The 144,179-nt window shown below is 33.3% G+C and overlaps 1 protein-coding gene and 1 long non-coding RNA gene across 2 annotated transcripts; both read right to left on the bottom strand.

The window, feature by feature from the left end:
- Window positions 1-77,857: 77,857 nt before the first annotated feature.
- Hr51 (Hormone receptor 51) lies at window positions 77,858-138,238 on the bottom strand. Its single transcript, XM_036372795.2, has 11 exons — window positions 137,823-138,238; window positions 114,916-115,177; window positions 96,991-97,094; window positions 94,575-94,689; window positions 94,417-94,472; window positions 94,118-94,354; window positions 85,740-85,817; window positions 84,800-85,005; window positions 83,690-83,851; window positions 83,232-83,396; window positions 77,858-79,602 (listed from the first exon to the last, which is right to left on the bottom strand). Exons 1-11 carry the CDS (start codon window positions 137,866-137,868, stop codon window positions 79,420-79,422), a joined length of 1,614 nt encoding a protein of 537 aa, XP_036228688.1. The 5' UTR covers window positions 137,869-138,238; the 3' UTR covers window positions 77,858-79,419.
- LOC118682872 (uncharacterized) lies at window positions 127,451-128,447 on the bottom strand. The gene is made up of 4 exons (XR_004978656.2): window positions 128,152-128,447; window positions 127,919-128,071; window positions 127,771-127,861; window positions 127,451-127,706 (listed from the first exon to the last, which is right to left on the bottom strand). It is a non-coding gene; the product is annotated as an uncharacterized lncRNA (long non-coding RNA).
- Window positions 138,239-144,179: the final 5,941 nt, after the last annotated feature.

Genomic DNA, 144,179 nt, shown 5'->3' with positions numbered 1-144,179 from the left:
TTTTAAAATATGTCCGAAGTTGACATCCTCCCACATATATCCCAATGGTTTCGAAAAAATGAGCGTTTCTAGAGCTACACAGGTACTCAGCAATTCAGTAGCAGCTGGCATCGACATGGCATTCAGGGAGGGATTATTGGGCACGGATTCATATATATTGAAATGCGCCAAAGCGACACAAATGTTGGTAAAACGCATGAACGACTTGTTTGATGAGCTTGATTGCAAGGTGCTCAACAGCAAGAACCCGTTCAGGTGTCCCATTTGGCGAAACACTTCGGCAAAGTTTGATAGGCTGAAGGACCACCTGCAGTTCATTTCGCATATCCAGGTTCCTAACAGTATAAATGTTCAATGTTTATCAGGGTTTATCATAACCCTGACAGCAATGATGAATTTATCCAAAGATATCTTTGATAATTACAAAGATGTGAAATTTATATTGTTAGTAAAATTAAATCAAGACGCGCTAGAAAACTTTTTTTATAAAATTAGGGCTAGTCAGGGGGTAAATACTCATCCATCGGCCTATGATATTCAATTCATAGTCGCTCGTCTTATCTCAATGAAGATATTGAGACGCAGATTTAATAATAAAGGCTCAAACTGCGAAGACGATGACGACCTGAATCTTGATTGGAATATCAGCGAGGAAGATCATAACTCCCTCGATGATTCCGAGCAACATGCCGTTGATATAGTTGACATTCCCGATGAGCACTTTGCAGAAACAGAAGAAAATACTGCGGAGCTTCAAGTACAGCGGTATTACACTGGATACTCGATATACCAAAAACTTCTCTGCAAGTCCAGATGCGATAACTGTGCAAAAGAGCTGTTGAAGACTCAAGGAGATTTAAATAAGCACTCCGAGTCTTTAATACGCTCTAAGAACTATAAAGATTGCACCGATCTGCGACTAATAAATCCGACTGACAGAGTTTTCGAAATTTGTCGGATACAGATGAAGTGGTATAAAGAGCTATTCGGAAAATATGCGCATTACTATGGAGTTCGAGAGCTCATCGAGGATGCCATAGATGATAGCACTAAAAACGTTTTTCCAGAATGGTTTTTAGAAGCTGGCGAATGCTTGGTCCACCGACAACAACTGTTAAAATCCTTAGTAACAGTGTTGTTGTATAAAAATGCGAAATGGCTGGCTGAAGAAAAGAGGCAAGATAATGTGCAACGCCGAAAAATCCGTAAACAAAAAAAATTAAATATATAAGAAATAGGGATTATGGTGCACTTATTTTAATCTAAAATTCTATTGATTGAAGGCAATAAGTATTAGGTGTGTTTTTTTGTGTAAGTGATGTATCATATACATACATATTTAATACAAATTTATTAATATTTTATACATTTTTCTTCCACATTTAGATGTTCTTCTATTTTCAGCTCTTCTTTGTATATTTTCAGGTGTAAATAAGTTTAATTTAGAAAGTTTAAGTAGTTAAAAATGTATTTAAAATATATGTAGAAATTAGTTATAATTAGTTTTAGTTGTAGTGTAGTTTTTCTAGTTTTATTGCACATGAGCCTAGTTTTATAAAACAGGTGAATTATGTAAATAGAAAAAATCGTGTGAGAATTTGTGGTTGAAGAGGAGGCAAATTCGCAAATCGTGTGCAATTAAAAATATTTTTTTTTTTTATCGTTACAATTTAAATAACAAAATTACTTATATGCATTTGTTTCTTTTTATTTTCAGTGTTTTCTATTTTTCCATTTCAGATTTTTATTTAGATTAATAGAATTAAGAAATACCTATAAGTATAATTTATTATTATTTTAATTAAATAATAAATTAATTAATAAAATATAAATAAATAAAAATTAATTTATTTGCATTTAATTCGTTAAATATTTGAGGTTTTGATAATACATAGGTAAGTATAAAATTTTTTGATTTGACCACCAATTAGTGTTCACTTCGTTTGTACAAAGCAGCTAAAAATAGAATTGATGAATATGTCAAGGTCTGTTTGTATGCACTATGACTTGTATACATACAAACAATTCAATATGCCATATACTTGTATTCATAATTACAAGAAGAAAAAATTCATTCATGCATATCCATATCTACATACATAAAAACGTGAATATGTCAAGGTCTGTTTGTATGTACACACGTCATATGCTCTTCAATATGCCATATATTCATACAAAAAGAACCAATTCATTCATACATATGTCTACGCATTGAAATAACACCAACAACAAATTCATTCATAAGAACGCGCATATTCTACAAGTTGCCCAAAAGCTGCTTCTTCATGGTGATACTAAAAATCAGAAGTTGAAGAATTTTCTGATGTTCACTTCAGAAGAGAAAAATGGCAACTTGGGTCATTGCCGATTTAATTAATTGCCCTGCAAAAAGGACAAACGAGACAACATAGCCGATAGACATTCTAAAATTGTCGATTGAAACAAACTTTGCCAACTCCGCCACGATGCGCAAAATTCGGTGTCAATATGTATGCGAGCTCGTATGCATGTATGTGAATATGTATGATTGTCGACAAAGTCGTCTTTTCGTTTTTTTCAACAACATAATGTCCGCGCAAACTCGCCGTTATTTTCTTGGCTTGCCACCATGCACAGAGGCGTGTCAAGTGAGGATTCATAATATATTAATATGTTGCTTAATTTGTATTGAAAAGTACTAATGCATTAATGATTTATTTTCGTAATATAATTAATATATACATAAAAATATAAATACCAATAAATTCATACCTATAATCGTTTTTCGTTTAAATTCGGTAAATAAAATATATATCTGATATAATTATGTGGCAGTGCGCCCCTGACCCCTTCTTGCTTGTGATCGTTCAACTTGCTTCTCGCAAAAAGCAAAAAGTGTGGACAAAAGTCATTGCTTGTGCGGGGCAAGAAGAAGTAAGCATCTGCGTACGTGTATTTAAGAATGTATGTGTGATTATCACATTTGTGTAAATACGCATAATAAGAAAATATTCAATAAACCTAATCATATGAACATATTTTCCTGATATATTTTAATTATATTAGGAAGTAAAATATGCTATTAAAGTAATTGAATTATGATATGCTTAGACTCCAATTAATAAAATAAAAAAATTAAATAAAATTTTGAGTTTTATGTATTTTACTATTCGAACGTATATGCTCGTATTCGGATTGAGCTTAACTCCTTCACGCCTACGACCTAAGCCACTATATAAAAGGAAACGCGGCCGCTTAGCCACTGTTTTATTGTTATCTTTTGTTCAATAAGCAATTACTCACTCAACGCACATACATAAGTTGGAAAACTAGCCTATTAAATGTTTATTTTATTATGAATTCTGGGGTTTTTACCGATAATACAGATTTTTAATTCTGAAGGCTTTTCATAATTATAAATTTGTCATATCATAGAAATTGAAAACATAAATCAAAATAGGTATGCGCAACGAGTTTTCATATAGGAATATTCGTTGTGTCTATTTATAGCATTTCGCACATTGTGTGGTGTATTTTTCTTTTTCGAAGTTATATTTTTCGATGTTCCTTCATGTGGAATTACAAATTAGTACTCAAAAAGTTTTCAGTTAACTTTTGCTCCTTCTCTATTCATCAACATTCTCTGATATTACAGCCGCATGTTAGCTTATATTTTTACACATTTATATGCAGTCATATTCATAGATATGAAATTCCTTTTCTGAATATCTACGATATCATGAAAAATTTGTTACATTTTAATTAAAATATACTACTTCAAAGGAATATTTGCAGTTGCTTTTTAAATATTGCTTATGTTTGATAATATGAAATGCTTTCATATAAGCAGAGAATGTTGATGAGTAGAGAAGGAGCAAATGTTAAACGAAAACTTTTTGAGTACTAATTTGTAATTCCACAAGAGGAAACATCGAAAAGTATAACTTCGAAAAAGAAAAATACACCACACAATATGCGAAATGCTATAAATAGACACAACGAATATTCCTATATGAAAAATCGTTGCGCATACCTATTTAGATTTATGTTTTCAATTTCTATGATATGACAACTTTATAATTATGAAAAGCCTTCTGAATTAAAAGTCTGTATTACCGGTAAAAACCCCAGAATTCATAATAAAATAAACATTTAATAAGCTAGTTTTCTAACTTATGTATGTGCGTTGCGTAAGCAATATACTTATTAAACAAATGATAATAATAAAACGGTGGCTAAGCGGCCACGTTTCCACTTTTGTGGTGGCTTAGGTCGTAAGCGGGAAGGGGTTAAGCACAATCCGAATACGAGCCCATACGTTCGAATCCTCAAACGAATTTTATTTAATTTTTTTATTTTATTAATTGGAGTCTAAGCATATCATAATTCAATTTCTTTAATAGCATATTTTACTTCCTGAGATAATTAAAATATATCAGGAAAATATAATATGTTCATATGTTTAGGTTTATTGAATATTTCCTTATTATGCGTATTTACACAAATGTGATAATCACACATACATTCTTAAATACACGTACGCTGATGCTTGCTTCTTCTTGCCCCGCACAAGCAATGACTTTTGTCTACGCTTTTTGCTTTTTGCGAGTTGAACGATCGCAGGCAAGGAGGGATTGGGGCGCAATGCCACATAATTATTTCAGATATATATTTTATTTATCGAATTCAGTTTGAAAACGATTATAGGTATGAATTTATTGGTATATATATATATATAATATATATTATATTACGAAAATAATTCATAAATGCATCAGTATTTTTCAATACAAATTAAGCAACATATCAACATATTATGAGCCCTCACTTGACACGCCTATGTGCGTGGTGGCAAGCCAACGAAATAACGGCGAGTTCGCGCGGACATTGTGTTGTTGAAAGTAACCAAATGACGACTTTGCCGACAAACATACATATTTATATACATACATACAAACGAGCTCGCATACATATTGACGCCAAATTTTGCGCATCGTCGCGGAGTTGACAAAATTTGTTTCAATCGACAATTTTGCGACAATGTCGATCGGCTATGTTGTCTCGTTTGTCCGTTTTGCAGTGGTTTGCTATTGAAAGTTGACTTATGCTCTTTTGAAATATTGCGATTACCAATTGGGCTGCATTTTCATAGCGTCGTATTTAGATAAAATGGGCTAAATCGACAAACTATGAAATAATGATAATAAGTAAACATATAAAAGTACTATATGGACTGTGCTTAGAATATATAGAAGTAGTTAATGATTTCATATGAATGTCAATTTAATATAAATTTTGTAATTTAATGCCATAAATAGTGCATAATATGCAAAAATATAAATATTATTTAAACTCGCTAAGAGGTCATGTTGCCAATTCTCCTTTCTGAAGTGAACATCAGACAAATTCTTCAATTTCTGATTTTTAGCAAATGTTGTGAGGAAGCAGCTTGGGGACATACAAATGCGGGGGGGATGGTAGGATTTTCAGTGGTGGCTGTCAAATTGTAAAATTGAATTTTTCTCGTTTTACTCAATTTCATTCATTTATTTCGCATATGCGTAGGAATTCTATATGAAAACCAAATGCGGCTTACCAGGCGCACAGAAAAAATAGCGCGGCGCAGAGTTATGAACGAGCGCACTTTGCTTTGAAGCAGATATATTTTCTTGTCGGAGGTCAATTACTTTCGTTTTTATTATTTCAATTTTTGTTTATGCGCATACCAATGAACATCTGTGCATATGTATGTATATACATTTTGCTTATAGAGTGGTGTAGTTCGTTGCGTAAATTGACAGCTGTGGTGACATTTTATTTTCGAACTTGCGCGTTTTCGATGTTCCTTCTTAGCAATTAACATTTTAGTACTGCTAACATTTGCTCCTTCTCTACTCATCAACATTCTCTGATATAAGTACATATGTATGTTTATGTATCTGCTATGTTTTACTATATACATACATACATAAGTATATAACATACTAACATATTATCTTAAATATCTTAATATATTTAAATAGTAATATATGCAAATCACACCTTTCATGACTTAAAGCTTACATACATACATATGTATGTAGTTATGTAAGTACAATTCAAATTCAAATCAAGGTCTTATCATTTATCAATAATAACATTTGCGCGCACTGCTCTATATGTACATACATATATATATGCGTATGACATTGCCACACAAATAATGGATACACAAAACCTACATTCATATATTCGTACACATGTAAATATGTCACCCGCAAAAACTACAAACATTGTTCTACAAAAACAACAATCGTCACAAGTCAATATGTCAGCCAAATAGGCGAAGCCCAAATTTATAGTAAATCACACAACAACAACATTTTTATTTATGAACGCAGGCGTACTTTCTACAAGCAACCTCGCTTCATTCATAAAAACATCATACCTTGTCATCACCCCGAGCATGCGTTTGCCAACAAGCTTCTTTTCGCGACGATGGCAAAAGCTAAAAATCATAAATTGAACAAATTTCTGATATTCCCTTTAGCAGGGAAAAGATGCAACCCCGCAAACCCCTAAACACAGAAAAAATTGACAAAACTGGCAACAAAGCTTTTGTCGATTTAAAATATTTTACAATTTTAAAATATTTTTTAATTTTAAAATATTTCTCCATGACAAAAATATATAAACATACATATTTACGATGATTTGTGGGCAAAGCTGTTAATAGCAGAGAATGTAGATTATAGGAAGGTTCACAGTGCGGCCATTAGCAAAATATTTCACTTTTGGGAGGGGAACTGAAAACAATTAGCGTGTTTCACCACTTTTGGGAGGGGTACTGAAAACGATGAGCGTGTTTTACCAAATGTCCAGAATTAACATCAGGGGACTGAAAAATAGCAGAATTGAGCATTTTCAGTGTTAATTGAGAAAAATAATGCTAATTTCAATGTTAAGAAATGTACGCTTACAGATTCGTATAGGCAGAGAATGTTGATGAGTAGAGAAGGAGCAAATGTTAGCAGTACTAAAATGTTAATTGCTAAGAAGGAACATCGAAAACGCGCAAGTTAGAAAATAAAATGTCACCACAGCTGTCAATTTACGCAACGAACTACACCACTCTATAAGCAATATGTATATACATACATATGCGCAGATGTTCTTTGATATGCGCATAAACAAAAATTGAAATAATAAAAATGAAAGTAATTGACTTCCGACAAGAAAATATAAATAATGAGGGAAATAATATGAAAATAGAATTAAAATATCATTTAATAAAAAAGGAATATAAAAATAAAAAAAGAGTATAAAAAAGTATCTGATAGGATTTGAACTTAGGCAAAATATTTCACATTGCAATAAAGAAGTCTGCTATACAAGCAGCACCACAGACAATATTCAAGCTCTTGAGTCTAATCTGTGAATTCAAACAGCTATTGTTGTTTACTTGCTTCAATGTTCATATGTCTATATGTGAATATTCTTGAAATTGCCTTCCTTCATTCGCATGTCCAAATATATTTGCATATATGTACACATATGTACATATGTATGTCCCTCAATATGTCTTTCGCAAAAAATCAAACATTCGCGCAAGTGACGAAAAAAACGTAGACGCACCATCATCGGCCAATAATATTCAAGCGAACTCGCGGCATATTTTCTAAGTATTTCATATTACAACGACAACAAATTCATTCATAAGGAACGTGCGTCTGCTTCAAAGCAAAGTGCGCTCGTTCATAACTCTGCGCCGCGCTATTTTTTCTGTGCGCCTGGTAAGCCACATTTGGTTTTCATATAGAATTCCTACGCATATGCGAAATTAAGTTTATAAAATGAATGAATGAATGCAATTGAGTAAAACGAGACAAATTCAATTTTACAATTTGACAGCCACCACTGAAAATCCTACCATCCCCCTCGCATTTGTATGTCCACAAGCTGCTTCCTCACAACTTTTGCTAAAAATCAGAAATTGAATAATTTGTCTGATGTTCACTTCAGAAAGGAGAATTGGCAACATGACCTATTCGAGTTTAAATAATATTTATATTTTTTCATATTATGCACTATTTATGGCATTAAATTATAAAATTTATATCAAAATGACATTCATATGAAATCATTAACTACTTCTATATATTCTAAGCACAGTCCATATAGTACTTGTATATGTTTACTTATTATCATTGTTTCATAGTTTTTCGATTTAGCCCATTTTATCTAAATACGACGCTATGAAAATGCAACCCAATTGGTAATCGCAATATTTCAAAAGAGCATAAGTCAACTTTCAATAGCAAACCACTGCAAAAAGGACAAACGAGACAACATAGCCGATCGACATTGTCGCAAAATTGTCGATTGAAACAAATTTTGTCAACTCCGCGACGATGCGCAAAATTTGGCGTCAATATGTATGCGAGCTCGTTTGTATGTATGTATATAAATATGTATGTTTGTCGGCAAAGTCGTCATTTGGTTTTTTTCAACAACACAATGTCCGCGCGAACTCGCTGTTATTTCGTTGGCTTGCCACCATGCACATAGGCGTGTCAAGTGAGGGCTCATAATATGTTGATATGTTGCTTAATTTGTATTGAAAAATACTGATGCATTTATGAATTATTTTCGTAATATAATATATATTATATATTTATATATATATATAAATACCAATAAATTCATACCTATAATCGTTTTCAAACTGAATTCGATAAATAAAATATATATCTGAAATAATTATGTGGCGGTGCGCCCCAATCCCTCCTTGCCTGCGATCGTTCAACTCGCAAAAAGCAAAAAGCGTAGACAAAAGTCATTGCTTGTGCGGGGCAAGAAGAAGCAAGCATCAGCGTACGTGTATTTAAGAATGTATGTGTGATTATCACATTTGTGTAAATACGTATAATAAGGAAATATTCAATAAACCTAAACATATGAACATATTATATTTTCCTGATATATTTTAATTATCTCAGGAAGTAAAATATGCTATTAAAGAAATTGAATTATGATATGCTTAGACTCCAATTAATAAAATAAAAAAATTAAATAAAATTCGTTTTAGGATTCGAACGTATAGGCTCGTATTCGGATTGTGACCTCAGCCACCACAAAAGTGGAAATGTGGCCGCTTAGCCACCGTTTTATTGTTATCCTTTTTTTAATAAGCAAATGCTCACATAACGCACATACATAAGTTGGAAAAATAGCCTATTAAATGTTTATTTTATTATGAATTCTGGGGTTTTTACCGGTAATACAGATTTTTAATTCAAAAGGCTTTTCATAATTATAAATTTGTCATATCATAGAAATTGAAAACATAAATCTAAATAGGTATGCGCAACGATTTTTCATATAGGAATATTCGTTGTGTCTATTTATAGCATTTCGCATATTGTGTGGTGTATTTTTCTTTTTCGAAGTTATACTTTTCGATGTTCCCTCTTGTGGAATTACAAATTAGTACTCAAAAAGTTTTCATTTAACATTTGCTCCTTCTCTACTCATCAACATTCTCTGGTATAGGTATTTACAATGCGCAAACGACTTTGGATATAATTTGAAGATATTCTTCCTATGCAGGGTGGCTAACGAATCGTGCTACAAAATTAAACCGTAATAAGTTTTTTTTTAGTCAATGCATTACATTTATTTTTTTTATTGTGAAGAAAATTTTATTTTATTTAAACAATTAATTATTCCTCCATGCTCAACCACGCATATGCGACACCTAATTCGGGATTGCATCAATTATCTATTTAATGGACTGCTTGAGTTCATTCAGATTTCTGGTCATTCAGACCAAGCGGTCGCAAATATTCTTATACATAATATATGTATAATTATGTGTGAATGTAAACAAATATGAAAGTACCCATTATAATTGTTAATTTGTCTATATGCAACGTATGTATGTAAATATGTACCCTCATTGTTTCATGGTAAATCAGAACCATACACACTCTTACAAACATACATCGCATATGGCAAGTGCAAAATCAACCCTTATTCATATACAACGTGGCATGCGTAAATGGAAACAAAGTCAACAAGTCATGTACATATATACGGGCAGATGTGTGTACAAAAAATTCAAATATTTACATACGCACTTACGTACATTTTTTGACAAATACAGTCAATCCCGGTTAAGTGCCAAAACCAAAGTTGCAGATTTTTTGTGCTTTGTAGTACATAAGCGATTGTGGTACTTAAGCGAGTGGTACCAAAAAAAAAATAATTTCTATGTATTTAAAAAAAAATTACCGTTTTCTTTAAAAAATTAAGAAAAATAACGTGAGATGCAGCAAGACACATGCAGATAAGAGGGATTAGAGGAGTGATACTTAACCGGGGTTTACTGTATACATAAATCAGAGGAATATTGAATATTTTCTTTAAATTGTAAATCGACAAATATACTATGTTGTCACTTTTATTCTAAAATATTAAAATACTCACATTTGCGGGGTTGCAACTTTTCCCTGCTAGAGAGAATATCAGAAATTTGTTCAATTTATGATTTTTAGCTTTTGCCATCGTCGCGAAAAGAAGCTTGTTGGCAAACGCATGCTCGGGGTGATGAGAGGGTGTCTGTTTTTATGAATGAAGCGAGGTTGCTTGTTGAAAGTACGTCTGCGTTCATGAATGAAATTGTTGTTGTTGTGTGATTTACTATAAATATGGGCTTCGCCAATTTGGTTGACATATTGACTTGTGACGATTGTTGTTTTTGTAGAACAATGTTTGTAGTTTTTGCGGGTGACATATTTACATGTGTACGAATATATGAATGTAGGTTTTGTGTATCCATTATTTGTGTGGCAATGTCATACGCATATATATATGTATGTACATATAGAGCAGTGCGCGTAAATGTTATTATTGATAAATGATAATAACTTGATTTGAATTTGAATTGTACTTACATAAGTACATACATATGTATGTATGTAAGCTTTAAGTCATGAAAGGTGTGATTTGCATATATTACTATTTAAATATATTAAGATTTTTAAGATATTATGTAAGTATATTATATACTTATGTATGTATGTATATAGTAAAACATAGCAGATACATATACATACATATGTACTTATATGAAAGCATTTCATATTATCAAACATAAGCAATATTTAAAAAAGCAACTGCAAATATTCCTTTGAAGTAATATATTTTAACTAAAATGTAATACATTTTTCATGATATCATAGATATTCAGAAAAGGAATTTTATATCTATGAATATGATTGCATATAAACGTATAAAAATATAAGCTAACATGCGGCTGTAATATCAATGCAAACTTCTGAGCATAATTTTCATACAATGTTTGGCTGACATATATAAATACATTTTTGTGAGAATTTATAACAACGATCACTGACAAAATACGTATCTCCCAACGTAAAGAGAAAAATTAAATACCTTAAACAAAAAATACAAATGCCACTCCCCATATAACGGTACTGTTAAAAACTACTAAAAGCGCGATAAATCAAGCACTAAACACGCCAGTGACATTAAATTTTATCTCTGGGATGGTATGAGATGACTTTATAGGAACCGCGTTCCAAATTAGACAGCGGGAGTGGCACATCCCACTTTTAGGTGAAAACCCATTTCTTGAGATCTGCTTAACCGATTTCAACCAAATTCGGTGCATGACGTTCTTTTCATATTTCTATGTCATAGTGCGAAAATGGGCGAAATCGCACTACAATCACGCTTATTTCCCATATAACACCATTTTCAATTTCATCTGATTCTTTCACTTTCCACTATGCAAATCAGGCAACAATGACTGTATCGGGATAAAACTTTGCGTGAATAATGCTTTAATCGCATTATTATTATGCCACCTTGTGGCCAAACATTGTCTAAATCGAACCGAAACTGTTCAAGCCCCTAAGTACTAAATATGTGGACCCCAGTGCCTATAGTTGACCTTCTACCGAAAGTGTCAGTCAATCCACAAAGAAATCTCAAACGAGTATACTATTTGACTTTGCGAGAGTATAAAATGTTCGGTTACATCCGAACTTTGCCCTTCCTTACTTGTTATGATAAAAATTGATAAAATATTTTTTTTTTGCACAAATGAGGCATGATAAAATGCGAAAGATTATGCAAAAAAATATATATTACCTTTTTTAATAATTTTCTAATTTCCCACATGGAGAAATAGAATCTTTGATATTATCACTTATCAATAAATACATGTGCGCGCACTGCTCCATATGTAAGTATGTATGTACAAATATGCGTATGGTATTGCAAAATAAGTAATGCATATACAAATCTATATACATATAAGCGTAAAAATGTATTTATATATGTCAGCCAATAGGAAAAATACAAACATTGTTATACAAAAACAATTGTCTCAAGTAGCATGAGCAGCGTCAGAAATCAATATGGCAGCAAAATTGACAAATCCTAAATTTTTAGTAAATCACACAACAACAATATTTTCATTCATGAACGCTGGCGCACATGCAATAAGCTAAGTCGTTTCATTCATAAAAGCAGAGATAAAGAGATGCCCAACTCGTCTCTCACTGGAAATGAGAGCGCAATTGCTAAACGTCAAAACCTCCTGAACTCAAGCAACTGTCAAAGTTCAGGAGGTCTGACGTTTAGCAATTGGAAAAAGAGGGACGGCCAGACTGAAATCCTACAGAAAAATATGTCAACAGAGAGATTTCTTGCCGCTGTTAAAGATCACTAACAAAAGTTGGAAAACAATGAAAATGAAAGAAAACGCGAAATTGAAATGTATGTGATGAAATCTTTTGTGATATCATGCTTAGTAGTATTGATTTTCAATTAAAAATTATAAAAAACATTTATCCATTGAGAGCTAATACATTTATTCTTTTGATTGAATGTTGAAAATTTAAAAATCAAAAGTTTTAATATAATATATGACAAAATCACAAAAAAGGGTTTAAATAGTTTCTGCATATGTTTAATAGATACATGTATATTAATATTTAATCTAAATAAATGTTGGGTATTTTAATTTAAATGCCCTAAAATTATTATTATGACTGATCTGCCTACTATGCAAAATGTTATAAAAAACGCTAATTTTGAGGCGCTCTCACACTGGAAAGAGTTGGGCATCCCATTATCCCTGCAAACGCCTTACACATCTCCCCGAGCATGCGCTTGCACACAAGCGTCTTTTCGCGACGATGGCGATGATAGAAATCATAAATTTAAAAACTTTTTTATGTTCCCTCTAGCAGGAAAAAGTGACAACCCTGCAAGCCCACAAAACCCAGAAAAAAGTGACAAAAGTGGCAACAAAGCTTTTGTCGATTTAAAATATTTTACAATTCTAAAATATTTTTCCGTGACTCGCAAAAATCTGCATCAATATGTATGCTTGCTCATATATAAACATACATATTTACAATGATTTGTGGGCAAAACTGTTATAACGGCAAGGGAAGCGGTGACAATCGGCGAGCGTTCGTTTATTGTTCGGCACATCTCGGATTTTCTACCAAAAACACAATGTTGTGACGCTTTGTCGTCGCGTCAGGCCTTCGACAGATTGACTCTTTGACATAGAAGCAAAAAACGTGAGCTGCGATCACCGCAGAAAACCCCAGAATTCATAATAAAATAAACATTTAATAGGCTAGTTTTCCAACTTATGTATGTGCGTTGAGTGAGTAATTGCTTATTGAACAAAAGATAACAATAAAACAGTGGCTAAGCGGCCGCGTTTCCACTTTTGTGGTGGCTTAGGTCGTAGGCGTGAAGGAGTTAAGCTCATTCCGAATACGAGCATATAAGTTGGAATCCTAAAACTGATGTAAATTAAATTTTATTTAATTTTTTTATGTTATTAATTGGAGTCTAAGCATATCATAATTCAATTTCTTTAATAGCATATTTTACTTCCTAATATAATTAAAATATATCAGGAAAATATGTTCATATGATTAGGTTTATTGAATATTTTCTTATTATACGTATTTACACAAATGACAAATGTGATAATCACACATACATTCTTAAATACACGTACGCAGATGCTTGTTTCTTCTTGCCCCGCACAAGCAATGACTTTTGTACACACTTTTTGCTTTTTGCAAGTTGAACGATCGCAGGCAAGGAGGGATTGTGGCGCACTGCCACATAATTATTTCAGATATATATTTTATTTATCGAATTTAGTTTAAAAACGATTATAGGTATGAGTTTATGTGTATTTATATATATATATAATATATATTATAGTAGGAAAATAATTCATAAATGCATCAGTATTTTTCAACACAAATTAAGCAACATAATATTATACTAAGAGTCCTCAGTTAGAACGCCTCTGTGCATGGTGGCAAGCCAACGAAATAACGGCGAGTTCGCGCGGACATTGTGTTGTTGAAAAAAACCAAATGACGATTTTGTCGACAAACATACAAATATACATATGAGCTCGCATACATATTGACGCCGAATTTTGCGCATCGTGGCGTGCAATGACTTTTGTCTACGCTTTTTGCTTTTTGCGGGTTGAACCAGAGAACGTATATCCAGAGAACTTAAAACAATGAGAAGGTGCAAATTGAATTTTGTATGATGCTCGATTGGTTGGCTGAAAATTTGAGATCAAGGAGTTCACCACTTTCTGTATAGTTTTGCTGTTATTTAACAGAAATGAGAATTTTTAACAACGTTCTCTGACAAAATACGTATCTACCAATATAAAGAGAAAAATGAAATGAAATGAATGAGAAAACAAGAAATACAAATGCCATTTCACATATGCATGATTATTTTTTGCCATATAAACGATTTTTATGATGAAAATTTGATAAATTATTATTTTTTTGCACAAATGCTACATTGATAAAATGTGAAAGATTATGCAAAAAATGATATTTTACTATTTTCATAATTTTCTAATTTCAATTTTTACAGAATTAATAATTTATGTATGTACATCAATATGTTATATTATATAATATAATAATATATTATCAATTATCAATAAATACATGTGAGCGCACTGCTCTATACGTAAGTTATATGTACAAATATGCATATGACCGCCCAAAATAAGTAATGCATACACAAATCTACATACATTTAAGCGTACAAATGTAAGTACGTCAGCCAATAGGCAAAATACAAACATTGTTGTACAAAAACAACAATTGTCTCAAATAGCATCAGCACCAGAAATCAATATGGCACACCAACAACATTTTCATTCATGAACGCTGGCGCACAAGCAATAAGCTAAGTCGTTTCATTCATAAAAGCAAACGCCTTACACATCTCCCCGAGCATGCGTTTGCCTACAAGCGTCTTTTCACGACGATGGCAAAAGCTAAAAATCATAAATTGAACAAATTTCTGATATTCCCTCTAGAAGAGAAAAGTGACAACCCTGCAAACACAGAAATCAATGACAAAAGTGGCAACAAAGCTTTTGTCGATTTAAAATATTTCACAATTCTAAAATATTTTTCCGTGGCTCGCAAAAATCTTCGTCAATATGTATGCATGCTCATATAAATACATACATACCTACAATGATTTGTTGGCAAAGCTGTTAGAGCGGCAAGGGAAGCGATGACAATCGGCGAGCGTTCGGTTAGTTTTCGGCACTTCTCGGATTTTCTACCAACAACACAATGTTGTGACGCTTTGTCGTCGCGTCAGTCCTTCGACAGATAGACTCTTTGACATAAAAGCAAAAAATGTGTCAACGGAGATTTCACATGAAGAATTGAGTGTACATATATACATACAAATACATACAAATGTGCAAACGACATAAGATATGTATGTCATAATATATGAAAGTACATATTTACGTACATAATTACTTTTACACATGCATTTGAAAAGAAAAATTGAAGCATGAATGTGAAATGCCGACGGCAAAACACAATTCTGTACTTTTGTGACTCCATAATTGTGTCAAGTAAATGAATGATTTTAAGAAATATATTATATCAAAATATTTTTAAATTATTATTAATAACTCACAATAAAGTAAAAATGAATTAACATAAAATAATTTAAAAAATAATAAATAATAGTTCAATAAAAGGGAATATATTTCAAATGGCATATCAATATGCCCAGTTTTGCTCACATATTATATTCTCTTCAATATTCGTCGGTTGGTTATGTTAAGAGAGCGTATGTGTACAGATTCACCGCTGTTATAAAAGCGAAAAATGTTATTTGTTTCTCGTGCATCTGTGGTGAACTCCTTGATAAATTCCTACAAATTGTTCGCTGTCGAACCTGCACCTTCTCATTGTTTTAAGTTCTCTGGTTCATGGTGTGCCGATTGTCAAAATGTTCCTCTTGACGGAGGGTTACTCGCCAACTTAAGAGGATCTCACCTCAAACAAATTATAAGCGGATTTCACCAAAATTTTACCCCTGCGGAGCGCAAAATAGCAGAATTGAGCATTTTGAATGTTAAATTAGAAAAATAATGCTAAATTCAATGTTAAGAAATGTACGCTTACAAATTCGTATATTTACAATGCGCAAACGACTTTGCATATAATTTTAAGATATTATGCATATACAGGGCGGCTCACGAATCGGGCTACAAAAATTAACCGTAATAAGTTTCTTTTTATCAAACTTTGTTGTATTGTATAGAAAATTTTAATTTTATTTTATACAATTAATTATTCCTCCATGCTCAGCCATGCATATTGGACACCTAATTAGAAAATTAATGCGGGATGGAGGGTTCAAGTCGGGATTGCCTCAAATATCTATTTAATGGACTGCTTCAGTTCAGTCAGATTTCTGGGTTTGATTTTGTACTCCTCTTGCTTGACATAACCCTATAAGAAAAGACCAAGCGGTCGCAAATATTCTTATACATATATATGTAAGTATATGTATAATTATGTGTGCATGTAAACAAATATGAAAGTACCCATTATAATTGTTAATTTGTCTATATGCAACGTATGTATGTAAATATGTACACTCATTGTTTCATGCGAAATCTCCGTTGCCACGGACAACCAATGGCCGAAGCTCACGTTTTTTGTTTTCTTGTCAAAGAGTCACTGTGTCGAAGGACTGACGCGACGACAAAGCGTCACAACATTGTGTTGTTGGTAGAAAATCCGAGCTGTGCCGAAAAAATATTAACGAACGGCCGCCGATTGTCACCGCTTCCCTTGCCGCTCTAACAGCTTTGCCAACAAGTCATCGTAAATATGTATGTTTATATATGAGCATGCATACATATTGACGCAGATTTTTGTGAGACACGGAAAAATATTTTAAAATTGTAAAATATTTTAAATGGACAAAAGCTTTGTTGCCAGTTTTGTCAATTTTTTCTGTGTTTTGTGGGCTTGCATGGTTGCAACTTTTTCCTTCCAGAGGGAATATCAGAAATTTGTTCAATTTATGATTTTTAGCTTTTGCCATCGTCGCGAAAAGAAGCTTGTTGGCAAACGCATGCTCGGGGAGATGAGAGGGTGTCTGTTTTTATGAATGAAGCGAGGTTGCTTGTTGAAAGTACGCCTGCATTCATGAATGAAAATGTTGTTGTTGTGTAATTTACTATAAATTTGGGCTTCGCCTATTTGGCTGACATATTGACTTGTGACGATTGTTGTTTTTGTAGAACAATGTTTGTAGTTTTTGCGGGTGACATATTTACATGTGTTCGCACACACATATGTAGGTTGGTTTGTGTATGCATTATTTGTTCGGCAATTTTATGTAGATATATGCGTGTACATATAAATCAATGCGGGCACATATAGTGTATTGATAAGTGATAAAATCATGATTTGACTTTCTGAATGCGTACATTTAAATACATACGAACATACATATGACTATATAAGATTAATATGATAAAAGATGTACATACATACATATATTGCAATAAATTTAATCTCTATTATTATAATATTAAATATTTATTAGGAATGTATATTAGGTAAAACTAAATAAAATTATTAAATGCCCAAATTGACTATAAATATTATTTCGAAATTTCATAATTTAAAAGATCTTATCAGTTTTGCATGCATTCATAAAAATTCGTAAAATGTTATTTATATCAATAAATATGATTGCATATTAACGTATAAAAATATAAGCCAAAAGGCTAACATGCAGCTGTCATATCAAAGCAAGTCTCTGAGCATAATTTTCATACAATGCTCAGCTCGTTCACTCTCCACTGTTAAAATTTCTCCTTCCGAGCCAAAAGTGGTGAAATCCTCTATTAAAATCTTGTTAGGTTTTGACAATTCACACGCTGGTCCGCAATTGAACCTTCTCTATGATATACGTTCTCTGGTTGAACGATCGCAGGCAAGGAGGGATTGGGGCGCATGCCACATAATTATTTCAGATATATATTTTATTTATCGAATTTAGTTTAAAAACGATAATAGGTATGAATAAATGTGTATTTATATATATATATAATATATATTATATTACGAAAATAATTCATAAATGCATCAGTATTTTTCAATACAAATTAAGCAACATAATAATATACTAAGAGTCCTCAGTTAGAACGCCTCTGTGCATGGTGGCAAGCCAACGAAATAACGGCGAGTTCGCGCAGACATTGTGTTGTTGAAAAAAACGAAAAGACGACTTTGTCGACAAACATACATACATAAAACCGAGCCCGCATACATATTGACGCCAAATTTTGCGCATCGTCGCGGAGTTGACAAAATTTGTTTAAATCGACAATTTTGCGACAATATCGGTCGGCTATGTTGTCTCGTTTGTCCTTTTTGCAGTGGTTTGCTATTGAAAGTTGACTTATGCTCTTTTGAAATATTGCGATTACCGATTGGGCTGCATTTTCATAGCGTCGTATTTAGATAAAATGGGCTAAATCGACAAACTATGAAATAATGATAATAAGTAAACATGTAAAAGTACTATATGCAGTGTGCATAGAATATACCAATTCTCCTTTCTGAAGGGAACATCAGACAAATTCTTCAATTTCTGATCTTTAGCATCGTTGCGAGTAGGCAGCTTGTGGGCAAAATACAAATGCGAGGGGAATGGTAGGATTAGTTGTAAAATTGAAACTTCTTCAATTTTACTGAAGACATTCAAATTCAATTTCATTCATTTTTATTTTCGCGCATTTGCGGTAGGAATTCTATATGAAAACCAAATGTGGTTTAGCAGGCGCACAGAAAAAATAGCGCGGCGCAGAGTTATGAACGAGCGCACTTTGCTTTGAAGCAGACGCACGTTCCTTATGAATGAATTTGTTGTCGTTGTAATATGAAATACTTAGAAAATATGCCGCGAGTTCGCTTGAATATTATTGGCCGATGATGGTGCGTCTACGTTTTTTTGTCACTTGCGCGAATGTTTGATTTTTTGCGAAAGACATATTGAGGTACATACATATGTACATATGGGTACATATATGCAAATATATTTGGACATGCGAATTAAGGAAGGCAATTTCAAGAATATTCACATATAGACATATGAACATTGAAGCAAGTAAACAATAATAGCTGTTTGAGTTCACAGATTAGACAAAGTAGCAAGAATATTGTCTGTGGTGCTGCTTGTATAGCATATATAGTAAGTATTCTTACTTAATTTTAAGAAAAATATGTAAATAATCTAATTAAGAAAATTTTAATTATAGGTATAATTTGTTATTATATTACATAAGACATTATTCTATGAACATATGATAGAAATTAAATAGTATAAGGAGAAAAGAAATATAATTTGGATATATGTATAAGAATTTCTATAAAAATTTATGTTTAATATTGTAAATATTATATACAAATTAATATAACAATATTATATCATTTTTATACTCTCGCAACCTGTTGCTACAGAGTATAATAGTTTTGTTCACCTAACGGTTGCTTTTATCACCTATAACTAATCGAGTTAGATATAGGGTTATATATATATAAATGATCAGGATGAAGAGACGAGTTGAAATCCGGGTGACTGTCTGTCCGTCCGTGCAAGCTGTAACTTGAGTAAAAATTGAGATATCTTTATGAAGACATGTATCTTGGTACCGTGAGACGGTTGGTATTGCAGATGGGCGTAATCGGACCACTGCCACGCCCACAAAACGCCATTCATCAAAAACAAATAAATTGCTATAACTAAGCTCCACAATAAGATACAAGACTTTTATTTGGTATACAGGATCACATTAGGGAGGGGCATCTGCAGTTAATTTTTTTTCACTGGAAGCAAATGTTTTTAGCACTTCTATTGACGGTGTGAAAATAGTTGAAATCGGGTGGCAACTCCGCCCACTCCCCATATAACGGTACTGTTAAAAACTACTAAAAGCGCGATAAATCAAGCACTAAACACACCAGAGACATTAAAATTTATCTCTGGGATGGTATGAGATGACTTTATAGGAACCGCGTTCAAAATTAGACAGTGGGCGTGGCACAGCCCACTTTTAGGTGAAAACCCATATCTTGAGATCTGCTTAACCGATTTGAACCAAATTCGGTACGTAACATTCTTCTCATATTTCTATGTTATAGTGCGAAAATGGGCGAAATCGGACTACAAGCACGCCTACTTGCCATATAACACCATTTTAAATTCCATCTGATTCTTTCACTTTCCACTATGCATATCAAGCAACAATGATTATATCGGGGTAAAACTTTGCGTGAATAATACGTTTAAAGTATGCCACCTTGTGACCTAAAATTATCGAAATTGAACCAAAATTGTTCAAGCCCCTAGGTACTGAATATGTGGACCCCAGTGCCTATAGTTGACTTTTTACCGAAAATATTGGTCAACATAGAACAAGGCGGCAATATCCACAAAGAAATCATTCTTCAATTTTATTAATTTTGACAATAACAAAAGGTTTGTAAATGTCAAAACACCAGTGTTGCCATACTAATATATTTTGCAAATGAAGAAAAATAAAATAACTGAGAGATTATACCCTAGCTACAGGAATCAACGCAAAAAGAATTTCTGCGCAAAAAACCTTGATACACCCCGGTGTTGGACCGACCAGGGTTATTTTTTTGAAGCGCGGCCGAAGGCCGCCAACGCAAAAAGAAGTTTTATAAGAAAAAGTAATATTGTCATAGAGGGTATAACACAATACTTAACATCAATGCTCATTAATAGTTTATTTCTTTAGGTTTTGGATTCCTGTATTTACAAAAGATGCCGATAAGGTAACACTGGTTATTTGACATTTTGCAACTATTTTGTTATTGTCAAAATTATTGAAATTTAACAACAATTTAAATATTGAATTAAACTATTTTTGCACTATATAATGTAAAATAAATGTGTACAAACGAATTAGTGAAGTGTTAGTGGATATAAAAGTGTATAATATAAAATAGTTGAAATTTTGAACTTTAAACGTAAATATCTCGAAACCTATAAGTTTCCCGCGGCTATATCCATAAATATTCTTGATCTGGAGGATCTCCTCTATACGCTCATATCCCCAAAAGCCTGCAACGGAATACTAAAGTTTTCCCTAGATCTGGACTGCAGCAAGGAAAGTCAAAAATAGTCAACAAATTGTCATGAAACCACTGCTAAGTGCGCCGAGTTGAGTATTTCGGATCGTTTTCCTACATATCCTAGTACATCCATGTTACGAACATGTTGGCGTTGAATTGCAGCATGACGTCGTTCATAATCGATATGTACGTAAATTGGTCCATTTGTCCATTAATTTTGACTATAGGCTCGATGCCATGCTATAAAATTGCACTTCAAAACATTATATTCTTGCCTACATGTTTCAGTGCTGGAGTAGTGTGCCTATAATCCAGCACATTCTGTTTATCTTTCTTTCGTCAGAAAACAGTACCTTGTTTCATTAACTTATTGTCAAGTGGGAGTATTTGAAAGCGATCTCTGAACAATGTTTTCTTTTTCGACTAGATAGCAGCGGCTTCTTCCTGGAAATACTTCCAAACAGTTCAGCTTCTAAGAATCACTTTCTAAGTAGTATCAGAGAACGTAAATTATAGAGAAGGTTCAATTGCGGACCAGCGTGTGAATTGTCAAAACCTAACAAGATTTTATTAGTGAATTTCACCAAATCTGGCTCGGAAGGAGAAATTTTAACAGTAGCGAGTGAACAGAGCTGAGAATTCAATGAAAATTATGCTCAGATACTTGCTTTGATATTACAGCTGCATGTTAGCCTTTTGGCTTATATTTTTATACGTTTATATGCAATCATATTTATTGATATGAATATCATTTTGCGAATTTTTATGAATGCATGCAAAACTGATAAGATCTATTAAATTATGGAATTTCGAAATAATATTTATAGTCAATTTGGGCATTAAATAATATTATATAGTTTTTACATAATATGCATTCCTATATAATTTTATATCTTTTATCATATTAATCTTATATAGTCATATGTACATTTATCTGAACATGCGTATTTGAAATTCAAATCATAATTTATCACTTATCAATACACTATATGCAGAGAATGTTAATAAATATATAAATATTCATATATTAACATTCTCTGCTATATGTGCGCATATTGATTTATATGTCAACATATATATGTATGTACAGAGAACTTAAAACAATGAGAAGGTGCAGGTTCGACAGCGAACAATTTGTAGGAATTTATCAAGGAGTTCACCACAGATGCACGAGAAACAAATAACATTTTTCGCTTTTATAACAGCGGTGAATCTGTACACATACGCTCTCTTAACATAACCAACCGACGAATATTGAAGAGAATATAATATGTGAGCAAAACTGGGCATATTGATATGCCATTTGAAATATATTCCCTTTTATTGAACTATTATTTATTATTTTTTAAATTATTTTATGTTAATTCATTTTTACTTTATTGTGAGTTATTAATAATAATTTAAAAATATTTTGATATAATATATTTCTTAAAATCATTCATTTACTTGACACAATTATGGAGTCACAAAAGTACAGAATTGTGTTTTGCCGTCGGCATTTCACATTCATGCTTCAATTTTTCTTTTCAAATGCATGTGTAAAAGTAATTATGTACGTAAATATGTACTTTCATATATTATGACATACATATCTTATGTCGTTTGCACATTTGTATGTATTTGTATGTATATATGTACACTCAATTCTTCATGTGAAATCTCCGTTGACACATTTTTTGCTTTTATGTCAAAGAGTCTATCTGTCGAAGGACTGACGCGACGACAAAGCGTCACAACATTGTGTTGTTGGTAGAAAATCCGAGAAGTGCCGAAAACTAACCGAACGCTCGCCGATTGTCATCGCTTCCCTTGCCGCTCTAACAGCTTTGCCAACAAATCATTGTAGGTATGTATGTATTTATATGAGCATGCATACATATTGACGAAGATTTTTGCGAGCCACGGAAAAATATTTTAGAATTGTGAAATATTTTAAATCGACAAAAGCTTTGTTGCCACTTTTGTCATTGATTTCTGTGTTTGCAGGGTTGTCACTTTTCTCTTCTAGAGGGAATATCAGAAATTTGTTCAATTTATGATTTTTAGCTTTTGCCATCGTCGTGAAAAGACGCTTGTAGGCAAACGCATGCTCGGGGAGATGTGTAAGGCGTTTGCTTTTATGAATGAAACGACTTAGCTTATTGCTTGTGCGCCAGCGTTCATGAATGAAAATGTTGTTGGTGTGCCATATTGATTTCTGGTGCTGATGCTATTTGAGACAATTGTTGTTTTTGTACAACAATGTTTGTATTTTGCCTATTGGCTGACGTACTTACATTTGTACGCTTAAATGTATGTAGATTTGTGTATGCATTACTTATTTTGGGCGGTCATATGCATATTTGTACATATAACTTACGTATAGAGCAGTGCGCTCACATGTATTTATTGATAATTGATAATATATTATTATATTATATAATATAACATATTGATGTACATACATAAATTATTAATTCTGTAAAAATTGAAATTAGAAAATTATGAAAATAGTAAAATATCATTTTTTGCATAATCTTTCACATTTTATCAATGTAGCATTTGTGCAAAAAAATAATAATTTATCAAATTTTCATCATAAAAATCGTTTATATGGCAAAAAATAATCATGCATATGTGAAATGGCATTTGTATTTCTTGTTTTCTCATTCATTTCATTTCATTTTTCTCTTTATATTGGTAGATACGTATTTTGTCAGAGAACGTTGTTAAAAATTCTCATTTCTGTTAAATAACAGCAAAACTATACAGAAAGTGGTGAACTCCTTGATCTCAAATTTTCAGCCAACCAATCGAGCATCATACAAAATTCAATTTGCACCTTCTCATTGTTTTAAGTTCTCTGGTATGTATATATAAAATTGCCAACAAATAATGCATACACAAACCAACCTACATACATATGGATATCCGTACACATGTAAATATGTCATCTGCAAAAACTACAAACATTGTTCTACAAAAACAACAATCGTCACAAGTCAATATGTCAGCCAAATAGCCAAAGCCAAAATATGTAGTAAATCACACAACAACAACATTTTCATTCATGAACGCAGGCGTACTTTCGACAAGCAACCTCGCTTCATTCATAAAAACAGATACCATCATATCCCCCCCGAGCATGCTTTTGCCTACAAGCGTCTTTTCACGACGATGGCAAAAGCTAAAAATCATAAATTGAACAAATTAAACAACAAGTTTAACAACATAGTATATTTGTCGATTTACAATTCAAGAAACTTTTTAAAGAAAATATTCGATATTCCTCTGATTTATGTATACTGTAAACCCCGGTTAAGTATCACTCCTCCAATCCCTCTTATCTGCCTGTGTCTTGCTGCACTCACCTTATTTTCTTAATTTTTTAAAGAAAACGGTAATTTTTTTTAAATACATAGACATTTTTTTTTTGGTACCACTCGCTTAAGTACCACAATCGCTTATGTACTACAAAGCACAAAAAATCTGCAACTTTGTTTTTGGCACTTAACCGGGATTGACTGTATTTGTCAAAAAATGTAAATATTTGAATATTTTGTACACAAATCTGCCCGTATATATGCACATGACTTGTTGACTTTGTTTCCATTTACGCATGCCACGTTGTATATGAATAAGGGTTGATTTTGCACTTGCCATATGCGATGTATGTTTGTAAGAGTGTGTATGGTTCTGATTTACCATGAAACAATGAGTGTACATATTTACATACATACGTTGCATATAGACAAATTAACAATTATAATGGGTACTTTCATATTTGTTTACATGCACACATAATTATACATATACTTATATGTATAAAAATATTTGCGACCGGTTGGTCTTTTCTTATGGGGTTATGTCAAGCAAGAGGAGTACAAAATCAAACCCAGAAATCTGACTGAACTGAAGCAGTCATTTAAATAGATATTTGAGACAATCCGAGTCGAACCCTCCAGCCTGCATTAATTTTCTAATTAGGTGTCCAATATGCGTGGCTGAGCATGGAGGAATAATTAAACACAGTCGAATACATTTATTTATAAATAGATAACCTATTTTTATTAGTTGGATAAAAAACTAAATGCGAGAAAAATCTTGTGTATAAATGGAACAATGGCAACAAAAGAGAATAACTGATTTCTGCGTTGCAACTACGGGCATTACTGTTGACAAATTTTGTTTGATACGGGCGGTAAGTACGGAAGGGAGGAAGGTCGTTGACTGTTTGTGCTATTAGTGACAATCCGTGTGTATACGTATACGATCTCTTACGGTCTTTTAGCACATGCTGAAGTTTTGCCCATCCCTGAATATATGCAATATATATTGTATATATACTAACGTCGTTAACTCTCCCCGATGTTAAAATGGATTGTCCTCATTTCGAAGGGCTTATGCTTCAAACAGTCACCGACTCAAAACCGTAGACCAAATAAGCTGATACGACCTATCTTATAAGAGCGCAATGTTAGTTAACACTCACCTCTGCTTCTACCGTCCGCTCCTACAGAACGTTCTGTAGAATATCCGCGAAAATTGAATTTTTTTCCGAAAAAACGAGTGAACTGATTGCTCTTTCGCAACGCAGGGTCGCCAGTCACGTTATTTTGTAATAATTTAAAAATAAACTTGAATATATTTGAAATATTCTTAAAATAACTCAAAATCACAGTCGAACACATTTATTTATAAATATGTAGACTACTTTTAATATTTCGATTTTAGTTTTGTGCTTGTACATTATGAAAAATTATGACTAAAGAACAAAATGTGTGAAAAATCGTGTATACAAATTGAACAATGACAACATTGGTTAAATGAAAACAAAAGAGAACAACAGATTTCTACGTTGCCACTACGGGCATAACTTTTGACAAATTTTGTTTATTGCCGTCCATCAGTACGAAAGGGAGGAATGTCGGTGACTGTTTGAAGCATGAGGTTTTGACATCTTTGTAATTCGGTTAGGTAAGTTAATTCGAACTTTCTTCGACGTTTGATGTTTGATTGTAGTTGTTGATCTTATAATTAAGTATATAACTAAAGTTAATATAATTATTATTATAGTTAAATATAAAGTAAATTTCCAAGGATGTTCTTCAATTAGAATTACTATATACACATTTCTTGTACATTGGTAAATTTATAATCTGATTCAGAGTTTAAAATTTTCAATATATTAACTTTTTGGTTTTGATGAGCTGTACAATGTGCGTTCCAAAGTAAACAGGACTTTTAAAAAAAAGACAGAACAAATGGTTTTATCGGCAAAATCAATTAATTTTATTCAAAATAGTCTCCTTCTGCTTTAATATAGCTTTTTGCATGGTATAAAAGCATGTCGAACGAGGTTTTAGCTCGTTGCCCGGTATGGCCGCCAGTATGCCGGTGCAAGCCTTTTGAATAGCCTCCTCGTCTGCATAACGCTTTCCTTTCATCGGCAAATGCATTTTTCCGAAAAGGTAGAAGTCGCACGGTGCCATATCAGGTGAATACAGGGAGTGGTTGATTGTTAAAATGTGATTTTTGGTCAAATAATCGGCCACAAGCGTCGATCGATGAGACGGCGCATTATCGTGCAACAAACGCCAACCTCCATCATCGCGATATTCGGGCCGAACACGTCGAATACGACGCACCAAACGCTTCAAAACTCCAAGGTAGAATACAGCATTAACGTTTTGAAAGAGTGGAAAAAATTCTTTGTGGATAATAGCCTTGGAATCATAAAAACAAATTAGCATTGTCATCACTTTTGACTTCTCCAGGCGCGATTTTTTGGGTTTCGGCTCATTTCTCATTTATGTCCTCACGACCACTTTGAAAACGTTGAAACCACTCGTGCGCTCTGCTACGGGATAGGCAATCATCGCCATAAACTTGTTTAATCAATTGAAACGTTTCGGTATAAGTTTTACCAATTTTAAAACAAAATTTAATGTTGGCTTTTTGTTCGAAGCTCATTTTCACACCGATGACAAAAACATCCTGACACCTAAACTGCAATAACTTCACTTCTATAAAGGATAGCAGATTCTAACGCACTAGTCGACATATAGATGGACCACTAGAGTTTACTTTGTTACATTTGTACTGTTTACTTTGGAATGCTCCTTGTATTACATTTTTATCTGCTTGTGATTAATATAAGTTTTATTATCAATAGTTGTTTTAAAATTGAATTGGATTAAATATGGACCGTTTACCTTGAGACCGTTCCATGTGTGTTCAAAACTAATAATAATGCTACCATTGTCGTATATTAGTAAGGGAAATTTATTTTCTTGGATAATATTACAGCAAGCATTTTGTTTCAATAACGGAGAAATAGTGCAATTATCATTTGGTTCTTTTTTGCAAATATGTGTGACTACATGGCTTTTGCATTTTGATAAGTCGTTGAATGTATTATTAAATAAAGCAATTCTGTTGTTAAGTTGATATTTTCCATATTTAAAGTCTAATGGGGTTAGATTATACATTTTACATTTATTTCTTATTGCAGCGCATTTGTAGATTATTATAATAGCATCATGAAAGGTACATATGTATGTATATAATATTTTAAAATATTTGTTATTGGAATATCCATATACATACTTCGTTTACATCTTTGATATTAAGTGTTCCAGAAAAAAAATTTCTGTTTTTGCGAAGTTAATAGTATTTGTTCAGTGTATATTTCTGCAAGTATTGAATGATAAAAATAGATTGTGGATTTAGATATTAAGATTTTTTCAAATCGAGAAATTATTTTCTTTTGTTGGTTATTGTTTTCAAAAAGTTGATTAAGTCCTGTTTTAATTTCAAGTAGATCATCGTGATCTGGTGTTCCAGTAATAAGTTTTAATACTGAACCTAAACAATTAAGGGCTCGTTTGGCACGATACTCAGATGTTATTAACTGAGACTTCAGAGTTTCTATTTTATCAATTAATATATTTTTTTCTGAAGTTTAATTTGAGTTGTATCTACAATAGTTCTCACTATTTTTTCAAATCGAGTTAATATTATAGATAGATTTGACACATGATAAAGATAAGATGAACTCTCGTAAATATATACAGTATCTAGTTCGGTGAATACGTACATATTTCTTACCAGTAAAATCTGTGATATCAGCACATAACGCGTAGTTATTATTATTAAAATTAGGAATCATGTTTGTTGGATGGTATGCAATTTTTTCCTATGCTATCTTTGTGTATTACTTACCCTCTAACTGTTAGGATTTTGTCCCTACGATTTTTTTAACTTCCCGCTAAGAAAATGGAAAATTTTCTAAAAATCGGGAAGATATTGGTTTCACCCCATATTGCAAAAATCGAGTTCTCAACAGATCTCGACGTTCTGAGGGTCGAGGAAGCTTCCCCGCACATTTCTACGATGATGTCCGTATGTCTGTATGTATGTGTGGATGTATGTGTGTGTGTGTGGATGTATGTGACCCTCTTATAACTATTAAACTGCTCAACCGATTTGAATAAACTAAACGGCATCCCAAAGGGTTTCATTGCACTTGAATTTCGTGTAAGTTTGGACCCAATCGGACCAGTAGATTTCGAGAAATCTCAAAAATAAAAATTTTTTTCAAACGACTTGACCGATCGACACCAAAAACTAATCAGTTCTAAACCTTGAAGAAACACATCGTTTGCCGCAAACCGGGTCGAAATCGGTTGATTCACTTGCTAGATATCGAAAACGAAAAATTTCGAAGAGCTCAAAAGCAGTGAAAAAATCGAAATTTGAACGTTAGCGTATGAAATTAGAGGGAAGTTGCAGGGATGGCCCTTGAGGACAACCGTTTTCCACATTTTTTTACCTTATGTTTGTTGTATTTTATAGCGAGTTTCTTACGGTGATTAGTATGGCTGTTAATTAGGCCACCCGGTTCGTAAGTTCTACTTTTCCTGTTCTTATTGTGATGTTGGAGTAGTTTTGCCTGCTTGTCTTCAAGTGTGTTTTTAATATCAGGGTATTTATCACGATTAAAGAACACGCCTTCGGGCTTTTTTTCTGTGGAGGAGTGAAATGTCTTGTTGTATTGACAAACTGCGTTGAAAAATTCGTTAAATTTATTCTCGTTATCAATATGGAATATTAATTGTTAATATGGAATATGCCCATCTGTATGTATTCTTCTACTTGTGTTGGTATTGGGTATTTTCCTATAGGTTGTTCATTTGGATCGCTTTTACACACAGACTCTTTTGTAACCCAAACAGGTTTATTGTGGGTGAGGGGACGACGAGGAAAGACGAAGGGACCGTGCCACACGTGTTCGGGTGGCACGCTTTGTGTTCTTGTTCGTAATAGCTCGCTGCTATCCTTTTCAGCATTCCTTTTCACTTTCAAATTCTTTAAATGGTTGCAATAGCGCTCGGTTTCAAATGAATTCATTCACAAATTTGAATTCTGTTATCTTTTTTTGTATGTAATATGCAAATATGTATGCATAGAATAATAGAAATATTTTGAAAAATTGTAAATAAGGAGAAAATTAAGATATAGATTATGGAGTAAAGGTAGGTAGGTAGGTAAAGTGGCTGTCATTCGACACACTTAGGCCTTTAGACACAATGGGCCTGTTATACCACTGGGACTGTGATCCCCCCTCTATTGGCTCGTCTCTGAACCACCCTGTACTTCTGATAAACTTCATCAGTGAGACAAGTTTTATCCGTGCAATTTCCGAGACATCGTCAGGAAACCCACGACCGATGGTTGCGATTCTTTTCCTATATAGTGCTGCGCAATCGCATAGAAGATGTTTAATGGTCTCCTCCTCTTCTACTTCCTGACAGCTTCTACAATAGTCGTTATATGGCGTGCCAAGTCTACTTGCATGTCTGCCTATTACACAGTGGCCTGTTAGTACTCCTACTAGAGTTCTTATATCATTCCTCTTGAATTTTAACAGTCGGCATGTTCGCCTCATATTCCATTCTTGCCACGTCGGCTATATTAATGACATGTTTGTCGAATAAGTATCTACAAGTAGCCAGAGGCATATTTATGTCCTCCTTACCAGGATCTAGTTGTAGGGTGGTGCCTGTTCTGGCTAGTTCATCTGCTACGCAGTTCCCAGGGATGTCACTGTGTCCTGTGACCCATTGCAGATTTACCGTGAAATAGGATGACAGATCCGCCAGAAGATCATAGCAATCTTTCACTGTCCCCGACGAAATCCTATGAGACATCAGAGATTTCAAAGCCGCCTGGCTGTCTGTATATATATTATAAATACACTTCTTGTTGTGATTACCCTTTTTGTTAGTTCAAAAAGGCTTTCTTTAATTGTAGTGACCTCCGCTTGGAAGACATTGCAGTGGTCTGGTAACCGAAAGGCGATTTTGGTATCTAGTTTATCCCTGCTTCCTTGTCCACTACGTCCCTTTCCCACTCCTCTCTGGAGGGGAAGGCAATATTTAGGGCCGGATTTAGGTTCAGCTTCATAGGATTGCGAAAATCCGTAGTTATGGGAAGAAACGGGAACTTACTGAGTATCATAGAATGCCCCTTGTTGCTGGCGACTAGTAGGGAGGATTAGCTCAATCTCAGAGCTGCTTCGCTTCCATTTGCTTGCAATACAGATCGGTTGGCAGCAAGTGTAAAATTATGTTGAGTGCCTGGCTTGGCGTAGTTGTGAGAGCTCCGCTGATGCAAATACTAGCTGCTCTTTGTATACTTTCCATGCTTCTAATCGCATATTTCTTTTCTGTAATTGGCCACCATACGACTATGCCGTAGGTCATGATCGGCCTTACAATTGCTGTGTACAGTCAGTGAGCCACTCGAGGTGTCAGTCTCCATCTGGGCCCCACCATTCTTTTACATGTGCTGTAGCTGCTTTCTTTACCCTCGCTTCCCAGTTTTGTTTCCAAGAAAGCTTCCTGTCCAAAATTAGTCCCAAGTAGCTTGCTTTATCTCCTATCGTTAGCCTGGTGCCATTTAAAAATGGCGGCGTGATTTCTAGAGTACTGTGTTTCTAAGTGAACTTTACTAGTTCTGTCTGTCTTGCTAGCATTTAAATTCAGTCCGCGTGATACGGCCCATCGATTAATATCGTTTAATATTGTCTGCATAAGGCTAGCGAGGGTGTTCGGGAACTTTCCCCTAACCGAGACTGCCACATCATCAGCGTAGGCCACAACATGTACCCCCTTCTTTTCTAGACCCACAAGCATTTTATTCATTGTCAGGATCCAGAGAAGTGGGGATAACTGTTGGGGTGTACCCCAAACATGAATCGTTGAAATAATTGACCTGCCGAAGAGCATCTGTTCAATTAATTTCCGGAGAGGCTCAGATATGCCCAGATCTTTAAGCGCGCTCAATATGGCCTTCGGCTGGATGTTGTTGAAGGCACCTTCTATGTCTAGGAAGGCTACGAGGGTGTATTCTTTTATTTCCAGAGACTTTTCAATCTCTATTACCACTGAGCTTAATGCCGTTTCTGTGGATCTACCCTTCGAGTACGCATGCTGCGAAACTGCCATTTTTCCTGGGTTTAGTATGTTCCTTATATGTATTTCTATTAGTCTCTCCAGCGTTTTTAAAAGAAATGATGAAAGACTAATGGTCTAAAATCCTTTGGATTAATGTGTGAGCTTTTGCCAGCCTTTGGTATATATTATATATCACCTTGACTTCCCTCCATATCGAGGGAATATAGTTTAATTTCAGTGCCCCTCTAAGCATGGTTGTTAACCAGTTTATTGTGTAGCTCAGGGACTGCTGTAACTGAGCCGGGAATAGTCCATCATATTGCCCAATAAACATTGCTATCTGACACTATGCCTAGCGGAGGGGACTCTGAGCCCACTTCACTCTCCATTATATGTTCCCCTATGAGGTTCTCGGAACTGTCTGGGAAGTGAGTATCCATTAGTGGAGTAAAGAAATTATGAATTTTTAATACTTAAAGATTAGGAAATTTTATTTATAAATTTGGATTTGAAAATATTAGTAGCGGATATTCAATACATTCTGGTGGATTAGGGAATTCCCGTCTTAAGTATTTCTTTGAAACTATTAAGCGGGTAGGATATTGTTCTACCATATTCATGGTAATTTATTGCAAGCAAAATGTGTGACCAACATCTCAACATACAAATGAAATGCAACACGCTCTAAGTGTTCCGCAGTCGAACCGCACAAATATTTATGAAAATTGTGTGAAAAGGAATGCAGAAAAACTAGACTCGAGCTGAACTCTTTTTGCCCGTGTGAATACACAGAGCGACACCAAAAGAGAATTTGAAAAAAATAAGGGTCAAAAGAGTCCCAAGTAAGTGCCGTTTCAGACAGGGATTCAAAAGAGTCTGATGTTTTTCAAATTTTCTTTTGGTGTCGCTCTGGGCATTCACACGGTCAAAAAGAGTCCAGCAACTCGAGTCTAGTTTTTCTGCATTCCTTTTCACAAAATGTTCGTAAATATTTGTGCAGTTCGACTGCGCAACACCGCGCAACACTGCATGCTGCGTATTTCATTTGTATGTTGAGATGATGGTCACACATTTTGCTTGCAATGAATTACCATGAATATAGTAGAACAATATGCATAATACAAGTACCTACCCGCTAAATAGTTTCAAAAAAATACTAAAGACGGGAATTCCCTAATCCACAAGAATGTATTGAATATCCGCTACTAATATTTTCAAGGCCAAATTTATAATAGGAATTTCCTAATCTTTAAGTATTAAAAACTCATAATTTCTTTACTATGTATTAAAAATTCATAATTTCTTTACTCCATAATCTATATCTTAATTTTCTCCTTATTTACAATTTGTCATAATATTTCTATTATTCTATGCATACGTATTTGCATATTACATACAAAAATAGATAACAGAACTCAAATTTGCGATCGAATTTATTTGAAACCGAGCGCTCTTGCAACCATTCAAAGAATTTGAAAGTGAAAAGGAATGCTGAAAAGGGTAGCAGCGAGCTGTTACGAACAAGAGCACAAAGCGTGCCACCCGAACACGAGTGGCACGGTCCCTTCGTCTTTCCTCGTCATCCCCTCACCCACAATAAACTGGTATGAGACTCTTTTGCGTCCCAATGTGAAACGGCACAAACGGCACTAAAAGCCGTCTTGGTTGTCTTTCATATTTGTGCTGTACACATACTTGTATTTCACAATCTACTGCTTCAATCCTGCACATCTTTTTAATGTTGAGCCAGTAGTGGGTCAACAATATTTATTGTGTGTTATTTTTGTAATTTCTATGTGTACGCCTATGTGTCGGTTTGACGATTTCACTTTGCTCATTTAAAGAAGTTACGTCAATACGCTGATTTTGGACTAGTATTAAGGTGCAATTTGGGAATGTGGAAAATATTTATTATAGTAACTAGCAACTCCTAATAAAGATCTCAATTCTTTTAAATTTTTTGGGTGTGGGTAGTTCTTTATAGTTTGAACTTTTTTTTTGGATCTACGGTAATTCAATTGTGTTTTTTATTAAGTCCTAGGTATTCTACTGAATCCTGAAAAAAATTTGGATGTCATCAACGCATCGTTGAAAGATTGATGGTGCATTCATTAATACAAATGGCACTCTTATAATGTTATCTTTTCGCGATCAGATACTTTAATTAATATCTGATGGAAACCTGATTCTAAATCTATTGTAGGAAAAATTTTTGGTTTTCCTATCATCATTTACAATTGAATATCTGTCAGTAATTGTGTGAGTTTTAATATTTTAAAAGTCAACAACCATTCGTCTTTTGGGCTTACTTTGGTAATCGGTGCTCTTTTTTGGAACAGTTCATATAGGAAAGTTATATGGACTTTTACTAGGTTGTATTATACCGTCATTTAAAAGTGATTTATTTTTTGACAAAGTCGTGATCGGACATGGGATATGGGTATTGCTTTGTCCATATGTGATCTGCTATTTCAGTCCTGATAGAAGGTTGTATCGTCGTTGTAAAAAGGAGTGCTTCACTAATATTGTTATTATATTTATTTTCATAAGTTTATCAACTTGATATTTACATTTTTTCTTAATAATATATTTTTGGTTCTACTTTTAGAGCTTTCTTTATTTTATATTAATCAAATAAATTTATTTCTGCCTTTTTTGGCGCAGTCCCTGTTCTCCGAGTATCATGTCAAACTCGTTTAATTATATATGTACAATTTTTTTAGAATATATGATTGAGTGAATATTGGTTTCAAATGGTTATATTTTTATTGAGTTACCTACATTGCAATCTATATTTATGTAATTGTTAGTGGAGCCAGTGTCATCGAATAAGGTAACGGGCATGCCGAATAGGCCAAATTTTTTTTATAAGCAATGCATCCTCTTTATGCGCCTAAAAAAGTACTGCCTGCTTCGAATTGCTCCTCACAATTTGAAAAATCTTCTGACTCTAGATCCTCTCCATTTACTTGATTTATTCTTTGTGAAATTATTTTGTGGATTAGCTACGTTATTATGACTAAATGTCCTATCTCTATTATATGTACATATATATTAATAGATATAACAGTTTGGTGACCTACGTTATTATTGCGTTTACTTGTTGTGATATATTGTCTGGAGTGGTCCACGTTCATTGGAATAGGTGTAGGTTGTCGTTTTTTAGAATTGATTGAAGAAGTTTATTTGGGGTTGATTGAAGGAATTTTTTTGTTCGCTGGCCTGGCTTATAATGCCCCTCTTCCCGATGTGGTTGTGAGTAGGTGTTCCGATTTTGCCTATGCTTTTGAAATCTGAGTTGTACGTTCTTTGTCTCGAATACTTAATTACGTGAGATATAGAATAGGCTCTCGCGTATGCCGATTTCAAATTTCTTGGATTATGCCTATACAGTATACCGCTGGTATATTTTGAATTTAGCCCAAGGATGAACGTTCTTACTGCCTCTTGGTTAGTGTAATTTTTTGTACCTTCGTTGTTGTCCTCACTGCACATTTCTATTTTGGTTAAGGTTAAAATGAGTGCCTTATATACCTCACCGTGGAATTCTGCAAGGGGTTTTTTTCTTTGTGAGATTATCTTCAATTGTTCCAGGAGAACATATAGTTGGCGTTGGTCGGCGTAGGTATAATCAAGTCTGTTAATGCTTGAATAAAAATCCAATTTGGTGTCGTAGTTTGTTAATACATTTGCAACTGGTGTTGTAATTTTGGTTGTTTGATTCTCAGGGCGCTTTAATATTTTGGATAGTTTTGGAAGTTATTTATCCCTTCCATAAAGGTCCAAACCTGTGATCTCCGTGATCGGTATTGCTCTTTATCTCCATCGAATTTTGATAGAGATTTGAACAATTCAAGGTTTATATCAATTGGGTCGGTTATGTTGAGTGTGACTTCTTCGTGTATTATCCAATTTCACGTTTTTGTTTCACTTTTGTTTTTCTTTTGTTTAAATTTTTGTTTTATCCGCATTTTGGTAGTATCCGCTTTTCAGGATCTGTTTTGTATTATCCAATTTTTCAGGATTTATTTTTTAATTATATACGCACTTTTTTCAAATATGTAGTGCTGGATTGTAGGTGTGAAAAAGGTTCGCAGAACCCTACTCATGACTGAAAAAATTAATTTTATTGCTAACAAGACGGTAGTTGATCAAAATATCAGATATACAAATCTCAAAAACAAGAGCATATTCAATATTTTCATGAATTAGGTCTTAATCTAGACACTTGAAAGCATCGAAATTCGCTAAGATATCCAGGGCAACAAAAAAAATTTTTGTTTTTGTAGAGCTGTGTTATAAATATACGCAAAGCATCCCGCCTATTTAACACTTTAGTTATGGCCCTATTCGATCCGTAAGTTATTATCGTTTTTGTAATTAGTAAAGTTAATTTTTCAGTAACCTTATTATAGTATTCAATAATTGAATAAGTGCCCTGTCGCAAAATCCTCATCTCCTGTTCGATAATATGACTTGACCACATCAAGCGACTCATCTCAATTCACATATCAAGGTGAGATCGATCACCTATATTTTATAATCAACGACTGTAGTTGATTTTCTTAAGCCCTGTAGCTGCCTTCGCAATTCCTCTACCTCTAATCTAAGACAAGCATTTGTTGCAGTAATTAGTCTAACAACAAGATTCTCGTTTTCAATATTTAGGGCCATTTTTTAATATTTTAGTTTTCGTATGTTTTAAATTTTATTCCTTTTGTGATAACTTCAATTGTGGCTTTTTATTTTCTTCTATATGATCCTTATCTTGTTTTGTTTTTATTATAACATTTTAATAATTTTATCTGACCTATTGTTGTCTGAGTCAGTTGGTAAGATATATATTTTATTTTGTGATTTTTTTGTCGTCATTACCTGCGGCTTGATTTGTTGTCCCTGTTCCGTATTTTTATTGTATTTCCTATATTTAATAATTTTTAATTTTTGCCGTTATTATCTTCGGCTCGATTTGTGGAATCTTTCTGTTCCTTTTTCTAAAAATTTTTTTTTTATCCTTTATAGGAAACGAAACTCTTTTATTCTGGAGAGTCTGGAGTTCAGAATCGCAGAATTGAGTTTATGTTATAAACCGGATGGTTCCCCTTGCGGTAGTGAGTCGCGGTTTCCAAATATTTTGTTACATGGCTGGCCGAGCCTTCATTTAGAACATTCTTTTAATTTATTTATATTGTTAAATTAAATGTAACTTACAGACTATCCTTTGTTGCGGCCACCTTAGTATTTTTTAGTTGTCCTTCGTTGGCAACGCTTCGGCTTAGCGTGCAATGCCTTAATTCTTTACTGATGGTAGGGGTTTTGTTTTTCCCCTATCGTAAATATACATGGTTTTGAAATTGTTTAATGCAATACTTTTATATCTTTATACTCTCTCTATACATTCCACAGAGAGTATAATACTTGTACTTTGTTCACTTAAGAGTTGTTTACAACACACAAAATTTTTATTATCGTTTGTTAATATTTTTTTAAGTTTTTTGGTTAGTAAATGTTCGCGATTTTTTGCATTTTTCATTATTTTTATACTCTTGCAAACTGCTGCTGCAGAGTATAATAGTTTTGTTCATCTAACGGTTGTTTGTATCACTTAAACTAATCGAATTAGATATAGGCTTATATATACAATATATAAATGATCAGTCCGTCTATCCGTCCGCCCGTCTGTGCAAGCTGTAACTTGAGTAAAAGTGAGATATCTTTATGAAACTTGTTACACATGTTTCTTGGTACCGTAAGACGGTTGGTATTGCAGATGGCATAATCCGACCACTGCCACGTCTTTAAAACGCCATTAATCAAAAGGAAGCTCCACAATTCCGCCCATATAACCTAATAGGTTTAATATGCATTTCTCCTAAACCGCTAAAACTATAATAACAAAATTCACATAGAACAATTGTTTTTAGCACCTTTATCGATAGTTTGAGAATCGTACTATTAAAAACTACTAAAAGCGCGATAAATCAAGCACTAAACACGCCAGAGACATTAAGTACTATCTCTGGGATGGTATAAGATGACTTCATAGGAACCGCGTTCAAAATATGGCATGGCACCGCCCACTTTTAGATGAAAACCCATATCTTGGGATCTGTTTAACCGGTTTCAACCAAATTCGGTGCAGAACACTCTTCTCATATTTCTATGTTATAGTGCGAAAATGGGCGAAATCAGTTTACAACTACGCCTTTTTCCTATATAACACCATTTTAAATTCCATCTGATTCTTTCACTTTCCAGTATGCAAATCAAGTAACAATGATTATATCGGCGTAAAACTTTGCGTGAATAATACGTTTAAAGTATGCCACCTTGTGACCAAAAATTCTCGAATGATATGATCTGTTTTCCTTTCGGTTAGGGATACTTGATATTTTCTGCCTTTATATGCCAAGGATATCGCCAGACACACGCACTGTACCTTATGATCTATTATCGTTTCGGCTAAGGATACTTGACAGTCATTGGCTAAGGATATCACGGACACTTCTCCCACACGTTGGGCGCTAATTAACTTCCTTACATAGGGAAGGAATAAAAAAAAATATTGGTTCTCCGTGAACGCTAGAGTTAATATTATATCATTTACACGATATGAGTCATTAAAAATATACTTTTGAGGCTTGAAGTCGGCGAAGTTCAGTTTCGTATGCTTCTTCTAAATTATTTTTTTGAGTGACATTTTATTGTACTATTACATATTACAATTATCATTAATTGATTCTTATTATTATTTAATTGTATTATTACCTTTTTTATTGTTTCATCAATTTTTATGTTTATAATAAGTATATTTATAATTATCGTCCTTTTATTTAATTAATATTTTTTTCGCTGATATTATCATTATTAATTTTTTCATATTATATAGGTAACCATTATTGTGTGTTTCTTTTGATATGTTTTTTTATTTATGATTAATTTTTTTTATTTATGATTTTATTATGATTAATAAATAATTTTTTCAAAATTAATAAAATATTTTTTCCAAAAGCGATTGCATCTTTAATTTTCCTAAGTTTTTAATAGTCGTACTGACATCTGGAATCTCGTAGGATAACTGTCAATAATCGTATGAGTGTTAGTTTTCTGGAAGTCAACAACCATTTTCCTGTTCAGCTTGCCTTGTTTTCGGTACCTTTTTTGGGAACTATTGGTTGCATAATTCCGCCATTTAACAATTTCTCAATTTCTTTCTTGACAAAGTCGTGATCAGACAATGGATGTGGATAATTTGTTGTCTTATTTGGTCCTAATTGATGCTTGTATTGTGGTTGTAAATGTTATTCATTCTAGTGTTATAATTTCTTCTCACAAGATCATCCTCTGGAATTATCAACGTCCAATGGGACTAATGCTGATTGTCGTTGTCTGTCCTCTCGGTGGGGACGTGGTATGTTGGTTATGGTTGTCTCCACGTTGGGTATTTAATATTGTTTGTGGAAATTTTGCGCGGTTCCACTAAGGATAATGTTTAGGTGAATTCCTCTTGTTGCTTTTTCAATGTTTCCATCAGTGTAGTGATTTGTGCATGGAGTTGGGCCATTTGGTGTTCTATTTTGATTTGTTCTTACTGGCGAATTAACTGTCCAATGTTACAGGGTCTTCTATGAACCTTGGTGAACTCGCCGCTGTCCGTTTTTTCAGGATCTGCTGGTGATTCATTTCTTGAAATATTATCTGTTTCGGGATTTATACTTATAATTATTTCCGTTTATTTTCACACTGTTTTCAGGCGGTTAATATCGTTTACACGGTATGGTCATTAAAAATATACTTTTGAGCTGCCCTGAAATGTGTACTCTTTATTGATATTCTTATGAATAACTTGTTACATAGATCTTACTGCTATTTATACTAACTAGTGTGTTTACTTATGACTTATTGATGGTTTCTTTACATATTACATATTGTTTGTTTAGATACATTTGCATTGCTCTATGATAAGCTTGTTTTGGTGTATTTTGTTTAATGTTGTTTTGATACATTCTGTTCATTCAGAGATATGGTTGTTTTGTAAAATTTGGTTTACTGAAACATAAGGTTAGTTTGATGTTTATTTGCTTAGGGTATTGGTGGTATAATGTGATAACTAATACGTTCCTTAACTCGCGGAAGAAATGAGAAAACGATTGTCTCGGTTGTCCAAATCGAAAACTAAATCTTTATTTCCAACTTACTCTTATTTAAAAATTTGTCTTATTTACTTAAAGCTATTTCACAATAATGATTAATTCTTACAAAAAGAGTGTCAATTACAATATTAGCTTATACAGCATATTTCGGCAGAACATTAAGCGTTCTGTTTAGTTTGCAAATATCTTCGTGTGAAGGCCACCAGCAATATTTTGATAAGAATGAATTATTCCATTCAGAAAAGAAAAATCATATCGAATTCCTACGTAATCAAAATATGAATCATTTAAGCGACTGCATTATTACAAAGCTTAAGTAACATTTTGTTTACAGTTACCGTAAAACTGCTATGTGGAAGCTGCCGTTAACTTGCATGTATGTATGTACATACATAATATATCAATTTTGTAACAATTGAAATTAGAAAGTTTCTAAAAAAGTAAAATATAATTTTTTTTTTGCATAATCTTTCGCATTTTATTATGTGCATTTGAAAAATTTATGTAGCATATGTGAAGTGACATTTGTATTTTTTGTTCAAAGTATTTCATTTTTCTCTTGATGTTGGTAGATCCGTATTTCTGCCAGAGATCGTAGTTATGAATTCTCATTTCTATTAAATGTTTTTCAGCTCTGTTAGCCGTCCAATCCAGTATAATACGAAATTCAATTTGCACCTTTTCGTTCATGTATTGTACGTTTTCTGGTGAAACGCGCTAATAATTTTCTGTGCTGAAACACGCTCATCGTTTTCAGTTCGCCTTCGAAAAGTGAAATATTTTGATAATGGCCGCACCGTGAATCTTCTCTATGATTTATGTTCTCTGGTAATCGACATTTCATTGGTATTAACTATTATCGAAACTAAAAAGATAAAAAAGAAAACATTAAAAACACTTTGTAATAAACAGGTACTTAAACCGCAATCACATTTAACATTGATAGCGCAAAAAGTAGAGCTTTAACAAATAAATTAAACACCAAAGTAAAAAGGCATTGTCATTTTCTTTGAATATATTAAAAAAAGTGTATTTCTATAACCAAGCACATCAGAATTTCTATCTGCAATAAAGTTAATCAGTTCTTTAGAAACAACATAAAATTCAAGTACTTACTTTCATTATAAACGCCTTTTGATGCTATAAAACAAAATAAAATAATATTATATTTTAAAAGCAAATCAGAAAAAGCGGTTACCTCGAACAATGTTTCCAAATAATGCTGGCCATTGTTGATGAAAAATGGTATAGCTTTATGTGTATATGTATGATGGATTTTGCTATTCTAAGAACAGAATTTAGAATTTCAAAATTAAAAGTAACAAGTAATGAAGGGCTAAGTTCGGATGTAACCGAACATTTTATACTCTCGCCAAGTTAAATGGTATATTCGTCTGAGACTTCTTTGTATATTTTAATAATTAGAAGTAGGAACTGTTGCCTTAGTTATTTACTTTTCACTCACAGTGAAAATAATTAGAGCAATTTGTAAACTAATTTTATTCAAATTATGAGAAATCGTTCTTGTGCTTTTTGTATACGCTTATAATTAATTTTATATAGAATGCTTTACAACTGTATTGAGAAGTATGAAAAGAAATCGTTTTTGAACAATGAATAACATTTTTTATTTAAATATTAACAACTTTAAAAATGATATAATATTATTATATTAATTTGTAAATAATATTTACAATATTAAACATAAATTTTTGTAGAGATTCTTATACATATACCCAAATTATATTTCTTTTTTCCTTATACTATTTAATTTCTATCATATATTTATACAATAATGTCATATATAATAACAAATTATATATATAATTTAAATTTTCTTAATTAGATTATTTACATATTTTTCTTAAAATTGTCTTAAAAACTACTGTCAAAATTCTTATACCATTCCAATTCGATTATATTTGAAAAAAAAATGAAGAACTATTGCACTAAGTCTGAAAACTTTAGTTCGAATTAGAGACACAAATACTGTCATGATACCTGTGTACTGTCTCAAAAATAATTGCATTTACACGGGAAGGATCCATGTTTGGAAATGCCCAATCAATTTGTGTACCGGCAGGTGTAGTTGAATATTCTGCACCAAGCAGGGAACTAAAGTTTTTTTATTGGAGCAGATTTCTTATTGCAGTCCCTGTAGACATTAAACAAATGTTAAAATCTCCAACAATTAGCACATTTTGATTGCCTAACTCAGAAGTAAGGACTTCCTGAAGTTCTACAATTAATTGTCTGACAGAGAAAGCTGAATTTCTATATAGAACCAGAATATTAATATTGAAACATTTAAACAAAACTGCTTCTAAAACTTTGCGGCCTGAATAAATTTTCTTTACAGCCTTTGATTCTATAGAGCAAGCAATACTATGCTTTGCATATATTATAATGCCCCGTTTATTTCTGTTGGTTGTTTCCGTGCCATCTATCCTCAGCTCGTTAATTGGAGTAAATCCTGGTATATCAAAACTTTCGCAAGGATAACTCCAAGTTTCTACAAAACATAAAATATCTGAAGATAGCATCAAACAGTCGCTTTTTATATCATTAATGTGAGCGTGAAGACTCTGAACATTATGGAATAGAATTTATGTCCTGATGTTCGGGAAATCATAAAACTGTAACTTGTTGTCAGAGCTTTATTTGTGTTCAATTCCCTCAGTTCCCTAAATACAGGTCCGATTCAGAAAATTTGTTAGGAGGAATAAATATTTTTATTTTAATAGACCTTCTGCAGAAGTAGCTCCACTACAAGCGACATATATTAAAGCTCTAGGCATTCTGGGTCGAGTATGAACTACAACTTTATTATATGTGGGATTAGTTATTCCCTCAGCCAGAACAACTGGAAACTGTTTTCTTTCAATTGAAATTTGTTCATTTCTTTTGTATTGAAAATATTTTAGAACTTTTTCAATTGGTGTTCAAGAACTTTCTAGAGGATGAAGCTTTTTTGGTCGTGTTATCAAACCAACAGAAGTTCCAAAAATTTAATCCACAGAATTGTTGGAAAATAACAATGGAAATCAATTTGCATAAGTTGTCCAGCTGCCCCATTAACCAAGCCATCACACGTGTTTATGTTCACTGTAATCATATATTTGGCGGAGGTTTTTAGTGTCATTTTCATTTATACCAATTCCTTTAACTGAGTCTTTTGCAGTTGAAAGGATAGTTTCAGTTGGGATTCGACCGAGCTTAAGTGCATTGAAATTATTTGTCCCTTCATTGGACCAAAATAAATGTATGGCATCATCGGGAACTTCTTCGAAATTAACTACCCGAGTTTCAATGAGTGATATGTCCTCATTTGTCATAGTACCAGATGCCATATGATTTAATGCAATTGCAAAGGCCTGATCCTCCCGTTGTCTCATTATCTCTGTTAATTTAAGTATTTAAATAACTCCCACAAAGGGGAACCAACTAAAGTGCTGTATGCATCATTGGGATTAGGAGAGAATATCCACCTATCTCCAACAGGTGAGAGTTGCTTCAAATCACCAAACACTATGATCGGTATACCACCGAAGGGGCTGTCTGTTTTGAAAATTTGTTTCAATCTCGCATCAACAGAGCTAAACATACGAGCACCTACCATCGATATTTCATCAATTATGATTAATTTTAAATCGATAAGTCTGGAATACAATGAATTAACTGAGTCATTGCTAAGTGGCCTCAACTCTCTATTCAACTGATTAACAGGTAAAGAGAATATTAAATGAAGGGTCATTCCACCTATTCCGAATGCTGCTTTACCCGTAGGTGCGCAAAGAAGAACTTTTAAGGAACTTGGATTGGATCCAGGTGTAGAATTGTAACGATGGTTAAGAGCTTGATATATTGCAGATATCAAACGACTCTTTCCTACACCTGCACCGCCGCCAATGAACTCATAAAATGGGAGATTTGTTTTTAGGTGGTGCATCAAATGTGTCAAATGGGTTCTTTGCTTAGTATTTAGACTTTGAACTAAAGAAAATAATTCCTCAACTGGAATTAAAGGGGGTAGTTTAATAAGTCTAATATTGCAATCAGATTCAGTGCCATTATCTGTTGAATCTATCTATCTATTATTTCTGGAATACAATACACCCTCTGAACTCATTTTCCACGATAGGTAGTTCATTTTGAGTACCTTCGTCCAAGTCTATTTCATTATAAAGACTTTCTAGAACATTTTCAAGTTCTCTTTGCTCAAAAACATCATATTTTCTTTGATTTTCCTCAATTATAATACGATGTGTTATGCAAGTCTGCTCATTATCGTTTTCAATGAGATCTTTCTGTTCATTCCGCCAAGGATAGTAAAGCATTAACATTTCGCGGAAATACTCAACTCTGGCCAAATCTGGTACGTTTGGTACGTTTTTTGACTCAAAACTGCTACCGTCTTTCATAGGCATGACAACCCCGCTTTCTGGTAAATTATCGTCTTCCCTCTCTTCTTCTTCATGACCACTATCTTGTGCTTTCTACTAGATTTAAACTATTTATACCTAGATGCAAAATCAGCTAAACAAAGAGTTTCTAACTGATCGGATCTTTGAACATAACGGGCTAAAATACCGGCTTTGAATATTTCAGGTGAACCTGAAGGAGGGTTCTGAAGTTCCGCTCTAGGTTTTACCATTCGAACACGTTCCTCAGGTCGAGAGGTATTTATAAATATTTCTGCATTACTTGCTTCCGAAAGATGGAGCCCAATGCATAATATATATATAATAATTTTTAATTTTTGCCGTTATTATCTTCGGCTCGATTTGTGGAATCTTTCTGTTCCTTTTTCTAAAAATTTTTTTTTTATCCTTTATAGGAAACGAAACTCTTTTATTCTGGAGAGTCTGGAGTTCAGAATCGCAGAATTGAGTTTATGTTATAAACCGGAACCCCCCTTGCGGTAGTGAATCGCGGTTTCCAAATATTTTGTTACATGGCTGGCCGAGCCTTCATTTAGAACATTCTTTTAATTTATTTATATTGTTAAATTAAATGTAACTTACAGACTATCCTTTGTTGCGGCCACCTTAGTATTTTTTAGTTGTCCTTCGTTGGAAACGCTTCGGCTTAGCGTGCAATGCCTTAATTCTTTACTGATGGTAGGGGTTTTGTTTTTCCCCTATCGTAAATATACATGGTTTTGAAATTGTTTAATGCAATACTTTTATATCTTTATACTCTCTCTATACATTCCACAGAGAGTATAATACTTGTACTTTGTTCACTTAAGAGTTGTTTACAACACACAAAATTTTTATTATCGTTTGTTAATATTTTTTTAAGTTTTTTGGTTAGTAAATGTTCGCGATTTTTTGCATTTTTCATTATTTTTATACTCTTGCAAACTGCTGCTGCAGAGTATAATAGTTTTGTTCATCTAACGGTTGTTTGTATCACTTAAACTAATCGAGTTAGATATAGTCTTATATATACAATATATAAATGATCAGTCCGTCTATCCGTCCGTTCGTCTTTGCAAGCTGTAACTTGAGTAAAAGTGAGATATCTTTATGAAACTTGTTACACATGTTTCTAGGTACCGTAAGACGGTTGGTATTGCAGATGGCATAATCCGACCACTGCCACGTCTTTAAAACGCCATTAATCAAAAGGAAGCTCCACAATAAGATACTAGACTGTTTTTTGGTATATAGTGGCCCCGGTTCCGCCCATATAACCTAATAGGTTTAATATGCATTTCTCCTAAACCGCTAAAACTATAATAACAAAATTCACATAGAACAATTGTTTTTAGCACCTTTATCGATAGTTTGAGAATCGTACTATTAAAAACTACTAAAAGCGCGATAAATCAAGCACTAAACACGCCAGAGACATTAAGTACTATCTCTGGGATGGTATAAGATGACTTCATAGGAACCGCGTTCAAAATATGGCATGGCACCGCCCACTTTTAGATGAAAACCCATATCTTGGGATCTGTTTAACCGGTTTCAACCAAATTCGGTGCAGAACACTCTTCTCATATTTCTATGTTATAGTGCGAAAATGGGCGAAATCAGTTTACAACTACGCCTTTTTCCTATATAACACCATTTTAAATTCCATCTGATTCTTTCACTTTCCAGTATGCAAATCAAGTAACAATGATTATATCGGCGTAAAACTTTGCGTGAATAATACGTTTAAAGTATGCCACCTTGTGACCAAAAATTCTCGAATGATATGATCTGTTTTCCTTTCGGTTAGGGATACTTGATATTTTCTGCCTTTATATGCCAAGGATATCGCCAGACACACGCACTGTACCTTATGATCTATTATCGTTTCGGCTAAGGATACTTGACAGTCATTGGCTAAGGATATCACGGACACCTCTCCCACACGTTGGGCGCCAATTAACTTCCTTACATAGGGAAGGATTAAAAAAAAATATTGGTTCTCCGTGAACGCTAGAGTTAATATTATATCATTTACACGATATGAGTCATTAAAAATATACTTTTGAGGCTTGAAGTCGGCGAAGTTCAGTTTCGTATGCTTCTTCTAAATTATTTTTTTGAATGACATTTTATTGTACTATTACATATTACAATTATCATTAATTGATTCTTATTATTATTTAATTGTATTATTACCTTTTTTATTGTTTCATAAATTTTTATGTTTATAATAAGTATATTTATAATTATCGTCCTTTTATTTAATTAATATTTTTTTCGCAGATATTATCATTATTATTAATTTTTTCATATTATATAGGTAACCATTATTGTGTGTTTCTTTTGATATGTTTTTTTATTTATGATTAATTTTTTTTATTTATGATTTTATTATGATTAATAAATAATTTTTTCAAAATTAATAAAATATTTTTTCCAAAAGCGATTGCAGAAAAATCTTTAATTTTCCTAAGTTTTTAATAGTCGTACTGACATCTGGAATCTCGTAGGATAACTGTCAATAATCGTATGAGTGTTAGTTTTCTGGAAGTCAACAACCATTTTCCTGTTCAGCTTGCCTTGTTTTCGGTACCTTTTTTGGGAACTATTGGTTGCATAATTCCGCCATTTAACAATTTCTCAATTTCTTTCTTGACAAAGTCGTGATCAGACAATGGATGTGGATAATTTGTTGTCTTATTTGGTCCTAATTGATGCTTGTATTGTGGTTGTAAATGTTATTCATTCTAGTGTTATAATTTCTTCTCACAAGATCATCCTCTGGAATTATCAACGTCCAATGGGACTAATGCTGATTGTCGTTGTCTGTCCTCTCGGTGGGGATGTGGTATGTTGGTTATGGTTGTCTCCACGTTGGGTATTTAATATTGTTTGTGGAAATTTTGCGCGGTTCCACTAAGGATAATGTTTAGGTGAATTCCTCTTGTTGCTTTTTCAATGTTTCCATCAGTGTAGTGATTTGTGCATGGAGTTGGGCCATTTGGTGTTCCATTTTGATTTGTTCTTACTGGCGAATTAACTGTCCAATGTTACAGGGTCTTCTATGAACCTTGGTGAACTCGCCGCTGTCCGTTTTTTCAGGATCTGCTGGTGATTCATTTCTTGAAATATTATCTGTTTCGGGATTTATACTTATAATTATTTCCGTTTATTTTCACACTTTTTTCAGGCGGTTAATATCGTTTACACGGTATGGTCATTAAAAATATACTTTTGAGCTGCCCTGAAATGTGTACTCTTTATTGATATTCTTATGAATAACTTGTTACATAGATCTTACTGCTATTTATACTAACTAGTGTGTTTACTTATGACTTATTGATGGTTTCTTTACATATTACATATTGTTTGTTTAGATACATTTGCATTGCTCTATGATAAGCTTGTTTTGGTGTATTTTGTTTAATGTTGTTTTGATACATTCTGTTCATTCAGAGATATGGTTGTTTTGTAAAATTTGGTTTACTGAAACATAAGGTTAGTTTGATGTTTATTTGCTTAGGGTATTGGTGGTATAATGTGATAACTAATACGTTCCTTAACTCGCGGAAGAAATGAGAAAACGATTGTCTCGGTTGTCCAAATCGAAAACTAAATCTTTATTTCCAACTTACTCTTATTTAAAAATTTGTCTTATTTACTTAAAGCTATTTCACAATAATGATTAATTCTTACAAAAAGAGTGTCAATTACAATATTAGCTTATACAGCATATTTCGGCAGAACATTAAGCGTTCTGTTTAGTTTGCAAATATCTTCGTGTGAAGGCCACCAGCAATATTTTGATAAGAATGAATTATTCCATTCAGAAAAGAAAAATCATATCGAATTCCTACGTAATCAAAATATGAATCATTTAAGCGACTGCATTATTACAAAGCTTAAGTAACATTTTGTTTACAGTTACCGTAAAACTGCTATGTGGAAGCTGCCGTTAACTTGCATGTATGTATGTACATACATAATATATCAATTTTGTAACAATTGAAATTAGAAAGTTTCTAAAAAAGTAAAATATAATTTTTTTTTTGCATAATCTTTCGCATTTTATTATGTGCATTTGAAAAATTTATGTAGCATATGTGAAGTGACATTTGTATTTTTTGTTCAAAGTATTTCATTTTTCTCTTGATGTTGGTAGATCCGTATTTCTGCCAGAGATCGTAGTTATGAATTCTCATTTCTATTAAATGTTTTTCAGCTCTGTTAGCCGTCCAATCCAGTATAATACGAAATTCAATTTGCACCTTTTCGTTCATGTATTGTACGTTTTCTGGTGAAACGCGCTAATAATTTTCTGTGCTGAAACACGCTCATCGTTTTCAGTTCGCCTTCGAAAAGTGAAATATTTTGATAATGGCCGCACCGTGAATCTTCTCTATGATTTACGTTCTCTGGTAATCGACATTTCATTGGTATTAACTATTATCGAAACTAAAAAGATAAAAAAGAAAACATTAAAAACGCTTTGTAATAAACAGGTACTTAAACCGCAATCACATTTAACATTGATAGCGCAAAAAGTAGAACTTTAACAAATAAATTAAACACCAAAGTAAAAAGGCATTGTCATTTTCTTTGAATATATTAAAAAAAGTGTATTTCTATAACCAAGCACATCAGAATTTCTATCTGCAATAAAGTTAATCAGTTCTTTAGAAACAACATAAAATTCAAGTACTTACTTTCATTATAAACGCCTTTTGATGCTATAAAACAAAATAAAATAATATTATATTTTAAAAGCAAATCAGAAAAAGCGGTTACCTCGAACAATGTTTCCAAATAATGCTGGCCATTGTTGATGAAAAATGGTATAGCTTTATGTGTATATGTATGATGGATTTTGCTATTCTAAGAACAGAATTTAGAATTTCAAAATTAAAAGTAACAAGTAATGAAGGGCTAAGTTCGGATGTAACCGAACATTTTATACTCTCGCCAAGTTAAATGGTATATTCGTTTGAGACTTCTTTGTATATTTTAATAATTAGAAGTAGGAACTGTTGCCTTAGTTATTTACTTTTCACTCACAGTGAAAATAATTAGAGCAATTTGTAAACTAATTTTATTCAAATTATGAGAAATCGTTCTTGTGCTTTTTGTATACGCTTATAATTAATTTTATATAGAATGCTTTACAACTGTATTGAGAAGTATGAAAAGAAATCGTTTTTGAACAATGAATAACATTTTTTATTTAAATATTAACAACTTTAAAAATGATATAATATTATTATATTAATTTGTAAATAATATTTACAATATTAAACATAAAATTTTGTAGATTCTTATACATATACCCAAATTATATTTCTTTTTTCCTTATACTATTTAATTTCTATCATATATTTATACAATAATGTCATATATAATAACAAATTATATATATAATTTAAATTTTCTTAATTAGATTATTTACATATTTTTCTTAAAATTGTCTTAAAAACTACTGTCAAAATTCTTATACCATTCCAATTCGATTATATTTGAAAAAAAAATGAAGAACTATTGCACTAAGTCTGAAAACTTTAGTTCGAATTAGAGACACAAATACTGTCATGATACCTGTGTACTGTCTCAAAAATAATTGCATTTACACGGGAAGGATCCATGTTTGGAAATGCCCAATCAATTTGTGTACCGGCAGGTGTAGTTGAATATTCTGCACCAAGCAGGGAACTAAAGTTTTTTTCTTGGAGCAGATTTCTTATTGCAGTCCCTGTAGACATTAAACAAATGTTAAAATCTCCAACAATTAGCACATTTTGATTGCCTAACTCAGAAGTAAGGACTTCCTGAAGTTCTACAATTAATTGTCTGACAGAGAAAGCTGAATTTCTATATAGAACCAGAATATTAATATTGAAACATTTAAACAAAACTGCTTCTAAAACTTTGCGGCCTGAATAAATTTTCTTTACAGCCTTTGATTCTATAGAGCAAGCAATACTATGCTTTGCATATATTATAATGCCCCGTTTATTTCTGTTGGTTGTTTCCGTGCCATCTATCCTCAGCTCGTTAATTGGAGTAAATCCTGGTATATCAAAACTTTCGCAAGGATAACTCCAAGTTCTGAAGATAGCATCAAACAGTCGCTTTTTATATCATTAATGTGAGCGTGAAGACTCTGAACATTATGGAATAGAATTTATGTCCTGATGTTCGGGAAATCATAAAACTGTAACTTGTTGTCAGAGCTTTATTTGTGTTCAATTCCCTCAGTTCCCTAAATACAGGTCCGATTCAGAAAATTTGTTAGGAGGAATAAATATTTTTATTTTAATAGACCTTCTGCAGAAGTAGCTCCACTACAAGCGACATATATTAAAGCTCTAGGCATTCTGGGTCGAGTATGAACTACAACTTTATTATATGTGGGATTAGTTATTCCCTCAGCCAGAACAACTGGAAACTGTTTTCTTTCAATTGAAATTTGTTCATTTCTTTTGTATTGAAAATATTTTAGAACTTTTTCAATTGGTGTTCAAGAACTTTCTAGAGGATGAAGCTTTTTTGGTCGTGTTATCAAACCAACAGAAGTTCCAAAAATTTAATCCACAGAATTGTTGGAAAATAACAATGGAAATCAATTTGCATAAGTTGTCCAGCTGCCCCATTAACCAAGCCATCACACGTGTTTATGTTCACTGTAATCATATATTTGGCGGAGGTTTTTAGTGTCATTTTCATTTATACCAATTCCTTTAACTGAGTCTTTTGCAGTTGAAAGGATAGTTTCAGTTGGGATTCGACTGAGCTTAAGTGCATTGAAATTATTTGTCCCTTCATTGGACCAAAATAAATGTATGGCATCATCGGGAACTTCTTCGAAATTAACTACCCGAGTTTCAATGAGTGATATGTCCTCATTTGTCATAGTACCAGATGCCATATGATTTAATGCAATTGCAAAGGCCTGATCCTCCCGTTGTCTCATTATCTCTGTTAATTTAAGTATTTAAATAACTCCCACAAAGGGGAACCAACTAAAGTGCTGTATGCATCATTGGGATTAGGAGAGAATATCCACCTATCTCCAACAGGTGAGAGTTGCTTCAAATCACCAAACACTATGATCGGTATACCACCGAAGGGGCTGTCTGTTTTGAAAATTTGTTTCAATCTCGCATCAACAGAGCTAAACATACGAGCACCTACCATCGATATTTCATCAATTATGATTAATTTTAAATCGATAAGTCTGGAATACAATGAATTAACTGTGTCATTGCTAAGTGGCCTCAACTCTCTATTCAACTGATTAACAGGTAAAGAGAATATTAAATGAAGGGTCATTCCACCTATTCCGAATGCTGCTTTACCCGTAGGTGCGCAAAGAAGAACTTTTAAGGAACTTGGATTGGATCCAGGTGTAGAAATGTAACGGTGGTTAAGAGCTTGATATATTGCAGATATCAAACGACTCTTTCCTACACCTGCACCGCCGCCAATGAACTCATAAAATGGGAGATTTGTTTTTAGGTGGTGCATCAAATGTGTCAAATAGGTTCTTTGCTTAGTATTTAGACTTTGAACTAAAGAAAATAATTCCTCAACTGGAATTAAAGGGGGTAGTTTAATAAGTCTAATATTGCAATCAGATTCAGTGCCATTATCTGTTGAATCTATCTATCTATTATTTCTGGAATACAATACACACTCTGAACTCATTTTCCACGATAGGTAGTTCATTTTGAGTACCTTCGTCCAAGTCTATTTCATTATAAAGACTTTCTAGAACATTTTCAAGTTCTCTTTGCTCAAAAACATCATATTTTCTTTGATTTTCCTCAATTATAATACGATGTGTTATGCAAGTCTGCTCATTATCGTTTTCAATGAGATCTTTCTGTTCATTCCGCCAAGGATAGTAAAGCATTAACATTTCGCGGAAATACTCAACTCTGGCCAAATCTGGTACGTTTGGTACGTTTTTTGACTCAAAACTGCTACCGTCTTTCAGAGGCATGACAACCCCGCTTTCTGGTAAATTATCGTCTTCCCTCTCTTCTTCTTCATGACCACTATCTTGTGCTTTCCTACTAGATTTAAACTATTTATACCTAGATGCAAAATCAGCTAAACAAAGAGTTTCTAACTGATCGGATCTTTGAACATAACGGGCTAAAATACCGGCTTTGAATATTTCAGGTGAACCTGAAGGAGGGTTCTGAAGTTCCGCTCTAGGTTTTACCATTCGAACACGTTCCTCAGGTCGAGAGGTATTTATAAATATTTCTGCATTACTTGCTTCCGAAAGATGGAGCCCAATGCATAATATATATATAATAATTTTTAATTTTTGCCGTTATTATCTTCGGCTCGATTTGTGGAATCTTTCTGTTCCTTTTTCTAAAAATTTTTTTTTTATCCTTTATAGGAAACGAAACTCTTTTATTCTGGAGAGTCTGGAGTTCAGAATCGCAGAATTGAGTTTATGTTATAAACCGGATGGTTCCCCTTGCGGTAGTGAATCGCGGTTTCCAAATATTTTGTTACATGGCTGGCCGAGCCTTCATTTAGAACATTCTTTTAATTTATTTATATTGTTAAATTAAATGTAACTTACAGACTATCCTTTGTTGCGGCCACCTTAGTATTTTTTAGTTGTCCTTCGTTGGCAACGCTTCGGCTTAGCGTGCAATGCCTTAATTCTTTACTGATGGTAGGGGTTTTGTTTTTCCCCTATCGTAAATATACATGGTTTTGAAATTGTTTAATGCAATACTTTTATATCTTTATACTCTCTCTATACATTCCACAGAGAGTATAATACTTGTACTTTGTTCACTTAAGAGTTGTTTACAACACACAAAATTTTTATTATCGTTTGTTAATATTTTTTTAAGTTTTTTGGTTAGTAAATGTTCGCGATTTTTTGCATTTTTCATTATTTTTATACTCTTGCAAACTGCTGCTGCAGAGTATAATAGTTTTGTTCATCTAACGGTTGTTTGTATCACTTAAACTAATCGAGTTAGATATAGTCTTATATATACAATATATAAATGATCAGTCCGTCTATCCGTCCGTTCGTCTTTGCAAGCTGTAACTTGAGTAAAAGTGAGATATCTTTATGAAACTTGTTACACATGTTTCTAGGTACCGTAAGACGGTTGGTATTGCAGATGGCATAATCCGACCACTGCCACGTCTTTAAAACGCCATTAATCAAAAGGAAGCTCCACAATAAGATACTAGACTGTTTTTTGGTATATAGTGGGCCCGGTTCCGCCCATATAACCTAATAGGTTTAATATGCATTTCTCCTAAACCGCTAAAACTATAATAACAAAATTCACATAGAACAATTGTTTTTAGCACCTTTATCGATAGTTTGAGAATCGTACTATTAAAAACTACTAAAAGCGCGATAAATCAAGCACTAAACACGCCAGAGACATTAAGTACTATCTCTGGGATGGTATAAGATGACTTCATAGGAACCGCGTTCAAAATATGGCATGGCACCGCCCACTTTTAGATGAAAACCCATATCTTGGGATCTGTTTAACCGGTTTCAACCAAATTCGGTGCAGAACACTCTTCTCATATTTCTATGTTATAGTGCGAAAATGGGCGAAATCAGTTTACAACTACGCCTTTTTCCTATATAACACCATTTTAAATTCCATCTGATTCTTTCACTTTCCAGTATGCAAATCAAGTAACAATGATTATATCGGCGTAAAACTTTGCGTGGATAATACGTTTAAAGTATGCCACATTGTGACCAAAAATTCTCGAATTATATGATCTGTTTTCCTTTCGGTTAGGGATACTTGATATTTTCTGCCTTTATATGCCAAGGATATCGCCAGACACACGCACTGTACCTTATAATCTATTATCGTTTCGGCTAAGGATACTTGACAGTCATTGGCTAAGGATATCACGGACACCTCTCCCACACGTTGGGCGCCAATTAACTTCCTTACATAGGGAAGGATTAAAAAAAAATATTGGTTCTCCGTGAACGCTAGAGTTAATATTATATCATTTACACGATATGAGTCATTAAAAATATACTTTTGAGGCTTGAAGTCGGCGAAGTTCAGTTTCGTATGCTTCTTCTAAATTATTTTTTTGAATGACATTTTATTGTACTATTACATATTACAATTATCATTAATTGATTCTTATTATTATTTAATTGTATTATTACCTTTTTTATTGTTTCATCAATTTTTATGTTTATAATAAGTATATTTATAATTATCGTCCTTTTATTTAATTAATATTTTTTTCGCTGATATTATCATTATTATTAATTTTTTCATATTATATAGGTAACCATTATTGTGTGTTTCTTTTGATATGTTTTTTTATTTATGATTAATTTTTTTTATTTATGATTTTATTATGATTAATAAATAATTTTTTCAAAATTAATAAAATATTTTTTCCAAAAGCGATTGCAGAAAAATCTTTAATTTTCCTAAGTTTTTAATAGTCGTACTGACATCTGGAATCTCGTAGGATAACTGTCAATAATCGTATGAGTGTTAGTTTTCTGGAAGTCAACAACCATTTTCCTGTTCAGCTTGCCTTGTTTTCGGTACCTTTTTTGGGAACTATTGGTTGCATAATTCCGCCATTTAACAATTTCTCAATTTCTTTCTTGACAAAGTCGTGATCAGACAATGGATGTGGATAATTTGTTGTCTTATTTGGTCCTAATTGATGCTTGTATTGTGGTTGTAAATGTTATTCATTCTAGTGTTATAATTTCTTCTCACAAGATCATCCTCTGGAATTATCAACGTCCAATGGGACTAATGCTGATTGTCGTTGTCTGTCCTCTCGGTGGGGATGTGGTATGTTGGTTATGGTTGTCTCCACGTTGGGTATTTAATATTGTTTGTGGAAATTTTGCGCGGTTCCACTAAGGATAATGTTTAGGTGAATTCCTCTTGTTGCTTTTTCAATGTTTCCATCAGTGTAGTGATTTGTGCATGGAGTTGGGCCATTTGGTGTTCCATTTTGATTTGTTCTTACTGGCGAATTAACTGTCCAATGTTACAGGGTCTTCTATGAACCTTGGTGAACTCGCCGCTGTCCGTTTTTTCAGGATCTGCTGGTGATTCATTTCTTGAAATATTATCTGTTTTGGGATTTATACTTATAATTATTTCCGTTTATTTTCACACTTTTTTCAGGCGGTTAATATCGTTTACACGGTATGGTCATTAAAAATATACTTTTGAGCTGCCCTGAAATGTGTACTCTTTATTGATATTCTTATGAATAACTTGTTACATAGATCTTACTGCTATTTATACTAACTAGTGTGTTTACTTATGACTTATTGATGGTTTCTTTACATATTACATATTGTTTGTTTAGATACATTTGCATTGCTCTATGATAAGCTTGTTTTGGTGTATTTTGTTTAATGTTGTTTTGATACATTCTGTTCATTCAGAGATATGGTTGTTTTGTAAAATTTGGTTTACTGAAACATAAGGTTAGTTTGATGTTTATTTGCTTAGGATATTGGTGGTATAATGTGATAACTAATACGTTCCTTAACTCGCGGAAGAAATGAGAAAACGATTGTCTCGGTTGTCCAAATCGAAAACTAAATCTTTATTTCCAACTTATTCTTATTTAAAAATTTGTCTTATTTACTTAAAGCTATTTCACAATAATGATTAATTCTTACAAAAAGAGTGTCAATTACAATATTAGCTTATACAGCATATTTCGGCAGAACATTAAGCGTTCTGTTTAGTTTGCAAATATCTTCGTGTGAAGGCCACCAGCAATATTTTGATAAGAATGAATTATTCCATTCAGAAAAGAAAAATCATATCGAATTCCTACGTAATCAAAATATGAATCATTTAAGCGACTGCATTATTACAAAGCTTAAGTAACATTTTGTTTACAGTTACCGTAAAACTGCTATGTGGAAGCTGCCGTTAACTTGCATGTATGTATGTACATACATAATATATCAATTTTGTAACAATTGAAATTAGAAAGTTTCTAAAAAAGTAAAATATAATTTTTTTTTTGCATAATCTTTCGCATTTTATTATGTGCATTTGAAAAATTTATGTAGCATATGTGAAGTGACATTTGTATTTTTTGTTCAAAGTATTTCATTTTTCTCTTGATGTTGGTAGATCCGTATTTCTGCCAGAGATCGTAGTTATGAATTCTCATTTCTATTAAATGTTTTTCAGCTCTGTTAGCCGTCCAATCCAGTATAATACGAAATTCAATTTGCACCTTTTCGTTCATGTATTGTACGTTTTCTGGTGAAACGCGCTAATAATTTTCTGTGCTGAAACACGCTCATCGTTTTCAGTTCGCCTTCGAAAAGTGAAATATTTTGATAATGGCCGCACCGTGAATCTTCTCTATGATTTACGTTCTCTGGTAATCGACATTTCATTGGTATTAACTATTATCGAAACTAAAAAGATAAAAAAGAAAACATTAAAAACGCTTTGTAATAAACAGGTACTTAAACCGCAATCACATTTAACATTGATAGCGCAAAAAGTAGAACTTTAACAAATAAATTAAACACCAAAGTAAAAAGGCATTGTCATTTTCTTTGAATATATTAAAAAAAGTGTATTTCTATAACCAAGCACATCAGAATTTCTATCTGCAATAAAGTTAATCAGTTCTTTAGAAACAACATAAAATTCAAGTACTTACTTTCATTATAAACGCCTTTTGATGCTATAAAACAAAATAAAATAATATTATATTTTAAAAGCAAATCAGAAAAAGCGGTTACCTCGAACAATGTTTCCAAATAATGCTGGCCATTGTTGATGAAAAATGGTATAGCTTTATGTGTATATGTATGATGGATATTGCTATTCTAAGAACAGAATTTAGAATTTCAAAATTAAAAGTAACAAGTAATGAAGGGCTAAGTTCGGATGTAACCGAACATTTTATACTCTCGCCAAGTTAAATGGTATATTCGTTTGAGACTTCTTTGTATATTTTAATAATTAGAAGTAGGAACTGTTGCCTTAGTTATTTACTTTTCACTCACAGTAAAAATAATTAGAGCAATTTGTAAACTAATTTTATTCAAATTATGAGAAATCGTTCTATTGCTTTTTGTATACGCTTATAATTAATTTTATATAGAATGCTTTACAACTGTATTGAGAAGTATGAAAAGAAATCGTTTTTGAACAATGAATAACATTTTTTATTTAAATATTAACAACTTTAAAAATGATATAATATTATTATATTAATTTGTAAATAATATTTACAATATTAAACATAAATTTTTGTAGAGATTCTTATACATATACCCAAATTATATTTCTTTTTTCCTTATACTATTTAATTTCTATCATATATTTATACAATAATGTCATATATAATAACAAATTATATATATAATTTAAATTTTCTTAATTAGATTATTTACATATTTTTCTTAAAATTGTCTTAAAAACTACTGTCAAAATTCTTATACCATTCCAATTCGATTATATTTGAAAAAAAAATGAAGAACTATTGCACTAAGTCTGAAAACTTTAGTTCGAATTAGAGACACAAATACTGTCATGATACCTGTGTACTGTCTCAAAAATAATTGCATTTACACGGGAAGGATCCATGTTTGGAAATGCCCAATCAATTTGTGTACCGGCAGGTGTAGTTGAATATTCTGCACCAAGCAGGGAACTAAAGTTTTTTTCTTGGAGCAGATTTCTTATTGCAGTCCCTGTAGACATTAAACAAATGTTAAAATCTCCAACAATTAGCACATTTTGATTGCCTAACTCAGAAGTAAGGACTTCCTGAAGTTCTACAATTAATTGTCTGACAGAGAAAGCTGAATTTCTATATAGGACCAGAATATTAATATTGAAACATTTAAACAAAACTGCTTCTAAAACTTTGCGGCCTGAATAAATTTTCTTTACAGCCTTTGATTCTATAGAGCAAGCAATACTATGCTTTGCATATATTATAATGCCCCGTTTATTTCTGTTGGTTGTTTCCGTGCCATCTATCCTTAGCCCGTTAATTGGAGTAAATCCTGGTATATCAAAACTTTCGCAAGGATAACTCCAAGTTTCTACAAAACATAAAATATCTGAAGATAGCATAAAACAGTCGCTTTTTATATCATTAATGTGAGCGTGAAGACTCTGAACATTATGGAATAGAATTTATGTCCTGATGTTCGGGAAATCATAAAACTGTAACTTGTTGTCAGAGCTTTATTTGTGTTCAATTCCCTCAGTTCCCTAAATACAGGTCCGATTCAGAAAATTTGTTAGGAGGAATAAATATTTTTATTTTAATAGACCTTCTGCAGAAGTAGTTCCACTACAAGCGACATATATTAAAGCTCTAGGCATTCTGGGTCGAGTATGAACTACAACTTTATTATATGTGGCACCCTGACTTTTATGATTAGTTATTCCCTCAGCCAGAACAACTGGAAACTGTTTTCTTTCAATTGAAATTTGTTCATTTCTTTTGTATTGAAAATATTTTAGAACTTTTTCAATTGGTGTCCAAGAACTTTCTAGAGGATGAAGCTTTTTTGGTCGTGTTATCAAACCAACAGAAGTTCCAAAAATTTAATCCACAGAATTGTTGGAAAATAACAATGGAAATCAATTTGCATAAGTTGTCCAGCTGCCCCATTAACCAAGCCATCACACGCGTTTATGTTCACTGTAATCATATATTTGGCGGAGGTTTTTAGTGTCAATTCATAGGGCAGTCCCTGCGTTTCAGAAATTTTGAAAGGTTTAACTCTTTCCAAAATATATCATTTTCATTTATACCAATTCCTTTAACTGAGTCTTTTGCAGTTGAAAGGATAGTTTCAGTTGGGATTCGACTGAGCTTAAGTGCATTGAAATTATTTGTCCCTTCATTGGACCAAAATAAATGTATGGCATCATCGGGAACTTCTTCGAAATTAACTACCCGAGTTTCAATGAGTGATATGTCCTCATTTGTCATAGTACCAGATGCCATATGATTTAATGCAATTGCAAAGGCCTGATCCTCCCGTTGTCTCATTATCTCTGTTAATTTAAGTATTTAAATAACTCCCACAAAGGGGAACCAACTAAAGTGCTGTATGCATCATTGGGATTAGGAGAGAATATCCACCTATCTCCAACAGGTGAGAGTTGCTTCAAATCACCAAACACTATGATCGGTATACCACCGAAGGGGCTGTCTGTTTTGAAAATTTGTTTCAATCTCGCATCAACAGAGCTAAACATACGAGCACCTACCATCGATATTTCATCAATTATGATTAATTTTAAATCGATAAGTCTGGAATACAATGAATTAACTGTGTCATTGCTAAGTGGCCTCAACTCTCTATTCAACTGATTAACAGGTAAAGAGAATATTGAATGAAGGGTCATTCCACCTATTCCGAATGCTGCTTTACCCGTAGGTGCGCAAAGAAGAACTTTTAAGGAACTTGGATTGGATCCAGGTGTAGAATTGTAACGATGGTTAAGAGCTTGATATATTGCAGATATCAAACGACTCTTTCCTACACCTGCACCGCCGCCAATGAACTCATAAAATGGGAGATTTGTTTTTAGGTGGTGCATCAAATGTGTCAAATGGGTTCTTTGCTTAGTATTTAGACTTTGAACTAAAGAAAATAATTCCTCAACTGGAATTAAAGGGGGTAGTTTAATAAGTCTAATATTGCAATCAGATTCAGTGCCATTATCTGTTGAATCTATCTATCTATTATTTCTGGAATACAATACACACTCTGAACTCATTTTCCACGATAGGTAGTTCATTTTGAGTACCTTCGTCCAAGTCTATTTCATTATAAAGACTTTCTAGAACATTTTCAAGTTCTCTTTGCTCAAAAACATCATATTTTCTTTGATTTTCCTCAATTATAATACGATGTGTTATGCAAGTCTGCTCATTATCGTTTTCAATGAGATCTTTCTGTTCATTCCGCCAAGGATAGTAAAGCATTAACATTTCGCGGAAATACTCAACTCTGGCCAAATCTGGTACGTTTGGTACGTTTTTTGACTCAAAACCGCTACCGTCTTTCAGAGGCATGACAACCCCGCTTTCTGGTAAATTATCGTCTTCCCTCTCTTCTTCTTCATGACCACTATCTTGTGCTTTCCTACTAGATTTAAAATATTTATACCTAGATGCAAAATTAGTAAACAAAGAGTTTCTAACTGATCGGATCTTTGAACATAACGGACGTTCCTCAGGTCGAGAGGTATTTATAAATATTTCTGCATTACTTGCTTCCGAAAGATGGAGCACAATGCAGCAATATACTGCTTCTTGTGCAGATATTTCTGTGCCTGATATAAATTTGTGACCTATATGTTTAAGTTTTTGCTTAATAGTATAATTTCCAGCATTTACCTCTGATATAGCTTCATTTAAGAGCCTAGAAATTCCCCTGTTAGACTTTTAAATATAATTAATTATATATGAACAGCAAGCATATGCATCCAGTATATATTGGATATCCATATTTGCTCTATGGAGTTCCAAAATCAGAGGATTATAAGCATTTATAAAACGATCCTGTAATTTTCTTTTTAGAAAAATATTGGGTTTTGTTAAACTTGACCTAAGGGTTAACACATAGTCAACAAAAGACATATTTATTCTACTATCAGACAGGAAGGAATACAAAATCGTTTAAATTAGAAATGTCTTCTGTAGTCATATTTGAATTTAAAACGTTTTGAACTTTGAAAAAGTTTTCCTTGTGTCTTTCTGAATGATGACTTGTTTCTGTAAGAGGTAACAGTATTTGTGTTGAAGGCATTGGTGGATATGGTATACCAAAACGACAAAACTGTTGTCCTCTTATTTCCCTAGTACAAGACCGACTGTGGTTATGCTTTTGATAACCCAAATAATTTTCTAAGCGGCTGATCGAACCATCGGTAGAAATATAATTGTCAATAAAACTAATGACATCAGGGAATGTCTGAGCATCTTGAAGGTTGATCCTGGGAGCATTATTAAGCCAATACATGCCATGTACATGCGGGGAACCCCTCTGTTGAAACTCCAGTCTCCAGTAGACATTTGTAACAAAATGCTCTCCAAAAATGCCGGCGTTATCTTTAAAAAGCTTAAGAATTGTCGATAGCGGTAGTCAAAATATCTAGCATAAGTAACCGCGTCTGACCGAATTAAGCGATATCTCTCTTGGGTTGTTAAACTGTTGACTTCCTCTTCCGAAATACCTTTAGAATCAACAGTTTTAGAGAGGATGACCAAAAGCTCAACCCACTGAGATTCTGCAGCCGATAAAGTGAAAAAGAAGGTTGGAAGCCCAAATTGGCGCATCATAGCGATTGCCTTTTTCTTCTCAGCTTCCCAGTGCGCAGGTGAGGATCTAACGCCTTTCAAAACCTTGTAACCATCATCGTGTTGAATCAAGTTTTGAACAAAGTTTTCGTTTAATAGATTTTGGGCCGTAACTCGGTTGCGACCTGAAAACTTTCTAAGGCAAATGAATGTACTATTCTTAATTTGTAGCAGTTCTAATTTTTTGTAATCATAGAACAAACTTTGGAATGGTACATGCTCTTCTGTCAAAACGGCGAATTTCAGAACGTATTATCTTGCTATACGTTTCAGAGCATGTACGCTTCTGCCCAACGTATATTGTTCCAAATGACAACTCTTCTGAGTTATTATCTTGAATTATGTCAATTGGTCTTTTTTCTTCACCTGGCGTTATAACTAAACGGTTATAGTCTAAGTTTTCTACAGGAATATTGTCCAAAAGAGTTTCTTGACCGCCTGTATTTAGCTCTGAACGTAAAATCGTGGGAATATTATTACCTGAGGGATTATCATGAGAAGTTTGTGCCGCATGAAAAGATTGAACCAATCGGGAATCCTCAGCAGATGCAACAAACGGAACTTCTTCTTGGTTATTAAATTCTGAAATCCAGTTTTCATTAATATGTATATTGTGCTCACGATACAGAGGGGTATTCACTAAGAACTGCAAAGCTTCCATAATCTTTGCGGGGCGTATGGTATCGATCATGTAATCATGATTGTATTCCAAACGTCTTCTTAAGTGAATTAGTTTAACATGAGCCTCATCAAAGGACCGTGGTAGAGATGTCACAATATTGTTAACAGAAATTGGTATATTAACAACAGCACCTTTGAGCAAACTCTGACCTTGATATCCTAACGGACGGATTGTCATAAAAGGCAATCTAGGCATTATGAGACGTTCTTCAATTGGGGTTAAACCTTTCAAACAATCCGGTATTTCCGGAAAGTCTAGACCGTTAGCTTAACATCTTTTTGGAACGTTCTTTTTAACAATCGCATTTTTGCAAGTAGCACAAAAATTGTATTTAATTTCCATCTTCTTAAGGAAATTTTTGCATTAAAAAGAAGGCGAATGCAGCATTCGGGTGCGCAATAGTTTCGAAATTTATTTTGCGAACTTGGTGTGAAAACCATAAGCCGCCGCAGCAAATACATATTTCAGTAGGGCTCTTATTTATATTTTGGAAATAAATGTTTTAGAAATCTGTTAAATTGCCACTATTATCAGTTTCTATAACATTATTTGCTCTCGTTAATCGGATTCGTTGGGACTGTCTTTGGTTTTCAATTTGTCTATTGAGTGGGTTATCTCTACGAAGGCGAACTTGACCTTGTCTAAGACGTCTCTGATTCAAAATTTCTTCCCTCATACCCCCCCTACTAAGCTGTCGACGTTGTGTTTCTCTATCACGCTCCTCTCTCCTTATTTCAGGATTTCTTCTTGCATGTTCCCTTTGCATTTGATCACAAATGCGCCCTAAATTCCTATACTCAGGATTTCTTGCGCGAAGTTCTCTATGATCCCTAGTGTTCCTACTTTGTTCATCATAACGTACCTCAGGATTTTCTCGACGAGATCTATGACTTCGAGTATTTCGTATTTGCTCTTCAGAGCGAATTTAGGGATCTTGCCGCCTTGTTCTATGCTGAACAGTATTTGCAACTTGCTCAACAGATCGAACCTCGGGGTCTTCACGCCGAGACCTATGACCTCGAGTATCCCTTATTTGCTCTTCAAAGCGAAATTGCGGATCTTCCCGCCTTGTTCTATGTTGAACAGTATTTGCACTTTGCTCAACAGATCGAACCTCGGGGTCTTCACGCCGAGACCTATGACCTCGAGTATTTCTTATTTGCTCTTCAAAGCGAATTTGCGGATCTTGCCACCTTGTTCTATGTTGAACAGTATTTGCAACTTGCTCAACAGATCGAACCTCGGGGTCTTCACGCCGAGACCTATGACCTCGAGTATTTCTTATTTGCTCTTCAGAGCGAATTTGAGGATCTTGCCACCTTGTTCTATGTTGAACTGTATTTGCAACTTGCTCAACAGATCGAACCTCGGGGTCTTCACGCCGAGACCTATGACCTCGAGTATCTCTTATTTGCTCTTCAGAGCGAATTTGCGGATCTTGCCGCCTTGTTCTATGTTGAACAGTATTTGCAATTTGCTCAACAGATCGAACCTCGGGGTCTTCACGCCGAGACCTATGACCTCGAGTATTTCTTATTTGCTCTTCAGAGCGAATTTGCGGATCTTGCCACCTTGTTCTATGTTGAACAGTATTTGCAACTTGCTTAACAGATCGAACCTCGGGGTCTTCACGCCGAGACCTATGACCTCGAGTATTTCTTATTTGCTCTTCAGAGCGAATTTGCGGATCTTGCCACCTTGTTCTATGTTGAACAGTATTTGCAACTTGCTCAACAGATCGAACCTCGGGGTCTTCACGCCGAGACCTATGACCTCGAGTATCTCTTATTTGCTCTTCAAAGCGAAATTGCGGATCTTGCCGCCTTGTTCTATGTTGAACAGTATTTGCAACTTGCTCAACAGATCGAACCTCGGGGTCTTCACGCCGAGACCTATGACCTCGAGTATCTCTTATTTGCTCTTCAGAGCGAATTTGCGGATCTTGCCGCCTTGTTCTATGTTGAACAGTATTTGCAATTTGCTCAACAGATCGAACCTCGGGGTCTTCACGCCGAGACCTATGACCTCGAGTATTTCTTATTTGCTCTTCAGAGCGAATTTGCGGATCTTGCCACCTTGTTCTATGTTGAACAGTATTTGCAACTTGCTCAACAGATCGAACCTCGGGGTCTTCACGCTGAGACCTATGACCTCGAGTATCTCTTATTTGCTCTTCAGAGCGAATTTGCGGATCTTGCCGCCTTGTTCTATGTTGAACAGTATTTGCAATTTGCTCAACAGATCGAACCTCGGGGTCTTCACGCCGAGACCTATGACCTCGAGTATTTCTTATTTGCTCTTCAGAGCGAATTTGCGGATCTTGCCACCTTGTTCTATGTTGAACAGTATTTGCAACTTGCTTAACAGATCGAACCTCGGGGTCTTCACGCCGAGACCTATGACCTCGAGTATTTCTTATTTGCTCTTCAGAGCGAATTTGCGGATCTTGCCACCTTGTTCTATGTTGAACAGTATTTGCAACTTGCTCAACAGATCGAACCTCGGGGTCTTCACGCCGAGACCTATGACCTCGAGTATCTCTTATTTGCTCTTCAAAGCGAAATTGCGGATCTTGCCGCCTTGTTCTATGTTGAACAGTATTTGCACTTTGCTCAACAGATCGAACCTCGGGGTCTTCACGCCGAGACCTATGACCTCGAGTATCTCTTATTTGATCTTCAGAGCGAATTTGCGGATTTTCCCGCCTGGTTCTATGTTGATTTATATTGATAAATTGTTCGGACAGACGTACATCGGAATCTAATCTACGATTACCGTGACTTACAGTAATTTGTGACTGCTCACTATATCTATATAAAGAGTTTGCACGAAGAACTCTCATACGTCTTCTATTCTGAAGACGACTTAGTAATATAGATTTTCTACTTAATCTTGGCATAATTAATTAACAATAAATGAATTAATATATAAAATACTTATAGATAATTCTTATATAATTCAGTCCGTCCGGGTGTTAAAAGTTGGATTCTAGGTGCTGCTCTCTTTCACTGTATTTCCTTGTAAGTCCTTGCTTTGCTATTGCTCGTCACTATACACTGTGCTGTGTAATACACTAAAATTAGTTTGAATAAAGCACTTTGCTTGTAAAGACATCTAGTGAAACTGAAACTACAAACACAGTGTACTGATATTTATTATACTCTTGCAACATGTTGGTACAGCTTACGTACTTTTGTATACCTATATATTACTTAGCTATTCACTAGCATAATAATACATAATATTTAGTTATATTTGTATTTTAGAAATTAGTAGTTTATTTCATTGTATTGAAATTAAGTTCTCGAAAAATACCTCCGTAAATTACTTTTGTTAAACGCTTTCTAAAACAGGGGGATCTATGGTACCTATTTTGAAGGGTCTACCCATGAAGGCTAAATTAACAATAACTTACATATAATTAAGTATGGTATACACATATGTAGAGCAGGTATGTAGATTTTCTTCTTTCTGTTATAATATGTAACATGTAATATCTAAACCTTTCATAAGCTGCCAACGGCGCTAGGTAAAAATGTAATTTTCTTGAGTTTACAGTTCACCTCATGACCTTCATATTAAAATGTGTCGCAAAACTGAAATAATAGACAGTAGCATGTAAACCGATGGTCGCAGTTTATCTATAACCACATAAAAAGGGTCTTTAGCCCTTTTGATACTACATTACAAATATTTATTTCATGCAATTTTTTCTAGAAAGATTTTTTTGCTCTATACAAATTCCAGCACTCTAAGAAACTTTTTTAGCATTGTTGTCTGGTATATTTTATAATAAGTTCAACATGATGGCTGAGAAAATATACCCAACCACTGATTATCACCAAATATTAGAAGAAATATATGTATATAGAAATCTATATCTATCACTTTAGGTGATGCAAACAACTCTTTGGTGAACAAAACTATACTCTGTTGCAACATGCTGCGAAAGTATAAAAATGTTGCGAAAGAATTCAACATTCATTACTCGATTATTATTTGGTATCTTATTAACTTATGTTATTGATCATAGATTTATTTTGTGTCAATACTATTTTTTTCTCCGAAATGTTAACTTTTATAAAAAGCAGCTATTTAACTCAAACATGGTATATGTCATATAAACTGAACCAAAGGGGTTAGATTTAATATGTGGGGTATATGAGGTTGCTGTTGTACCAGAGGAGCGGAAATCAGTATATTAGGGCTATAAGGTTTAAACAAAGTCTAGACCAATTTCATTCATAAGCAGCGATATACATTATTTTTAAGAAAAACTGTCCATTTAATTTCATTAAATTATCAAATTGACGAAAAAAATTATACCATAAGTAGTACATGTGAGCTGGGAAAATCAAAACCAGAAAATTCCTCCAAACCATATATTAAAAAATGTTGAATTAAACATCCATTATTAAATGATATCGTGATTAAATTGCAATCAAATTTGGTATCTTCTTGACTTATATTAAAGGCCATAAACTTAGTCTCAGTTTTATTGCTTGAAGTGAGATATACATAAGTATGAATGTGATATTAACTCCACCAAAGTGGCTAAATTTTATATTATAAGCTTAGGTGGCAAACGTCAACCAGAGAATCGGAATTCATTATATGAAAGTGTGAGGTTTAGACTTAGTATATTCTAATTTCATTATAATTCAGCGTCAAACCACATAATTTTTAAGAAATCTTTTCCACTTAATTTCATTAAAATATCACGTTGATCAACCGGAACGGTGTAAAGTCAGGTGGAAAGACGGAAATCATATATTATATATATTGTGAATAGAGAAATATATTAATTTTGACATTGCTCAGCTATACTCGAGAACATATTTTAAAGCAATTTTATATATAAAAAAAAATATTAATACTCACTGACCGACATATTCGGCATAAAACTGGTTAGAATAACGAAAAGTAAATTACAAGTAGTATATGGAATTTGAGGGTAGTATTAACCCGATTTTATTAATTTTTTCCAATACCACATACTACTAACATGCCACAGACTAATAAAATGCTCCCACTGTTTCATTAAGGTACCTCACATACCATCACCAATCAAATGGAGTAAAGTCAGACGAATGTTCGAAAATTATGATATTAGTTACACGGGGCTAAGGAAAATTTTCACCCGATTTGATCTTGTTATGAGTAAAACACGCTCTCTCTTTCTCATTGAGATAACTCACATATGCGGTATAAAGTCACGCGGAAGTTCAAAAATATTTATATTAGATATATGAGGGCTACAAGAACTATTGATATATATGTATATGTTTAAAAGAAATATCTTTGAAGTAAATAAGAGCTATGAATAAACTTAATGAAACTATGACGTTTTTAATTTCTGTGTAGACTGATGGAATTTCAAAAATATTTTCATTTATTCCATGTATTCAACGTTCATAGAATACAAGGTTACGACAACCTTGACGTCATTAAACCAATATCGTCATACGTACAGTGCGACGAATTTGAAAGACAAAAAAATTGTATCTGATATATCTCTATTAAGTTATCTAAATTGAAAATAGATACATTCGACATCTAAACCACAAACATTTAATTTTGTCACTACAATCTAGGTAATTGGCTTCTTCGAAATGTTTTTTGATAAAATTTTTTGATATTCAAATGGTTTTCCCATTTATATTTTTATCTCTTCCATTATTTTTTCAGTTGGTTTCACCAACCCGCCCTTGCTTTCGTGATTATCCCATATATACTTCTGATCTTTCTCAAACTCAACCAGAGAACGTAGATTTATTTAAATTTATTTAAATCTACGTACTCTGCTGTTTATTCCAAATGCTGTGAAATATTTAAGTGCAGCATTGCCATATTATTTTTTTAACAAAAGTTTTTTGTGCAATTAACCGGGGGAAATTAAAGGTATATCTATTTTCAATAACACATATTTTTAACCAACTATGCGGGAAAACCAATTAACCAGATTCAATTAAGCGGGAAAATTACACTATTTTGTATGCGATATATTTTTGACCGGTCAAGTAAGTAAACAAAAAGTAAGTTAAGCGGCGCCCAACGAATTTGGACACCCACGTGTGGAAAAAAACGAAAACATCAGACAGCCTAAAGAAGCCGGCAGTTAAAAGTTTTTCTATCAGTCTTCCAAGCTGATCTTCCAGCATCGAATGGGCCTACTCCTAGCCGATCTACTCCGAATTGATTGTCGATCTCTTACCCATTTCTGAGGTAAAGAAGCGTTCCTAAAAGTGGCCATCAGAGGAACCCAAGTAAAGAATCAGTTAATTTAATGAAACATTAAATTAAATATAAAATAAAAGCAAATTTAAATAAAAAAGGTACTCAAGAATTTATAATACAATTTTAAAAAGGATCTCTGCGATTCACCACCTTCGAAAGAAACATCCAGAGATCAAATATAATATTAAATATTTTTTTATTTAAAACGTTTCTGCGATTCGCCACCTTGGCGAGGACCAGAGATCGGATATAATTCGAAATTAAACCAATAATAACCACAAGCCTCTAATTACAGCTATAACTCAAAACCATTGAAAAGTCCACGTTTCACCACTTTCGGAGGAACACTCTGGTTTTAAAAAAAATACAACGTCTATGCGATTCACCACCTTCGGGGAGACGCTCTAGAGAACGGATATAATTAGAATAACGCCTTTCAAAACCTTGTAACCATCATCGTGTTGAATCAAGTTTTGAACAAAGTTTTCGTTTAATAGATTTTGGGCCGTAACTCGGTTGCGACCTGAAAACTTTCTAAGGCAAATGAATGTACTATTCTTAATTTGTAGCAGTTCTAATTTTTTGTAATCATAGAACAAACTTTGGAATGGTACATGCTCTTCTGTCAAAACGGCGAATTTCAGAACGTATTATCTTGCTATACGTTTCAGAGCATGTACGCTTCTGCCCAACGTATATTGTTCCAAATGACAACTCTTCTGAGTTATTATCTTGAATTATGTCAATTGGTCTTTGTTCTTCACCTGGCGTTATAACTAAACGGTTATAGTCTAAGTTTTCTACAGGAATATTGTCCAAAAGAGTTTCTTGACCGCCTGTATTTAGCTCTGAACGTAAAATCGTGGGAATATTATTACCTGAGGGATTATCATGAGAAGTTTGTGCCGCATGAAAAGATTGAACCAATCGGGAATCCTCAGCAGATGCAACAAACGGAACTTTTTCTTGGTTATTAAATTCTGAAATCCAGTTTTCATTAATATGTATATTGTGCTCACGATACAGAGGGGTATTCACTAAGAACTGCAAAGCTTCCATAATCTTTGCGGGGCGTATGGTATCGATCATGTAATCATGATTGTATTCCAAACGTCTTCTTAAGTGAATTAGTTTAACATGAGCCTCATCAAAGGACCGTGGTAGAGATGTCACAATATTGTTAACAGAAATTGGTATATTAACAACAGCACCTTTGAGCAAACTCTGACCTTGATGTCCTAACGGACGGATTGTCATAAAAGGCAATCTAGGCATTATGAGACGTTCTTCAATTGGGGTTAAACCTTTCAAACAATCCGGTATTTCCGGAAAGTCTAGACCGTTAGCTTAACATCTTTTTGGAACGTTCTTTTTAACAATCGCATTTTTGCAAGTAGCACAAAAATTGTATTTAATTTCCATCTTCTTAAGGAAATTTTTGCATTAAAAAGAAGGCGAATGCAGCATTCGGGTGCGCAATAGTTTCGAAATTTATTTTGCGAACTTGGTGTGAAAACCATAAGCCGCCGCAGCAAATACATATTTCAGTAGGGCTCTTATTTATATTTTGGAAATAAATGTTTTAGAAATCTGTTAAATTGCCACTATTATCAGTTTCTATAACATTATTTGCTCTCGTTAATCGGATTCGTTGGGACTGCCTTTGGTTTTCAATTTGTCTATTGAGTGGGTTATCTCTACGAAGGCGAACTTGACCTTGTCTAAGACGTCTCTGATTCAAAATTTCTTCCCTCATACCCCCCCTACTAAGCTGTCGACGTTGTGTTTCTCTATCACGCTCCTCTCTCCTTATTTCAGGATTTCTTCTTGCATGTTCCCTTTGCATTTGATCACAAATGCGCCCTAAATTCCTATACTCAGGATTTCTTGCGCGAAGTTCTCTATGATCCCTAGTGTTCCTACTTTGTTCATCATAACGTACCTCAGGATTTTCTCGACGAGATCTATGACCTCGAGTATTTCTTATTTGCTCTTCAGAGCGAATTTAGGGATCTTGCCGCCTTGTTCTATGCTGAACAGTATTTGCAACTTGCTCAACAGATTGAACCTCGGGGTCTTCACGCCGAGACCTATGACCTCGAGTTCTTATTTGCTCTTCAGAGCGAAATTGCGGATCTTGCCGCCTTGTTCCATGTTGAACAGTATTTGCACTTTGCTCAACAGATCGAACCTCGAGGTCTTCACGCCGAGACCTATGACCTCGAGTATTTCTTATTTGCTCTTCAAAGCGAATTTGCGGATCTTGCCACCTTGTTCTATGTTGAACAGTATTTGCAACTTGCTCAACAGATCGAACCTCGGGGTCTTCACGCCGAGACCTATGACCTCGAGTATTTCTTATTTGCTCTTCAGAGCGAATTTGCGGATCTTGCCACCTTGTTCTATGTTGAACAGTATTTGCAACTTGCTTAACAGATCGAACCTCGGGGTCTTCACGCCGAGACCTATGACCTCGAGTATCTCTTATTTGATCTTCAGAGCGAATTTGCGGATTTTCCCGCCTGGTTCTATGTTGATTTATATTGATAAATTGTTCGGACAGACGTACATCGGAATCTAATCTACGATTAGCGTGACTTACAGTAATTTGTGACTGCTCACTATATCTATATAAAGAGTTTGCACGAAGAACTCTCATACGTCTTCTATTCTGAAGAGAACTTAGTAATATAGATTTTCTACTTAATCTTGGCATAATTAATTAACAATAAATGAATTAATATATAAAATACTTATAGATAATACTTATATAATTCAGTCCGTCCGGGTGTTAAAAGTTGGATTCTAGGTGCTGCTCTCTTTCACTGTATTTCCTTGTAAGTCCTTGCTTTGCTATTGCTCGTCACTATACACTGTACTGTGTAATACACTAAAATTAGTTTGAATAAAGCACTTTGCTTGTAAAGACATCTAGTGAAACTGAAACTACAAACACAGTGTACTGATATTTATTATACTCTTGCAACATGTTGGTACAGCTTACGTACTTTTGTATACCTATATATTACTTAGCTATTCACTAGCATAATAATACATAATATTTAGTTATATTTGTATTTTAGAAATTAGTAGTTTATTTCATTGTATTGAAATTAAGTTCTCGAAAAATACCTCCGTAAATTACTTTTGTTAAACGCTTTCTAAAACAGGGGGATCTATGGTACCTATTTTGAAGGGTCTACCCATGAAGGCTAAATTAACAATAACTTACATATAATTAAGTATGGTATACACATATGTAGAGCAGGTATGTAGATTTTCTTCTTTCTGTTATAATATGTAACATGTAATATCTAAACCTTTCATAAGCTGCCAACGGCGCTAGGTAAAAATGTAATTTTCTTGAGTTTACAGTTCACCTCATGACCTTCATATTAAAATGTGTCGCAAAACTGAAATAATAGACAGTAGCATGTAAACCGATGGTCGCAGTTTATCTATAACCACATAAAAAGGGTCTTTAGCCCTTTTGATACTACATTACAAATATTTATTTCATGCAATTTTTTCTAGAAAGATTTTTTTGCTCTATACAAATTCCAGCACTCTAAGAAACTTTTTTAGCATTGTTGTCTGGTATATTTTATAATAAGTTCAACATGATGGCTGAGAAAATATACCCAACCACTGATTATCACCAAATATTAGAAGAAATATATGTATATAGAAATCTATATCTATCACTTTAGGTGATGCAAACAACTCTTTGGTGAACAAAACTATACTCTGTTGCAACATGCTGCGAAAGTATAAAAATGTTGCGAAAGAATTCAACATTCATTACTCGATTATTATTTGGTATCTCATTAACTTATGTTATTGATCATAGATTTATTTTGTGTCAATACTATTTTTTTCTCCGAAATGTTAACTTTTATAAAAAGCAGCTATTTAACTCAAACATGGTATATGTGATATAAACTGAACCAAAGGGGTTAGATTTAATATGTGGGGTATATGAGGTTGCTGTTGTACCAGAGGAGCGGAAATCAGTATATTAGGGCTATAAGGTTTAAACAAAGTCTAGACCAATTTCATTCATATGCAGCGATATACATTATTTTTAAGAAAAACTGTCCATTTAATTTCATTAAATTATCAAATTGACGAAAAAAATTATACCATAAGTAGTACATGTGAGCTGAGAAAATCAAAGACCAGAAAATTCCTCCAAACCATAAATTAAAAAATGTTGAATTAAACATCCATTATTAAATGATATCGTGATTAAATTGCAATCAAATTTGGTATCTTCTTGACTTATATTAAAGGCCATAAACTTAGTCTCAGTTTTATTGCTTGAAGTGAGATATACATAAGTATGAATGTGATATTAACTCCACCAAAGTGGCTAAATTTCATATTATAAGCTTAGGTGGCAAACGTCAACCAGAGAATCGGAATTCATTATATGAAAGTGTGAGGTTTAGACTTAGTATATACTAATTTCATTATAATTCAGCGTCAAACCACATAATTTTTAAGAAATCTTTTCCACTTAATTTCATTAAAATATCACGTTGATCAACCGGAACGGTGTAAAGTCAGGTGGAAAGACGGAAATCATATATTATATATATTGTGAATAGAGAAATATATTAATTTTGACATTGCTCAGCTATACTCGAGAACATATTTTAAAGTAATTTTATATATAAAAAAAAATATTAATACTCACTGACCGACATATTCGGCATAAAACTGGTTAGAATAACGAAAAGTAAATTACAAGTAGTATATGGAATTTGAGGGTAGTATTAACCCGATTTTATTAATTTTTTCCAATACCACATACTACTAACATGCCACATACTAATAAAATGCTCCCACTGTTTCATTAAAGTACCTCACATACCATCACCAATCAAATGGAGTAAAGTCAGGAGAATGTTCGAAAATTATGATATTAGTTACACGGGGCTAAGGAAAATTTTCACCCGATTTGATCTTGTTATGAGTAAAACACGCTCTCTCATTTTCATTGAGATAACTCACATATGCGGTATAAAGTCACGCTGAAGTTCAAAAATATTTATATTAGATATATAAGGGCTACAAGAACTATTGATATATATGTATATGTTTAAAAGAAATATCTTTGAAGTAAATAAGAGCTATGAATAAACTTAATGAAACTATGACGTTTTTAATTTCTGTGTAGACTGATGGAATTTCAAAAATATTTTCATTTATTCCATGTATCCAACGTTCATAGAATACAAGGTTACGACAACCTTGACGTCATTAAACCAATATCGTCATACGTACAGTGCGACGAATTTGAAAAACAAAAAAATTGTATCTGATATATCTCTATTAAGTTATCTAAATTGAAAATAGATACATTCGACATCTAAACCACAAACATTTAATTTTGTCACTACAATCTAGGTAATTGGCTTCTTCGAAATGTTTTTGGATAAAATTTTTTGATATTCAAATGGTTTTCCCATTTATATTTTTATCTCTTCCATTATTTTTTCAGTTGGTTTCACCAACCCGCCCTTGCTTTCGTGATTATCCCATATATACTTCTGATCTTTCTCAAACTCAACCAGAGAACGTAGATTTATTTAAATTTATTTAAATCTACGTACTCTGCTGTTTATTCCAAATGCTGTGAAATATTTAAGTGCAGCATTGCCATATTATTTTTTTAACAAAAGTTTTTTGTGCAATTAACCGGGGGAAATTAAAGGTATATCTATTTTCAATAACACATATTTTTAACCAACTATGCGGGAAAACCAATTAACCAGATTCAATTAAGCGGGAAAATTACACTATTTTGTATGCGATATATTTTTGACCGGTCAAGTAAGTAAACAAAAAGTAAGTTAAGCGGCGCCCAACGAATTTGGACACCCACGTGTGGAAAAAAACGAAAACATCAGACAGCCTAAAGAAGCCGGCAGTTAAAAGTTTTTCTATCAGTCTTCCAAGCTGATCTTCCAGCATCGAATGGACCTACTCCTAGCCGATCTACTCCGAATTGATTGTCGATCTCTTACCCATTTCTGAGGTAAAGAAGCGTTCCTAAAAGTGGCCATCAGAGGAACCCAAGTAAAGAATCAGTTAATTTAATGAAACATTAAATTAAATATGAAATAAAAGCAAATTTAAATAAAAAAGGTACTCAAGTATTTATAATAAAATTTTAAAAAGGATCTCTGCGATTCACCACCTTCGAAAGAAACATCCAGAGATCAAATATAATATTAAATATTTTTTTATTTAAAACGTTTCTGCGATTCGCCACCTTGGCGAGGACCAGAGATCGGATATAATTGGAAATTAAACTAATAATAACCACAAGCCTCTAATTACAGCTATAACTCAAAACCATTGAAAAGTCCACGTTTCACCACTTTCGGAGGAACACTCTTGTTTTAAAAAAAATACAACGTCTATGCGATTTACCACCTTCGGGGAGACGCTCTAGAGAACGGATATAATTAGGATACATTTTAACCACCTAACAAAACAAAAAAAATAATAATAATTTATAATAAAATACTTAAAATTTAAAAAAATAAAAAAATGTATAACAAAATAAATACATTTCAATATCAATATTAACAGTGTACAAAAAATAGCAAAATGTCTAACCCGAGCAACCGGATACGTCCCCCAATAATAGATATCCCTTCCGTACCCGTACCGATACCAGAATTATAAGTTCTGATTAGAAGAATAGTGAGAAATGTATATATGGCTCACCGAGGACATCATGCCCACTAGACTTGCGAACTTAACTGTACAGATGAAATAATTAATAGCGCATATAGGCAAAATATTGGTGAACCAGAGAACTTAAAACAATGTCTATGTCTAAAACTATGTTGTCACTTTTATTCCAAAATATTTTAATACTCATATTTGAGGGGTTGTCACTTTTCCCTTCTAGAGGGAATATCAGAAATTTGTTAAATTTATGATTTTTAGCTTTTGCCATCGTCGCGAAAAAACGCATGCTCGGGGAGATGTGTAAGGCGTTTGCTTTTATGAATGAAACGACTTAGCTTATTGCTTGTGCGCCAGCGTTCATGAATGAAAATGTTGTTGGTGTGTGATTTACTATATTATATTACTTTATCATTTTTTGCATAATCTTTCACATTTTATCAATGTAGCATTTGTGCAAAAAAATAATAATTTATCAATTTTTCATCATAAAAATCGTTTATATGGCAAAAAATAATCTTGCATATGTGAAGTGGCATTTGTATTTTTTGTTTTCTCATTCATTTCATTTCATTTTTCTCTTTATATTGGTAGATACGTATTTTGACAGAGAACGTTGTTAAAAATTCTCATTTCTGTTAAATAACAGCAAAACTATACAGAAAGTGGTGAACTCCTTGATCTCAAATTTTCAGCCAACCAATCGAGCATCATACAAAATTCAATTTGCACCTTCTCATTGTTTTAAGTTCTCTGGGTGAACTAGACAAAGGATTTTGGGAAACGGTACGGAAATAATGATTTTAAACTTCCGCTACCTAGGCCAACCGTCTTAAAACCACCGCAACCTATTGATATAGATCGATGCCTATGTTAAGTTAGCTAATACTAACTAGGCGAACAGACCTATTGCTCCTAAATACGCAAGGGAAGCCTTAGAAGCGGACTTTCAAATAATAAAAATCCACCACAACTACAAAGAAATTTTCAATCAATTATTCAGAAACTGAAAAAGTCCAATACCCAAATATCGAAGAAGATATTTACGGACAGAAATTAAATGACAAATAAACTTAATAAACGAGACATTTCCTAACTGAAAAAGTCCAATACCCAAATATCGAAGAAGATAATTACGGACAGAAATTTAAAGACAAATAAACTTAATAAACGAGACATTTCCTAACGAATATGTAGATGGCCACTACTACTGCGATCCACTCTACTAAATTATTGTTTTGTATCTTAATTTTCCGATTAGTTATGGCGATTTATAGGTTTTCGATCACCAGCATATTTGGTATTTGCTCGCTTTGAATGTGTTAAATAAGTATTAGAAATTATTAACAAAAACCAATAAGTAAATACATCGTATATGAACGAATACTATAAAGCGATGATCCTTTTCTTGTTGGTGGTAATAACCATAAATCCCCAATTTTGTCTGATTTATTTTTGATGAATTTTTGTTTTGTTACATTTTGAAAACTTTTCGACAAACAATAATATCTGTCAAAATAATTTTTTTAATTTTCAAATTTATTTTACAAACAGATATGATCTGCCAAAGTAATGTTTTTCACAATTCGTAAAAAATATTCATATTTTCTTTTTAATAAAAAATACTTTCTAATACCATTAGACATACTCGTATGGCTATAAAGTTTCATGATTATCGGTTACGTGGTATCGGCGTACAAGCGTTACCAACATATAATACTTACATTCACTTTTATAATATTAATATGGATGAACTCACTAAGTTTTATTATTATATTTTGCTTTGTATCCGGGATATTTAAGTAGAATTCCACTCTTTTCATTGATGACTGATTTACCATATATGTACTGTAAAGTAAAGGGGATTGTTGTCCGATTTATGAAATTTCACATAAAACTGGTCGCTGCCACATAATTGTCTGATTTGTACACCGATTTCTGTAAAGCCCTTCCGTACCATGTTGGGTGTGAAATTTACAAATTACAACTCGTATCCTCATTTGCGGCTCAGTTGTAGCATTTTATAGGTTTTCGATTGAGGGCATTTTGTGGATATATAGTAATTGCCAAGGCGCATATACGAAGTTTCATTAAGAAATCTTATTTTTTAATCCAGTTATCGATTGCATAGACGAACGAACGAACGGGCCGACGGATAGACAACCGCACGGCACTCAACTAATTATCCTGATCATATCTATTTTGATTAGTTTTGGGTGTTGCAATAAACCGTTAGATGAACAAAACTATTGTACTCTGTTGCATGAAATTGCGAATACATAAAAAAACGAATACGACACAATTCTGGGTTTAGGTTTAAATAACGCATGCAAAAAAGTTTCGGTAAGGCATTCTTTGACTTATTTATTTTGTAAATGAAAACTACTACCTAATACATACGGTATACATACATTTTAATTTTTTACTTATTAGAACTTGAAGTTTTAACAGTATTTTTAACAAATATTCTATTACTCACAAACTTTTATAATGTTGGTAGTTATGGAGGTATAAACTTTATAGAAGACTGTACGTATATTTGTATTTATTTACATACGTGTGTGTTCCGCAATTTAGTTTTTAGAAAGTATTTATATGGCGCCAAATTTTATATGGTTATAAGAATATTTATAAAGTCGTACTGTCATGAGAATTTCCCAATATTAATATTTTTGAATACAACAAAAATGTGCACTATAGCTTAATCTTTTGATTTAGGTGAATGCTATAAGTGGGTCGTAACTTGAGACTACGATATTTAATAAAGAATCAACAATATAACGCGTCTGGGTGAAAGAAGTTAATTGAACGATTTTACCGGCCATCCCAAATATATATCAAATATTTCTAGGTATACGAATGACTTCAACAATTGTTATTTTTGGTGTCATATTAACTTATACTGACTTCATTACATTCATTTTCTAGTTTTAATATCAAACATTGTAATTTTCTCTTTTATTTACTTTTGATAAATCTCCCGCGCTAACTAAAATATTCGAAATAAAGATAAATTAGTTATTAATTTATGTAGTTAAGAAAATCATTATAATGGGTATTCAAAGAAATCGATATACTTGTATATAGACCGCTTTCATTAATTTTTGACTTCAAACAAGACTCTCACTATTTCACATTCTATTAAACAATATACTTACATATATATCGTCAACTAAAATGCAAAACAACGCATCATCCAAAAATTCGAAATTGATTTTTTATTGATTACGTTTCACTACATCATTTACGTACATACATATGTTGTAAGCATAATTCAAATTTTGTTTCAATGTGAGTAGTTTCTATTTTATACCATTTTTACCTTTTTCTGTAAATTAACGAAAAGAAAAAAGCTGTATTGCATTTTAGATGACGATATACAGTAAACCGTCGTATATAGTAGAGAAAGATATGTACAGGTTTCGATTATTTTAGAATCACAGATGTTATATATGAGATACACAATTTGTGTAAAGTATTTTTTCGATTGCTGCAATTATACATCGTGACATTTAACATCTTTTCAAACTGTAATATGTGCGAGAAGTCTTTTAAATTAAGCTTTTGACGGATACTTGAACCTAATTGGATGACGTGATATAACAGATGATTTTAACAATAAGACACACAATTTTCCGCACCATTAGTCAAAACAGAATTTTAAGTATGATGCAATATGTATGTATGCAATTAGACAACCGGATTTCAGATTAAAGGTTAGCTTCCTTTTCTTTTAAGATAAAAGTTAAGAGCGGAAATAATCATACATACAAACCGCTCTTCTATTATATAATTACTTATTCTTGGTATAGGAACACACATCTTCGTACTGTAAGAAATATTAGTATATGTAGGTATGTACATATTTATGTATACAAATATATTTAAAAAGCCATCATTTCAGTTCTTATACATATCGCAGAGCACTTTTTCCATTGCCGTATTTCCAATTGTACGTTGAAAATATATTAGTTCGATTTTATGAGAATTTACAGTTCGTAAAAGAGGCAGCATCAAGAGTAGACGACCAAATCGTGCGATCTGTGTAAGAAACTGCGATTTTGTGTGTTGAGATAGCATCACCTAGAAGAAAACATTAAACATTAAAATTGAAAACTCGTAAAAATACTTTTGTAAGAAAATTATGAGCTGTTGTAAAATTCAAGAGAAACTATGTTTGTACTCTCGTTCTGTTCACCAAATAAAATCCTAAAAATATTAATTATTTTAACCATGTTGGCTCTCCTTTAGGCAATTTGAGTAAAGTAGAAGATGAGCAAAGATAAACATCCTAATTATAGTAGTACTAGCAGGGATGTACATACCTATGTATTTCCATAATAATTTGAACTAGAGGCGAAACGTAAGACTACAAGTATATCACAGGCATGATATTTATTTCAACCATTCCTATAATTACCTATATCACTAATCAAATATTTAAAATCCGCTCTCCCCAAAAACTAGTAAAATTCCATGAGACTAGTTTGTTGTTTTACTATAATCATTGTACCAATCTACAAGTAACAATACCCAATTTTTTCACCCATGTATACGTACGATAAGTACGTACTAAGCACTTTTCGCGATTCACCGATATGCTATTATTAAAACGGCCCCTTCAGGCAGCTTCGAGCTCAAATTTCAGGCCTATGCTTGACGATGGATAACAAAAAAACTACAATTAATATTTGAACCAAATTTTGTTTATTTCATTGATTTATTCTTAAACTTAGAAATAGAAAAAAACAATATATATTTTTTAATTTGACCTTGACGCGTTCTTGACCGGTGCGACGTATTCGACTTCGTGGCAAGAAATTTCAGCTACAGAACTTTGAAACCAAAAAAAAAAATTGTATTTAATATTTACAAACCTAGACCCTAGTCTAGACACAAGCTGTTTAGAACATTTAAAAATCTGGCAAAATGACAGCGAATTAAAAAGATGTTTTTTACAACAATTTAAATATTTATTTCAGAATCGCCCCAAAACTAAAAAAAACACTACTTTTGAAAAAACGCGTTTAAAGTTGTCTGATCGACGTGAATAATGAGCGCGGGTCCGAGTAAAAGCCAATAGAATTTGAAGTTTTCATTAAAAATACATTTCCACAAGATCAGTTTTTCTTTTAAAATTTTTTTATTCAAAGCTGTGAGTCGGCAAACAGAACTATTTTAATCAAATTATCTCATCTGTGTGAAAATATTAACAACCATAGGCTTCTTTTATTACATGTAACTAATAATGTACTCTAAACAATTTCAAATTGAACTTTGGAATCGATCAAATCAAAAAACTTGAACTTTGGATAAGCATTCCACAAATAAGCTGGCATACACTAAACTACTAATGCTATCCACTTTCCAGAAAGTACCAAGATGCGCTCACTATTAGTGGTTAGCGGCAAATGTTTAACATGTACTTTTTTTGCTGTGTTTCATGCTGTGAAAAGTTTTAACAGTGCTCAGCTAGAGGTTGACTGAGATTGGAATTAAAAACTAATAATTCGACAAAATTGTAAATGAATTTCAACAATATTTGCATCATATTAACTCATTTTATAAACTTCTCTTCACTTAGTCATTACTACTTTTTGCTTCCGAGATAAATTTAGTAAAAAAAAAAAACCCAACCTTTTCTCCCCCGAACCGACGCGAAGGGCGTAATCCGCATAAATGCGGAATTAGTCGAGTCATGAAAGGCAAGAGAGTTTTCCCCTCTCACGTTTCTACCGATGTGGTCATTTCAAAAATAAAACAATGACGGATTCTTGATAAGTACAAATGTCATTATCGTAACCAACAAAACTGAAAAATTATATCATAAATTGGCTACTTAAAAATAAAGATTTTTTCACTAATTTCTAAACTTTCTCGAGTTTTTAAATATATTACAAATTAAAAATTGAATTTCAAATTAATAGTTGATTCATACGATAGAGAGATATTTAAACCACATTCGTGCTGAATTTTTAGTAAATCGATTGATTAGAACTTGAGATATCAAGACGACGGCATCGAAAAAAGTAGTTTCGAGAATCAAGCGTTTAAAGTTTTAAGTTAAGACTAACTCGGTCGATTTGACACCCAACTATATTGACAATAACTGTAAAAATAATTTGAATTTTGAGAAATCCAATTAGAAAAAATTTTTTTGAATACTTAAACTATTTCTACGCCAGAAACTCTGAAAGAAGATAAAATGTTGTACATTGTATTCTCGTAACAATATGTTTTGGATCATATTTTTCAAATAAACTAAATTCTGGAATTAACAAACACTTATTTAAGTAATTTCGTTATAATTAACCTAAGTTAAATTATATAGTTCCTAATTTATTTTTTTGAATTAGTTTTTCCAAAGTTGAACCGAATATAAATAACAATATATAGAAGAAGAATGCCAATAATTTCTACAGCCATCTAAAGCAGGATGGCAAATAATCCTTTAATAAAACTCAAAGATTATACTAAAACTAAACTGAACTGTAGAAAACTTAATAAAATTATCAGCTAACCTGAGTCCAAAATCTTCCATAGGCTTCCATGTGAAACAAGGTAAATTATAGATCACCAATAAACATTATGAAATTAAATTTCTTTTATTACATTAATAACTTCCACATAAATATCAGAAAATGAAATATCGCAAAACCTGAAGTCATCATAACATCTACAATATTTAAACAAAACAAGTAAGGAAGGGCTAAGTTCGGATGTAACCGAACATTTTATACTCTCGCAAAGTCAAATGGTATACTCGTTTGAGATTTCTTTGTGGATTGACTGATATTTTCGGTAGAAGGTCAACTATAGGCACTGAGGTCCACATATTTAGTACTTAGGGGCTTGAACAGTTTTGGTTCGATTTAGACAATTTTTGGTCACAAGGTGGCATACTTTAATTAAAAATTTACTGTCTCTGGCGTGTTTAGTGCTTGGTTTATCGCGCTTTTAGTATTTTTTAACAGTACCGTTAAATGGGGAGTGGGCGGGCTTGTCACCCGATTTTTACACCGTCATTAGAGGTTCTAAAAACATTTGCTTCCAGTGAATTTTGTTATTATACCATTAGCGGTTTAGGAGATATACACATTGAACCTATTAGGGGCGGGACCACGCCCACTTAAAAAAAAGTTTAACTGCAGATGCCCCTCCCTAATGGGATCCTGTGTACCAAATAACAGTCTTGTATCTTATTGCGGAGCTTAGTTATGGCAATTTATTTGTTTTTGATTAATGGCGTTTTGTGGGCGTGGCAGTGGTCCGATTACGCCCATCTGCAATACCAACCGTCTCACGCTACCAAGAAGCATGAATACCAAGTTTCATAAAGATATCTCAATTTTTACTCAAGTTAGAGCTTGCACGGACGGACGGACGGACAGACAGTTACCCGGACTTCAACTCGTCTCTTCATCCTGATAATTTATATATATATAACCCTATATCTAACTCGATTAGTTTTAGGTGATACAAACAACTCTTAGGTGAACAAAACTATTATACTCTGTAGCAACAGGTTGCGAGAGTATAAAAACGTTAACCTTGGTTGAACCGATGCTAGAATACACTTCACAAATAAAGAAGCTTGCATATAAGAACTTAATTTCGATTATATAGGTATATATACATTAATAATAACATAAAAAATGTAATATGTTAATGAACGTTATTATAAGTGTGTAAAACCCATTTTTAATACTTACATGAGCTTGGTCTTGGAGGTTTTCTATTTGGGCGGGGTCTTTGAGCCCCCGGGTTTCGGGCCGAAATAAAACTATTGCTTTCATGCATGCAAATTCAGCGGGATCAACTAAAACTGCCTTATATTTGTAGAAAATTTCATGTAATGTCCGTACACTGGCGGCTACCTAGAAAATATTTAAATATATTAATACTTATATTAGATATTATATTATCCCATATGTATTATTGAAAATTAAATTAAATTGAAAATTTTATGCTTTAAAAAATGTGTTAAATAACAATTTCAAAATATTCAATAGTACTGAAAGTAATGGAGGGAATTATTTGTACCTATAAAGTATTTTTTGTTTTTTTTTTTTACTGAAAATTATTTACATGATTGGGAAATAATACCCGATACTTGTATATAAATATGAAAATACAATGGTATAAAATCAATAATTATATACCAACTTACTTCTTCTTTAGTAACACAATTCTCAGTTTCTTGCGTAGTGTCATAATTATTGCAGTGTTCTGAAACTGAGAATAAAGTACATCCAGTAGGGTCTAAGGGAATGCACCATTGAATGGCGTTGAGTAGAAAAAGATCCGACCATGATTCTTCTAAGAGAATGACCTAAAATTAAGTAAAGAGAAAACATAATACCTTATACATATTGTAAATAAAAAAAAATTAATTATACAGGAAGATAGTCACAGTTCACCTATCCACTAATCCAGGAATTACATTGTGGAGTGACCTCTTAGGGACAACAACCAAACCTTAGTATTTGGAGGTAGTGATCAATACCTTTAATAGGTATTTAGAGTGTAAAAACAAATAAAAAAGAAAACAAGTAATACATTCACTACATTAGGTTGGGTACTCAAGAAAGCTTAATAAGGGCAATATAGTTTGTTGCACAATATAATGCGGGTTGTTCAAGAGTCGACCCTAGAGATTCAACAGTCTATGAGTAACAAACGGCATATGGACACATCATTTTTCATTATTTGTTATTGTAGTGAAGCCATTGTATGGATTAAAGTAAGAAACGATTTTAGTATTTGCACTTGGCATGTTTCACTTTAGTTATATATTAAAGCGTTTAATTGTAATAGAAATTAGTTACATATAAAAAGATTTTATTAATATCCGATGAACGTTTGAGGTTTTACTATTAATTTAATTTAAGGCTCAATTGATATACAATGGCGGTTTGCACAGAGAAATATTGTGTTCTTCACTTAATATTTCTGTTTTTTGGTAATGAAAAAAACACCTAATATGATGTTATACCATATATACCATTACTTAGACCGTATTTCAAAATTTCTGATAAGGTCAGCCAATTCAGGTCAGTTAATTAATATTTCAATTTCGTTTTCACCATTTTTCAAAATTTTCTGATTTCTTAAAATAAAGTTTACTTATTATAATATGTGAATATATGTATTATATATGAATAAGATATTAGATTCAGATTTATATTTCAAAAGATGCTAGTTACTTGGTCATATACCTACACTATATTGTTTTGCCAGCATTAGTAATCACTTAAGTTTTATTTATAAAAAAGATTACCTGATCTCGGAAGGACAGACTCGCAAAACTTGGTAAATTTTTTGCCCACTTTACGGCCATAAAGAGAAGGCGAGCACTGGTTTCATAAACTGTCTCATGCGGCTGAACGTACAAGTTTTGTGGTACAAATGTCGGTATCGTAAAATGGCAATCTAGTTTTTCATTCCGCAGAGGCTCTTCATCATTGGTAACATCGATGGAATCATCTTAAAGACACAAATTTATGGTAATCATATTTTTTAAAGCTACATAAAATATTGTATATTTAATAACGCAGGTCAGACGTTTTATGAAACCACTTTTAATCCATGTCTATTTTACAAATTGAAATAAACTAAGTCAAAATTCGTACAAATAACATTACTCTGTAAATCTCGGGCAATGGATGTTAAATTTACATATAACATATTTTAATTAGATACTAATAGCGGTTTCTTTTCTCACAAAAAAAAAAAACACGCGATGTTTATTTTTCGTTTTTGTTATATATTTAAAATCAAGTTCTTCTACTAATTGTGGTGAATCGATCAGTTTGATAAGCTCATTAGTAGATATTGCAAATGAGTTGGTTATTTCACTTTTTCATCGAGAAAAGAAAACGCTATAAGAGCGAGTACGATCAGTACATTGTATTTTAAGAAGTTTGAAATTTTTTTCAAAAGTTATAAATCTAGTAATTATCATAGCTTTAGATTTTTTAATCTGATTTTTTTCAAAGCAGAGCTTCTGGTGAACTATGCAGTGGTTTGAATACTGACATTCATAATTTTGTAGTACCAGCACATTTATATCTGTCTACAAATTTCACGACGAACTTGCCAGTGTTCTAACCACCATTTTACCATAGAATTTTTTTAATGTGGGTGTTTATTTATACTAAAAATAATGAAAACTTCGAATGTAGCTGACGTACGATATATGTATGTGTGAGTTTATTTACCATCATTATCATTGTCATGGACAGAACTGGTCGAACTTATAGACGAAACACTTCCTCCTACAGGATTTTTATCTAAAACTTAAATAAAGGTAAGGTCATTAAAAAAAAGAATAATATTGCGAGGAAGTATATCATATTGACAAGACAGCAAATACAGTGCGTGAAATAAATATATGGGACTATATTTGAATGCAATAGTAATACAAGTATGTTGATTCACCGCTATTTTGGTTTTTGGTGTTGGACATATTTTCAGTGGCCTTACTTAACTTAAAGGTATGAACACTTAGTTCAAAAATTACATGTAATATTGTTGGTGTGAAATTTTTCATAATTTTCGGCCTAGATATTATTATTATTATTATTATTATATGGGACAGTTCATTGTTGGCGCAATTCCCTGCACATCGTTTGCAAATTGATTGACCAGATATGTGCTTTCTTGTATATTTATATCAAAGATGGTAACTATTAGCATAAATAAATATAACGCTTGCTTCAAATCAATATTTATGCCGAAACGCCACGCGGTACCCAACTTACTATTGAGGACCAATCCTAAATACTGGCATTCAAAGAAACTGGAATGTCATTTCGTATATCTTGAGTAATAAATAACAAAAAAGGTCATATTAATTACAATAATCATATCTGAGTTTCAAAAATTTACAAAAAAACAAGTAAGAAGGGGCTAAGTTCGGATGTAACCGAACAATTTATACTCTCGCAAAGTCAAATGGTATACTCGTTTGAGATTTCTTTGTGGATTGGCTGATATTTTCGGTTGGGGTCCACATATTTAGTACTTAGTGGCTTGAACAGTTTTGGTTCGATTTAGACAATTTTTGGTCACAAGGTGGCATACTTTAAACGTATTATTCACGCAAAGTTTTACCACGATATAATCATTGTTGCTTGATATGCATAGTGGAAAGTGAAAGAATCAGATGGAATTTAAAATGGTGTTATATGGGAAATAGGCGTGTTTGTATTCCGATTTCGACCACTATAATATAGAAATATGAAAAGAACGTTATGTACCGAATTTTGTTGAAATTGGTTAAGCAGATCTCGAGATATGGGTTTTCACCGAAAAGTGGGCTGTGCCACGTCCACTGTCTAATTTTGAACGCGGTTCCTATAAAGTCATCTCATACCATTCCAGAGATAAAATTTAATGTCTCTGGCGTGTTTAGTGCTTGATTTATTGCGCTTTTAGTAGTTTTTAACAGTACCGTTATATGGGGAGTGGGCGCAGTTGCCACCCGATTTCAACTATTTTCACACCGTCAATATAAGTGCTAGAAAAATTTGCTTCCAGTGAATTTTGTTATTATAGCGTTAGCGGTTTAGGAGATATGCACACTAAACCTATTAGAGGCGGGACCACGCCCACTTTTTAAAAAAGTTTTAAATGCAGATGCCCCTCCCTTATGTGATCCTGTGTACCAAATAACAGTCTTGTATCTTATTGCGGAGCTTAGTTATGGCAATTTATTTGTTTTTGATTAATGGCGTTTTGTGGGCGTGGCAGTGGATTACGCCCATTTGCAATACCAACCGTCTCACGATACCAAGAAACATGAATACCAAGTTTCATAAAGAAATCTCAATTTTTACTCAAGTTAGAGCTTGCACGGACGGACGGACGGACGGAGGGACAGACAGTCACCCGGATTTCAACTCGTCTCTTCATCCTGATCATTTATATATATATAACCCTATATCTAACTCGATTAGTTTTAGGTGATACAAACAACCGTTAGGTGAACAAAACTATTATACTCTGTAGCAACAGGTTGCGAGAGTATAAAAAAACATATAGACTATTAAACTGATACAGAATTACTTGTCCCATTTTAATTTTCACAAACAAAGTATATTGTTTGTTGAATGATGTATTTATGTTAGTAGTTAGAAATTAATAACTCATATAACATTAACTGTAGCGTGGATTCTAAAATATCCAAAGCGAAAAACGGTTGACCCACATACTTATTTCGCGCATTGTAAATAAGAGTAAGAATAAAAAAAGTTCTGCGTTTGCTTTTATGTATAAAAAAAGAAAAAATTCAACTCAAGAAAAATACACAAAAATTTTACATACTATAAATAATTTATTAAAATATGCAATAGACATTTTAAAATAGACTCCAAAACCTCCTTTGAAATTGAACAGTTTTACTTTTCCTGAAATGTTCCGCAGAAGTTTCTTTTATTAACCCCTAAATATAGTCCCCAATACTGTATACTGGCCTTGGTAACGTCTCTTAAATTGCATTATATTTTAATGAAAGGGTTCTCCTTGTTCTGCAAATAATCTCTCATATTGTCTTTAAATTTATCTAAATGAGAATGTAACATATGCATCTTTAGGGAAAAATTCTTCAAATATTTGAAAGATGATCACCTGGTTCCCTCCAAATTCTCGGCCCTGCCAACTTCATTGCTCTTTTTTCACCTCGGTATCAGACTACAATAAAACGTAATTCGTAGTTGCCAAAATGTTCGCGTGGCGAAGTTTTGTTAACAATCTACTATATAAAGGCTGCCGGACACAGCTCTAATTAGGGTGTTGCCGTATAAAGAGCTATTAATCTATAATCAATAAATTGTAAACTCGAATAACGAGTAATAAGTGTTAAGTTGTTGGAATTAGAAATAAAGATAAGTGTATAGAATTAAATTGTAACTTTTATTTAACAATCTAGTGATCGACCTCAAGTGTAATTTAAAAGGTAGACGATTTATCGAGCAATCCGTTACGATTGGTGTCAGAACTGGGATTATCAAATAAATCCCCAAGGAGATAATTATTTGAAAATGGCTAAGTTTAACGACCTTAAGATAATTAAAAAAGGAGCTGGAGCAACGTGGTTTGACAACTAATAGAATTGAAGCCGAATTACAATCACGGTTGCGAGAGGACATGGAAGCCGAAAACATTAGTGTTGACGAAGCTGAATGCTCATAAAAAGTTATGGACATGGACACGTGTTTGACTGCAATGTCGCAGATGTCAACGCAAATAACGACACAATTTAAAAGTAGAAAAAAGAAAAGCGCAAGATACACGTATATCAGCACAAATGAAAGAGCAAAGTTAAAAGATATGGATACACGGGTAGGTAGTGAGCACAGGAAGCAGATCTTCTCAATCAAGTTGCAAAATCATCGCTAGAAACCCAATGAGCTTTTGCGGGAGTTTTCTAAAGAGATTGAGAGGTTAGCTCTCTTAGCTACTTGCAAACCTTCGTTAATGGAATACGAGATAACACTACACGCTTCGCTCTGTTAGCATGTCCAAAAATGACATTTGCGGAAACCGTTCCGTATGCTCTGACACAAGAAACTGCATCGCTACTTAGCAATCGAACATTTAAAGCTCATCAAGTAGAATTAGAATCTGGTTAATAAAAAAGTGAGACCGTTAGCTGGGGCAAAGATACCCAAGTTCTCGGAAAACTGACGTGCGAGATCGTGATTAAAAAAAAGAGGTGGTACACAATTTCATGGTGGTAGATATTGTCGAAAAAGTCATGATTAAGGTAGACTTTCTAGCGAATGAAGGAATCATAATCATCATAATCTTCGGTTACGATAACAAGTACAACGTTAGACGAGTGACAATAACAGAGAGCCAGCAGATTTCACCAAAATCAGAAGCAGTTATTTGGGCATAAATTGATGAAGACTATGGGACAAACAAGATGTGGGTTTTTGACGCCACAGAAGAATCTACGCAAAACTTACTTATAGGAAAACATTGCATATGACAAGACAAGATAAACGTGTTCTATAAGAGTTAATAATAATTAATGAGTGCAAGTCTCCAATCAAAATCTCCAAAGGAGCTATATTATTGCAGTGTCCAGAGATTGAGGCCGTGATAAATTGCGAAAGAAGTCTTGAGGAAGATTCCATGAATAAAAACGACATCTCGAGCGAAATAAGCGCAATACGCCAGGCTTCTCGAAGCGTTCCTTTAACAAACCGTGAAGTTGTAAGCCACACCATATGTGAAATGAGCGAAAGCGGTCAGAGAGTCCATGGAGCTCACCTGTAGTTGAGAAACTTAAAAGAAGTGCAAGACCTGTCTGGTATACTTCGACAATATTATCGTGTTCTGTAAAACCTTCGATGAACACCTGAAGAACTTTGAAGAGGTTTTCCAACGGATAGCTAACGCTGGTCTAAAGCTGAGCCCGAGGAAGTGTTCCCTTTTCATAAAGGAAGTAAGCTACTTAGGACACAAAGTGACCACGGATAGCATTTGCACAACTAATGCAAAGACAGAGGCAGTAAAAGAGAGGCACACTCCTAAAAATTTACTTGAATTGCGGAGTTTCCTTGGACTTCGTATTTATTATCGACGATTCGTTTGAAATTTTTGGAATTTTGAAATTTTGAATGGAATAATAAACAGTAAGTGGGTTTCCAAACTCTGAAGAAAAGGTTAAGTACTGCGCCAATATTAGCATATCCGGTCCCAGGATCAGCGCTTAATTTGGATACGGATGCTAGTCCAGCCAGACAATAAACAAGCCATAGAGAAATTATTGTGTAACTCGGAGGGAATTACTGGCTTTCGTGAAGTGCTCAAAAATTTTCATAAGTACCTTTATGGCTAGCGATTTCGGGTGAGGACAGATCATGTAGCATTAAAATGACATCTATAATTTAGGAACCCAGAAAAATAGTTGGCACGGTGGATTGAAAAACTCCAAAGTTACGATTTTCCTATATTTCTGAGGCCAAAGAATACATTATAGATGTCCGACAATAACAGTTGCCACGGTGGATTGAAAGACTCCAAAGTTATGACTTTCCTATCTTTCTGAGGCTAAAAAAGACAGTATAGATGTCCGATAAGCATCAGAAAATGTGTAATACATTGAATGGAGATGAGCAAAATTCCAACGAGAGGAGAAATAGCTACAGAAAGTCCAGTCGCAAAGGCATATTGGGCACAATGGAATAGTTTAAAGTTAGTGTCTGGCTGCTTGCATCGCGTATGGGTGAAGATAGGCAAAGTTCCCGAGCTCTGATTATTGTTTGGAAAGTAAGAACTCCGAAGTTCTCAACGAACTGCACAATGGTCCAAGTGAAGGACACGTGGGTATCCCCAAAACTTTGGAGAAATTAAAACAAAATATTTTATTGGGTTTCTTGTCCTCAATCAGTTACGGAGTGGATCGACAATTGTGCCGAGTGCATTCCAGCTAAAGGGTAGAGGCTAAGGAGTCATGGTCAGATGTAGCAGAACAATTCAGGTGCTCCATCTGAACGAATTACCATGGATGTAGTTGGTCCATTTCCTATCAATATATTAGGTTTTAGTAGACATGGACTATTTCAGCAATACGCAATTCCTGACCTGGAAGCAACAATTGGGTATCGAGACATGGTATTCCAATAGAATTACATTCTGACCAAGGGATAAATTTTGAATCAGCTTTAATTCAGGAGATGTGCCAGAAGCTGGGTAATTTTTGGTAACGATTTTCGGCTACCGATTGATTTGAAGTTTGGAATTAACGCCAACGGAGGAAGTAATGCTAAGGAAGTCAACAGCATCCTAGAAGAGGAGATGAGGGATATACGTGCTATGGTGGGACAACGAACTAAAATTATAAGCAATAAAGGCTATGAACTCTGAGGGTTGGATGACCTACCTATGAAGGTAGTTCATCTGGAACGGCTTGCAGCGTTTGGTATTGTAAATATGTCACAGACATAGTTGTAATTAGAGTGATGCTTAGTAAAGAGCTATTAGCAATAAGTTGTAAGCTCGAATAACGAGTAATAAGTGTTAAGTTGTTGGAATTAGAAATAAGAATAAGTGTAGAGCATTAAATAGGGACTTTTATTTAACTCTTGAGTTCGATCACTAGGAACTTAAGAGTGAGTTACAAGGTAGACAATTTATAAAAAAATTCTTTACAATATTATATTCCAATTAATGTTATCGAAATAGGTAATAATTATTATAAAAAAAGGAAATAAAGTCACCATCCAGAATATGTCTGAAAGTTACATGACACATGAAGAGTCTCTTTTTTGTCCTGTGTTTAACCAGGTAGATTAAAGTAAGCTTGATATGCTTCGCAAATCTTTACATTTTTGGTTAAATATTACTTATTCTTTCTCATTGTAATAAATTCGCCTCCAATATAGCAAAACGAGTCCGCGCCTCGTTAACAACTCCTCGAAGATATTTTTACTGGTTATTACAGGAAACAAAATTATGAAACACATTATTTCTCTGTAATTTGCAAACCCATACTGTACACAATGAGCGATGCAAGAAAAACTATATCCCGGGCTCTTCAATCTCTTTTGATGGCAACAGCCCTTGTTTAAAAAGCAAATATTTTCGATTTGTTATCGTCTTTTCCTTTTAGTATTTGCTTATGAAACTATTATATATTAAGTAAAACCCATGCGCAAAAAAAAATTTTTTTTTGTTGGCCTGTGTAATTTATAATTCAATCGGAAACCCGTTTTAAAATATACATACGTACATATACAGGGTGGCTCATGAATTGTACTACAAAAACAAGCCGTAAAATCTTTTTCTAATCAATTAATCAATGCAATTTTTTTATCAATTTTATTTTATATAATTATTTTTAAAAATTTTGGACCGTAAATGACCTCAATGCTCAGCCAAGCATATGCGACACCTAATTAGAAAATTATTCATTGTGGCTTGATGGGTTGAATTCGGGATTGCCTCACTTATCGATTTAATGAACTGCTTCAATTCATTCAGATTGCTGGGTTTTATCTTGTACACCTCTTGTTTGACATAACACCAAAAAAAAACTGGTGCAGTCAAGTCAGGTGACCTTGGGGATCAGTGGAAAGGGGAGTTTCTTGATATTAATTTGTTTGCAAATTTTCGTTGGAGCTTCGCAATAACCGGTTTGGATATGTGTGCAGTAGCTCGATCTTGCTGGAACCAAGTGCTATTGAGAGACATACGTCTTCGGCCCAGTTCTGGGTATAAAAACTCATTCAACATCTTTAAATAACTGTACCCCTTTAACAGTTACTGTTACATCGTTTTCTTCAAAGAAGTATGGCCCGACAAAAAACCTTGAGGACACTGCGCACCAAACAGTGACTCGTTCTGGGTGAAGTTCCCTCTCGTGGATTATTTATAAATTTGATTCACTCCATATACGGCAATTTTGCTTGTTTACACTTCCGTTTAGATCAAAATGGGTCTCATCAGACAAAAACATGCAATTTATCAAGTTATTGTCTTCTTCGACCATTTCAATAATTTTTTGGCAAAATTCCAGTCGAATAGGCAAATCTAGAGGGTTTAACCGGCTTGTTATTTGAACTTTGTACGGAAAGAGGCTTAAGTCATCATGAATTAACCGTTGTAATGACCGTCTGCTAACTCCAAGCTCTTGGATTTGTCTGAATTGAAACAGCCGCGATTGTTTCTTGAACCCGATCTCTATGGTACGGTCTTCTTGCGATACTTTCAGGTTCGTCAAACATGTTTAAAAACCTCATAATAATCTATCTACACGGGAGAGAGCTGCCAAAATCACGTTTGAATTTAATTTTAATGGAAATGACGGACTGCAAAGCATGGTACCGCTGCACTATGCAAACCCTCTGTTCGGTACCCAAGCATTAATTTTAAAAAAAATTAGATGATAACCTGCCAAATACAAAAAAAGGTAAGTCGATTACACACACAGAAATAAAGTTATAACGTTTGGTTTTGTAACACGATTCGTAAGCCATCCTGTATGAAAGCATATTAATATATCACCAATATTATATATAAAAACTAGACCAAAAAATTAATATGTTTGTATCTTAAAGCAAAGTTTCTGCTGGAAAAGCGTTTTTTAACTCAAAATCTAGCAAAAACTAACAAAAGAGAGCACAAGTTGAGGGCATTAAAAAACTGAGAGAGCTGCTAGTTTCTGCTAGTGGAATTTCTACCAGCAGAAAATATTTGCTACCATATGAAGAAACAGCTGTTAAAGCACATGTGTATACAAGCTATATTTGACGCATTTGCTTTGATTGTTTTTTATTTTTATTGTTTTGAATTGTGAAAATAAAAATTCTATTGATTGATTTTCAATTGTTGATATGAAGTGATTGTAAAAAACATCATTTTACTATTTCGTTGCTAGTAACTGCTGGTTTTCCGTTTTTTCACTTTTTTGATATTTCGCTCTTTGTGAGAGTATTGTCAATTTACTCCTTCCTGATAGCTAGCAGCTACTAGCAGCTAAGATACAAAGCTAATAATTACAATCTTTCATTTTGTGTTTTGATTAAAATAAATAATGTATAAGAAAAAGTATTATGTATAATGTAATGCGCATACCAATATGTACCTGTATCAGATATGGGGGAACTCGGATCTATTGAATTTGTACTACTTGAGTTCGTAGACACAGATACTGTTCCATTGGAAAGATCCATTGAGGTCTTATAAGAGTTACCCTTAGAAAATTGAAGGTTGTTGTTAAATACAGAGAAACCGCCTGCCTGTGATACATTTGAAGAAAGTTGTAATGCCTTGGAAATGTGATTGTGATGTAATCGCCGATTTGTTGGAAGATTCGATAAAGCTGAAATAGCAGATCAAATTTAACATATTCTAAAGGGTTGTGCATAAAAAATATCAATTTACAGGAAGGTGGTAGTAGGCCAGAACCATAGCATGGTGGAGATAACAGAACTGGTGGTCTGAAATATAATATATAGAAAAAATGAAATTAAAGGATGAAATTGCTCAAATTGAAAATATTATATTGAATGCATGCTCATTTTTATAGCTAAAATTCTTACCCAAACACTCCAACAGCTACGGCCGCTTCCCGCAAAGCTCGCCCGTGTTCCATCTCCCGCAGCGTTTCAGGCCGTATAGTGGCTGTGTTTCGCGGCTGTCGCTCATTTTGCACTGCTGTAATTGGAAAATAAATGAATTCGGGATGTGTTAACCACACACAGCACTTATAATGACTTGTCATCGAAATTCCAAGTGAATACATCCTGTAATCTAAATGCACGACATGACAGCAGCTATTAAGCCTTAAAGGTGAGAAAATGTACTGGTTACATACGCTATATACTCAGTAATTTCAATATGCCTTACTAGGCATGCTGATTTTGAACGAGTTTGCATGAGGAGATGCGTAATTGTTTAAAGGTCACGTGCCACCGCCACTGGCCATTTAAATGTTTAAATAGATTTAAATAGTATAGGAATGACATCCACTCTAATTCTTTAGACTGTTACAAAAAATATAATAAACATGTTAATATACATACACATATGAATGTATGTATCAGTAAAATCGATACATATTATATATGTATGTATTTACAAATATATACGTTATTTACAAGCTGCGTTTCAAAGTAAACAGTAAAAGAGTAACAAAGTAAACTCTAGTGGCGCCATCTATATGTCGACTAGTGCGTTAGAAGTAAAAGCTTCATGACATTTCATCTATTGGAAGTGAAGTTATTGGCGTTTAAGTGTCAGTATGTTTTTGTCATCGGTGCGAAAATGAGCTTCGAACAAAGAGCCAACATTAAATTTTGTTTTAAAATTGGTAAAACTTTTACCGAAACGTTTCAATTGATGAAACAAGCTTATGGCGATGATTGCCCATCCCGTAGCAGAGTGCACGAGTGGTTTCAACGTTTTCAAAGTGGTCATGAGGACATAAATGAGAAATGAGCCGAAACCCAAAAAATCGCGCCAATCCAAATGCGGTATTCTACCTTGGAGTTTTGAAGTGTTTGGTGCCCCGTATTCGACGTGTTCGCCCGAATATCGCGAAGATGGAAATTGGCGTTTGTTGCACGACAATACGCCGTCTCATCGATCGACACTTGTGGCCGATTATTTGACCAAAAATCACATTTTAACCTGATATGGCACCGTGCGACTTCTACCTTTTCGGAAAACTGCATTTGCCGATGAAAGAAAAGCGTTATGCAGACGTGGAAGCCTTTCAAAAGAACGAATTCGATGAACCCAATTTTCGAGTACTTTTTCCACTAAATCAAGTCGGATGGCACGTTAAATATTGACTTCTAAAACTTCTGGTTTATTGCTAAAAACCAATGACTTCAAATAACCAAATATGCTGTTAAATCATAACTTCTTGGAACCCATTCAATTTCACAATTTCTTGAAATTATTGAATCTCCAAACTTTTCTCGCAATAATTCGGTTATTGCACGTGCTGTGTGGCACGTAGCCCCTCTTGTTGAAACGACATGTTGTCAAGATCAACTTCCTCCAATTACGGCCATAAAAGCTGGTTATCATAGATCTATATCGCTCTCCATTGACGATTATTACAACCATAAAATGGCAAAAGCGCACGAAAAGTTTTTTGATAATAAAATTTTTATTTATTTTGATAATAAAATTGAATAATTTGTGAACGTTGTTTAATGTATATCTTTCCATGATGAAATTGTAAACATTACTGAATACAATGAAAAAAAGTTACGATCATAACATATTAAAAATGGCCGAAACGACACTTAGAAATAATATCATCGCTTTGGAAAACCCGATATTTTCATTTATAGTTATGGGAAATCTTTATTACAAAAGTATCGGATTATGGAACAATTATGAAGAATTAGTTTGTTTAAAAAAAATTGTTATATGGTGGATTAATTATTATTGAGTTATTTAATGTAAAATACTTTTAATATGTAAAAAGCAACAAAATTTTTAAGACACCTCGATAAAGGACGATATATTCCCATTTAAATAGTCCTTAGATCTTTTGGAGAAAATTATCGATTAAATATCTTGAAAATCGTCATATGTATATTATCAAAGATATATTGTATACTGCATTTAAAATTGAGGGCCTATCATAATTTTCCAAAATGGCTGTTATTGCTTTTTTCATGCTCATGAAATATCCAAAGAAGATCTTTTAACAATACATTTTACCACGGTATCGCCTAGTTACTATTTTGAATAAAAACCACTAAAGAAAGAGAATATTTGCGTTTACAGTAACTATGAAAGCTTGGTCTCCTTCCATTCTACAAAGCATAGTGTTATGGATCAAATATTTGTTACTAAATAAGTTATTTGCCAATATATCTATATAAATAAACGAATTTGAGTTGCATTTCTCAATTTATTGAACAAGGGAATCTTTAACTTTAAACTATCCATTGTTGTGTTCAGTAAAATAATATTAAGCGAATATTTCATACTGACCATCTTTATTCATCCCCATTTGAAGGCACTTCTTAAGGCGGCAAGCTTGACACTGATTTCTATGTGCTTTGTCCACAATACATCGACCTGTTCCGGCTTGACATCTGAAATATTAATAAATGAGTTGAAAATTGAAGAATTCATTATCATAAACATAAATTACATATATCTAGCTATTTTTTCTGACTTAAAAATCAATGCTCGTTGTAAAAATCCTTAGCGGCAATCATTTAAACGGATAGACTAATTTTAAAGTGAAACTTTTTATGATATGCGCAATCGCATACATACAAACTTGCACGAATGGCTAACAAACTGTATACAAATGTATACTTGTATGTAAATTTCAACGAAAATTCCAAACATCAATATCCAACCAAATAATCCAGGGACCATACAGGACATATGTACATATATCCTGTGTAAAAATTTGCCCATTGCTCAAAATTACACTTAATACTCAGTATTTTCTAATTTTCAGAGGGACGGAAATGGGGCGTGGTAAACTAAAACATTATTTTGATAAAAAAAGTATTATTTATAATTTATTATAAAATTAATCATTATCTGTGAAGAAAATCAATATATAATTATTTTTACGTTATTTTTAGAATAGAACTTATAATGATTACGGTCCCTGAAATAATCATATTTGCGATCAACCATAAACTAGAAAAACAAAAAAAATAATTTTAATAAATATGAATGTCGTTTTTTCTGAAAGTTAGTCGATGTACATATGTATATAGTATCTGAGTTGGGATACTTCGATACGTAAGCATGTAGGCATATATTTAAATGCATTCATAGAAAAATAGGTATGCACCAAAAAATATCGATACTCCAATTTTTTTTCTCAAGTTGGTACATCTGTCATGAGAACACATGCAAAATTACAAGTAATTCTGTCAATTAATTCTTTGTTTACAAGCCAATTGAAGTTGACGTGTCAGAGTATTTTAGTATTTTTTTAATATGGAAAAAATTTAATATCGTGCAGTGATTACATTCTTTGGTTTGAAAAGTTTAAAAGCAAAAGAAATGTATGAACTGGTCGGCTTTAGTATACCATCCCACGATTTCAGTGTTAAGAGGTTGGATAGAGGAGATTCTCCAGATAAAGAATATATATAATTATAACCGCCGGAGAAACTTATACTTTTCGAGATATTCGCATTTTAAGTTGAAAATTTCACAAATTTTATCTTACAATTTCTCTATTTATAGTTATTTTTTGTTTTTTATTATGCTTTTATTATACGCTTACACTTCACTACAATGTTTCTACATATTTATTTTATATTAATTATTTTAATATTTGCTTTAAATAAACATTTTATTTTTACACAATTTTTGTTATATGCACATATATATTATTATTGACAGATAATAAGTGTTGTCATATCTATTTTATTGTATATATTTATATTTTGCAAATGAATTAAAATGAATAATAGAAGATTATACCCCAAATACATGAACCATAATATTAATCGTTCCCTTCTCTTGATCAACCGTGGTATTGGATTGGCCAGTGTTATTTTTTTAAAGCGCGGCCGAAGGCCTCCAATGCAGAAAGAAGTTGGAAAGGAATAACGACCACCCCGGTATTGAATCGGCCAGGGTTATTTTTTTGAAGCGCGGACGAAGGCCGCTATTGCAAATAGGAAATCTAACCAAAAAAAGTAATGTTAAAGAGCGTATATCACTCTCTTTAAATTTCATTTTCTCTAACGAATTATAACGGATATTGTTACAACTAAACAAGATACCGTTTCTTTTTTTGTCCGTTTTGTTATTGAATTTGTAAATATTGTGCATATTAGTTAATTTTGTAGAGCGTAATTGGGTATTTTATTTATTTTGATTGCTTTCATTCGTTGGCATATGGCAACACTTATTATCTGTCAATATGGAACCCATTTGTTATTGCGCATCTAACGAAAATTGTGTAAAAATAAAATTCTAATTTAAAGCAAATATTAAATTAATTAATACAAAATAAATACGTAGAAACTTTGTAGTGAAATGTTAGTGTATAATAAGTGCATAATATAAAAGAAAAGTTAACCATAAATCTAGAAATTGTAAGATAAAATTTGTGAAATTTTCAATTTAAAATGAAAATACCTCCAAAACTATAAGTTTCCCACGGCAATAATTATATATATTCGTGATCTGGAGAATCTCCTCTATACAACCATACCCCTCTTAACCCTGAAATCGCGGTATGGTATACTAATGTTTCCCCGTATAAACAATTGTTAAAAGTGAATAACGAGTCCTCAACTTCAAAACGCACCGTTGAATTTTGGGATGGTGAATTAACACCAAAAACCGCAACCGTACCAGAAATCATTTATCAAGTTCATAATATTGTTAGTGAAGATCCAAGTATGACTAAGCGTCAAATTGCTCATGCCATAAGCATCTCAGACGAACGAGTATTTCATATTTTACATGGACAATTACATATGAAAAGACTGTTTGGAAAGTTAGTGTCGCCCACGTTAACAATTCAACAAAAAAGGATCGAAAAGAAATTTCTCAGCATAATTTAGAGCATTTATAGCAGAATAAAACCGATTTCCTGCGTCGTTTTATAATTATGGATGATATTTGGATCTACCACCATGGTCCTAAATTGAAACAAGAACGTTTATAGTGGACTGAAGCTGGTTGTTCAGCTCCAAAGCAGGTGAAGTCACAACGATTAGCAAAGAAGGTTATGGCATCAGTCTTTTGAGATGCAAAAGGAATTTTGTTGGTTGATTATCTGCAGAAGAGTAAAACAATCAACTCTGAATATTATGCAGCTTGAATGTGGATCAGCAAAAATATTATTTTTCATCAAGACAATGCACCTGCTCACAAAAGTGTTTTAACAATGACAAATTCAACGAATTAAAATACGAATTGCTTTAGCATCAACTCTGTTCACCAGATTTGGCTCCCAGCGACTACAAGCTCTTCAGAAACCTGAAACAATTCCTTCGTGGAAAGCGTTTTTCGTCGAATGAAGAAGCTATTACAGCCGTAGACGAGTATTTTGCAGAGGTTATGTCGAGCGCAGAAACTTTTCAACCAATCTGTACATTGCTAATATTGTCGAATTGCACAAAGTACATATTTATATATTCATATGTAATAAAACTGGAGCAACTCTCATTAAATCCACAGATTACTCTTGCCGCTTAATTAAAAATTCAATCGGAAATGTCATTTACTTAAATATCATCAGTATTAGTCAAGGAACTGCTTCCGAATCTGTTGTGAAAGATTTTTGTGCAGCTATTTGTTGATTTGATAATAAAGATAATTTATGTTTAAGAAAATCAAAAAATAAATGATGTCATGGACATTTTGGGTTGTATTTTTTTTTTGGTATATTTGTTTATTTGAATAAAATTAATAAACTTAATTACTACAATAAACAATAGTATAACGATAATATATACGTACAGTGTCTCTAGACGAGCTCTCGAGTACTTCGCTATCAATAATTAGTAACATTTTATTAACTAATGATATTATTTATATCTTAACTTAGTAGATATATAGTATATGCTTGTATTTGCTTGCAAGGAAAAAGTAAAAAAAACGATGCATAAATGATTTTATAATATAAAATGGTTAAAAGAAGAACAAGAAATCAGACCAGTTGCGTCAAGAGTGAATTAGTTATCATTATCATTTAATAGCCACCAGCAGTTCTGTTTCGTCAAAGTGGTTTCAGTTTTGTCTCTAAACGAGATGTATGTGTCGAATCGTTTATTTTCAGCAGTGAGTATTTTTGAAGTGACTACTTTGTTGTTAGCTCTTCTAAATATGTGATATATTATTGGGATGTTGTCTTCGTTTTCGATGAAACCATTTTTGTCCAAGTAGAGAAAGGATTCTGGTGGTGCAAATCCGTTTGCAATAGCTAATGCAAAGTAGTCAGCACTTTCGTAAAAAGGAGCTCTTATTAAAGAGTTATTGTCATCATATAGGCAGCGACTTATATGCTTTCTAATTAGATTTATGATGTGACAATCAATTCTGGGAACTTTTGCCGTGTCGTATAGTTTAGAGTTAGATATAAATTTGGTAAAATTACTATTCTGTGACCTATGCAGTGATGTGCATGATCGGAGAATTCTTCTCTCGAATCTTCTGAGTCTTTCCATGTATGAAGGAGAGATATTAAACCAAATTGAACATCCATATGAAAGTATTGGTCTCACTAGTGATTGATACATGATAATTTTAAGCCTGTTATATAGCAGTTTTGAAGAAAACATTTTTTTATAAGTATAAAGGGCTCTATTTGTTTTTAGGATTTGTATGTTGATATGATCATTAAAATATAAAAACTTATCGAGGTGAATACCAAGATATTTGATTCTCTCCTTGCGCTGTATTTGAATATTTGCTACACTGGATTTTATATTAAACTCCTTCCATTTTTTTTTAACGTTTGAGTTACATTTATTAACGGGAGGGCGAAAAAGAATTGGAGCATTTACTGTCCCTTGTTGCAGACCATTTACTACGTGAAATTCGCGACAGCTTTTTATATTATTTATATGAACAGAAAATTTTTTGCCGGATATCATGTTATAAATAAGTATAATCAGATGGAGAGGGAATTTATAGCTGATGAGCTTACATATTAACCCTTCGATCCATACTTGATCGAATGCTTTCTCAAGGTCAAAGAAACATGCACCTGTGACATATTTCTTATTCCAGTTCCAGCTTATTTCGGAGACGAGAAGATTAATGGCATGTATAGTCGAATGCCTGTGTTTGAACCCGAATTGCTTAGGGCTAATTAAGTTGTTGGTTTTAGTAACTTTATTTATATTTATGTTAACCAAAACTTCAAAAACTTTACTAATATTTGGTAGCAAGCTAATTGGCCGAAGGTTTTTCAAGTTATTTTTGTCCTTATCTTTCTTTGGTATCACAATTAGTTTAGCTGTTTTCCAATTAGGTGGGAAGTAGGCATTGTTTAACATATTATTGAATAAAGTGCAATATTCTAATATTATTTCTGGGGAGAAATTTTTTAGAATGATATTGGGTATTTGGGTATCTGTAAGGTCGTTTGAACTAACAAAAAAGTTTTCCGTTTGGTCGTCATTTAAATTATTGGCTATTTTGTTGGTATTGAAGTTTGTTTTGGTCGCTCGAGTGCTGTCGAATAAAGTTTTCATTTCCAAAAACTTTCTGAAACATTCTTGTACCTGGTAGTGGACTGGATTGTTGGGTTTACTTTCTTTTGAAGCATGGACTGCTTCGAAATGAGTCCCGACTATTTCATTTATAAATTTGTTGTTGTTGATGACGTAGTTGTTTTTAACTAAGTCTTTTTGCAGAAGGTCGCGGTCTAAGCCAGCGTTTTGGATTATGTTGGATGAGTTTAAGGGGATATTTATGTGACTGATTGTATTATTGTTATCTTTTATAAACGATTTTTTAATAACGGAAAATTTTGAGGGATCGTTAGTCTTAAGGCTAGTAAGTCTCTGTTCGAGTTGGTTATTAAAATGTTTCTTAATATTGTCATCTATTAGTTTTTTTACAAGTTTCAGTTTTGCTTTTTCTACTTGAAGTGTCGTGGGAGGTAGGTATGTTTGAAGTCGATTATGTTTTTTGATGGCTGAAAGGATTTTACTTTTTTCTGCCATCAGTTTTTTTATGATAGGCAAGTTTACAAGAGATTGAGTAAGGCTAATGATTTTTGCTTTTGGTACATTATTTTCTATGGCTTCCAAGACAATATTATTTAAATGAAGCAAATGGTGATCAATCTCTGTGTTGCTCAAGTTTCTGTCGTTTGGTACAAGGGGGTTGCTTTGAAGTTGCATGTTTAGATATTTTTTAAATTTTGTCCAGTTAGTCCTTTTGTAGTCAAATGTGGTTTTTATTGGGTTGCCTAACAAAGTAAAATAGTTTGTGTTGTCCCTATTAGTCGCAACGATTTGAATAGCGCAGTGATCGCTATCGTAATCAATGCATCTCAAGCAGTTAATTGTGTTATTGGCTCTGTGAATATCTATTCTGTGATCAGCAATGCAAATATCTAGAAAGGAATTAGCTCTTTCGTAAGATGGAGAAACCGAAGCATACATATTGCATCTGAACTTTAATTCGTTAGAGGTCAGCCAGTTTTTTAGGGCTTTACCTTTAGAGTTGTTTTGTGGGTTACCCCAGTCTGTGTGTTTACTGTTGAGATCACCAGCTAATATGTAATAGTGGTTGGGGTTTTGTAGGTTTAAGGATTCAAAGATTGTGTTGAGTTCAGATTTAAATGTGTCGTTATTATTACCTGACGGGTAATAGGCTGAAATTATATACATGATGTTATTCGGAGGCATATGTATTTTTATTACACAACATTCTAAACAGGATAACGCATCGATGTGTTGGTGAAAGACTTTCGTGTATTTTATGTTTTCACTAATTAGAATTGCGGTTCCTCCCCCTCTCGATCCTAACAATCTATCTTTTCTTATTAAATTATACCCTATAAATTTTAGTTTGTGTTGTGTGTTAAGTTTAGTTTCGTTCAACAGAAGAATATCAGGTTTATTATTCGATAAGAATTTATGTAACTCTATTCTCCTGCTTATATTAATAAGCGAGTTGACATTAAGAGAAATTATATTTAACTGGGATTGGGTAATAGTAATAGTATGGTCTGAATTCATGCTGTATCTATTATATTGTAAATTGCATCAACTCTTGCCGTTTGTATTTCCAACTGCTTCTGCAGAACTGTTAATAGTTTACTTAAAGATAACATTGTATTTTTTAGTTCTTCGAATATAGTATGTTGAGAATTTTGATTATTGGTATCACAAAATATACCAGATGACTGTTTACAAATATTTGCATAACTTAAATTAGAGTTAGTAAAATTTTGGTTAGTGTTTATTTTCGTGGCTATTAGGTTTTGTTTTTTCATTCTTATTTTTTGTTGAAGCTCTTTATATCGCTCACAGCCTTTATAGGAAGCTGGGTGCCCAAATTTCTTGCATAAAACACAATACACCTTTTCATTTTCGATTGAGTTTGCGTCTAATGAGGTACAATCTTTGGTTTTATGTGTTCCGCTACATTTGACACATCTTGGTGGTAGATTACAATTAGCTGCGCTGTGAAAGAAACTTTGACAGTTTCTACATTGCGAAATCTCAGCTTTCCGTAGGGGTTCCCATTTAATGCAGTGGTACAAAACAGTTTTGATTGCTTTTAATTCGTTAATGTTACTTTCGGCACTTGTTTGAACCATAAACATAGGTAGTTTTATATTGCGTTGCGTGGAAATTTTTGTGGTAAATTGACTAACTTTGAGAATTTTTAGCTTATCGTTTTGGAATGTGCAAAGTTCATTAAAAATTTCTTCGGGGTCGGTATTGCCGTTTAGCCCTTTTAATAGGTATGTTTTTGTTTTTAAACATTTAGGGGTGTAAGAATAGAATTTAACTTTTGATTTTTCTAAGTACCCTCGAACTTTTTTATAGTCTTCAATGTTTGTTAAAAAAATTGCTAATTTATTTTGATTATATTCTTTGATTTTAAATTGTGTTATGTTTAGACCATCTTTTATTAGTTCTATTATTCGTTTTGATTCGATATCGAATGTGTTTATTGGAGGAATGCTTTTGCTGTTTATTTTTTGTTTGACGTTTGGGTTCGAATTAACTTCACTAGTGCTGTTTTTGTGAGAAACGACAGCTGGAGTTATTGCTGCCGCTGCACTTGTTGATGGATTGTTTTTTGTTGTATTGTTAGTTTCATTTTGTTCATATTCGTTACTTAGATTATTGGAACGAACGTGTTGTTCGAATTTTTGAAGTGTTTCATTGCACTCTCCGAGATCGTCATCTAATATAGCGTAATAATTGTTTTTGGTATTTTTCGACATTGTGTGTTCGAACACGTTGTCGTTTTTTCTTTTTCTATTTAAGATTGCGACATTGTTTGCAAAATTAAGCGCATTGCGCTCACTCATTATAAAAGGAACACCTTTACACTGAATTTAGAACACGATTGGCACTTCAATGAACTTAAATGATTTATATGATGAGTAACGATTTGATAACACTTTACACTCCGTAGTACGTGCTTACGCTCTCGCCGTCCCAATCGGAATCCATTTTGGGTTGTAATTTAGTACCATTTGCTAAGTTCTCCGAGCAATATATTCGCGAATGCTTATTATTTTGTTTAGGGATTTCAATACAGATTTTGAGAAAGAGCTATCTGCTCCACTTGAGAGAAGTATTAAAGCTTGAAAGAACAAATTACGGAAATATACCAACTGCAAGATATGGTACTACCATCAATGCAGTTTTTATTATAAACATTAAAAAAATTACAATGTAAGTCTTATCTATTTTATTGCAGTTGTTTACTTATTATAGTTATCAGAATTCATAAGTTGCATTTATTAACTGGGAAATTCAAGGCGAAAAGGAAGTTAGTAATAAACAAGTAAGGAAGTTCTAAGTTCGGGTGTAACCGAACATTTTATACTCTCGCAACTTGCAAGGATCAAAGTCCGGGAAATTACTTCAGGTGTTGACAAAATTTTATATTAAAGGAAGTATTGATCCGAATCAACTAATTTCTGACACAAAGACACACTATTATCGAGAGTTTCATTTATTTATTTTATTATATGAATTATCAATTATATATCTTACACATTGACCGATATTTTTGGTAAAAAGTTAACTATAGGCACTGTGGTCCACATATTCAGTACCTAGGAGCTTGAACAGTTTTGGTTCGATTTAGACAATTTTTGGTCACAAGGTGGCATACTTCAAAAGTATTATTCACGCAAAGTTTTACCCCGTTGCAATCATTGTTGCTTGATTTGTGAGTTAATTGTGAAGTGAACGAATTAGATGGAATTTAAAATGGTGTTATATGGGAATTAGGCATGGTTGTAAATCGATTTCGCCCATTTTCGCACTATATATAAAAATATGAGAACAATGTTATGTACAAACTTTGAAATCGGTTAAGCAGATCCCAAGATATGGGTTTTCACTTAAAAGTAGGCGATGCCACGCCCACTATATAATTTAGAACACGGTCACCTATAAAGTCATCTCATACCATCCCAGAGATAAAATTAAATGTATCTGTCGTGTTTAGTACTGTTTAACAGTACCGTTATCTTTACACTGTCGATAGAGGTGCTGAAAACATTTGTTCTCGCTGAATTTTATTATTATAGCTTCAGCGGTTTAGGAGACATTCACATTAAACTTATTAGGGCGCGGATCACGCGCACTTTTTAAAAACAAATTTAACTGCAGATGCCCCACCCTGCTGTGATCTTGTATACCAAATAACAGTCTTGTTTCTCATTTTGGAGCTTAATTATGACAATTTATTTGCTTTTGATTATTGGCGTTTTGTGGGCGTGGCAGTGATCCGATTATACCCATCTGCAATACTAGCTGTCTTATTGTACCAAGAAACATGTGTACCAAGTTTCATAAAGATATCTCAGTTTTTACTCAAGTTACAGCTTGCACAGTTGGACGGACAGACAGTCACCCGGATTTCAACCCGTCTCTGCATCCTGATCATATATATATATATATAATATAAGCTTATATCTAACTCGATTAGTTTTAGGTGATACAAACAACCGTTAGGTAAACAAAAATATTATACTCTGTATCAATAGGTTGCGCGAGTATAAAAAGTTTCTTAGATTGATGGACTTTGTAAGTGCAAAAATATCTTTCTAGAAATAATCGCATGAAATAAATATTAGTAGTGAAGTATCAAAAGGGCTAAAGACCTTTTTTATGTGGTAATAGATAAACTCCGACCCCATAGGTTTAAATTTTACTATCTATTATTTCAGTTTTGCGACACATTTTGATATGAAGGTCAGCTGAACTGTAAACTCAAGAAAATTACATTTTTACCCAGCGCCTTTGGCACCTTATGAAAGGTTTAGATATTAAGACAGAAAGAAGAAAACCTATATATCTGCTCTACACATGTGTATACCATACTTACTTATATGTAAGTTATTGTTATTTTAGCCTTCATGGGCAGATCTTTCAAAAGAGGTACCATAATCCCCTTGTTTTAAAACGCGTGAGACAAAAGTATAGGGGGTTTACCGAGCACTTGATTTCAGTACAATAAAATAAACTACTAATTTCAAGAATATAAATATATCTAAATATTATGTATCATTATGTTAGTGAGTATCTAATTAATATACATGTATAGGTATACAAAAGCGCCTAAGCTGTGTGTACAAAACTATACCATAACAAAGCTTTTATACTCTGTAGCAACATGTTGCAAGAGTATAATAAACATCAGTACACTGTGTTTGTAGTTTCGGTTACACTAGATTTCTTGACCAGTGCTTTCTTCAAACAAATTTCAGTGTATTACTTGTATAGTGTTTAAACTATTATTATACATACATATGTGCACACATTTATACCAGTATATTCAACCAAAGAACCTATACACCGAAAAGGAAAGAAGTTATAGCAAGGACTCAATTACAGTGAAAGAGAGCAGCACCTAGGATCCAACTCTTCACACCCGGACTGAGGGAATTATATAAGTATTATATATAAGTAATTTATATATTAAGCCATTTATTATTAATTAATTATGCCTAGATTAAGTAGAAAATCTGTATTACTAAGTCGTCTTCAGAATAGAAGACGTATTAGAGTTCTTCGCGCACACTCTTTATATAGAGATAGTGAACAATCACAAAATACTGTAAGTCACGCTAATCGTAGATTAGATTCTGATATACGTCTGTCCGAACAAATTATCAATACAAATCAACATAGAACCAGGCGGCAATATCCCCAAATTCGCTCTGAAGAGCAAATAAGAAATACTCGAGGTCATAGATCTCGTCGAGAAAATCCCAAGGTACGATATGTTGAGCAAGTTGCAAATACTGTGCAATCTAGAACCAGGCGGCAAGATCCCCAAATTCGCTCTGAAGAGCAAGGTAGAAATACTCGTGGACATAGATCTCGGCGCGAAGACCCCGAGGTACGATATGGTGAGCAAGTTTTAAATACTGTTCAACATAGGACAAGTCGGCAAGATCCCCAAATTCACTCTGAAGAGCAAATAAGAAATACTCGAGATCATAGATCTCGTCGAGAAAATCCCAAGGTACGTTATGATGAGCAAAATAAGAATACTAGGGATCATAGAGAACTTCGCGCAAGAAATCCTGAGTACAGGAATTTAGAGCGTATTCGTGATCAAATGCAAAGAGAACATGCAAGAAAAAATCCTAAAATAAGGAAAGAGGAGCGTGATAGAGAAACACAACGTCGACAGCTTAGTAGGAGGGGTATGAGGGAAGAAATTTTGAATCAGAAGTTCACCTTCGTAGTGATAACCCGGTCAATAGGCAAATTGAAAAACAAAGGCAGAGATAATAATGTTATAGAAACTGATAGTAGTGGCAATTTAACAGATTTCAAAACCATTTATTTTCAAAATATAAATATGGGCCCTACTGAAATATGTATTTGCTGCGGCGGATTATGGTTTTCACACCAAGTTCGCAAGTTAAATTTCGAAACTTTTGCGCAAGGTCACCCGAGTGTTCCATCCGCCTTCTTTTTAATGCAAAAATTTCTTTCAGAAGATGGAAATTACAATTTTTGTGCAACTGCAAAAATGCTATTGTTAAAAAGAACGTTCGAAAAATATGTTTTGCTAACGCTCTAGATTTTCCTGAAATACCGGATTGTTTGAAAGATTTAACCCCAATTAAAGACATAATGCCTAGATTGCCTTTTATGACAATCCATCCGTTAGGATATCCAGGTGAGAGTTTTCTGTTAACAATATTGTGACATCTCTACCAAGCTCCTTTGATGAGGCTCATGTAATACATATTCACTTAAGAAGGCGTTTGGAATACAACCATGATTCCATGATCGATACTAAACGCCCCGCAAAAATTATGGAATTTTTGCAATTTTGAAAATTGAATACCCATCTGTATCGTGAGCACAATATATTATATATATTATTGAGAACTGGATTTCCAAGAAGAAGTTCTGTTTGTTGCATCTGCAGAGGATTCCCGATTGGTTCTATCCTTTCATGCGGAACAAACTTCTCATGATAATCCTTTAGGTAATAATATTTCCACGGGTCTTTTATCTTCAGAGCTAAATAAAGACGGTCAGGAAACTCTTTTGGACAATATTCCTGTAGAAAACTTAGACTATAACCGTTTAGTTATAGCGCCAGGTGAAGGACAAAGACCAATTGACATAATTTAATATATTAATTCTGAAGAGTTGTTAATTTTAACAATATATGTTGGGCAGAAACGTACATGCTCTGAAACATATAGCAGAAAATACGTTCTGAAAATCACCGTTCTGACAGAAGAGCGTGGAACTGCTACAAGCTAAGAATGGATGTTGTATTGCTTTAGAGAAGTTTTCACGTCGCAACTAAGTTACGGCCTAAAATTTATTAAACGAAAACTTTGTTCTAAACTTGATTCAACACGATGATGGTTACATGGTTTTGAAAGGCTATAGATCCTCTCCTGCTATGATTCGCCAATTTGGTTGTGCTAGATATTTTGAAATAGACTTAGAGGAAGGTGCTCAAAATGAACTACGTATCGAGGAAAATGAGTTCAGAGTGTTGGCACTTCCAGAAATTTTCATGACTTTCATGGTAAAGATGCAACAGATAATGGCACTGAATATGATTACAATGTTAGACTTATTAAACTACCCCCTTTAATTCCAGTTGAGGAATTATTTTCATTAGTTAAAAGTCTAAAGTCCTATTTGACACATTTGATGCACCAGCTAGAAACAAATCGCCCATTTTATGAGTTCATTGGCGGCGGTGCAGGTGTAGGAAAGATATTTGATTACAGTGAATATAAACACTGGTGTGATGGCTTGGTTAATGGAGCAGCTGGACAACTTATGCAAATTGATTTCCATTGTTCTTTTCCAACAATCCTGTGGATTCAATTTTTGGAACCTTCCGATCAAAAAAGCCTCATCCTCTAGAAAGTTCTTGGACACCAATTGAAAAAGTTCTAAAATCTTTTCAATATAAAAGAAATGAACAAATTTCAATTGAAAGAAATCAGTTTCTAGTTGTTCCGGCAGAATGCCTAGAGCTTCAATATATGTCGCTTGCAGTCGAGAAGAAGGTCTATTCATCATAGGAAATTTTATTCCTCCTAGTAAATTTTCTAAATCAGACCTGTATTTAGGGAACTGAGGGAATTGAACACAAATAAAGCTCTGACAACAAGTTACAGTTTTATGATTTCCCGAACATCAGGACATCAAATTTTACTCCATAATGTTCAGAGTCTTCACGCTCACATTAATGATATAAGAAGCGACTGTTTGATGCTATCTTCAGATATTTTAGCTTTCTCTGTCAGACATTTAATTGTAGAACTTCAGGAAGTCCTTACTTCTGAGTTATGCAATCAAAATGTGCTAATTGTTGGAGATTTTAACATTTGTTTAATGTCTACAGGGACTACAATAGGAAATCTGCTCCAAGAAAAAAACTTTAGTTCCCTGCTTGGTGTAGAATATTCATCTACACCTGCCGGTACACAAATTGATTGGGCATTTTCAAACATGGATCCATCCCATGTTAATGCAATTACTTTTGAGACAGTACAAAGCTATCATGACAGTATTTGTGTCTCTTTTTCGAACTAAAGTTTTCAGACTTAGTTCAATAGTTCTTCATTTTTGGTTTTTTCAAATATCGAATTAGACTGCTATAGGAATTTTGATAGTAGTTTTTAAGACAATTTTAAGAAAAATATGTAAATATTCTAATATAGAAAATTTTAATTATATGTATAATTTCTTATTATATAAGACATTATTGTATAAATATATATATTTCCATTAAAATATTCTATTTTCGACAATTTCGTAATATGCCAAGTTTTCAGATAACTTTTTATAGAAAGTTTTATTTTGATGTCTTCATTGGTACTTTCTTAACATACATACTGTAAAGAAAGGAGCATATGGAATTTAAAATTGTGATGTGGGAAGTAGGCGATTTTGCCAATTTTCACAGGGTAACATACGAATGTCGAGATAATGTTGTGCACCTAATTTGGTGTAAATTGGTAGTACATTAAACCTACTAGAGGCGAGACCACGACCACTCTTTATAAATGTTTCAAACCGCAAATTCCCTTCTTTAATGCGCTGCGTTGTACCAAATTAAATTTTTCTATCCTATTATGGAGCTTAGCTATGGCACTTTACAGGTTTTCGAATTCCGAACAAAGCTTAGTACTTAGAATGCCTCAGGTGGCACTGTAATCTGTGGTAGTTTGATCTTTCTGTTTATATAATATATCACAATTTTGATAGTTTTGGTACAATTTTAAAGGATAGATCAATAAATATACTTAGCGATATTTGATCTGAATGCAAATTGTTATTGGCATTGAGAATATACCCCGCTAATACTGGTTTGCAAAAAAAAGGAAATTATCCTTATTGTTTTCATGCATGAGTTCCTGATATTCAGCTCTCTAAGTTCTAAGCAATAAATTTAACATGCAATAAGTACATTATGTAGTGTAGTATTTCAAGTCCATTTAATCAAATAAAGATGTTATTAAAGTAACGAAAACAAAAAAAATAAAAAATAAACATTACGATCCAAGTTTAACAGTGAAAAATAATAGTTTTATAATCACAAGTTCTAAAAATATCAGTAAAATATCTCGAGATTCTAGTAACTTCATAATTTTTTTGTTTTCATTAATTCCATTAAAATTTCATTTGCCAGATTTTCTGGAAAGAAATTAACGCGCGAGTTCAAAAAATTTGTTTTAAGTGACATATTGTATTCTAAAGTGTTATAAGCAGAAAGAAGCTCTGGAATGATTTGTCGGTATGTTTCAGCTTTTGTGTTCCCGCGAAAATCATGACATACATTTTCAAAAACTACACAAGCTCTTTTTTCTGCTTTGTTCAACTTTAATTAAAAGCTTCATCCGTCATAAGCTCACATATCTGCGGTTCTACAAAAATTCCTTTCTTCAATTTTGGTTTTGAGACACATTTTTCAGTCCAAGTCGACCTTTTTCTTAGTGGCAAAGTTTTCTCTGTACCCTCCACGTAATACAATAAGTATAGCAACGGCTTTTAAATCAGCACAAATATTCCATTGGTATTGAGCATTTTTTTTTCAAGAATATTTTCTATAATTTTCTTCACGTATTTTGCATGTGCAAGGGAAACTAATAGGTATTTACTAGTATTATGTAGGCATCAATGAAAAGTCTCTATTAATCAGAATTTGAACTGAAAAGCTCAGCTCTTTAAGAAGCCCTGCATCATCATTTCAATATTCCAAATTATCTTCTTTGGTGAAGTAACTATTAATACATTCTTACTAATATTACTGTTTTCATCTTGATCCGAGCAATTGTGCACTAGATTTTGAAAGCCCCAATGCGTAAGTACAAATGCAGACCATTATTTTTCACCTCATCATTTTAGGTGGACTTGAAGTAAAGTGGAATGGTCACAAATGATTGGTCGTTTTCCAAATGTGATGATCGGATATATAATATAATTTAACTTTTTAGAATTCTCGTGTTGATGTAATGCAGAAATAACAATATTATGTTATTCATGAATCTGATTTTTACTTCAATACATTGGCATTGTAAAAGGCATAAATTTGTGACTTCCTTCAAACCAACCTCCTTATGTTCTTAAACAATTATTACAGCTTGGTTTTGGCAGCAAACTTGTATCTCTTTCCTCGATAGAAAATCCAAAATAAAGCTGAAAAGCTGTTTGAATAAGATCTGTTTTGGCATTTTAGTGTATTTTTAGAGTAAACTCGCTGAAAATGAAACAAAAACAATGTATTAAATTTATACAGGCTCAGGACTTTGTATAACCTTAAATTAAATATCATTTCTTTTAATACGATTTTTAAGAAAATTTCCATCTTTCTCCTCAAACTTTCCCAAACTTATTTTACATGAGGATAAGTCGTCTGTAATAAAGGCATTCTAAGATACTTAGTAAGTTCCCGTTTCTACCCATTACCACGGACTTTCGAAATCCCATAGAATTAAACTTTAATTCTGTCCTCAATATTGCCTTCATTTCTAGAGAAGAATGGGAAAGAGGTGAGGTAAACAGGAATACAGGGATCGAGATTCGCCTTCTGACTACCAGACCACTGCCGTGTCTTCCAAACGGAGATCACAGCAATTAAAAAAAAAACTTCTTGTTCTGACATAGAGTATGCTCACAAGAAGAAATATATTTATATATAGAGATAGCCAAGCGCTTTGAAATTACTAAAGTCTCTTAGGGTTTCATCAAAGATAGTGAAAGAATGTCTTGATATTTTGGTGGATCTATAATCCTATTTTATGAAAAACCTGAAATGGGTTTCAGAACATAGTAATATTCCTGGTAACTGTGAAGCAGATGAAATAGCTAGAGCTGGCACCACCCTAGAATTAGACTCCAGGAAAGAAGGCATTTATATATCTCTGGCTAATGGTAGATATTTAATCGATAAAAATGTTATAGATATAGCTGAGTCTCGGTGGGGTCAATCCCTTGTCAATCCGCACATGTCGACTCTTAAAATTCAAAACGAATGACATAAGAACTCTAGTAGGACTGCTAACAGGTCACTGTCTAATTGTCAGACATGCCAGCAGACTGAGAACATCCGACAATGACTATTGTAGAAGCTGTCAGGAGGTAGAAGATGAAGAGATTATAGAACATCTTCTATGCGAATGCAAGACTTTGAATAGGAAAAGAATCCCAACTATTGGCCGAGGAATTCTAGACGATGTCTCGGAGGTTGCACAAATAAAGCTTTTTGTATTGATGAACTTCATCAGGAGCACGGAGTAGTTCAGAGAGGACATAATGGAGTGAGGGGATCTTAGTCCCTCCTAGGTGCATCTTCGGACATCCACTCTACCTAACTACCTACCTACCTACTTCCAGAGATAAGCAAATGTTTGTGCTTTTTTCCTTACTTCTTTTTCAAATATCTATAATTGCTATTTTCATTTTAGTTGACAATCAAACTTTATCAGAACCTGAATACGACATCACCCTGGTATAATATCGGAAGTTTTCCTTTAATGCACTCTTAATTATACCTTTACTTCTATTTATTCATTCATACATATGTATGTATATCGGTACAGCAAATATACATACATATGTACATATTTGATGCGCCATGCAGATTTAGTAAATATTTTCTAAAATAAAGTCAAACCATAATTCTGATACCAGAATTGATTTTTTTATTCAATAATATCTTCTTTTAGTCATCGCAAATGGCAGTTTACTTTATCTCATCCCCAGGGATTGATATGGAGCTTAAGATGTATACACTAAACCAAATGTGACCACATAACATAGAGTGTGTGAATACTACAATATTCAAGCCATTTAAAAGGGATGAAGGTAAGTGCAAGGTATAGAAACCATGGATTATCGGAATGTGTAGAGTAAATATACATATATATACTTGTATATATATATCATATACATATGTACATCTATAATGTGCATATGGGGAACACTGAATACGTGAAGCTAGTTTTTCATCCCTTTTTATTGAGATTGGTTTATCAATCATTTGCGAGTATATGCAGAATAACCAACTAAGTTTTTTTTATTTCGTTAGTTAGTTCGAAATTCTTGCTATGAATGATTTATAAAAATGCAAATATATGTATATGTACATACGTTGCAAAAGATTCTCTTGGCCTGATGAATATTTAAACGCCTGAATAAAAAATAGTTTAAAAAATGTTTAGCTTAATATACATACAAAAACAATGAGTTCATAGTACAGCATCAAACTAACCTGTAAATGAGTTTTCGTCGAACACTTCGCTTGAAAAATCCCGAGCAACCATTGCAAGCTAAAATTCCATAATGTTTCCCAGAGCTGGTATCTCCACAGACAACACAAATTAAACCTAAGTTTTGACTTTTTGAACGCGCAGCAGTTATAGATCCGGTTTGCTCAACATTTGCCACTGAATTCACTACTGAATGCTGACTCCAAGGGACCAATCGATTCTGTGGTGAATAGCAAACCCGGTTTGTGTGCGAGTTAAGTATTTCTGCAATAAATAAATACACTTGCTAAGTTGGTTTCAATTAAATTTCTTTTCATTGAATTGCAAATGTTCAAATGCATGTCAGACTCTTCTCTAATCCGTCCCACAACTGATGTATTCTTTGTTGACTTTGCGTGCAGCATGTCTTTGAATATTTACATCCACTATTTGGTTCCATTCTACTTGTCCATGAGTGAAGTGTAGATGTCGACCCTATGAGTAATTTACAAATTTATTTACACATTCAATTAGGGTGCCATTAAAGCTTCGCGTCAATCTGTGCACAAATTTTTCTCTGGGGACAATTGTTTCGCCATCACACCCTAATTTGATTGTAGTGATTTTTTGATGCACTTAACCCCTGAAAGGAGCAGTTCTGAAGCATCGGCGGTCTCATTTGTTACGGACGACTGGTAATTGTATCAAATATATTCAACCATATAAGCAGCAAGTGTTAGCCACAGTCGTTGGGATTAACGTCATATGCTTGAATTTTGTGCTGTTAATATTATAAAGATGATGCCGTTATGAGACTAGCACTGTATCGCCCAATGAAAGTTTTAAAGTTTTTAAAACCCAACATTAATGCAAACATCTCATTTCAGAACATTCATATACATGTATATATGTAGGATATGTTTGTATGAATGTACGGCACTTAAGTGTATTCAGAGTATATATATATTCGTACTTATGTATACTATAGTCCCACACTGATGCATTTATAAACGGTTTTCCAATAAGAGTAATATGATTTAAAACAAAAAATACACTAATTCTTAAGAAAACTCAAATGTTTTTTATTTAATGTGAAGTATAATCGATACAATTACGTTCTGAATATAACATCATATAAATGGCCAACCCAATTTTCCAATGCTATTTCCACTAAATCAAGTCGTATGCCATGAATTTCAAGTTAAATATAGATTTCTAAAGCTTTAAGAGAGGCTGGTTTATTGCTAAAGACCAATGACTTCAAATAACCCCAAAGAAGTAGTCTAATGGTGTTAAATCATAATTTTTTGGAGTCCATTCAATGTCACATGAATTATTCTTGAAATTATCGAATCTCAAAACTTTGCTCGCAATAATTTGGTTATTGCATGTGCTGTGTGTCTTGTTGGAACCAGATGTTGCCAAGATCACTTCGAGCGGTTATTTTGTCCTATTAGCACTTGACCATTATGTAAAGAAAATGTGAGCTCGAAATTTTCAACAATTCGACGAATAGCGAGCACAAGTGAACGATTATTACGACCATAAAATAGCAAAAGCGCACGAAAAGTTTTTTGATAATAAAATTATTATTTATTTTAATAATAAAATTGAATAATTTGTGAACGTTATTCTTGTGTATATCTTTCCATGATTAAATTGTAAACATTACTTAAACAATGAAAAAAAATTACAGATCATGACATATTAAAAATAGCCAAAACGACACTTAGAAATCCTATCATCCCTATTGGAAAACCCAATATATGCACATAAGAAATTACTGGGAATTGCTGGTTATATAACTTGTTATACTTATGTATTTTTAATCATTTGGTTTGATTTAACTCCACGACTACCGTATAGAAGGAATTGTAGAAGTTATCACCATAGCAATCTCAAAATGTTTGTATACATTTTGTTTATTGTTCTTAGATTGGTTGTACAAAATAGTTAACTTTTGTAAAGCATTGTGGAATTAGTTATCAATGACTAATTATACCAAAATTTAAGGAAAGGAATATACATTTTTTTAACACTGTAGGGATGAATTTTTTTTTAATTTTTAAACACAATTATGTGTTTTGATTAAACAATTCAACTTCTGTTTAGAAGTATTGCATTAGAAGCATTATTTGTTCGAATTCATTAATTTATTTTTTTACACCTACTCAAATGTTTTAAATATTCTCTGGGTGCAGTTCACGCTCCACTCAAAACTACTTAGATCAGCTATCCCCAACGTCAACGTTACAATTTTGTGTATGATTTGGGTACGCTGTGCGCATACTTCCGTGAAACGACATGTATTTTATAATTTTAATGAGGAAAGAGTTTGGAATTTTTTTTATGTACATATGAATATACTTCGAACGCTAAAATAGAAATCGCTTTTCAGTACTGTGTGGTTTTCGTAATTTTAATTTAAAACATAATAAACACAAAAAAAAAAACGATAACTTCAGCTGCACCGAAGTTATAATACACTTCACAAGTGCATTTATTATAGCACAAAATAGTATAATAAATATAATTTAAACAAGTAAGGAAGTGCCAAGTTCGGGTGTAACCGAACATTTTATACTCTCGCAAAATAAAGTGATGTACCGGATTTTCGTGTATTTTAAATTAAAAGTAGGCAGTATTGCATCCATTGTTTACAACTACATGCAAAAATTACTGTTAGTAGAAAGAGATTTTCAGAATTTCAATAGGATTTCTTTCATAATGTCTCATAGATAGTAATTTAAAAGTTTGTTATACGGGAAGTAGACATGGTTGTCAACCGATTTCGCCCATATCCATAGTGTACAATACTAATAATTATATTACCTCACCCACCAAAATTGGTTGAAATTGGTCAAGTAGAGAGAGATATAGAATTTCACCATTTGTACAACTTTTACACCGACTCCCATAAAGCCCTTTCCTGCCATTCCGGTTGTCAAATTTAATGCTTGTAGCTCTTTTATTCAGTGAGTAATCGCACTTTTAGTAATTTTCAACATAACCGTTATATGGGGAGTGGGCGTGGTTATTATTTGAATGTATGAAGAAATGATGAAAATACTTCTTCCCACTAAATTTGTTAGAGTTAGATTCAGTAGTTTGGAAGATATGTACATTTAACTATTTAGAGGGCGGGGCCATGAGCAAATGTACAAAATCACAGTATTGTATCTTAACTTAGTGCTTAGTTATGACATTTTATAGATTTTTGTTTTGTTATTTTTTGGGCATGGCAGTGGTCCGATTACGCCTACCAGCAATATCAACCCTCCGTGGGTGCCAAGAATGATATGTACCAAGCTTCATCAAGATATATTAAATTTTACTCAAGTTATCGCTTGCACGAACAGACGGACGGAAAGTCAACCGGATTTCAACCCGTCTCGTCACCCTGATCAATTATATATATATAACCCTATATAAATCGATTATTTTAAGGTTATAGAAACACCCGTTAGGTGAACAAAACTATAATAATCTGTGCAACATGTTGCGAAAGAATACAACATTCATTATTCGAAAAAATCCTGAATAAACTACGATCAAATTTGGTATCTTCTGGACTTATATTGAGGCTATTAACTTAGACTTACTTTCATTGCTATATTTTATGGTAGTTCGTTAGTAAAAGTTATATTAAAAACATCTTCAAGTGAGCTATATGTATGTGATATCAACTCGACCGAAGAGGTTAAAGTTAAAATTTTGAGTTGATGTGCAGAACGTCGACCAGAGGATCGGAATTCATTGTACAAGTATTAGGCATATGCGCTTTCGACCAATTCAATTCTAACTCAGCGCCAAGCCCCGCAATTTTTAAGAAAACTTGTCCATTTAGTTTTTTTATACTCTCGCAACCTGTTGCTACAGAGTATAATAGTTTTGTTCACCTAACGGTTGTTTGTATCACCTAAAACTAATCGAGTTAGATATAGGGTTATATATATATAAATGATTAGGATGAAGAGACGAGTTGAAATCCGGGTGACTGTCTGTCCGTCCGTCCGTCTGTCCGCCCGTGCAAGCTCTAACTTGAGTAAAAATTGAGATTTCTTTATGAAACTTGGTATACATGTTTCTTGGTATCGTGACACGTGGTATTGCAGATGGGCGTAATCGGGCCACTGCCACGCGCACAAAACGCCAATAATCAAAAACAAATAAATTGCCATAACTAAGCTCCGCCTTAAAATACAAGACTGTTATTTGGTACACAGGACAACATTAGGGAGGGGCGCCCACTTTTAGGTGAAAACCCATATCTTGGAATCTGCTTAACCGATTTCAACCAAATTTGGTGCATAACGTTCTTTTCGTATTTCTATGTCATAGTGCGAAAATGGGCGAAATCGGATTACAACCACGCCTATTTCCCATATACCACCATTTTCAATTCCATCTGATTCTTTCACTTTCCAGTATGCTTATCAAGCAACAATGATTATATCGAGGTAAAACTTTGCGTGAATAATATGTTTAAAGTATGCCACCTTGTGACCAAAAATTGTCTAAATCGAATCAAAACTGTTCAAGCCCCTAAGTACTAAATATGTGGACTCCAGTGCCTATAGTTGCCCTTCTACCGAAAATATCAGTCAATCCACAAAGAAATCTCAAACGAGTATACCATTTGACTTTGCGAGAGTATAAAATGTTCGGTTATATCCGAACTTAGCACTTTCTTACTTGTTAATATATCACATTTTAACCAACCTGAACGGTTTAAAGTGGTGGAAAGACGGAAATCATTATAAGGATTATATTGGAGACAGAGAAAAGGACGGGCTAATTGCATTAATTTGGACATTTCTCTGGTATACTTGAGAACATTTTTTCAAGCTATTTTTTAAATATATAACTCAGAACGACAAATTTGACAATAAACTTGTTAGAAAAACGAAATCCATTACATACATCATATATGGAATAAAGTCAGCCGGATGTTCGAAAATTCCGATATTAGTTATATAGGGGGCTGAGCATGTTTTCACCCGATTTTATTAATTTCAGGCACAAAGATACACTGTTTTTAGTAAATTTTCATTGAGATAACTCACATATTGGCTGATATATGCGGCATAAAGGAAGTTTGAAAATCTTAATATTAGGTATACATATGAGGGCTAAGGGAAGTATTGAACCGTTTCAACCAATTTTTGACATTCAAACGTACCATTATCAAGAAAGGATTTGACACAAATTTCACTTTACTTACGTATTGACTGATATTTTCGATAAAAAGTCAACTATAGGCACAAAGGTACACATAATCGATACATATGGGCTTGAACAGTTGGATTTGACCAATTTTTAGTCATAAGCTGTCACGCTTTAAATGCACTATTCGGGTAAAGTTTTATCCCGTTATACCATATAAATTGGTGCTTCATTTGTATACTAGAATATGAAAGAATCAAATGGAATTTAAAAATGTGTTATATGGGAAAAAGCCGTGGTTGTAGCCCGATTTCCTCTATTTTCGCACTGTAACATTGGAATATCTGAAGAAAGTTATACATATATGTACCGAAATCAGTTGAATCCAGCAGGTGCCACAATATATGATTTCACCTAAAATTGGCGTGACACCGCGCGTCGTAGAATTTTGACACCGGTTCCCATAAAGCCCCTCGTGCCATCTCGGATGTAAAATTTAATGTCTCTGACGAGTTTAGTTATTGATTTATCGCACTTTTAGTAGTAACAAAACCGTTATATGGGGAGTAGGCGGAGCTATCATCCGATTTCTCTTATTTTCACACTATCGTAACTAGATTTGAAAGAATTTGTCCCGTGCAAACTTGGGTGAAATAGCTCTTTAGGGTTAGAAGATATTTACATTGAACTTATTAGGTTGTGTGACCACTCCCACTTTTTAAAGATTTTCAAACAACAGGTACCCCTTTTTAATGGAATTCGTTGTGCCAAATTTGAGTTCTGCATCTTAATTTTCGGATTAGATATGGCCCTTTATATGTTTTCAATTAATGGCATTTTATGGGCGTGGCACTGGTTCGATTATGCCTATCTACGAGCTCGTTCATACTTTTTTTGCGATGTGTATCAAGTTTCATCAAGATACCTTATTTTTTACTCAAGTTACAGCTTGCACGGGCAAATGGACGGATAGACAGTCAGTCGGATTTCAACTCGTCTCGTTATCCTGATAATTTAGATATATATAATTCTATATTTATCTCGATTAGTTTTAGGTGATGCAAACAATTTTTAGGTGAACAAAACTATCGGGTGATCCAAGTAGAGGTACTTTTCTCAATAGCCTTTTTTTGATAGATCACGCTTGAATTGTGTCAAGCTGTCATGTAATTTTTATTTAGTATTGTTTGACATATCATCTTGGAAGAACCTACGCCTAAATAACGTTTAAAAATTGTTCAATTTTATTACTAAAATTGTATAAAAAAGAGTATTAAAAACACGATTTTAAAGCACTTCAAACTAAAAAGTAAAAAATAATTCTTAAGGGATTAGGTTTCAAATCGATCCAAGTAAAACTCTAAAATATAGACCTTTTGGAAGTCCCATCCATCAGGTCACTACAGTGCAGTGCTTCGCACTTAAACGCGTTTTTCTCAAAACTCAATTATTTAAGTCGATGGACACAAGTCTCGAAAAGTTATGAAGTGATTTTGTTCAAATTTTGCATATATCTTTGAAAATACATTATCTAGCCATTGAACGAAGAATTTTTTTATTACAACTAATTTTTTTCAGTCAATACGTGGCGAATTTTTAACCAAAAATGTGTGCTTTTGTTCAAGGTATGTCAAAAATTAAAATTTTGATTTTTTTTTTCCTTCGTCTAATAACTAGATTTATCCATGTATTAACCAAATAATTTCGGTTTTTTTGAATATAAGGTGTACCGGTATAAAATGAGAATGGGCGATTTGTTGGTACCCACAATGTGGCAATAGAAATGTTCGTATTTTGAAACAAACCAATCAGACACCCAATTTTCGACTTCTGCGTAGGAATCGAAGTGCTGCTCAATGGGACAGGATGACCTAAAAGTTGGCATCAACTAAACGACTAAAGCTAGGAAGCTGAAAATCAGCATACTGATTCTTTTTACTAAAATATGTATGTGTATCAAATTTCAGTTTGTATTAAAATAATAATATGAAATCGTAAATATTGAGCTTACAACCGAAGTTATTAGACTTTATCAGATTTACCTGCATTTTCAGATTGGTGGCGACTGGTTAAATTTTTCTTTTATTTAATTTCAATAAAAAACTTAAACTATAGAAATAATTTAAATAATATAAAATAGATTATATGACCAAAATAAACAAAATATTTAAAACTAACTCAGGAAGTGTTTTAACTAACTATTGCTACTTTCATCACTATACAAATTTTTATTATATTCACCGTCATCATATGATATTGACTATCATAATCTCCTTCATCGTTATTAGGAATAAGTGGATATATAAATAGTTCCAATACTTCAGTTGGTAACATTTGGTTATAAGTTCTTTTGAATTTTCTCTTTGAACTTATTAGCGGATCAGTAACTCTATTTCTCTCCCCTATTGAAACTTCAGAGGATTCCTTAATAAATTCAACACGAATGGGTACAATTATGAAAACAGCAGAATCAGAAGCTTCAATATCATGAAACGCTTGCTTATATGACCTTAGCCTGAGCTACTATCGAATCCCCACTTTGTGTACATACGCAATTTGTGTAAATCCTTTGGGGGAATAGAATCTATCACATCCCTCTCTGCAATAATCAGACGGCATATTGTGTGGTCCAGTAAGGATTGTATAACTGTACACACAACCGTATTAGTTGCCTTAATGTGTTCTTTCAGAGAATAATATTTCTTTTTTCTTCCTGTATTACTTTATAAAAAGGAAATTTATCCCGAGCAACCAATCTTATTATATTGTACTGATTCCTTCTCAACTTGGCATCTACCATCACAGCCAAAGCATCTTCACCTGACAAAGAAGTACTTTCATAATATTCTGATGAAGTTTTTGAACACATATTCGTACTATTATAATCCGATACCCATAATTTCAAACCAAAACTCAGAACATCAATTAGCGTAGATATCCTTAAATCTTGTGTCTACTCCCACCTCATGTCTCTCCCACGGAACCACTGGATTAAGTATTACTTCATGGGAGAGAAAAGGACATTTAAGTCTCCTCTGCAGTACGGATTGACTGACTTCTAATATGTTGTAAGTATCTCAGTTTTGTCATAATAAGAGCTGACGCTTCGCTGACAGCTTTCCATTTATCAGAGGACTGACACATATGTGCTGTCAAGGTTTTCACCGTTAGACTACCGAGTGCAGATTTTAACTTTTCTCTAATATTTAAAAAACGGGGGCACTGAAAAAATACGTATTCAGAGTCTTCTATGCACTCTGTACAGGTCGGACAAAACGGACTAACAGCATGATGAAATCGGAATAGATACTTTCTAAAGCATCCATGCCCACTCAGTATTTGGGTTAGGTGGAAATTCAGGTCCCCAAGTCGTCTGTCTATCCACGAATGAATGTCCGGAATCAGAAAGCCTATGCACTGCGTTTATTTGTCGAGCATATGATTTTATGTCTAGCGCTTGTATCCATATTGGTTCTGCATATAATACCACCGAACTCATTGCTTTTGCTATTAAAAACCGCCGACTGGAGCGCACGCAGCCTCTATTGGCCATCATCCTCGATAGAGCATTATAAATTTTATTCGTGGTACCAGGTGTTCTTTAAATTTTAATTTGGAGTCTAGTATTACTCCCAGATACTTAATCTGCGGCTGTGAAGTAATCTCGCACTCCCCAATGGTGAGTGACAGCCTTTCTTCTACCTTCCTTGTGCTTATGAGCAAAACTTCCGTTTTCTGCTCGGCCAGCTCTAAGCTCATGGTAGCAAACCATTGGCGTAGACCATTATGCAATCGTTGCACTGCTACCACTATGAGTTCATCCGCATACTTTATTGTTTCCCCGTCGTACATCAAGTTCCATAGTAGGGGGCCTAAGACCGAGCCTTGCGGTACTCCACCCGAGATAGTGTAGCTCTGAGTGCCCTCGTCGGTGTCGAATAACAAAATGCGATTTTTAAAATAGCTCGTTATAATATTTACGAGATATTGGGGAGCGCGTATGTCGTATAGAGCTTTGATTATGTCGTATATAGCTTTGCCTTTTTATACGTATAATTTGCTGTGAGCTTTCTTCAAAGGATCCCTCAGGCCGATCACATTTTCGGCTTGAATTATTTATACTCTCGCAACTTGTTGCTACAGAGTATAATAGGTTTGTTCACCTAACGGTTGTTTGTATCACCTAAAACTAATCGAGTTAGATATAGGGTTATATATATAAATATAATTGATCAGGATGAAGAGACGAGTTCAAATCCGGGTGACTTTCTGTCCGTTCGTCTGTGCAAGATATCTTTATGAAACCTGGTACACATGTTTCTTGGATGGTAAGATGGTTGGTATTGCAGATGGGCGTAATCGGACCCCAGCCACGCCCCCAAAACGTCATTATTCAAAAAGAAATATATTGCTAAGCTCCACAAAAAGATACAAGACTCTTATTTGGTATAGAGGATCACATTAGGGAGGGGCATCTGCAGTTTATTAATGTGCATGTCGCCTATACCACTGAAGCTATAATAACAAAACTCACTGGGAACAAATGTTTTTAGCATCTCTATCGACGGCGTGAAAATGAATAAAAACGGGTGACGACCCCGCCCACTTTCCATATAACGGTACTGTTAAAAACTACTAAAAGCGCGATAAATCAAGCACTAAACAAGCCAGAGACATTAAATTTTATCGCTGGGAAGGTATAAGATGATTTTATAGGAACCACCATATCTTGATATCTGCTTACCCGATTTCTACCAAATTCGGTACATAATATTCTTCTCATATTTCTATGTTATAGTACGAAAATGGGCGAAATCGGATTACAACCACGCCTATTTCCCATATAACAACATTTAAAATTTCCTCTGATTTTTTCACCTTCCACTATGCAAATCAAGCAACAATGATTATCGGCGTAAAACTTTGCGTGAATAATACGTTTAAAGTATGCCACCTTGTGACCAAAAATTATCTAAATTGAACCAAAACGGCTCAATCCCCTAGGTACTGAATATGTGGACCCCAGTGCCTATAGTTGACTTTTTACCGAAAATACCTATCAACAAGAACATGGCGGCAAGATCCACAAAGAAATCTGAAATGAGTATACCATTTGACTATGCGAGAGTATAAAATGTTCGGTTAAATCCGAACTTATCTCTTCCTTACTTGTTCAATTTTAAAAACTTAAACTGTAGGAAAATAAACTTGTTAAGTTAGACTTCCAAAAAACAACGACCTAAATGTGATTATGTGATTACAAATTACAATTACTCACACAGTGTATATAAATTAATCTTTATAAATACCCGATGTTGACGGTTCCATAATTAAAGTTGTTAAACTATACTTAGTGACTGGAAAATATGTATTCAAACTGCGATTAGAAAATACACAAAAATCAAACTGCACTTATTGCGAACATAAACTCTATGTTTGTAAGGCTGTGAAAAGAGAGATGCTGAAAATGGCATTTAAAAACAGTTGGTTTATTGTTACTAGAATATTCATAAGTCCAAAGCAGTAAACGAAAAGTTTTACCGGCTATTTTAAAAAAAAGATTTTTTGCCAACTTTTCTGGTATGCTGCTCCACTGTGCGGCGGGTGGGGTAGCAGCTCCCAGACAAGTATTTTGATGGTATCCTGAACCGATTTTGATTTGCGTGCAGGTGCATTGTCATGTAACAAAACTACTCTGTCTTCTGGCCCATTCTGGTCGTTTTTCGATCAATGCATGTTTCAAATTGATCATTTGTTGTCTGTAGCGATTAGTATTAAAAGTTTCACCTGGTTTTAGAAGCTCATGATATGCCACACCCGTCTGATCCCACCAAACACAGAGCATTGCCGGATCTGTTTTTGCAGTCGATGTTGATGGTTATCCCGGATTAGCCCATGATTTTCTCGGTTTAAGATTTTTAAAATAAATCCATTTTCCATCGCCAGTGATTTCGTGTCTTTGAAGCAAAATTTCACAAGTGTTTTTTCGGTCTTCCATTTGTCTTTCATTCAATTCATGTAGCACCTATTTGCCACACTTCTGAATATTTTCCATAACTTTCAAACGATCTGAAATTGTTTGTTGTGAAACATTTAATATGACTGTCATTTGCTTTTAACTCAAAGTATCATCTTCATCCAATATTGCTTGCAGTTCGCCGTCTTCAAACTTTTTTGGTCTTCCTCGTTCTTCATTTCTCACATCAAAATCATTATCTCTGAATCATTGAAACCATCTTTTGCATGTTGCTTCTGATAGGGACGCGTTGACAAGCATGCGATACGACTCCGCAGCACTTTTCTTCAAATGGAAACAAAAAGTTAATGATTTCTGCAAATCATCACTTTCGGTATAAAATTTGACATTTTCAACACAATGAAAAAATATGATGTTGCTTGTTCAATGACTGTAAGGTTATGGAATATGTTTGACAGCTGTCATGCCAACCAAGCAGAAAAAAGTTAAGGCTCGTTCATAACAAATGTTCCCTACCAACTCATTTGTATCTTAACTCTCAATGAATCAACACTTGAAGAATCGTAATCTGCTGTCCACGGTAAACGCATTTTTTTCAGACATCAAAGACGATGAGGTACCAAAGGCTGAGATTTCGGAATCTTTAAATAACAGTTTCCCAAAATATAGTTTAAATATGTATCTTTGATATTCTGAATTTTTTAAATAAAATATGTGCTCGTATATATTAAAAAAAGTGAAACTGCCCTTTTTTTGAAACTCTAAAACACACCTAACCTCTTTGAACTGACAATAATATTGACCGAAAATACTTGTATTATTGTGAGAAAAGTGTAAGCTTGATATGCAAAACATATGGCACAACTTTCGGTCAGTATTAGTGTCAGTTTATATTAGGAATAATTCTTTACTTTTTAGTTTAAAGTGCTTTAAAGAGTGTTTTGAACAGGGTATATTAAGCTTGCCACAATGTTTGTAACACCCGGAAGGAAACGTCGGATACCCTCAAAAATGTATGAGTTAATTTAACCATGTCCTTCTGTCCGTACGTCCGCATGTAGTAACTCAGTTTTTGAGATATCGAACTGTGAACACTTTGAGATAGTCGTTTGCACACGACCTTTCTCTTCAAGATGCTTCTCATATGTCGCAACCGGCCCGATATCGGACCACTATAGCATATAGCTGCCATACAAACGGAGCGATCAACTGGATGTCCCTCTACTAACAAATTTTTTTATTTGGCGAGATATCTTCAAGAAATTTGGCATGGATTATTATCCAAGGAAACTACTACCACTACTATAGTATTTTCGGAAAGAATGAAAAATAATCTGTTACTGATCACTCTTTTGATATGTGTGATTCTAATTCTTATTCACTGTATCGCGCAACAATAGAAGTAAATATTATATATTCCAAAATATTATACGCTTTTTAATGTTCGATAACTCTCGAAGTCAACGGAAAAAAGAAGATAAGGCAACTCCAATCCGTGATATGTGGACAAAGCTGAATTCAAATCTACCCTAGGTATACAAACTTCAATTTCAATCAAAATTTGAACCTTATTATATACACTGATGAAACAAATAGCACTCGCCTAAAAAGTCAGGATGAAAGAGTAATGCAGCAATCAGCGAATCGGTACCGAGGAAGTGGCAGGAATATCTGTATAAATTATGGAATCTTATCATTGTTGGTCCAATAATAACAAAAAAAAAATAAACCATACATTCCTTGTGTTATGGCAGCAAATATGACAATAGAGCAATATTCATCTGTTATTGGATTTCACGAAAAGGTGACCATGTGTTCTTTTGTACCTAAAAAAATGTCATTGTATTATCGACAATAAATTCAGATGAATCAGTTGATGATACCAGACGAAATCCAGATATGATAAACTACAGTGGCTTTGTTGCCTTAGATATAAGATCGGTTTTGGATATATTTGTGCCCAAGGTTCATGAAACTATCAATAATTTGGTAAGATTTGCTCTCGTTAAATTTAAAATCTTGATTTCCATTTTGCACTACAAAAATCAAAAAACATGAAGCCAAATAACATATTTTAAGTAAACAGAAAGAAAAATGTCGAAAACACGAGTTATACCATATTTCAATAAAACCTTTTATGAGGTTTTCTTTTATAATTTTCCTGGTGACATTAACTTTTTAAGGACTAGCAGTAATCTGCTATCATATGACGATCTCAACAGCCTTGATACCATTTTTCCATCACTTTTATATCCTGGTTGAACCTTTCTCTCTGTTCCTTACTATAATTTCCAAATTTTTCCAAAAATGTATGCAGATGATTACGGAGATAGTCTAATTTGATACTCAAATTTGCTCCTATAGTCTGACAGTTTGTCAGTATATTTTAAATAATTTCTTCATAATTTGGTACTTAATGGTTGCCTAGGAAATTTTTGACTACCAACAAAAAATTTTACACTATTCAATTTCCAGAACAGTCATAAATTTGACAAAATCTGTATCTTTTATTTCTTTACTGTATCAAATATTCCACCTTTCAGCTTTTCCATACTAAGTTCGGAAATTTTCTACAAATGTCACTAAAGCTTTCCGCATAGAGAGCTGATAGTGGAGATCATGTGATGTTTGTATGCGGGGAAAATGCCAGAACCCTAATCATGACTGAAAAAATCAATTTTATTGATAACAAGCCGATAATTCATCAAAAAATAAAATATGCAAACATTTTAAGAGCAAGAGCATATTCAATAGTTTTATGAATAAATTCGTAATCTGCAAAGCATCAAAATATACTAAGATATCTGGAGCAACAAAAAAATTTTATTTTTATAGAGCTGTGTTATTACAAAGTGTATTCAACAAAGTGACATAAGTATTTGACTTACGCTTATTTGACAATAAAATAGTAAAAAATGCATTAATTTGTTTGTATCAATCATCTGTGTTTTTTCTTATCTTAAACAATATGAAGATTTATGTAACATACATATATACATATGATAAATAGATACGTAATAGAAAAAGGGACAATTATAATTATATATGTACTTGTACTTGTACATACGGAGTTACCAGTATCATGCCAAACTATTAGAAACTGTATACAGATGTTTAACCGACTCTTTAAATTATAATAGTTATTATAATTTTTTGATACATTCATTCAAAAGCATAGATCATATAAATCAAAAACTAAATTTCTAATAGTGTATTCATGGTATTCTCAAGTAAGTGTATAAAACATTATTTTGTTTTGTGGGCTAATCAATGGTAAAAACTTAAAATTTTTATTTATCAGAAGATGAGGGTTTCTTACTTGTTTTCTTTAAGAGTGGAAAGTTATGTTAATGAAGATACTGCATCGGGGTTAGTCGTCTTCTTTTAAGGGGAGATTCTTTAATTTCCTCCGCCTTAAAATGTAGCCTACATACATAACATACATATGTATTCTCGATGACAAACTGAGTGGCACACCACTCAATGACAACATACATATCAAATAGGCATAAAGAAAAATAAGCGTAAATAAAAATTAAATGTCATATACTAATTTCATCTTGTTGAATACACTATAAATAATCAATATAACTGGCGTTGATACTATGGATGAAATGGTTCGAAGATACATACATAAGTCGACGATCTAGAGGTGGCCAATGGCATTGATTTTCAACTTGCTAGACATTTCGTCACTGGCATCATATCTAATTTATTATAAAAATAATAAAATAATAGCCAGAAAAACGTCTACCAATGATAAAACAACGCACAGCGTTCCCTCAAGTGAGGCGACATTTTACTACGAATATTGGAATAGTTAGTGTTTTGGGCGATGTAGATAAAACTAGAACGATACAAGTCACAACACCTTGCCATATGTGCATTGCATTACCAATAAAGAGATAACAAAGGACCCGCAAGGGTTGTAATACGCAGGTTGCCTTTATATATTTTGGGATTTGGCAACCATAGTGTTGCAATCTGGCAACTCATAACTTTACCGTAAAGTTTGACATTTATCATGTTATATATACTCAGAAAGTTTTGACATACTAGCGCTATTTGTGTTGTTTACAGTAACTTAAGATATTCATCTCGGTCAAAAAATTTATTTAAATTGCGATATACCTCATTAAATTTTTGGCGAGAAAGCTTTATCAAGGACCAGTGTTTATCGATGGTATAGTGAATTCAATCGAGGTCGTAGATAAATCTAAGACGAATTTCATGACGGTCGTCCGAAATCAGTTATTGTTCCGGAAACTATTGATGTTGCGCTCAAACTGATATTGCAAGATCGTCATAGTGAGATTGAGAAAACTATAGCATACATTCAATATTGCATGAACATTTGATAGTACAAAAAAATTATTCACGTTGGATCCCACACAATTTGTCAATGGCTCAAACAAAGGCTAATGTCGATTAGTCTAGAGAAATTAAAAAAAAAATATGATAGCGATGCTTTAAAACACGTCATCGTGACAGGTGTTGAATCGTGGATTTACGCGTATGAGCCCGAAAGTAAACAGCAGTGATAACCATACCACCAGAACAACGCAGAACATTAAGTCCTGAGTGGTAAACAATCATTTGTTTTCCAGTCGTCAAGAAATCACTTTTCCCCATGGCAATGCGAGCTCTCACACATCGACCGAAACAACTGCATTTTTGAGCACTTAAAACATCGATTTGATGAGTCATCGTATGACTTCTATTTATTTGCGTACGAAATAAATAAACTAAGAGGTCAACGTTTTTCAACACCTGATGTATGTATAGATTTTAATGCAGAATATTTTGAAAAGCAATAAAGCGATTTTCGTTGATTAATATTTTTTTGTTCTCTAATCCCTTCATATAAAAGGCAACCCTCGTAATTGTCAACAGCCAGTTTGTGATGAACATTCAATTAATAACTAATTAACATCATACATTATATAAAAAAGTGTAAAATTTATATTTTTTAAATATAATTTAATTTCATGCATTTATAAAATCATTTTCTATGCCTTTAGTGAAATCGGATGATAACCCTGACCCATATAACGGTTATGTCGAAAACTACTAAAAGTGCGATGGCAACAGGCTTGCCAACGCCCTCGGTGAAATTCCGTATCTCCGGAGCAGCTTGACTACAAGTAATTTCAACCAACCACTTATATAAGAATAGTCTAAATTTCATATGATTCTTTCAATTTACAGTATCCAAATCAAGCACCAATAAAACTTTGTACAAATAGTGACTTCAAGGTATGCCATCTCAAGTTTGAAAATTGTCAAAATCGCAGCATAATTGTTGGTCAACGATTATCGTATATGTGAGTCAGTGTGTGTGTTCGCTTCATAAAATTGCATGGAAATACGTTCCCGAAGATCTTCAGTAATGTCACACGTTAACGCAATCAGTCCTCGTTCTCCTAGCCTAAATAACATACACCGATATAATTATTTCCGACTTTCTAACTGACTTTAAGCCGCTTACGTTGGTCAATATACGTACCTATGTGATATTTCAAAGACAATGTGGTATCGTAGATGGATTAATCGGACTAATTTCACTCTCACAAAATGACACCAATCAAAAACGTGTAAAGTGCCATAACTAAGCCGCATATATGGTAAAACGAATCGCACTAACAGTACTGTGTTATATATTTTTAAATTGCCTAAAAATATGTGCACGAGTATACGTCAGAGATGTAAAAACTTAGTGCAATTAGCCAAAGAATTTTTCTGCCCACAATATATCCCATATTTTACATTAATTTCCGAGTTTTCACTGATAAATGATGATTTTAAATCGTTTAGGTTGGTCAAAATTTGTGACATTTTAATGAAATTAAGTGGACAAGCTTTCTTAAATATTATGTGCTTTAGTGCTGAAGATGTAATGAGTTGGTTTAGACCTTGTTCGTGTATGGATGTAATTGGACCACAGCCACGCCCACAAAACGCCATTAATCGAAAACCTATAAAATGCCCTCCCATATAACGGTTTCGTTAACAACTCCTTAAAACCAATACCTAAATGCGCCAAGAACATTAAATTTTATATCAACAGATATGTAGACTTCTAACAGCCAAACCTTTTTTTTTGGGAAAATAAAATTAATATCAAAAAAGCGATAAGTGATATTTTACAAAAACTCCACCACCCATGTGTGGCTCACACCCTAAATGTATGCGTTGTTGATGCCATAAAGGCTGTTCCTCAGATTTCAGAGCTTATAACGTAATGCAGAGCTATAGTAATATATTTAAATCATAGCTCTCAAGCAGCAGAAAAACTTAAAAGCATGCAAAGGCAAATGGGTGTGGCTGATCCTAAGATGAAGCAATATGTTGCTACTAGATGGAATTGTGGCCTTCTCATGATGGAACGTATATGATTGATAAAAGAACCGCACTCTGCTGTAATAACTTCTTTACCAAATGCACCGAATTTTTTGAATGCATCAGAGTTGAAAATATTATGTAATTCTATCAACGTATTGAAGTCGATAGAGCATATGACAACAGAACTTTCACCGCACAACTATCCAACGATGTCACTGGTTGTTCCAATAATATCCCAGCAAATGAATATTACGGAGGGAGAATTCTTAAAAAGTAGTTTGTTGCAAGTTATTTCGCGACAACTTGGGCAATTAGAGTCAAATAAGATATGTGCCAAATCGACTTTCTTAGACCCCCGGTTTAAAAAGATTGCATTTGGAAATGAAACTAACGCAAGTAACGCTCAAAAATGGTTGCCAGAAGCGGTAACAGCTTTAATACAAAGGAAGTAATAGAATTACCCTCTTGAGACAACTAAAAATCAGCCTCCTCCTTATTATTATTATATATTACGATATACATATGGTATTTATATCTACCTCGTTTAAACATGTTTTCATTACCGAGAACTTCAAAATGCATACACTACTATGTACCAAAGTGTATTCAACAATGTGAAATAAGTATTTGACTTACGCTTTCTTGATAATAGTATAGTAAACAATTCATTTATTTGTTTATATTAAGCCGTCTGTAATTGTGTATTAATAACCCAACGATTACCCTCCTCCCGCCTAACCGACGCAAGCGAATTGCGCGCATACGGGCGAAATTAGCCAAGTCAGAAAAGGCAAGATCTTCAAGTGTTGAGATCTAAAACAGAACAGACTCTAACTTGTCAGAATTTACTTGGTAGCTAGGGTTCCATACAACAGAGCCATATTCCAATATAAGTAGGTCTAACCAAAGTTGTAAAAAGTGATCCAACGTTTAACAAAACTGAGGTCCCCTTTCAATGTCATGGCACAATATAAAGACTAAAATTAAGCTTAGGGTCCATATTAACACCCAAATCAACATAGTTAAAAACTTGCTTTAGACTATGGTGCTGTATTACATAAGGAACGGGGCGCACAGATCTACGGGAAAAACACATCGTCTTACATTTATTGAGATTGAATGGCAAATCATTTCCATCACACCAAGCAACAACATTGTTAAAGTCCCACTTATAATATTTAACAAATAATAATATACGTGTATAAATGTAACATTAGTCACAAATATTAAAACTACTATATTAATGTATGTTAACTATATACCATACATACGTAGTTACCTGTATCCCGCCAAACCATTAGAAACTGTATACGTATCCGACTCTTTAAATTATATTAGTATAGATTATAATTTTTAATATAGTTCATTCAAAAGCATAGATCATATAAATGAATAGTTTTGTTTCTAATAGTGTATTCTCAAGAAAATGTATAAAACATTTCTTTGTCGTTGGGATATTTTTGATGCAACTGTTTATTTTTCAAATTTGTATTCAAATGCTTGATTCGAAAATGTAACCTGCACCTAAAAAACTTTCTTGACATTATCCTCAAGAGCAATATCTTCGCATTTATCAAAAACTATGTCTACCAAATTTCTATCCCTGCAAACGTTGTCGTTGTTCACATTTATTTATTTGAAAAACTATTATACTCTGTGCAACATGTTGCGATAGTATAAAAAATATTTTGTTTCATTTTGAAATTTGTTTACTTTTGAATTTCCAAATTTTAATTTTTTGGATGAAAATTAGGGTTAAATCAATGACAAACAAAAAAAAAATATCAAATAAGCGTTAAGAAAAATTAAATGTCATATACTTATTTCACTTTGATGAATACACTTCGATTAAATCAATTAGCTGTTAACGTCGACTTGAAACTTTTTTTCCTATATTTAACTATTGCTTATTTAATAACCGGTTACTTTTGACAATGTACTTGTGGTGAGTAGTTTAATTTGGAAACAAATAATAAAGGGCTAAGTTCGCCGACTCCCATATAAAAAAAAACTACTAAAAGTGCGACAAGTGTATAAATCAATACGTCATAAGCATTAAATTCCCCATCGTAAGAGAAGAGCTTCATAAAAGCCGGTATCAAAATTGGAAAAAAAGCTGGCCCACCTTTAAGTCAAATCATATATCTCAGGAACTTCTCAACCAATTTTAACCAATTATTTAGCATAACATTATCCAGACATTCCTGTTTCACGCTGTGAAAATGGGCGAAATCCGACTATAGCCATCTCTACTTCCAATATATTATATAACAATTTTAAATTCAATGTCAATTACGTCATCGTAATAAAACTTCGCTTTAGTGCCCAGATACCGAAAATGTGAACACTTTTTACCGAAAATATCTTTCAATATGAAATTCGGAAAGAATATTTTGAGAAAACAGCATACCTTTTTGGCAAAAATGGGGTTAAATACTACCTAAAATAATGGTTTTCAGTTGACTTTGTACATCATATATCGGTCAATATTTAGGTATATGTGAACGTATTAAGTGAACGTATAATATTGGATATACTACAATTTAATGCCCATATACTACATATGATTATGACATTCGTAGTTGCCAGAATGTTCGAATTTAAATATCTACGAAATAAGGGCTGCAGGATTGTGCAGCAAACTCAGTTCTAGTTAGAGTTCTAGCGTGTAATAAAGTAATAGATGTATATGTGAATAAAATATGAGCAATAAAGCGTTTAGTGGTTTGAATTAGAAATAAAGATAAGCGGAAATAAAGTAAACTATTAAATTGGGACCTTTATACCGTTACAATATAAATATTTCGGTTAGGCCGTTGTTACTTGTTATATATAGTATAGATAACTCTATATCAATCACCATTAGTTTAAAGTTATACAAACAACCATTAGGTGAACAAAACTATCTTTTTGCTACATGTTGCAAGAGTATAAAAATATCAATTTATAGACCAATAAACTCTCTAAAAATTGAAAAATGGAAGGATTTTGGAAATGACTTTGGGCTATCTCGGATGAAAATTTTTTGAAAATGTCAATAAACAAGATACTAATTATTATATATTTTAAACTGAATACATAATAAACGATATTGGTTAGAAAATGGCTTACTATAAAGTTAGTCAGAAAACTCTTAACAACTCAACTTGTTATTGTTTCTTTACTTTGTGTTATTAAACACTAATCTTTTCAAAAACTTTTATTTTCACTTTTGCTTAAAGTTGTGAGTAATATTATTTTTAAAATGTTTTATATTCTGATGATGCAATTAAAAAACGACAAATAACTAAAACTTACAAAAGCACCATCTTTTATCGTATGAATATCAACGTTCATTTGTCATAATTACCAACGATAATCAACGAAGCAATAGTATTTTTATACTCTCGAAACCTGTTGCTACAGAGTATAATAGTTTTGTTCACCTAACGGTTGTTTGTATCACCTAAAACTAATCGAGTTAGAAACAGGGTTATGTATATATAAATGATCAGGATGAAGAGACGAGTTGAAATCCGGATGACTGTCTGTCCGTCCGTCCGTCTGTCTGTCCGTCCGTCCGTCCGTGCAAGCTCTACCTTGAGTAAAAATTGAGATATCTTTATGAAACTTGATAAACATGTTTCTTGGTGCCGTGAGACGATTGGTATTGCAGATGGGCGTAATCGGACCACTGCCACGCCCACAAAACGCCATTAATCAAAAACAAATAAATTGCCATAACTAAGCTCAGCAATAAGTTACAAGACTGTTATTTGGTACACAGGATCACATTAGAGAGGGGCATCTGCAGTTAAAAATTTTTTTAAAGTGGGCGTGGTCCCGCCCATAATAGGTTTAATGTGCATATTTCCTAAACCGCTAATGCTATAATAACAAAATTCACTGAAAGCAAATGTTTTTAGAACCTCTACCTACAGTGTGAAAATATTTGAAATCGGGTGGCAATTCCGCCCACTCCCCATATAACGGTACTGTTAAAAAATACTAAAAACGCGGTAAACCAAGCGCTAAACACGCCAAAGACATTAAATTTTATCTCTGGGATGGTATGAGATGACTTTATAGGAACCGCGTTCAATATTAGACAGTGGGCGTGACACCGCCCACTTTTAGGTAAAAACCCATATCATGGGATCTGCTTAACCGATTTCAACCAAATTTGGTGCATAACGTTCTTTTCATATTTTTATGTTATAGTGCGGGCGAAATCGGACTACAACCACGCCTATTTCCCATATAACACCATTTTCAATTCCATCTGATTCTTTCACTTTCCACTATGCATATCAAGCAACAATGATTATATCGGGGTAAAACTTTGCGTAAATAATACGTTTAAGGTATGCCACCTTGTGACCAAAAATTGTCCAAATCGAACCAAAACTGTTCAAGCCCCTAAGTACTAAATATGTTGCCACCAGTGCCTATAGTTGACCTTCTACCGAAAATATCAGTCAATCCACAAAGAAATCTCAAACGAGTATACCATTTGACTTTGCGAGAGTATAAAATGTTCGGTTACATCCGAACTTAGCCCTTCCTTACTTGTTTAGCATTAATTTTTCTACTATTGCCAGAATCATAAAGCCAGTTTATAAACTCAACTGAAGGGACGAAATTCAATATATTAGTCGTATGAGAATAAAGCCACTCAGATGGCTAGACCAAAGTCCGAATCGATTTTACTATTATTATTCGCTGACATATATATATATACAGTATAAAATCATATGAAAAGTCGGAAAGCCGCTTATTGGTTATATATGAATAGTATACGAGTTCCGGAGTAATTCATGAATCCATTTCACCCAATTTTGCTATCAAACCACAGTATGTCGAAGATTATATACGCACTAAATTTTGTTAAAATATCATGCATATTGAGGGTATTTGAGTATATAATATTATATTACAACCAGGGTACATTACTATCAGGAAAAGGTCTCCTTTTAATTTCATAAAAATATCTCTCAGATGGATCGATATTTTTGATAATAAATCCAACCATCGGCACTGAAGTCAAAAAAAATATTTCAAAGGCATGAACCCAATTGTTCCGATGTAGCATTATATGCTGTCAAAACCATTCACAATCATAAATTATGATAAATTCAAAACTGGCGGTGACAGTTTCCCAACTTTTAAGTAAGTACCGAAGAAGAATAAATCTTTAGCATATTGATATTTTCCAATCTATATTTTATTTCATGAATTTTTTATATGTTTTATCTTTTTATGTAATTTTTATAGAAAGGATCGTATGTCTTAAAATGGGCCCACATTCACATCTTAGTTTTATAAATCATTTGTTTTAATCGAGAATATTTAATAATATTTGCAAAAGCTTAAATTGTTATTGGTCTTTGCCATAACCGAACAATTATTATTAAGTAAATTCTACACACACAAATTTGCACATATATATATATTGATATAGCATACCTTGCGGTGCAGTGCATCTTCCGGGAGAATGCTCATTTTTATTCATTTTAACTTCACTGTTTAACTTATTAATATACTTGGTAAAATCAGCGAGGCAGATTTTATGCCCTTAAATTTGTATAGGTATTTATGTATTATATGTAGCTGTTTTTTATTCACTTATATTATAATTATATTAAAGAATTGTTAAATAATATTATTAAACTCCTTCTATTAGCAATGAATTCATTGCAACGTTAACATTAATTGCACAGCTTTCACTTTTCTACGCCGTTAAACTGCTACGGTATCACTATAGGTTATGTGATTTCCTTTGGTCAATTGTATTTCGATGTTTAGGACCAGAATCATGAGTAATATCACTATACAAAATCGCAATGGTTACAATTTCACGATGTTCGCTCTTCGGCTTTCTGTTTGAGATTTATCATAATACCATGACAGAAGCAGAAAGGACATGTGTCTGCAACCCCGAAAAACCGTAACACGCAATCACCAGTAATACAGCAGGAATTATATATACGCTATTGCCACCACCTTCGCCAACACGGACATCCAAAAGGGGGCTGAGCATCACTCGTTTTGTTGGTATTAGTGCCCATTTTTAATGTATGAATATGTACATGCCCTTCAACGAGGCATCATAATCACAATATATACTAGATTTCTACGCAAATATCCTGTTGAAATTGAACTAATCAGAAAAGAATCAGCTTTATACCAATTAAAGTGAATTCGTTTATTAGTATTTACTTTATTAGTTTCTCCGATTTAAAGGAGCTATATTCAGGTTCCAAATTGGTTCCCTGAATTAAGTTTTATACATTTTATAATATTTATGAATTTATTTGGAAAATGTTAATAAAAGTTAGAACATATAGGATTGAGAAAATCTAAATTAGATTCAGGGTTGCAAATAATGCATTAAAAAAATAATTGTAATATCATTTGAATTAATTTTTTATTTATTTTGTAATCCCAAATACCGGGATTTTCTAAATAGGAAAAAGAAATTGTTTTGGAATTAATATTTGTTGGCGTTTGCGTACTAGGGGTTGCACAGATCCATCATCTTCAGCACTCTAGAGCACTGATCGCCAAACTTGCACATTCAAATAAAAAAAATTATTTTCAGTTTTTAATCCCAAACTTGTTGAAAATATAACTTTTATTCCAATTTTGTATTAAAAAATTTGTAACCCGGGTTACATTTAATAAAATCGTTTTTACAGTTTGTTCAGAAATTTACTTTATTTTATTCATGTTTTTTTCGACCAAAATTGGAGATTTTTATACTCTCGCAACCTGTTGCTACAGAGTATAATAGTTTTGTTCACCTAACGGTTGTTTGTATCACCTAAAACTAATCGAGTTAGATATAGGGTTATATATATATAAATGATCAGGATGAAGAGACGAGTTGAAATCCGGGTGACTGTCTGTCCGTCCGTCTGTCCGTCCGTCCGTGCAAGCTCTAACTTGAGTAAAAATTGAGATATCTTTATGAAACTTGGTAGACATGTTTCATGGTACTGTGAGACGGTTGGTATTGCAGATGGGCGTAATCGGACCACTGCCACGCCCACAAAACGCCATTAATCAAAAACAAATAACTTGCCATAACTAAGCTCCGCAATAAGATACAAGACTGTTATTTGGTACACAGGATCACATTAGGGAGGGGCATCTGCAGTTAAAATTTTTTTTTTAAAAGTGGGCGTGGTCCCGCCTCTAATAGGTTTAATGTGCATATCTCCTAAACCGCTAATGCTATAATAACAAAATTCACTGGAAGCAAATATTTTTAGCACTTCTATTGACGGTGTGAAAATAGTTGAAATCGGGTGACAACTCCGCCCACTCCCCATATAACGGTACTGTTAAAAACTACTAAAAGCGCGATAAATCAAGCACTAAACACGCCAGAGTCATTAAATTTTATCTCTGGGATGGTATGAGATGACTTTATAGGAACCGCGTTCAAAATTAGACAGTGGGCGTGGCACAGCCCACTTTTAGGTGAAAACCCATATCTTGAGATCTGCTTAACCGATTTCAACCAAATTCAGTGCATAACGTTCTTTTCATGTTTCTATGTCACAGTGCAAAAATGGGCGAAATCGGACTACAACCACGCCTACTTTCCATATAACACCATTTTAAATTCCATCTGATTATTTCACTTTCCACTATGCAAATCAGGCAACAATGACTGTATCGGAATAAAACTTTGCGTGAATAATGCGATTAAAGTATGCCACCTTGTGGCCAAAAATTGTCTAAATCGAACCAAAACTGTTTAAGCCCCTAAGTACTAAATATGTGGACCCCAGTGCCTATAGTTGACCTTCTACCGAAAATATCAGTCAATCCACAAAGAAATCTCAAACGAGTATACTATTTGACTTTGCGAGAGTATAAAATGTTCGGTTACATCCGAACTTAGCCCTTCCTTACTTGTTTCATTTATATTTTATAGTAGTATAAATGTATCGTACATATATGGAGACTAACCGGAATCTGACTAATCTCAGATAGTAGTGTTTTGAAGAACAGGTGTTTGTATGGAAAAAAGTCAGGCGATTGACTAGTTTGTTTAGGCTCATACTACTCGATTTCACTGCAATGTTAAATGTACATATACAGGCACGCATTCATAGAATTCTATATATATCACATACCTTTGAATGTACATATATAGGTGTAGCCAGAATACGTAAAAAATTCGAAAGTGCAACCCACTGATGTCAGCAATTGTCAACTATGCGTATTGCATCGAGTTTCGTGCTTCCTTTGATTCGTTCTTCTTGACGCCGAGTTTTGTATCTTTACTTTTTGGTGTATGTAGTAAGCCAAGCCACAATCTCCAATAAACAACCATCATTCTTTAACAATGTGTCTGTAGATATCTCTGTAGATATATGCGTAAAAATATACAGACTTATATTGATTTAAATAAAATAATGGAAATGTGTATATAAATCTATACACGTATGTATACTTGTACAAACAAAAGTGCGAACCCAACTCATTCTCGTCCTATTTCGGATACATATATACCAACGTTTTATATTCCATTAAGAATAAAGCAACTATAACCTGATTATATCAATCTTCTTTTGCTCTGTTTTATTTATCTATGCAACACACATGTACACACATTGTACTTGTATGTATGTATTTGTGTACTGGAATATCAATAATTTGTAATATCGAAACGACGAAAGGCAATATAATCATTTGAAATAACAACATATTTTTTAATTTCTATTTTGTACCCTATATACAAGTATATATAGTCAACAAGATAACTTCCTTAATTTCTATTTTATTGTTATAGTCAGCATTTTTTTTAAATTTATCCACAAAGACATAATTCATAAATTTAATAAAATTTCATAGTATAATTAAGAACTAATGTATGTATACATGCATATTTACACATGGTATATATATACTTATATACAAATGTGTAAGTAAATTTTTATACTCTCGCAACTTGTTGCTACAGAGTATAATAGTTTTGTTCACCTAACGGTCTCTTATATTACCTAAAACTAATCGAGTTAGATATAGGCTTATATATGTATATATAAATGATCAGGATGAAGAGACGAGTTGAAATCCGGGTGACTGTGAGTCCGTCCGTCCGTCTGTGCAAGCTGTAACTTTAGTAAAAATTTAGATACCAAGTTTCATGGTACACATGTTTCTTGGTACCGTAAGACGGTTGGTATTGTATATGGGCATAATCGGACCACTGCCACCGACACAAAACGCCATTAATCAAAAACAAATAAATAGCCCTAACGAAGCTCCACAACAAGATACAAGACTTTTATTTGATATACAGGATCAAATTAAGGAGGGGCATCTGAAGTTTAATTTTTTTTTAAGTGAGCGTAGTCCCGCCCGCTTATAGGTTTAATGTGCATATTTTCTATACCACTGAAGCTATAATAACAAAATTCACTGGGACAAATTTTTTTAGCATCTCTATCGACGGTGGGAAAATGGGTGGAATCGGGTGACAACCCCGCCCACTCCCCGTATAACGTTACTGTTAAAAACTACTAAAAGCGCGATAAATCAAGCACTAAACAAGCCAGAGGCATTAAATTTAATTTTTGGGATGATTTTATAGGAACCACGTTCAAAATTAGATAGTAGGAGTGGCGCCGCCCACTTTTAGGTGAAAACCCATATCTTGGGATCTGCTTAACCGATTTCAACCAAATTCGGTACATAATATTCTTCTTATATTTCTTTGTAATAATACGAAAATGGGCGAGATCGGATTACAACCACGCCTATTTCCCATATATCTAAATTGAACTAAAACTGTTCGGTTACATCCGAACTTAGTTCTTCCTTACTTGTTAAATGTAAAATTGTCTACAATTTCGCAATCAACAAAATTATTTTCATATGCCTTCTACTGCTCAATCTCGAGAGAAGGATCCTCTGAGTAGGTGAGTCCAGAAACGGTACTTCAAAAAGTATGTTGTTTGGAATATGCGGTTTAAGGATGTGTGTACTTTGCCTACCTATGTATGATAAGAATTAGACAACGATGGCACTTCACTATAGGCTAAGATCTGTGATGGAGACCTCTCATATGGTAAAATTAAACAAATTTTTTCTCAAAATATATATACATATATAATATAAATAAATATACGGGGGCCTGAGGAGGATATATGTATGTCTCAATTTTCTCTCTATGGCCCTGGCTTAGAAAGAAGGGAATATTTGTATGTTGGTAGAAGTCAGAGCACATAAATGATAGGCTCGCATTTTGTATTGTAGATATCAAAACATTGGAAGACCAAACTCCGTGACATAAGACCAAAACGATATAACACAGAATTGTAGATCAACATCTTCTGTTTTACTTTTAGCTGAGACTGATAAATATTTTGCACGTATACCTACATATGTATATCTACATGGTGCAATGCTTACGTAAAATTAGTCATTTGTCCATACTGTAAGTTAATTTATTAAGTATAACTCTGTACGTATATGTATGTATAAGAACCAAATCGACTTTTGCTTTTCTATATTATACTATTGAACCCAATTTTCATTGAAAGATGTACAATTATTAATCTTAATAAAAAAATTGAACTCAGCGTTAGGCCACACCCATAAAGGAGGAGCGAGCGTTGGACTAAAAAGTGTATACCATTTTATTTTGCCTCACTTTTCACAGAAAGCGGAAAAGGGAGAGAGAGAATGTACACATACGTTTATATATATATATATATAGACGCTTAACAAATGCTCTTATGACAGAGAGAGGTGGTTGTTGACATTTGAACAAATGATAATGCTTATCCACTGTACATACTTTATATACTTGCATGCAGCGTATGCACAGACACATTTGAGGTATGCTCTTTCACATTGCAATATATTATATATACATATATATTTAACCTACACTTAAGTATATTTGCAAATCATATCTTTGTACAAAAAGTTGTGAGAAACTGCTACTATATTTTTCGTTTGAGCCCGTCCGTTATATAATATAACTAAGCAAATCGCAGTAATTTTATACTCTTGCAACATGCTGCACCTATCATAATAGTTTAGTTCACCTACCGATTGTTTAAAACATCTACCATAAAAATAATCGAGATAAATATAGAGTTACATATGCATATACATACAATATATATATGTACAGCTACTGACAATAAAATATAATCAACAGTGGCGGATTTACCAACAGGCTGAGTAGGCTGAAGTCTAGGGCGGCAAATTTTGAAGAGCGGCAGATTTCGCTCATACAATTTTTATTTATGTTTAGAGAAGTAAAAGAAAAACAAACGGTTCCACCGAAGGTATAATACCCTTCACAAATACAAAAGGTTCCTTAGAAGAACTTGATTCCGATCGTTCAGATTGTATGACAGCAATATGCTATAATAATTCGATCTGGACAATTTCTTCAGAGATTCTATAGTTGCCTTAGATAATGATCCGTTCCAAATTTCGTGAAGATATCTCGTCAAATGAAAAAGTGTTCCATGTAAGCACTTGATTCCGATCGGTCAGTCTGTATGGTAGCTATATGCTATACTGATCAGATATGGGCCATTTCGACCAATGATCAGCTTCTTGGTGAGAAAAGAATATATGCTAAATTTTATCTCAAAAACTGAGAGTGTAGTTCGCGTATATACCGACGGACGGACAGACAGACGGACATGGCTAAATCAACTAAGCTCATCATACTGATCATTTATGTATACATTTTATAGGGTCTCCGACGTTTCCTTCTGGGTGTTACAAACTTCGTGGCACACTTAATATTATATACCCTGTTCAGGGTATAACAAGAAAAAA

Source organism: Bactrocera oleae, chromosome 4 (genome assembly GCF_042242935.1).
Source record: "Bactrocera oleae isolate idBacOlea1 chromosome 4, idBacOlea1, whole genome shotgun sequence".
NCBI lineage: Eukaryota > Metazoa > Arthropoda > Insecta > Diptera > Tephritidae > Bactrocera > Bactrocera oleae.
Note: the sequence above shows the minus strand (reverse complement) of the source record. Positions and strands in the feature narration are given on the sequence as shown.

What these genes read in the sequence shown, in the direction of transcription:
- Hr51 (XM_036372795.2), bottom strand. Translation starts at nt 137,868, where the DNA reads ATGAATAAAAATGAGCATTCTCCCGGAAGATGCACTGCACCGCAAG. An exon ending in GTAGCTGTTGGAGTGTTTGG is followed by an intron (nt 94,473 to 94,574) that starts GTAAGAATTTTA and finishes ATTATATTTCAG; the next exon opens with ACCACCAGTTCTGTTATCTC. An exon ending in ACCTCCAAGACCAAGCTCAT is followed by an intron (nt 79,603 to 83,231) that starts GTAAGTATTAAA and finishes GTTTTCTTCTAG; the next exon opens with GTGATGCTATCTCAACACAC.